At 41.1% G+C, this 121,896-nt stretch overlaps 16 protein-coding genes across 35 annotated transcripts; 8 read left to right on the forward strand and 8 right to left on the reverse strand.

The window, feature by feature from the left end:
• Window positions 1-11,655: 11,655 nt before the first annotated feature.
• Window positions 11,656-21,200, forward strand: Ana3 (rotatin homolog anastral spindle 3). 2 transcript variants are annotated; one of them, XM_076797509.1, is made up of 29 exons: window positions 11,656-11,737; window positions 11,806-11,990; window positions 12,105-12,278; window positions 12,360-12,505; window positions 12,575-12,833; window positions 12,902-13,060; window positions 13,130-13,234; window positions 13,377-13,898; window positions 13,971-14,191; window positions 14,261-14,498; window positions 14,574-14,783; window positions 14,938-15,144; window positions 15,212-15,385; window positions 15,453-15,588; window positions 15,670-15,894; window positions 15,971-16,232; window positions 16,301-16,476; window positions 16,553-16,795; window positions 16,874-17,097; window positions 17,166-17,459; window positions 17,546-17,786; window positions 17,853-18,015; window positions 18,076-18,272; window positions 18,341-19,074; window positions 19,420-19,624; window positions 19,695-19,906; window positions 20,094-20,234; window positions 20,298-20,427; window positions 20,533-21,199. In XM_076797509.1, the coding sequence occupies exons 1-29, from the start codon at window positions 11,692-11,694 to the stop codon at window positions 20,799-20,801; spliced, it is 6,498 nt and encodes a 2,165-aa protein (XP_076653624.1). In that variant the 5' UTR covers window positions 11,656-11,691; the 3' UTR covers window positions 20,802-21,199. The 2 variants fall into 2 exon arrangements, with proteins under 2 accessions (XP_076653624.1, XP_076653623.1); XM_076797508.1 differs by having other exon boundaries at window positions 11,806-12,278; window positions 20,533-21,200.
• Window positions 21,201-41,623: 20,423 nt separating this feature from the next.
• Window positions 41,624-60,741, forward strand: Ip3k1 (inositol-trisphosphate 3-kinase-like protein). Of its 4 annotated transcripts, none has more exons than XM_076798553.1 (5): window positions 41,624-42,488; window positions 56,947-57,280; window positions 57,699-57,907; window positions 58,287-58,758; window positions 59,058-60,741. In XM_076798553.1, the coding sequence occupies exons 1-5, from the start codon at window positions 42,457-42,459 to the stop codon at window positions 59,265-59,267; spliced, it is 1,257 nt and encodes a 418-aa protein (XP_076654668.1). In that variant the 5' UTR covers window positions 41,624-42,456; the 3' UTR covers window positions 59,268-60,741. The 4 variants fall into 4 exon arrangements, with proteins under 4 accessions (XP_076654668.1, XP_076654666.1, XP_076654667.1 ...); XM_076798551.1 differs by having other exon boundaries at window positions 41,625-42,488; window positions 56,963-57,280; XM_076798552.1 differs by having other exon boundaries at window positions 41,625-42,488; window positions 56,963-57,247.
• Rad17 (Rad17 checkpoint clamp loader component) lies at window positions 59,916-63,054 on the reverse strand. The gene is made up of 9 exons (XM_076798550.1): window positions 62,602-63,054; window positions 62,091-62,490; window positions 61,687-61,843; window positions 61,419-61,541; window positions 61,165-61,343; window positions 61,007-61,096; window positions 60,747-60,937; window positions 60,474-60,592; window positions 59,916-60,313 (listed from the first exon to the last, which is right to left on the reverse strand). The coding sequence occupies exons 1-9, from the start codon at window positions 62,614-62,616 to the stop codon at window positions 60,202-60,204; spliced, it is 1,386 nt and encodes a 461-aa protein (XP_076654665.1). The 5' UTR covers window positions 62,617-63,054; the 3' UTR covers window positions 59,916-60,201.
• A 12-nt stretch (window positions 63,055-63,066) lies between these two features.
• On the forward strand, window positions 63,067-64,844 carry Rnh1 (ribonuclease H1). 4 transcript variants are annotated; one of them, XM_076798555.1, is made up of 8 exons: window positions 63,067-63,108; window positions 63,211-63,353; window positions 63,466-63,618; window positions 63,715-63,921; window positions 63,986-64,088; window positions 64,162-64,292; window positions 64,360-64,624; window positions 64,704-64,844. In XM_076798555.1, the coding sequence occupies exons 3-8, from the start codon at window positions 63,518-63,520 to the stop codon at window positions 64,782-64,784; spliced, it is 888 nt and encodes a 295-aa protein (XP_076654670.1). In that variant the 5' UTR covers window positions 63,067-63,108; window positions 63,211-63,353; window positions 63,466-63,517; the 3' UTR covers window positions 64,785-64,844. The 4 variants fall into 4 exon arrangements, with proteins under 4 accessions (XP_076654670.1, XP_076654674.1, XP_076654672.1 ...); XM_076798559.1 differs by having other exon boundaries at window positions 63,525-63,618; XM_076798557.1 differs by having other exon boundaries at window positions 63,075-63,145.
• Window positions 64,845-64,846: 2 nt separating this feature from the next.
• LOC143360034 (uncharacterized) lies at window positions 64,847-65,587 on the reverse strand. Its single transcript, XM_076798560.1, has 2 exons — window positions 65,261-65,587; window positions 64,847-65,165 (listed from the first exon to the last, which is right to left on the reverse strand). Exons 1-2 carry the CDS (start codon window positions 65,350-65,352, stop codon window positions 65,027-65,029), a joined length of 231 nt encoding a protein of 76 aa, XP_076654675.1. The 5' UTR covers window positions 65,353-65,587; the 3' UTR covers window positions 64,847-65,026.
• Window positions 65,588-67,019: 1,432 nt separating this feature from the next.
• Rps21 (ribosomal protein S21) lies at window positions 67,020-67,753 on the forward strand. The gene is made up of 4 exons (XM_076797840.1): window positions 67,020-67,115; window positions 67,204-67,261; window positions 67,423-67,558; window positions 67,638-67,753. The coding sequence occupies exons 2-4, from the start codon at window positions 67,212-67,214 to the stop codon at window positions 67,701-67,703; spliced, it is 252 nt and encodes an 83-aa protein (XP_076653955.1). The 5' UTR covers window positions 67,020-67,115; window positions 67,204-67,211; the 3' UTR covers window positions 67,704-67,753.
• A 1,173-nt stretch (window positions 67,754-68,926) lies between these two features.
• Window positions 68,927-75,003, reverse strand: Tbc1d8-9 (TBC1 domain family member 8/9). 2 transcript variants are annotated; one of them, XM_076797824.1, is made up of 18 exons: window positions 74,791-75,003; window positions 73,773-73,939; window positions 73,508-73,681; window positions 73,340-73,436; window positions 73,060-73,249; window positions 72,855-72,988; window positions 72,579-72,783; window positions 72,192-72,397; window positions 71,831-72,123; window positions 71,559-71,762; window positions 71,157-71,488; window positions 70,832-70,987; window positions 70,560-70,745; window positions 70,218-70,406; window positions 69,871-70,033; window positions 69,469-69,801; window positions 69,269-69,390; window positions 68,927-69,209 (listed from the first exon to the last, which is right to left on the reverse strand). In XM_076797824.1, exons 1-18 carry the CDS (start codon window positions 74,832-74,834, stop codon window positions 68,991-68,993), a joined length of 3,414 nt encoding a protein of 1,137 aa, XP_076653939.1. In that variant the 5' UTR covers window positions 74,835-75,003; the 3' UTR covers window positions 68,927-68,990. The 2 variants fall into 2 exon arrangements, with proteins under 2 accessions (XP_076653939.1, XP_076653940.1); XM_076797825.1 differs by having other exon boundaries at window positions 71,831-72,108; window positions 74,791-75,002.
• A 115-nt stretch (window positions 75,004-75,118) lies between these two features.
• Window positions 75,119-76,766, forward strand: Nd-acp (NADH dehydrogenase (ubiquinone) acyl carrier protein). 2 transcript variants are annotated; one of them, XM_076797839.1, is made up of 4 exons: window positions 75,119-75,438; window positions 75,799-75,906; window positions 75,945-76,070; window positions 76,414-76,766. In XM_076797839.1, exons 1-4 carry the CDS (start codon window positions 75,280-75,282, stop codon window positions 76,591-76,593), a joined length of 573 nt encoding a protein of 190 aa, XP_076653954.1. In that variant the 5' UTR covers window positions 75,119-75,279; the 3' UTR covers window positions 76,594-76,766. The 2 variants fall into 2 exon arrangements, with proteins under 2 accessions (XP_076653954.1, XP_076653953.1); XM_076797838.1 differs by lacking the exon at window positions 75,799-75,906 and having other exon boundaries at window positions 75,129-75,438.
• A 149-nt stretch (window positions 76,767-76,915) lies between these two features.
• Window positions 76,916-79,635, forward strand: Mob4 (MOB kinase activator 4). Its single transcript, XM_076797836.1, has 4 exons — window positions 76,916-77,072; window positions 77,498-77,871; window positions 77,948-78,082; window positions 78,153-79,635. The coding sequence occupies exons 1-4, from the start codon at window positions 77,013-77,015 to the stop codon at window positions 78,247-78,249; spliced, it is 666 nt and encodes a 221-aa protein (XP_076653951.1). The 5' UTR covers window positions 76,916-77,012; the 3' UTR covers window positions 78,250-79,635.
• Rpp25 (ribonuclease P protein subunit Rpp25) lies at window positions 79,365-104,590 on the reverse strand. 5 transcript variants are annotated; one of them, XM_076797833.1, is made up of 5 exons: window positions 104,365-104,590; window positions 80,626-80,736; window positions 80,388-80,566; window positions 80,203-80,313; window positions 79,365-80,136 (listed from the first exon to the last, which is right to left on the reverse strand). In XM_076797833.1, exons 2-5 carry the CDS (start codon window positions 80,734-80,736, stop codon window positions 79,914-79,916), a joined length of 624 nt encoding a protein of 207 aa, XP_076653948.1. In that variant the 5' UTR covers window positions 104,365-104,590; the 3' UTR covers window positions 79,365-79,913. The 5 variants fall into 5 exon arrangements, with proteins under 5 accessions (XP_076653948.1, XP_076653947.1, XP_076653946.1 ...); XM_076797832.1 differs by lacking the exon at window positions 104,365-104,590 and adding an exon at window positions 100,097-100,283; XM_076797831.1 differs by lacking the exon at window positions 104,365-104,590 and adding an exon at window positions 98,052-98,598.
• On the forward strand, window positions 85,871-91,353 carry LOC143359442 (aromatic-L-amino-acid decarboxylase). Its single transcript, XM_076797366.1, has 12 exons — window positions 85,871-86,759; window positions 86,845-86,958; window positions 87,068-87,119; window positions 87,743-87,813; window positions 87,893-88,135; window positions 88,792-88,917; window positions 88,984-89,222; window positions 89,556-89,730; window positions 89,803-89,968; window positions 90,034-90,388; window positions 90,613-90,690; window positions 91,104-91,353. The coding sequence occupies exons 1-12, from the start codon at window positions 86,559-86,561 to the stop codon at window positions 91,240-91,242; spliced, it is 1,959 nt and encodes a 652-aa protein (XP_076653481.1). The 5' UTR covers window positions 85,871-86,558; the 3' UTR covers window positions 91,243-91,353.
• On the forward strand, window positions 95,227-98,059 carry LOC143359697 (tyrosine decarboxylase). Its single transcript, XM_076797829.1, has 4 exons — window positions 95,227-95,260; window positions 95,532-95,745; window positions 95,970-97,426; window positions 97,525-98,059. Exons 2-4 carry the CDS (start codon window positions 95,545-95,547, stop codon window positions 97,529-97,531), a joined length of 1,665 nt encoding a protein of 554 aa, XP_076653944.1. The 5' UTR covers window positions 95,227-95,260; window positions 95,532-95,544; the 3' UTR covers window positions 97,532-98,059.
• On the reverse strand, window positions 98,774-100,089 carry LOC143359701 (peptidyl-prolyl cis-trans isomerase H). The gene has a single exon (XM_076797837.1). It carries the CDS (start codon window positions 99,421-99,423, stop codon window positions 98,869-98,871), a length of 555 nt encoding a protein of 184 aa, XP_076653952.1. The 5' UTR covers window positions 99,424-100,089; the 3' UTR covers window positions 98,774-98,868.
• LOC143359695 (uncharacterized) lies at window positions 100,391-104,270 on the reverse strand. Its single transcript, XM_076797826.1, has 2 exons — window positions 103,936-104,270; window positions 100,391-103,821 (listed from the first exon to the last, which is right to left on the reverse strand). Exon 2 carries the CDS (start codon window positions 103,796-103,798, stop codon window positions 100,985-100,987), a length of 2,814 nt encoding a protein of 937 aa, XP_076653941.1. The 5' UTR covers window positions 103,799-103,821; window positions 103,936-104,270; the 3' UTR covers window positions 100,391-100,984.
• Window positions 104,591-104,643: 53 nt separating the features above from the next.
• LOC143359696 (cGMP-dependent protein kinase, isozyme 1) lies at window positions 104,644-108,608 on the reverse strand. Of its 2 annotated transcripts, none has more exons than XM_076797828.1 (11): window positions 108,154-108,608; window positions 107,943-108,085; window positions 107,564-107,701; window positions 107,330-107,499; window positions 106,602-106,846; window positions 106,203-106,514; window positions 105,983-106,125; window positions 105,704-105,836; window positions 105,339-105,578; window positions 105,212-105,278; window positions 104,644-105,105 (listed from the first exon to the last, which is right to left on the reverse strand). In XM_076797828.1, exons 1-11 carry the CDS (start codon window positions 108,327-108,329, stop codon window positions 105,010-105,012), a joined length of 1,863 nt encoding a protein of 620 aa, XP_076653943.1. In that variant the 5' UTR covers window positions 108,330-108,608; the 3' UTR covers window positions 104,644-105,009. The 2 variants fall into 2 exon arrangements, with proteins under 2 accessions (XP_076653943.1, XP_076653942.1); XM_076797827.1 differs by having other exon boundaries at window positions 104,652-105,105; window positions 105,704-105,810; window positions 105,894-106,125.
• Window positions 108,609-108,689: 81 nt separating this feature from the next.
• Window positions 108,690-121,596, reverse strand: LOC143360102 (cGMP-dependent protein kinase 1). 6 transcript variants are annotated; one of them, XM_076798672.1, is made up of 15 exons: window positions 121,325-121,596; window positions 120,595-120,921; window positions 113,907-114,055; window positions 113,502-113,549; window positions 112,863-113,113; window positions 112,047-112,189; window positions 111,844-111,981; window positions 111,391-111,569; window positions 111,057-111,304; window positions 110,659-110,982; window positions 110,351-110,582; window positions 110,172-110,278; window positions 109,866-110,105; window positions 109,725-109,791; window positions 108,690-109,082 (listed from the first exon to the last, which is right to left on the reverse strand). In XM_076798672.1, exons 3-15 carry the CDS (start codon window positions 114,006-114,008, stop codon window positions 108,987-108,989), a joined length of 2,175 nt encoding a protein of 724 aa, XP_076654787.1. In that variant the 5' UTR covers window positions 114,009-114,055; window positions 120,595-120,921; window positions 121,325-121,596; the 3' UTR covers window positions 108,690-108,986. The 6 variants fall into 6 exon arrangements, with proteins under 6 accessions (XP_076654787.1, XP_076654788.1, XP_076654792.1 ...); XM_076798673.1 differs by adding an exon at window positions 118,400-118,450 and having other exon boundaries at window positions 120,766-121,587; XM_076798677.1 differs by lacking the exon at window positions 121,325-121,596 and adding an exon at window positions 118,400-118,460 and having other exon boundaries at window positions 120,779-120,795.
• Between the last annotated feature and the right edge of the window lie 300 nt (window positions 121,597-121,896).

The raw sequence follows: 121,896 nt of genomic DNA on the forward strand, positions 1-121,896 counted from the left end.
GAGAGGATTTTTATCGACGGTCGAATTTACTGCACCGGAGGCTGCACCGGTGGTGGTGCGTGCACGGAGATGCAAATTTCTGCGGGCTCGGCCCTTAGTGTTTTATCGAATCAATCTTTGGGCGATTAGGCGGACAACGATTTTTAACGGGTCGTCGCACATTAGCCTTTTGTGTCGCTTTCCCTCTCTCTCTCTCTCGCCCCCTGTCAAAGGCCAGTATCCTAGCGGGAGGGGGGCGTGGCGGGGGCGGAGGAATCCGCGAAAATGCAAGGTGGACAAAAGTGCCGTTGCCCCGCGGCGCTCTTTCTCTCGGCTTTTTCGATAAAATGTCCCATTGTTGCGGGGATCCCCCGTTCCTCTGTTCCCCCGAGTTCCCAACGCTCCTTGTTTCTGCGTTCGACGTCGTCGCTCTCCGATTTCCAGGAGGGGGGCGGGGGAGGAGTGGATAAAGGATGCGCTTGAACGACCTAACGAATCCTGGTCCATTCTACAGTCCGCTCTCGCTGCGAGATCACTCGGGGAATACGCTTGCCCCCTGTAGAAATCAGTCGATCGAGGCAATCGAATGCTCTAATAACACTGCTCTGTGGATTTTAACCTCTTTATGCGTTTGGACAGACAATGGCTGACTCGTGTTCTTCGACGACGCGTTCCTCGTGTCGTGTGCGACACAGTTTTTCTTTGCCCTGGTTCAATTTGACCTTATTTTGTCTCGTTCTTCCAATTTCAACGAAATACAGTCGAAATACGGCTATTTTTCTCGTTCGACGTGGGCGTGTCTCGAGCTCCGGTGGGCGTGGCTTCGGAGCTCCCGCCCTTTATTGAGGATTAAGCTCCACAGGGCCACCTTAGCCCGTGAAAGTTGCAAGTGTCCAAGCTGGTTCTTGGAATTACAATGACTCTGAAATTCGACGCTTTTTATCGTTTATAATTGTCGTCTGTACCTCATATTGTAAACAACACGAGTGTTTCAATTTCATCTTACTTTTCTCGAACTATCTTCTCCCTATCTTATTCGATGTGTCACCTCGTATAGTAAGTGGGTATGACAAGTGGGCGTGGTTTCAGTGCTCCCGGAGCATTGACGGGGCCATCTTTGCCCCTCCATGTGATCAACTACTAATACAGGTTTACGATCAAATTTTCTTTGTTGTTGGTCGAAGTGTAATTTCACGACCGTCAAAATCGTTATCACTATCTGTATTATTTTAGATCATAAAAATGTAGATTCACGGCGTTCTCTATGCAAACATCCCAGTTTGAATATAAATAAACAAAGTGGCCCTTTTAAAAGCAAAAACAAGCAATCCTTTGTAGGTAAACGCACGCCACGATTATTTTTGGAAATGTTTCCGCAACGACCATCATTTAAAAAACATGAATTTCGTCTTCTTTTTCGTTTTGCGTTCAGATCAGTGATTTCGATTCGAAGAGCGTTAATACGATCTCGTTAAACGTTCATTCTCGTCAACGTGTTTTCATCCTGCGAGCAGCGGAAACTTTTTCGGGACAACGATCGTAATTCGGATAATGGCGGAGCCGCCATGTCGGCGTCCCGCGGATCGGAGAAACTTTTAAATTTTCAGATCCTATACCCGGAGAACGCGGCAGCGTAGCCAGCCACGAGGTAATTTAAAGGAAATATTTTCCTTGGATCATCTTCCCGGTAATTCTTCGCCGAGCACGACTTTGAAATTGCGGCTGGTTTAACCCCGCAAAATATTTGTCTACTGTAAAATCATCCTGAGATACGATTTTAATCACGAAATTAACTGTAATGTCTTTCGTTCGGCGGGTGTAACGTGTTCCTTGGATCACCTCTTCGATCCTCTCTCTCTCTCTTGTCTGGCGCACCGTGGAATCGATTGCAAACAGATCGCGAACAGGGAAAATATTTAACGGAAATGATCGAACGATATATTCCCTGGAAAAATATTCTCCGGAAAAATAGTTTCTTGGAAATCATAGGCGAATTAACCATCGGACAGTGAATCATTCTTCTTACAATTTATGATCAGGAATTAATGATTAGGACCTGCTTTATTTATCAACTTTTTAAAATATATTTTTGATGGTACTTTTCGTAGACACGTTAATTTTTTATTGTTCCCAATACAACAGCTGTTCGTTTAATTAAATCGCCGGAATCTGAATAATTTCGTAACGATTTCGATACTCTGGGTCAAAGCAGACCCAGTCTCCGTCGGATACATATTTCTCGTCGCCCGATACAACTTTGGAATTACAAACACGATTTGAATAACAAATGACGAGTGTATTTTTTTAAACAACGTTCAGTGAGTTCGTAGCTATCACTCCACAGAAAAAAAAGACTGCCTACACAGCACGGATGATCGAACCATCGGATGATCCGAAACGATCCCCGAAATTGTTCTGGATCGCTGGCGATCGAACCGACTACCTTAGGGCCGTATCAAACTAAACGCTATAGTTCAAAACGAATACATATCACTAGTTATTAACGATGCGCGACGTAATTATAGTTCTAACAAGTAAAAGAAAAAACCAAATTAAAGAGTAAACAAGAAGAAGAAGAAAAAGGAAGAAGAAACAGAAGAAGAAGATGATGACGAAGAGAAATACCGAGAAATGGGAGTGGAAACGACAACATTAACAATTAATTTATTACACCTTTACCGCATCTTATATACATAATATACATACAAATTGATATATATTGTATATAGAAGATATATATGTATTATATATATTATATATATATTATATATATTATATAACATATACACGTGCATATACAAATCGGTGAATAGGAGATAAGGTTTTGCTAAAAACGAACAAAACATATCGCACGATCCCGTGGATCGTACATCGAGGAAACGATTCAAAACCATTCGAAGCGAGAGACACGATGCGTAGATCGTGATCCACGCGATCGTAGTTTTAAGTGTGTACAGCGAACCGGATGGAAAGGGGGAAAAAACGATATTATAGCGACAAAGATCCAGACAGTATTTTAACATGACATAGATAGCTTAGTCGTCTACGTATTAATGTATCTATTCCTACGTACACTAACAAAGCCACACGGACAGACAATTGACGCACGCAAAATGGCGTCAAGCTGTAAAGTTTCGTGGAATGTTACCTCGATTTTCTCGAGGTACCGAGAAGGTACTCGAAACCGAGAGGACACAACAAACACACGAACACACACGCGAGAAATATTGTATCTTTGTCGATGTCTACGATTGTTAAAGCGGGAACGCGGGCGTCGATGTTTAAACAAAAAGAATTCCCCCGCCCACGCGACCCTTTCTCGACGCGACGCGTCCCCGTCTTGTGTAATTCACGTTTCAATGATATTTATTATTTTTTATAATAGCGTATACAGTGTATATGTGTTTCCTGTCGTGATTACCCACACTTCTCCTTACCTCGATAGATGTTCGAACCGAGGGGCGGAGCGAGGAAGCAAGATGGCGGCGCGCTTTGCGCCGTGACGGCGCTCCGGATTGCCCCAGAGGGCAACGCGTCGAACTAGACGGTCTATCGGACTCTCTGTTTCTACTTTTCGGAGCTGAAGAGTTGACAGTGGTCTGTGATTGGTTCTAGTTCCGTCGGAACAACTTTGGAGACTGGAATCTCGATTGAAGTACGGTAGAACCTCGTTGCTTGATCACATCAGCATTCGTCAGCTGTTCTTCATTGTACTTTTCTTTTCTAAATTGAATGCAAAAAAATTGTTATGGCTCTTTTTAATACAGTCAGAATTGATTAAAAAAACAATATAATTGTATATAAGTCTTTGTGATGTGGAATATCTCATCATGAAATTTTCGTTCAAATTTACAAGATTAGACACTGTAACATTACCAAAAGTTCCAAAATGTTGTTGTTGGTTCACATCACAGTTCGAAATCTCTATCAGCGTATGTTGTCTACAAACATTGAAGAAAGTGGTGTACCAAAAGAATTATTTCTGACAATTTACAATATAAACAAGTACCATTCAGACCTTCTTTAACAACTTAAATTTATTTTATCCAGACAACATAAATCTACCAAGTATCTGCATCTGCACACTGAAGAAGCAAATTTAATCATAGTTCGGATACCAGAGACTCGATTAGAAATTCGTACATCTATCATTGAGTATTAATTTATTTATGTAAACGAGGTTCTATCATATAAACGCGTGTTTGACCTGAGAACACCGACAGCATCAAAGGCAGCTTTCCAGCTCTCGACGAGTGGGAACCAGCGAGTGGGCGTGGCTCCGTCGCTCCCGGCGGAGTCAGGCCAGTGCCCCACGGGGCAATCAGCTCACATAACGCTCTGGAACGTCCTCGAACGTCCGCAAACAAACGCTTCCTCCCGTCGACCCCTCAATCCCCTGTCTCTTCTCTACCCTCCGTTTAGGAGTAACTTAACGATTCCCCTAATTAAATTACGTTGTTATACTCGAGACTCGTTAGGTCCCAGGTAGCTGAATCGCGGATCCGATTGTTTAACTGCATATATATACACATGTATAGCCAGCCAGCTGGTCGTTGTCTCTAACCCTTCCACTGCTCGGACGCTTCTTAACTCTTTCGCAAAGACTTTCGAATAAAGGAAAAGAACAAAAAAAATAAATAAATAAATAAAAAGACACAAATACGTGCACACACACACCAGCTTCGATCGTGCGAGACACACACCTTATCGCTCTTCGAGGAAAAAGAAAATCCGTGGAAAAAGAAAAAAACCTTTTAGGACGCTGCGAGACACACGCATCTAATTAACAAAAACGAGAAAACTAAAAAGAAAAAAAATATGAGAGTTCTTTAGAATCCGCACGAAACTCTCCTCGGCACGGGGAGAGAGATCTTAGGACACTTTCGATGTTACGCGAACGAAAACGTAAGCTTGTATTTGCGAGACGTTTGTTTTAATTGTCGAGTGTTCGCGCGATCTTTCGGAACACCTCTAGCGTGCTTCAGAGAAGGGTTAAGAAGATGATGAAACGCGGTCCACGCCACGAATCAACGAATACATTTTGAAGTATACACGTGTTTTTGATAATCGATATTGCGAAATTGTTGCGCCGACCGGAACCGGTCCGGGACCGGTTTAGCCCGCCGGTGTCACGGGGATCGGGAAGCAGTTCAAGGGTTAATCCGACGACGTGAACAACAGGAATCATCGTTTCTGTGACGTTGATTGTATCGTCCATTCCGTCAGAACCTTGTAGGAACCATTGCGTCGTTGTGACAGATAGTCGACGGCTCTATACACTACTCCGTTAACAATCATCGCATAGTAGTTCGCAATCCTGCTGACCCCTAAGCGGACCTCTCAAATCAGCTCCTCAAATGCAACCATTGACCCTTCTGTGCTCCTTAACACTGGGTTTACCTAGAAAAATAACAGGAATGTATCTATCAAGATTTGTAGCCATTTTTTAAATAATATATACTCGAAGAAGTCAATTTGTTAAATAATTCCTTGTGGATGCATCTTTACAATCTCAATATTCGTAAATTAAAAATATTAGAATCCGTCATTTTGAAAAAGATAAAATTGCGAATAGTACACTGCTGCAAAAAGTAAAACAAACTTAGACCATTTCTGCAATTATTTCTGAGGAGCTCACGAGGATGAACGACTGCAAATGAATTTTGCTTTAAAACTTTATCTTAATTAATTATTATAACAAATTAGAATAGCTCCCAACAGTCCGCTTACGGGTCAACAAACAGAGTTGAAGAATTCGGCAATTTCACTATTCCCGTAAATTATCTTATAATTTCCACAATTGTTTAACCGTCGTGAAAATTCGCCCGTTTAGTTTTGTCACCGTATCGCAAAACTTACTGTCCCGCGAGTAACATTTGTTTCAAATGTGACGCTGTAAATGATTTGTGGATTTAAAGTATGAAAGGGAAATGGGTGAAATTATAATCATTATAAGGGTTAGCGTTAAATATTATTGTCGCTCAGAGTGAGAATGATTCCGAGAATCCTTGTGATTAGGTTACTCGAGTGACCCTAGCATAGTCGGGAGATCATTTTCGGAAGGATTTTGCAGTCTTTTGTCTTAACGCGCATAGCGATCACTGTATTGTATTCTACGTTCTGCCCGGCAGATTAACTAATAACTTTATCGGCTGCGCAGAAATTTTTAGAATTATCGAAGCGAGCGTAGAACATTCTGCGAGCGAAATGCTTTTTATCGAAGAACTGCGACTCGAGTAACCAAAGACGATTCCTTTGCATGAGTCACTAATGAGTACTAATTGACAGTGAGGTGGTTTCGAGAAACAGAAAGCAATAAACCTTGCGTAGAACGAACCTGAAAACACAGTTGACTGATAGCACATAGTTTTACGGCGAGCGAGGTGTCTGGAGACCATGTTGCATCGCGTCTCCATTGCAATTCTCAAAAATAATCATTTACTTCAATCATTTATTTTGAATTAACTCAATTTTGTGCGCTAAATATACAATTAATATTTCACCGACCAATAATATCGATTTTATTTTGGTAAGAATGAGCACATATTGGAGTACTTGTTATTTTACAGAATGTTTATTGCATAGGCGTTCCCGTTTTGCAGAAATTGCATTTTAAAGAGATTATGTTCTCTCGGGGGAAAAAAAAAACGACAATGGAGCCGCGATGAATAAGAAGGTTCCACGTTTAATTCAACGCTTGCACGTTTCGCCGAAAGAATTTCGAAAACTCTTTTATCACCCTGCCCATCCTACGTATACGTCGCTGGCGTGTTGTCAGGAACAGATATGATCGATTTCTGACGATCTGATGCAGACGTGCATCACTAAAAAACACAATTTTAATATTCGACTCGTCGGAAGAACGTGTTCGGCCTCTCGAGCCTCGCCGTGCGACTTCCTGTCTTCTATTTCCGGTTTTGATGTTCCTTGAAGTCTGCTACAAAGCAATCTTTTCAACAACAAAAATCTTCAACTTTCATATCATAGAATCTAACACTTTATTACTTTCTATAAGCTAGTGTAAAATATTCCGGTGCTGGAAAAAGTCGAAAGTATATGTCAATACTCCACTTAAAAGACAAATTGGTTGTTGAAGAAAATATTTTCCTGTTACGTTCAGAAGGGTAAATAAATTGACGCGATTGTACGCAATGGTGACAAATTGCGATAATTAACGTAAATTATTTAGAATATGGCAAAAGCACTGGAAGGCTCGAAGGACCAACCCGATTTATCCCCGATTTCCATACGTCCTTTGAATTGCGAAACGTTAACAATTAACGCCGTATATGATTGCACGTTTTTTTTTGCTTAACGCGTAGGCAATTATACTTACGATTAGTGTTACTTAGAACAACGGAATTCTAAAAGCAATAACGTTTATACTCGTTTACGACCGCTTTTGAACGGGACACCGTGGTTGTATTGTTCGTTTGTCGAAGAACGGTGTCCTTGAACAAATTATGTAACAGATCTCAACGTTTCACGATGATTGAACCGCAATACAGGAACCACAAGAATCGGTCATTATTTAGAACCGTTTATTGTAAACGAATGCGATCGCCAAATTTACCGTTCGCATAATCCTTTCCTCGGTTTGATAGACCAACGGCGGAAGAAAGATGGCGGCGAAAGAGTCCACGAGTTGCAGCGACCATGATCACAAATAGACTCCGGATTTTACGAATTCGTGGCAAAGCGCGTGCAATTTAAAACGGTGAGAAGATTGAAAGACTTCAAAAGAGTATTAATACATTATTTTCACTACGTTAAAATTATTAGTGAAAAATTTATATCCGGAGTCTATAAATATTGTAATAGCCTCCTGACGTTCTACATAACTTCAAACTTGATTTCATTGAACGTTTACAGAGCATTAACAGAAACGGAAACCGAACAGCGAATTTTTAATAGTGTATAGAACATAAGTTGTGTTTGATTACAGTGGACATTGCCGAAGCTTTTTGCGATTAGATCAATTTTAATAAAAAAAAAGTTCGAAATAATAATAGAAAAAGGTTGAAGCAAACCTGCGGCAGCGACATTCTTTTCGCGAAGCATAATACCTCCTCGTTCGTCCATTTTCTACTGTCGAATGTAAACAGAACGTTTTTTTTCAATGTCATTCAAGTTTTATTAAGCCATTACGCGCGCGACCGATTTAATTGTAACAAACATCGAACGACCGTGCAAGTGGGTAACGATAAACAAATACGTAATCCTCTTACATGTTTATTCGAAGGTTCGGAATTCTAGATAAGTGCAGAATAAACTTGCAAAACGCGGGGTTCGGTAAATAATAATCTGTATAATTACCGTGTTTGCGATTAAGCACGGTTCATTCAACGCGGATGCTCAACACGGAATATAATCTGCACGGGGGTTCCTAACAATTCATGATCTCCGAGGAATTGATTTTGCGAAAACAACTGCGCGCGGGAAATTGCTGTTGTTTCGCGCGGAGTTCTTTTTTTTTTTTGTTTTTCTTTTTAAGAACGCGTCGTTCGTCACGTGCAACATTAGAGGGGCAGGAGTAATTGGAAGGAATTTCAATTAGAAGATTCTATTTACATTCGGCCGAAACGCTCGCGTGCCAAGTGACACGCGATAACACTTAAAAACTATTTCCTAGCGATTAATTCCCGGCAAACTTCCAATTTGGCACAACGATTCCGCTGTTGCTTCGCCGAGAAGGAATGTCCGACTGCTCGGTTTGTTTCGGCCGAGAATCGATACGGAGCGTTCTGCAAACCAATGTGTATCTTTATTTGTGTCTTAACATTACGATTAATTCGTTGTAATTCAATTAATTATCAAAATAATTTCGCACAAGTTGTTGGAGAAATTTTTACACGCCAAGACACTTCTGCTAGGGAGACGCCATATTGGTATCCCAGAAAATCACGAAAGTGCAAAATAACTACGATATTGTTGTACCAATGCATAATTTTATTTTAAATCTTTTGTATCGTTTCTTCTAAAATAGTTCACAGAAGTTTTCCCAACAACTTGTGTATACTTGACATTTCCTTTTGTGAAAATGGTGGTACCTTGAGTTTGTTTCGACTGAGTTTTCTTTCGTATGTGTTTAGTAATTTATTAACGATGCTGGTCGTCTTATCAAACCCATAACTAGCTTATATCAAGGAGTCAAAATAGATCAACTACAAAAATATCGTACCCGTAGAATTAAAACAGGTATCAGCGAACGTTTATGTGACAGCGAATTTTGAAACTGTGCGAGATGAATAATTTACTGTCGACGGTGTTTTCGTAAGGCGCTTTGAACAGCGGCCCGTCCGCGAGTCACTGTTCGAACGCGAATTTTTCCGATTTTTCAGAAACGACTATTATACTTGGAAATTCGAAACCGCGTTTTTTGCGTGAGTTCGTGAGAAATCGAGTGATTCGCACTGCGAACCAGCGAGCGTGTGTGCGTAAAAGTGTGTAACACGACCGTCGAAAAGAGTATGGTGACGATCGTACGCGTTCCTCCACAACCCCACAGCCACTCCCCACCCCCGTAAGATGCACCGAATACGATTTACCAATGATTCGATTTGTTAGTTTTAAATCCCCTTTTGTACGTTTATATGCAGTTAAATGACGTGTACATAATTGTGTAAATTCAATGTTGTGAGATTAATCCGATTGTATTACCTACACACGAACTCTGTTAGCGGAAGGCATGTGCTTCGAATTATTATCCTTGAAATTTTGTGAAACGATTAAACGGTCCTTTCAAAATCCCTCTGGTTCTCTAGCACTGTCGACTTATGATTAATAACATTTTAACCCAGTAATTCCCTTTACCAAGTCACTTCTTCTTTTCATATGCTTTTAATAATTAATCGTTGCAAAAATATAATTTTTATATAAACATTGAAAAATTATGTATAAAAATAATTCATATAATGCTAGATCTTAGGTCGACAATGTTAGAGACGTGTGTTTACTAATTCCTCGTTATAATCATATATTTTTAACAATTTTTATTTATCAAATCTACGTCTTCTATTCTTTATTCGTTTCAATTACTTAAATAATATTCAAGACTTCATCTCTTGTGAATTTTGCAAATTATTTTTTCATTCGAACTCGTATTTTTTTACATATTTTAAGTATACGATGAAGAGACCTGAGAATTCAGAAGTCATCAAGGACTATATTTTCAAGTAAGTACCATTACTGTTTTCCAAATAATCCTGATTTTTTTAATAGTAACAATAAATTATATGCATAAATTCCCGATAAAGCTTCGTACAAGCAGTGCACCCTAAATCACGGTTTATTGTACTACATATTTCAACATAATGAGATTTTTATCCCAAATATTGGTCCTTCATTTCGGAAGAACCCTATTTAAAAGTATTTCTGTTACGTTCCGTTGTCATATGTATAAATATTGACCAAAACCTCTTCTCAACGAGAAAGAGGTTATATTTTGCAACCCTTAGCCCCTTCTGCAGCCCAGTCAATAAAATGCAACTGCTGCTGCGGGAACAATAACAATCGAAAGGGAGTCAGCAACGCTGTGGACACTGTGATTGTTCCCAAATGAGTAAATGTTTAGCAATTGTGAAACTCACCGTAAATCATTGATTGTGGAAAAATGCTTCGATTTCAAGGTGTGCTGCAGGTATCTCAGAAATCAATACCATTCTGAGAAACTGTGGGTGAAAACGCCCCTGAAATGAAAAATGGAACATGGACCCGGTTCCTTCCTCGGCGAAGTCGTATTATATCGTGTTGATACTGCATCAAATTCGATTGAACGAATATTTTGCTGATTTGCGCGTGCGCGGGAAATTTAAATAATGGGATAGATAGACGCGCCTCTTGCTGCAAGGGTTCGTATTTTCGCATTCGGGACGATAGGTGCCGTGCAAAAGCATGTGCATTCGGAAAGTAATATAGAAATTGGAGTAAACTGCGATAGTAAATCGCGTTCGACTATATCGTAAACTTCTTGCGTCACTAACGTATGAGCTAAGTTCTTGAAAATTGGAATAACCGTTCTTTACGACAGTTTTAATAAACTCTTCAATTATGCAATTGATCAAAAGAGGACATTGGGCCATCTACGACAAAATGGCCAACCTAGTAGTCAATTAGTACTTAAATTTAGCGTAAGGTGGCGCGAACTTCTATTTATGAGGCGATGTATGCATGATCTATAGATCAGTGGATGTGTGAACAATTAGGATACTGCACGTGAATATCAGCTGTTTTTCAGCAGTTAGAAAAGAAACACGTAAAAAAATAGATTATGAACTTATTAAAAAGGGATTATTTGTTGTAACTCACCCTGTATTATTATTATTTGTTAGAAAAAAAGACACTGGATCATAACTGCTCCATAAGCCATGAATCCATTATGTTGAAATAGTACAAAATCATTTAAAAACTATATATTGCGCGAGTAATTGCAGCATTGTCAAATTAATATGAAAATACACATAGTAGTTCTAGCAAAACTGGTTCTAGTATAATGTGGTCCTTCAGGTAACTCGGCTCTTCCTGTACATTTTAAATACAACAAGAAAAAGCTTTTCCCGCCATCTACAATAAAGTGCCCAACCTTGTAGTCGTTTCCCACACAGTTACCTTTTAAATTTCACTGCAAGATGGCAGCGCAACGCCATTTTGGCGCCCATTTCATTTAAAAATTGACGCAGTTAACCTAAAATGTGACAATTATCCTTCAAAGAAATGTCAAACATGAACGGAATATCGGCGATGCACGTTAAAAAATTGAGTACGTACACAATTTAACTTCCCAAGGAAAATAAAAGGAAAATTGGAAATGTGTTAAAATTTTTTCAGGTCACAATCTCGAGGAAATTCGATCGAGAGCTTTGGACAATATTATTTCAAAATACGATCTTGGATTCGGGTGTGATTGCGATGCTGTTAAAAAGGAATTAATAACGAAATTGTTTAACTGGTTTTCGTTCGATACCTTCTCGCAAACGCAGAAAGTTTTGAACTTGCTGCTGCGTCTTTTAAAAGTACTGATTGATCATTTTACGAATCTTTATTTCAATACTTTATTCACGAATAATAACAAAAATAACAAACTGTTAATATCGCTAAACATCGATAATTATTACCTCTTTTTTAAGACAGGTGACAAGAGTTACTTGAACACGTTTGGCAAATTGAGATTTCAAAATGAACTTCATGAATTAAGAAGAAAGTTAGGTTCAGAATGGTATGGAAAATTAAATGAGATTGAAGAATTTGTTGCCAGTACAAATAGTTTACAAACAAATGAAATATATGTTGAAGATTCACAGGTTTGTATTATTCTGTAACTTCTTCTATAAATTCTTAACAATCGAAAGAAAATCGTAAAATTTTCATAAATTCTTTTTTAGAATTCTGCTTCTCCAAGAATGGGTTTTATCGACTACGACAGACACAGAACACGTATAAAAGATTATGACGGCAGTCAACACAAAGTGCTAGGAGCAGAAGAACATGATTTATCATACAATCGTTCTGTTCCTTCTGTTCTGGATAGGTAAACTACATTTAAACATTTTCAATACCCAGATAATCAAGTAATATACTAAATGAAATTATTAAACAGCTCCATACCATTTGACTTAACATTGGAATGTGGAGATGGAACACCAATATCGAAGACCACAGAAGGGGGTGTTAAATGGCTAGTTATGCCGTGGCAACCTTTGGTCACTTCGGACAGAGGTGTCTTGGCAGCTGTTGAAGAAGCTTTAAACAACACGTTAGACATAAATCTCATCCTACACACGTGCCAATTTATTACAAATGTAATGATGCAAGATTTTCCAGCTGAGGTGTTCCTTCAGAGACCAGCAATAGTTTCGGTACTTAAAATATTTCACCATCACATATCAAACCATACCTGTATCTAATCAGTCCAAACTTATTTCAGATATTGCACAATCTTTTGGAATCCAGTGCAAATGCCTCGAGCACAAATCTCAGGGATGTTGTACCGATGGTGTTAAAAACATTGCACAAATTAACACGATCTCTGAGACTTAGAATTTATTATTATTGTGAACCGTGTATAGCAAATAAAAAACAGAAGGTAAATAAATGTATTTCTGAATGGATAATTAATATTATTTAGAATATTAACAAAGACAATGTTCTTTAGCTGTTAGTAGGTAAATTAAGCAGCAATGCTTATTCTTCTTCCGACACTAGGGATAGTCCTGATGGAGGATTTCTAGAAGCTAATTATCAAGCATATCAGTCTACGGTACGTATTTTGTAAAGGTGTGCAAGAACCCTAAAATGTCCGGTCGGGACGGGTCCAGAATTTTTGGGTTCTCACACACCTCTAGTATATTGCCATATAATCGAAACTATTTACAATTTCCTATATTGCATATTCTATTCAGGGTACAAGTGAAAGAAGTCAGAACACAACAAACAATATTGACGACTCAGTTTTGCAACTGCAGCAAATGCTCATACCAAATTTCTGCATCGAGTCATTGAAACACGTTATATCGCAATTAAGCATTCCCATCAACTCGACATTTCCATTAAGAAACACTAAATACATAACAGATTTAGCTCATGAGTTAGTACAACTTCTTATCACAAGCGTCATGCCAAATATTTGGCTCTGCAACGACGACGTGGCCATGAAAATAACCGAAGACTTGAAGATACTATTTAACATGTTGGGGGATGTTGTACAGTATTTTGAAAGCTACCATGCGATAGATCACTTTAGGATAACATATTTGCATCTTGTGACTATCATGATGAAGCTTATAAGTAATATCGTTCCTTTAGAGATAGCAGACGTTGTTTTTCCTAAAACACTGAAAACGTCGATTTGTGTGGCTATAATGGATGCTCCAATATATTTTTTATACCCGAAACTGCACACTGTATTGCAAGAGTATGGTCGTGTAAGTAAAAATCAAACATTATTTTTAAATGTTAAAAGAGTGTAACTGCATCCTACGTTTTTGCTTTCTTAGCAATTCCAAGGAAACGACGAAGTCGCATACATCAAAATGTTCGACGAAACACGATTGATAGCGAAGTCAATGAAAGCAGCCATATCCTTGATACAGAATTCATCAGATTTATCGCATTCAGACACTTTGAAAACGTTGTACGCCTCGAAGTTAAGTTTGTCTTATCACAAAAATTTCTATATTGTTAAAAAGACTGTCAAATTCTTGCAGAACATACACAGGTATGCCGCTCAAAATTTTTTAAACAGGAGATATCAACTTTGATGACTTACTTTCTATTGACATTAAAGGTATTCATTGAACAACGAGGATCAAGCGTTAGCCACAAAATTAATATTGGGTTTACTGGCGAATGCAGATGTCGATGTACAATATACAACTTATTTGGAGTGTCATATGTTGGTCAGGAATATTTTAGGTGTGAACTATAACAGCGAAAGATCGTCCTGGGAAAATTTACTGTTTTTATTTGAACCGTCAGTTCTGACAGAAATTATTTCTCACGGTGTAACAAATGATGATAAAAGAGTAAGATATAACGTTCCCTTAAACATTTATATGTATAATGAAACTTAATTCACCGGGATGATATTTTTGTGCTAGATAAAAGAAATGTCGGATGAAATACTGGTATACATTCTGAAAGGAAGAGTACAAATGGGAGAGAGTGGGTGGCTGAGATTATTAGAAGCCATTGTGCCTGTATTACCTCTTTTGCAATGTCATGCTCATCCTTCTACGGCATTAGGACAATGTGTGACAAAACTCTTCGACCCTGATGTGTCCTCCAGTATACAGTTACCATACATTGAGGTAACATCATTGCAATATCATATGAAAGCGCGTGTCAACTCCATTTAAAAAATTGAGAGTCACCTTCATTTCTAAAAAAATAGTCTAAACACAACAAAATTACACACAATAATTCATATAATATCATGATTAATAATATATTCTTAATTTAAAGGTTTTTAAGGGCAATTTAAGATATCTTTTCTCATTGGAAGGCGATATTAGGGAAGAGGCAGTTTGTAGATTAATCTGGCTTCTAGGAAAAGAAAAAGATTCGGTCCAAAAATTGCCACGACTATCATCCTTGCACGGATTACCCCTAAACTCACTTTGTATACTTGAACATCAAGCATGTCTCAGGAAATCAACGGGCAATTATCAGGTTGCATAGTCTTTCCTTCAGAAATCGTATACCGTTAACAATTTTATGTAATGAATTCAATTTACAGAGAAGTAATTTATTATCCGTCCTTGAAATGTTAAACGAACCTAATCTTGATCCAAAAATGCGGAAGTCTGCATTAGTCCAAATTAGCGTTATGCTGTCGGATATCTCTTTGCATAAATTATTTATTCATGAGAATGGACTGGCTTTAATCTTAAAGATATTTAACAGTGCTTTGGTAAATTTTATTTTTCATTGATATGCAAGTTAGGAAAATTCGATGAATAATTTGTGGCGCTTTTTAGGTAGAAAAGGATTACATTCATTATCCAGATTCTGTGGTTTCGATAATCACTATTTTGGATTTGTTGGTAATCAGTGAAAGCACGATACGCCATGATCTGTCTACTCGCATAAATGTTCTTTCAAACATAATCAGGAGTATGTATAATAAATTGCAAAAATGTATTTAGGATGGTACGAATTGAAAGATTAATCATTTATTTCAAATATTCTTCTCAGGTATTTTTCTATTTCCAAGTAACGAAAGCATTAGAACCGACGGATCCCAACTTTTATGTTTGTTACTTTACAACGAGTACATAATGAGACTGAGTGAAAATCAGACGGAAAATTATAATCAGTTAAACATTTCGTTGCCGCATCTTATTACATCCCGAATGAAGTTACCATTTCTTTGTAAATCACACTGGAAAATAAGTATGCACAGGCGGTCGGATATATCTGGTAAATTAATGTTATTGAGTACTTCAAGTGTGGCAATTAAATGTGTAAATAAAATAACTATTTTTATATTTTATAGTCCTTCATAGTACTAATCCATTGGCATCAACTTTTATTAAACAGTATTGGATATGGGAATGGAACGACGGTTTAAACGTGCTCTGGAAAAGTTGGAGCGACCTGAATAACTCCGATCTGTCGGAAAAGTTGAAAATTCAAGAGAACGAGTTCATGACGCTATGTTTCAGTTTTCCCCATTACTATTGCCAGCAGCAATTATACAACATACAGAACTCTACCACGCATAGTGCAGTTTCATGCGCACTTGATTATCTGACAATGTAATTAACAATTTGAATATCACCTCCCATCCAATTTTCTAGTTGTCACTAACCATACTACCTTTTAGATACATCAAGTTTTACAAAATGCAACAATACGAGGAAATAAAGGACATAAGTTTGCTAGCTTGGGAACGAACATTCGAACGATTTTTGCTCTCTCATCCGGCAAGCAAAGAAGACCGTGATCTATTCGTTGAAGTTTTAAACTTTTTACAGCTCTATGTGAACATTACAAAAAATGGTATGCAATAATTTAAGGAAAGAGAAATGTATTTTTATTTGTTATGAAATCAATTTTATGATTTCGTGTAAATTAGGAAAGAACAGATGGACGAACAAAATTATGAAGCATATAACCAAATCGTTAGCGGAATTGTTTAAAGATTTGGAGCTGGACAATCAAGATGTTCATCAATCGATATTGAAGTTGGCTCGCACGTGTTCAGCTATTGAGAAGCCTGAAAAGTCCACCGAAGAAGACGAAGATGTTTGGCTTCACTTTATCGAACTTGTAGTCTCCACTTTATGCTTTGGAGACCAACAACATTTTTACAATTTAGGTATATTTCATTCGCCCCATTTACTCCGCTTCATAACTTTTTTAATACAACGTAAATTATAGGACATATTTATTACAGCGTACCTCGATTGGCTGTTAACGTGTTTAACATATTTAATTGGAAAATGTCATTGGGCGAATTACAAGAATTTATTAATAACGTTGGGAAACACGTTGATCGAACTGATTATATCCTTCCATGGTGCCGGGACCGTCAGTTTCATGGGCTTATCCATAACCAGAAATTCGATAATATGTTTGAATCACTTGTTATACCAAATGCAGATCAATTTCAACAAAACTGTTAGTGAATTTAGAAGTATATTGCATCTGTTTGCATCAAGAACATATTTTCATAAATGTTTTTTCAGGCTTTCGCAGCCTTTTGGTACGACGAAGGTCGCTCATTAAGTTGGCTGCCCATGCTATGGCAAAACCGAGATTCGTTGGTCCAGGCATCCGCTTTACAATTACTTGCCGGTTTGATAAATAACGTGCATACTGCTTCTCAACTTTTAACTACCGTAGCATTAGCGCCGAGTGAGTTGTGCCAGACACTGCTTCAATATATTCTCAGTAACGACGAGTCGTGTATAGTTAGAGAACAAGCATGCCTTGCGTTCAGTAATTTAGTGAAAAATTGCAATTCTTTACCATTTCAGTATGTAAGTAAATGTTCGATCGCCCGGTTTTATTTGCAACTTGTATTACCGATCCAGGATTCGAAGTAAAACAATGTTTATCGATACAGGTGGATTCTCTGAAAGCGAATGCACTATTGATCTACGTTGAACAAAACAACACTTACTATGAAATCAGTGTTTTGTGCTCGAACATTTACATGTACACTACTCTGGACTGTGATCTAATGGATCACAGAGATCTAGAGAATGGAGCTACACCGTCTATTCACAGTATGCAGTCTGGTAGCACATCGTTGGTGCCACGCACAATATCTTATCTGTATAATTGCCAGGATGAGTTGCAACCTTGTATGTATATCAATTTTTGATTTTAGGTGAGCAATGTAATAAAATTATCTTATCAACTATTTTCAGTTTCAGCCGGGGGATCAGGAATGACAGACAACAGCTTGCAACTAGTAGTGACACCGTCTTTGATAACAGCCATCTGCAGATTATTAAACAATTTGATATTTGTCGGCAAACAAGAAATAATTCACCAACTTTATGAGCACTCGATAGACAAATATTTGCTCGGGTGAGCGAATACGTAAAGGTATCAAAAATAGTATAGTTCTTTATATGTTTATCTTTTCAGATGTATCAATGAAATCCATAAAGATATCGACAACAAAAAGAATTTGTCACACTACTACGACGTTTTGGAAATGTACATCAGCATTTGCACGGTTCTAACTAATTGCGTCACGTATAGCAACGAATATATTGCTCTCATTAATTTTTCCCCGGACTCGCTTCATACTTTGCTTTGCTTCTTGAACAACGATCTATATCGTAAGTTAAAAATAAAAATATTGTACAAAAATTGATGAAGAAACTTTTGAATTGTAGTTAATCTACAGGTACTGATACATCGCAATTGGTGCTTTTGAAAAACCGATTATGGGCCGAGATTTTCAACTTCATAGCTGTGCTCTCGCTGACTGAAAATCAGCATTTCGAGGCGATACAAACAGCCTTAGAATTATCCGATCCGAGTGCAGTGCTTTTATCAATTTGCACTGCAATAAAGGACCCTAACGTCGAGCTTCGCATGAGCGCAATCGGTTGCTTGGCATTTCTCCTTTCACTGGAGATTCAGAAAGACTTTTTAGGGAAAAGCAACGTCTCCTTGCAATCTGTGATAGACACTACCTTCATACAAACCTCGAGTGACAGCAGAAACAACTTGAGAGAAATTATATCGGACATAAACAAGCTCTCTTTGCGAAGCGCGAACGCGCATTCGAAAAAGCCACCCGAAAACGAGGACATTCTTTTAATTTTTGACAAAGCAACGGACCGTGAATTCGAGAAACAAGAAATCCCTGTCGGCGAAGAAGTTTGCGGTGTTTTCTTGCATCTATTCATTGTTCATAATTATAACAGATCCAAGAAGAACCGCAAATTAAACGAAGATAAGGACTTGATAACGGGTGCACTGTCCAATTTACTGTGCGTATCGAACACGGCCAAAAGATTCGCGTTAGAAGAGAATTTACCCGAGACTATACTGATGATACTGAAGGAACTGTATGTCAGGCTGAATCTGCAACCTTTTGAACTTTCCAAAAATCAAATGGAACGCGAGAGAAAGGTAACGATGCGTTAAATAATAAGAAACGATTATTACTTTTGGACACTGAAATAGTAAGCATTGCTTTTTCGTATCAGTGTAGATTTTTAACTTTAGCACTTCTCGTAAGGTTGTTTTTGCAGGAACGAAGTTGTCCTATTCGCAAAAAGTATATTTGTGTAATTCTATCTTTGTGTTTCTGACAGATTAGCCTATTTACTCAGTCAGTTTTATTCTATTAGTTTACTATGCTAAACCGACGGGTTTTCCAACGATGCGGTTGTAAAACCGCCTGAGGAAGATCACACCTGATGGAATTTCCAGCAGCATTTGTATGTTAAAAGTTTTCCTTATTTTTTTGCTCAGACCCCCCCACTGTTACATGACGTCAATGGCATTTTCACACTATTAATGAACTTTATGTACGGCAATACTCCTGTGAAAGAAGTTCTGACGAAATGTGGATTGGCAGATGTGTTGCACAAGTTGTGGGCTTGGGTCGCATTGAACAATACCGTAACAACCACTGCCTTGAAGTTGCTTGCCACTTACACAACTAAATGCCCTGCGGGTAGTTTTCAATAACGAATAATCGCAAACGAAATTGTTGATCAAGTATACTGATTTTGTATTCGTTACAGCGGCACAATCGTTAACGTTGACAACCATCTTGCCGGGGGCGGGACTCAGAAGAACTCCCAATACTCTTGCACTAATTCACGTTGTTATTCAATTAGTCTCCAAAGAAATAGATAAAGCGGGTCGATTGTTTGATAATCATAAGCTGCATTTCGCATTCCATGTTCTTCGAAATGCAGTACACGTTCACGAATGTAGAGTTGCAATATCAAAGGTAACCTAATGTTTAGCATGCTCTTCTTTATACATGAATTGCAGCTGCAAATTTGTCAAATAGCAATTATTTTGTTTTTACGGTAGGCAATATTCAAGTCAACGAAATAATATTGCTTCCTACTGTAAAATAAAATCAACGTTGTAAAGTAGAATTAAGTTAATATTAATGAAATTCAATTTCGCAGAGCAATTTGTTGCAATTCTTCACAAAAATACATCCAATCACTACAAAACGCACAAAACCGTGGCCACTTGTTGAACTCTACTGCTTGGAATTTTTAATTGACTTCGCTTTTTACGAAGAAGGGCAGATCTGCGTGCCAAAGGTAAATTAGAAAATGTTTCATAGGTATTTCAGTGATTAACCATCTCTGGGATTAATGTTTTAGTCTGTCGATGGTTTGGACGTTCTATTGCAATTGTCAAAGTGTTCTTCGTCATCCAGCAGGATTCTTGCGATTTCCATATTGCGAAATCTGGCATTTAATATGGCGAACAGGCCTCGATTACTTAGTTCAGGTATGAAACAACGTAAATGTAAAAATTAGAATCACTAGAATGTGGATCTTGTGGTATAATGATTCCATATACGACGCTAATGTATTTAATAATATTACGTTACAGTTGAATTCATTAATGTCCTGCATGACGTATTTAAGAATGGTTCCTTGAATGAGATCAAAGTAGCAGGCTCTATACTATGGTCTTTGATAGCTAACAATCAAAAGGGAAAATTAATCGCACGGAGCTCTGGATTTTCGCAAAGTATTCAGGAAGCTTTGGGTAGACTGACGCTCCTAACTATAGACGACAGGAAACAGGAACACGAATCAGTTAAAATGTTACAATACGTATTAAGGATCCTTAGTCCGATAGACATAAAAGCGGAATGACTGTATCAACGAATCCAATTGTACATACGAGTAAATTTTATTTTTTTAACGTTTTATAAACAGTATTAACATAAAGTTTGTAATATCTTTTTAACTGAAACTACAAACAATATCGATCGTCAATTATACTATTTTTAAGTTTACGAAGTATAGCAGCAATGAAATTGTGTATGAGAAAAGGTATTTTATAAAATATTTAAGAATAAAAATCATTTAATATATTTTATAACCAGGGTGGTTTTATAGCTTAGCTACAAGTTGCATCTATATTTTTTTATACTGTCTAGTAGTAAAAATAAAAATGACGTTTTATAGGGGGAACAATGTTATCTTTCTAGTGGTATCTGCTTCTCAAGTTTCGTTTGCATGCGTCCGGTGTTTGAGCAGATCATGGTTTAATTTCTGTGATGATACAAGTCCCACGTCGCATATTAATTAACGTGACATGCTACAATCGAGCAGAAAAGCAACAACAAACTCCACGTGTATGCATATAAATGTTAGCTGCTGCTTTTGCAGTAAATTGGATATCAATTATAAATATTACTGTAGGATTTATGAACGAACGAGTTTGGGATAACATACATGCATCCCCATGCTTACTATTTGTATTTCAATTGCAAACCTTTGTGAATATGTGTATTCTTTAAATTAATAATGTCACAGAGATGCAACTTCTCTACATTTAAAATTTTAAATCATGCTTATTACTTTTATTTCCAGCGTACTCTTCCAAGCTGTCTCTCTCTCAAAGAAAAGGGTTTGCAAAGCTGTTAGACACCCTGTATACTTGAACCGGACTATAAACGCGAGCGACTTTTGCAAAAAGCTACGGGTTTCGCAATGGACAAAGAACGAAAGTTGGGGGAAGAGTATGCTCGCCTCTTCTGCACCATCTGCTTGTAATTTTTCTTTTCTTGCGGCGAATGACGCACGTACGCGCAAAAAACTGAAATTTATGCGTGGGCTATTATATCATTACATTTCATTACAAACCATTACTATTTGCCCTGGCTATTACTCAAGAACCGTAATTTCGCGATTGATGAGCACGCGTGAGGATATAATCGATGCAGGAGACATCGTCGACATTACAATTGCTAATTATATGGTGGCTCAAACCACAATTGCGAAACTGGCGGACGCGTAACGGATTCGCGTGAAAAACAATTTTCAATTTGTCACATCAATTATCCAAAAAAAGAAAACGTTTCAATGATTCACGCATTTCGAAATAGACCAGAACGTTCAACACAGTTTTTTAGAGTTGCAACTATAATAAGCAGGGGCCGCGATCGAGCGACGCCATATTGAAATTTCTGTTGCGGGCTCGCGAGCAAAATGTAACAAAGAAGCAATTAATAATTATCCAGAAAAGTTACTTTAGCTTTTTCACTGCTAAAAAGCGTCGAAAATGTTCAATGAAGTTTTTATGCCATACCCGATGTTATAACTGCGTTTATAAAATGCAAATTTACAACAACATCTGCGATCCGGTTATACAATATGAATTCATACGGAACACGCAAAAAAGTATTGTTCGAATGTTAGATTATTTATTGACGAAGGCTTCAGGCGCTCTGAGAAGGTTGGTTCTCGATGGAGGCACATTGAAATCGGTGAACCATTCAGCTATTGATTTAACAACAAGCTATCGTCGCGTGAACAGTTCCTCGGCTTCGTTCGAGAGGTTTACAGCGAATACAGGTGTCACTCGACGCTACTGTGATGTCAGAGGAAATACGGCCGAGTGATGTTACACGCTCCTTCCTTTTACGGGAGCGTGGACGATCCGGTTTTTGCGAATCGCGATAATCTTCTTGCCGCGAGGATTCGTCGTCCCTCGAACGTGGATAGCATCGGATGCTGGATACCCAAAGAAACACATCAGACGCCAGCGAACCTAATCGCTAGACCGACGCTCCTCGTGGGAGACAAACATGTTCTGCACAAATCGAAGACTCTGGTTTAAAAACCGGGCAGATCCAGTTTTTAGCGAAATTTTATAGATTTTAGTTTAGCAAGAATTGTACGAGTTTCATAATCTGGACTCGTACCAAAATCTTCAATTGTACAACATTGACTTCTAATAATTGTAACACGATTGGCTAACCACCGTACCGAAAAATCCTATAAAATTTAAATGATCTGGCCAATCGATCAAGAAAAATTCTAATGAGTTTATTACAGGCGACTATCAATATAGGTCCAACACAAGTCCATCTTCTTGTATGGTAATGTAGACTTTGCTTGTACACCATCAGTAAAGTTACAATGTTATCATGATGGTACCTGGGCAGAATCATAGTAGGCTCTTTTGTGCTTTCAAAATTGAAGTGAAAGGAAGGAAAGCTAAAAAGAACTACAAAAACCCGTTTTCGATAGGTATTAAAAAAGAATAACTGATGGTTCAAGATAAAGTGTTATTTTTTACTGGAAGAAGTAGTATAATAAATTCACATGAATTTCTTCTTCTCGTTTTGTCTAATGAAAAAATGCGTGGGCAAATGTAGGAGGCTTATAAATAATAGATGCTTCTGCAGCTTTCTTCCTCAATCTGTCTTTTTTTTCGAATTTACAATGCGACCTTCGGCTATTTTCTTAGCAATTTCGTCATCCATTGTACGGTTAAACTTATCTAATAGTGTCATTAGACGTGGGGAACATTTTCTACTGTTTCAATATCAAAATTCAATATCGTTATTATTGCTGGAATCGTCACTGTGCAGCGTCAAAGACCATGATCTACGGACTCGGCTACCAGCCCTAATCGAATTCAAGTGACTACCTAAACGTCCTTCGATGGCGGCGTCCCTTTTAACCAAGAGTAGCAAACGTTCCACGTAAATTCTAATTTTCTAGTAGCCAATTCATCGGCAATCTGCTCTGTTCTTAAGGAAGGCAACTTTTGAAAAATTTGTCCGTTCTGTACACTGCAGCTTCCGGAGTCATTCTGGGGCACGAAGAGCTCAGGAGAAGCGCAGTTGGCTCTCTAATCTGTTCCTTTTTGATGGAAGATAATTTTTGAAAAAACTGGTGGCCCATTTTTCGGGCAGCCAGTCATTTGTTAGCGTGAATTTCAACCAGCTGCGCGGATTCTTGCCTCATCTCTGGTGGTCGTTCGCGCTGGTCCCACGGGGCCCATGGGGTATGCGGAACGGCGGGGCGGGGCGGGGCGCGGTGTGACGGATACGCGAACGCGGAGGTCACCATTGACGCAAATCCATCTGACGGTCACGTGACCGGTCGTGTTGGAACACAATGCCCGGCGCGGGTCCGTCGAGCGCGCGAGCCAACTTTCATTAAATCCTCCGGCGGCCCGTGCGTGCACGTATGCGCCTCGCTCTGCCTCGATCGCCTGGGATCGCTCGGATCGTTGGATCACGCTCGCGATGGAGGATCCGCCGAGCTGCAAAAACGCGGCCCACCCACGCTACCAAATAATCGACGGCTAACGAGCAACGCCGATCAATGCCGTTCCTCGAGCGACAATCGGCACGCAACCACGCGCTACAACCATCTACGATCATGACTCCGATTCGCGAGCCTATTTAGACTGCGGAAGAACCGTTATCTGTAATTAACAGGACGCCGCTTCTAAAAGATTTTCTTCTAGATCTAAAAGATCTTTTTCAGATAGGAAAATGATCAGGTCGGTAGAGTCGCTTACGACCGTTTAAATGAACAATTTCTGCGGAAGATTTATAAAAATTATCCATCGAGATCTGCTCGGATCAAGAAACGCTTCGGAGGGTGGCTAAAACTGGAACACTTTAGCGGGCTAATTTCAGAGACGAGATCTACGATTGGGATGGGACTCAATTACGCGGCCGAACCTCGGTTTGCTTGTTCTACGATCCTATTAGCGGCTCCCCCTTGTTATTTCGGCCATGGGCGTGAAGGAAATGTGACGGCGATAATACACGCGCAACTATGACGCACGAAATTTCGTTTACCAACGGCGAGGATGCGTTTCGCTCCTCTTGCAATTTTGTTGGATTTATCGGGGTCTTTTTGCGTTCGCGGTTTTCGCGTTGCGGCGCCAAGGTCGCGGCGCACGGCCGACGTATGAAAAATAACTGGACAATGCTAACTGTTTCCGTTGTCTTTCATTTTCTGGCGAAATTCCCTCGGACAAAGTCACATTGTTTCAAGCGAACATAAATTAAAATTATTAAGAGAAGGAATTGATTATCATATGAATCCCCTCTCTTGTAATCGATGCAGACCATTTTTATTTTGCACAAATAAATATGCTCGCACTGCAATTTACTCGTACAATGATGCTCGGACACATAATTTAATTTTTCTTAGTTTTACGGAGAAGCATTGTGTCAGAAGCATAACAAAATGACGCAACAAGCAATCTAAACCGAATGTAAATGTGAAGTTTAAGCTTCTTCGTGGTTTTCCTGTTATCCTAACAAAGGTTTAGTGAACAGCGCAAAATGATGGTCGATGTCTAAGAAAATAGGTTTATGGTTGCGCCGCGCGCCGCCATCTTTGCGGTCGCTGGAGGAGACCTCGTTGAAATTGTTTTCTCACTTCTTATTTTCAGAAGCGTTAACGAAAACGACGATGAATAAATCCCGTGGTTTCCACACGGTGGTTCATAGTACTTTTCCTTTGTTTGAGAGAACGTTTGCTGGGAATGATAAAGACTGACACCGGGTTTCTGTGACTGTACACAAATTAAACAAATATCCGAATATTATTTTCAGCAAATCGAAATTCCCAAAGAACTGCACTCGATGCACAACATTTTTATTTTATTACCCTACATCTTTTCTAAGGTTTTCTTTTTATTTTCATTACCCTAAAAGTGAGTTTTTTTAAGGGATCTCGTGACAGACTAAATTAAAGAATTGCTGATTCAATGTTTTCATGATTTGCATTTAAATCGAAAGGCGATTTTTCCTTATTGTCCCGTGATTAGTTGCCTGTCACAATTTTTTATAATAGAAAAAGGTGCAACATAGTAGACGATTAGAACGTATAAAAAAAAATTGTTTCTCCTTGTCCTTACTGTTGAAGAGGCGGGGACTAGTTACGTAAAGGTTTATATAATTTCTTTGTTTATGCATTAGCCGGTTTAATTAAGCGGCAGTGCGTCAAAAGTATTTTTCTGGGCATCATTGCACGAGGGTGTTGTGTCGATTAACAATTTAAAATTAGAAGTCTTTCGGCGGGTGACATGTACTCCGCGGATTTGCTCAATTAAACAATTGTCAGACGTCAGTCGAACACTTGTACACAAACAAAAAGTAACGACAAAATTGAATTCACTAATTGAAAAAATTGATTTTCACAAATTGAAAGATATACTTTTGTTTTAAAACATTCCCCGCGCAAAATGTCTAAATTTGAGCAGAAAATTGTTTATTCTAAACTTTCTGGGATAAGATGCAATATCAGTCCCAGGAGAACATTAATTAATTATTATTTCTAGGCATCCCAGAGAAGCATGCAGCTTCAAACTCATAAACATTATTGATCTCCAGTGTGAGTTATTTCCATTGACGTCGGCCGTAAACTGTTTTACCTTATTCCCCACACGATTCTTTCTTGTGCGAGCGAATTACTCATTACGGCACACGATCACCAGTTTATTTATCCAACAGGCATGCCGGATTTAAACCAACGGCCAATGCGTTTATTACGTCTCTGAAACGACTCCCGTACCCCATATAGCAGTGTCATTGAGCAAAAGAGCTGCTAACGCAAAATGGCTCTTGAAGTTCCTCGAGATCTGGAGTGGCAGCGAGCACTTCCTTTTCGTTCATTGATCCACTTTGTTCAAGCGCTGTTCATTCGAAATTATAAACGACTCACAGACATCGAATACGGAAATAGTCTGGCGAAAATCAAATTTTGTAAACCTAACAACAGTGACGTATCCCTAGACAACTTACAGGCAGATAATAATGGTACGAGAGTTATAGCAAATATTACTTTTTAATACAGCCTTTATACAGCAGGATTCTGAATGACTGTATTAAAAATTGGCTCAAACGCCTTCTATTCAGTAACGAGCCAAAAAGAAACTATTTACACTAGTGAGGGCACGTGTTAAAAGATTGACTGAAAAATTCTTGAAGTCAATTTTTCAGAGCTATTAGACAAGTAGGTGTTAATTCAGTTAATTGACGTATCGGGCTGTGAAAGGGCAGAAACAGACAGAAGTGGAAAAGTCGGTTTTCGGCTGGTGATATTCCACGGATTCGTTAGAGCGCGTACTAATTTGCGAAGCAAACTCGGCAATTCGACCGGCACACGGAGTATTCGGCCAGAGATCGATTTTAGAAATTTGTTGTAAAATTCTTGCCACCTGAAACAATCGAATGTTCGAGGTGTACCAAAAGTATCGAATGTCTCGCAGAAAGCGGACGTCATCGATTGTCTATCGATTATGTTAAACCCGTTAATGCCGCGCGAACATCTGGCGCGTCAGATAACCGGACGCGTAATGTGCAGCGACTCATTGTGCTCGTTGTGTTAATCATCCTTTATGATTTTTCGCTCGGTCCTTATCAGATAATACAGCTTTTCTCTATACATGTCGCTAAGGCCTGGATGATAAACGTCGCGGAATTATCCATCGCGGAGAGGCCTCTGACGCCAGGGAGTGTAAACATAAGCTCGGGTATGTCTCCTGGAGAATACAAGACGCTGGCAAGACCCGTGTTGTTGACTTATATCGAGAATCCACTGTAATTTTAAATATATTGACGATTTATTTTAATTCCCCTGATCAGTACGAATAGAGTTCTGACTAGTTTTGTCGTCCAAAGATTTTCGTGATCGGTGTACGAGGAGGAATTATAATTCATAAAATTATTCGACGAAGTGCCGTCGTCGAGTATTAAGTTGCAGTGGTTTAATGCGACTCAAGGCCTCGTCGAAACCCAAGGCTCTTCAATCTACCGAATCTTTGTGCAAATGGCACAGACGGAGCTTTATATAATGCAGATCGAGCCCAATTGGAGCTGTTTGAAATTGCGCTCGCCAGTCCGCGTTCCACGTGAAATGCACGCCTAACCAGTTGCGCGTCCGCCTGTATCCGATTTGTTCTCGTTAAGCTCGTTTCATCGATCGAATTGAATTACAAACAACTCTTACTCGTCTCCGTTATTAATAGACCCCGCAATTGCGAAAGGTTCTTTTACCGGAAACCATTAGAAACTATTTTTCACGCTATCACAACAATTTCCCGTCAGAAACCTGTTCGTAGAAATACAAAGTTCATGGTCTTCCTAACGTAATTTGTGCTTTCGACCATCCTATAAACAATTTGTTGCTGGAAGAAAATCTGAAGTTGAAGGGATCTCTAGCTGCAAAAGTAGCAGAGCTTTCGAAAAATGTATACGGGCCAAAATATAATTGAATTTGGTAGCTGCGTTGATTGAAAAAGTAGCTTAGAAATGTTAATTACAAAAATACTGTATGTCCTTGAAAGGGCTAATTCCTGAGGTCATTTGATGAAACTTTTTCCTTTGAGAAAATCTTCTCCGCCGCTTCGGTAAAGAGTTATTAACGAAAAGCACGGACCAATCAGGGCCCGGGTACAGTTGACGGATTCCGGCTCGGCCAATGCCAACGCCGCGCTCAGCGGCTCCTGCCGCCCTGATTGGTCCGTGTTTTTCATGAATAACTCCTTAACGAAGCCCCGGAGAATATTTTCGCAAAGGAAAAAGTTTCTTGAAATGACCTCAGGAATCACCTGTTTCGAGGAAGTGCAACATTTTTGGGACGTCCTGTATATAGTGATTTAAATACTATATATAATAGTATCAGTTACTGACAGATAGAATTATTATTGAAAAATCCTTAGCTGTGAACTGTGAAGATTTATGAAAGGTAGTAAATGATCGTCATAATGTGTGCTAATTAATCAGAGAAGCCTCAGTAAAATACTAGATTAGGGAAAAGTTGTAAACCAAGTAGATTATAGGCGATGGAACGAATGGTTTTACGAGTGTTTGCCACACTTTACGTCGCTTAACTTGGAGTCTTTTAAAAAGGAACTCGAATGGTTTTAACTGTCCTCGATAAAACTCCGAAATCGACGATTTTGTACGAATTTAAAGGCTCAGCTAATGCAACGCTTGCGAAAGACAGTTTAATGAGCCGCGTACGCAATGAAGAAGTGGTATAATTGACGATAATACGATCGAAAGCGATAAAAATGATATTAACAAGACATTCGAACGTCTTGAGGAACGTGACCAATACAATTCTTTCGAATTTTGACGTAAGAACTCGGTATTCCGCTCGAATCGCTGAAATTGGTTTATAAATCTTGAAAACGATTATGAGTCTGCCGATTTTTCTTCGAATTTCTTTGCAGCAATGTTGCAACCGTCGTATAATTTATGAATTATTCAGGCCCATACGTCAGACTGTCTACCCCGTATAACAAATTGCAAAGAATCCGCGACACGAAAGTTCTGACATGAGTGGATTTACAGCGTTGCATACGATTTACAAACGAATATTCAACGAAAGCATCTCCTTCGGACGCGATAAGAAAGTGTTCACCCCAGGACGTTAATAACCCGTCGATAAAATACTAATTACAGATCTGTATGCGAAAACTAATGTTCGCAACGTTATGATAAAAACCTGTTCTTCAACTATTTTTGAATTTTCGGCGTCGAGAGTGGGGGAAAGAAAAATGTTCGCGAACGTGACTTCAATTGAAAATATTCACTCTGATCATCCGGATGCAAATGAAAAATTGCTATGGTTACACAAGAGGTGCACAATTCAGTGATCTGCATGCGAAATCCTAATCCCCTTAATCTTATCGAAGCTTAATTTTTAAAAATCTTTTCACATATTCCTTGATCAGAGCGGAGCATTACACATTTTGATGAATTTTTTTCACGGTAAATCTTTTAATTTTTTTAAAAATTCCAAATTTTTTATATTTTCATGCGGTATAAATGTTTTCTATCCAAATTGACAAAACACGGACTGATCGAAATGCTTCAGAAATTTTTTGGAAATTCGCTCAAATTTTTCCGAGGGCACTCGCGACATGTTGACAATAATGAAGCTAGTAATTGGAAACACACTCGTAATTTCACGCTCGTGGAACGGAAATTGTTGTTTCATGAATCAGAACGCTCGGCACGCATCAGAACAATTTCAATTGGTGACTGAGCGATCTAGCATCAGATTTTACACGGCATCATGCCACTCGTAATCATCGATCATGCTAAAGTAAATTGTCGCAGCGTAATTGGTAGCGCGCACACCGTTGTCTTCGAAACGGAAACGAGGAAATGATACCAAAAAATGTTTTCCCGCGTATAGTAATCACAACTTAAGGAAGAATCGAAGCATAAAATTCTGTTGCATATTTATTGCAACGTTGTATATTTATTGGCAATTTGCCATTTTTATTCGGCCGCGGGAATTTCCTGCCATTCTCGCAAGAAAAGAAGCCTTTTTGTTTACTTATTTTAAATTGCATCTAGCTTCCTCGTGGTCATTGGCAGACTGCAAAACTTTCGAATAGAAATGAATTTTTTATTAGAGTAATTTTAACAAATTGCAAGCAACATCCGAGCATTATCAACTGTTTGCGATGTTTTTACCATTTCCTGTTTCAATTACGTCTTTTTGTCTGAAACGCAGAAAATCTGCAAGTTACCGGCAACAGCATACTAATTAGCTTCATTTGACCTATGTATCGAATTTAAATACGGAGAGTACAATTATCTTTCATTATTTTCAAATTTCGTGCGTCATACTGACTTTTTTTTTTGCTCGTCAAACGGCAAAATGTTTTTGACTGAGAGCGCGTCTGCGCGTCCGAGCACCAGGAAGTGTTAATTTTTTAATTGTTTCGCGCGTACACACGTTAAATTCTGCCCGGTCATCCGTCAATATTTTTCGAAATTTCTAAGTTTTATCGCTCGCGTATTCAAGCTCGCATGTGCGTCACGTGTTATGCAATTATGCTTGAAAAAACAAGAGATGCAAATGGAACGATGAAGAGCGATTTCGAGCGTCCGGATGACATTCGGGTCATTGAAATTGTTAATTCCGATTTCGTAGGTGACTGCGTTATGTAAACAGCACTTTTCGAGTGACGGCGAAATCCTTTTACCCGAGGAAAAAACATGTGCATTACATCATTTTACGCGTAACATGTAAAAATTCCGTAGTCGGACTTCCTCGTTTTGACTCGGAAACAAATTCAGCACGAGGCAAAGAATTCTACTGGCATTTCCATTGTCATGTTTCTCTGTCATTTTCAAGTTTCTGCCAATTAGGCCCACGTGCGTGCACAACTGGTAACTTCACAAAACTGCTTGGCGTTCGAAAAATATTTCTAATATTTACTGTAAGGCGCCACTAAAAATTCCAGTATCATTATTCAAAATATTTTTTACATTATTAAATTTGTTTGTATTTAATAAATCACTAAACATTTCAATACTGTACGAGTAAATTGCACCATTTTCGTATGTATAGCATGGAAAAATATATATAGAAGGGAAATATTCTAGGTCGGAAGAAATGTTTCGTTTTAGAATTAAAAATGGTTTAGAGTTAAAAGGGTTAAATATTTTAGATATTCCAACATATTTGATTTTAGCAAGTAAACGATTTTTATCGACATTTAACAGGTAAAAATGAAATTTGTCGCTCTCACTGTAATGTTATAGTAATCGTCGAGTCGCTTCTACGCCTACTATATTTCGATAAATTTTTCAATAACGATAGAATTCTGTAGCAAACAAAACAAAAACAAATAAATTATCTACAATGAAAACAGAGTAACAATAAGCGAAAGGAGGTGTGTGCCAACTAGATCAAAAGTTCAGTTCCATTATTAGATAATGAGCGAGCTATAGCTGGTCGCGTACTACGAAACCAGCTGAGCAGTTCGACAAAAATCGAACGAATATCATCATCGAACAGTTTTTTTATTAGCCATCACGCCACTTTTCTAACGAACGTCACGTTCTCCCTCAGATAACGCAAGACGGTGATAGCGAGTCTTCTATCAGTGCTACGCAATTTGTATCCGCTGCTAATTATCTACATAATTGCCTGTTCAAAAATAGGAAACGGAACCGGCAACCTAGTTCTTTACACTGCGTTCGGTGCAGCTCCACTGACCACGTACGCGATTAAAGTTCAAAACTTTATTATACTGTTTATAATAGTGATAAAAAAAAAACAGTTTTTTGTAAATATTTCTTCAAGAAGAAAGGTCAGTTTCTTGTCTGTCGTCGAAGAACATGACCTACCGTATCGCGTTTTATCGATGATCAATACCACGCATGCGTTTCTAACTGCACGTGCAATCGTGTGACCGAATGAATCCATTGACAAACAGGTATATACGAAACTGCAAATTAGCTTCTTTCCGAAGTGAAAACACCTTTTTGTCACGCTATAGCAGGGCTGTTCAGCGTCTGCCCGTACGGGCATCGATTTTCTTGCATGCGCAGAAGCGCGGGCACGAAGCCACGCCCCTGCGGGCGCTACGGCCTACCCCCACTCCGCTAAGTCACTTGCCCTCAGCTGTACGCAGTGTCGCCAGATCAAGACTTGTTCCCCCACCCTAATTTCCCCTTCCACCGCGCTATTCCCCCACTCTTCCGTCGCGGCCCGGTCACGTGACGCTGAGAGAGGGTAACTTTTTCCCCTCTATTCGTGCTCCCTCCCCTCATCTGGCGGCACAGGCAAGTTGACCAGCTCTGCGCTAGACCGTCTTCCTGTCTGATAGCTATGCAAATCATTTTCTTGTTAAACATTACAGTAACTTCTATATGAAAGCGACAAGATAACCTTAACGAAGTAATAAATAACATATTCCTATCAGTATTGAAATAGAAACATTTTTCGCTTCAAATTCATTTCACTGTCTCGCATTCTATCATTCTTTGAACCGCGGTAAAACTATTCGATATCGTAGCAGAAGATAAACGCAAGATTCGCGTTTGGTGTTACAGTAAATTTTTGCATAATTTTTCCGCACGGTTTAATCGCGCGATGTTCGATAGTTCGGGAAAACAGCTTTCGCGGGGTTAACATTCACAGCGGAGTTCTACGGTTGTCCTCTAACCGGAAGTGAACACTGCCGAGAGCCGATGGGAACGTCCCAGCGCGATTTCATGCATTAAGTGAATCATTCTGACCAAATCACAATATGAATATGTGCATATTGAAAACGATAACGCGATCACGATCGTCTACCTTTGTGAATCTTAATCGAACTTACGTCAGCCAGAAATAGAGCGGAAATAATACACCAGTGGCCCGATCGTCTCTCGCAAACGAACAAGTATAGAAGAACCGCGAGCATGCGTTCTTTATTAAATAAATAAAACATTGTGTCAACGTTGTGACATCCAGAAATAATTTTTTAAATTCTTGAGATAAGAATAGAAATGCTTAGCTGAATTTAATGTTGTAAACGATTTTAGCAAGCCAATGTATAAAACTACCCTGTAAAAAATTTGAAAATTTAATTGATAATTAAATAAGATGAATCAGTTCATCTATTGGAACAGTTCATGGCGGAGGGACGTAAGTGCCATTTTTTAAATTCTTCAGAATAGAAATAATTAAAAAGGATGGATGCTCATTATCTCTCAGTATGAATCCGGAAAATAAAAATAATCTGTATATGACGAATAATATCTTAAATACGTTTAAACTTGTCTGGACATCAGAACAATGTCACCTGCGCCCGTTTGGCCCCAGGTGTCTCAAGCAAGTTTACGAAAATTAAAAATGCGAAAAATGAGAAGAGCCACGTGACTCGAGAATTCGATCAAGATCATCAAAGCTGATGACACGCCTCAAGTGCAACACTTTTCTTGGCTGCACACTTTGTTTGAACAGCTCACGCGGCTGAGATGATGCCGTGCGCAAACGATTATCGATTATCCGCTGGTAATTTTCCACCAACAAACGCAAGGTGACACTGTATTAAAAGAGCGACGAGAGAAACCTTGGATTTTTCTGGAACGTGACTGATCGGCCATGCAAATGACAAGTTCGAGATAAAATTTATAGCTTGCACAACTCGGACGATCTCCACCCTCGAATCAGTTTCCTGCGCAGGTTTGAAAGAGAACTTCGTCGAGGATACCGGTTCCTCGTTTCTTCTGCCTCTGAATAGATTGTTCCCGTGAGTTTGCAAATTTGGGGACCGAAGCAGGTTTTCAATAATGTTTCCTGGTCGTTTGGATCGTCGCCGATTTTCAGGTGACAAAAACTTGATTGCATGTGGCGATTCAGAAGTTTCGTTGCAACCTGAAGCATTTCGACCACTCGATTTTGTTTGTAAAATTTAATCGTGCACGTGTGTGATAAAAGTATTTAAAAAAAAAAGAGAAGACTCAATAATATAGTTCATTATAGTATAATAAACTTGATGTGTGGGCTACGGACGTTTATGGAAGATCGCACTTTTATAGATTAAAAAAAGGAAGTATTATTATAAATGTGGTAATAATACGAATTCTCCAGTTTCGCAGCATCTACTAGACACAACACTAGTAAGTAGACCGCAGAATCTTTTAAAGAACAGTAATCTATGTAGATTAGTGAAACAAGAGGAGAATTTACATTTCATCTTTAACCTGGTGAACTTAAGGCATGCACAAAACAAATTAATAGGGGATTACAATTGTCGATGATTAATGGACAGAGATGTAGACTTTATACCACGTATTAGATAAATCTCCACTTGCATCGCATCATACGGAAATGAAACTTCTCCAGCGAAGAACAGAAGTAGAAAATTCCCCTGGATCGTACAAATTTAATCATAAAGAATATTGCTCGTCGCGAATCGATGAAAAGAATTGTTCCAGTGGCCAGAAACCGTGCTCATTGTTCCCCCGTTCTTTGAATCATGCGTAAATTACAGTGCATCGACAAGTACGGCACGACTCGTCGCCGCCATCGTCGTCGTCGTCGTTGTCGTCTACGCGTCGCGTCGCGTCGTCAGCCGCGGTAAGTTGCGAAAGTTCTTTTCCTGTTCGCGTCATTGTTTTTAAACATTCGCCGATGCAGTGCTCTAGATGGGAACGCTTTGTCGTCGGTATCGAGCAAAAGCGAGTCGCAATTGCAACAATGGGAGGCCTAACGGTTTCGTAACTTGGTTGCCTCATTTATTATTTGCTCCGTTCGATCCGCCGACTCATTTAATATTTGCCAACTGACCAAACAGCCAAGACAAACAATCAGTTCTGTACGTTGTAAAAATTAATTCTAAATTCCACCACTTTCTGTGCACTGTGATTTCAGATTCATGCAAACTCACATTAAACACGGACTCGGGTAAGGGACCCAATTATTGCGGGGGTATCAATTACTGTGCCTATGTTAATTGCTCTATACTGTGTCCTTTTAGCTTAATATTTGAGAAATTCAATTAAAATATGCTCCACGGAGCTTCATCCTAATAATATTACTCTGATGAATCCTAGGGTTTAATTTGACGATGAGAGACAATTTTTATTTTGCATAAAAATCCGCGCAATTATCTTCAGTCTACTAATCAGTCCATTGTATTCGCTACGCAGTCTATCGTACGCGTCTTAAAATTAAAGAATTGCATATATGTCTATACAACACTGACATTCCACGTGCAATTTTTTTACTAACTGTAAATCAAATTGCATTAACTATTCGACCTGAGGGGGCATACACTTTCAACGAATCATACCACTACTTGACAATTCATGTCTCCATTCGAATAAAAAAGACGCATTGATTGTCCAGCGAATTATAAAGTGGTTTCAAGCTAGACTCGACGAGGCTCGACAAAAATCGAACTAGGATCTATGGGAACCGTTAAATTATTTCGGAGTTCAATAAAAAGTGCAAGAATTGATCTCGGATCCTTCCTTGCATCATTCCATTCAGCGTTTCAAGCGGAATATCCACGTCGGCCGCGAACATCCGGGAATAATGGCTGAATTGTGAGTTCCAGAAAACGGCCCGCATGCCACGAGCATGAGTAATTTAAAAGAGCCGTCTAGTCCGCCGATAGGATAGGTGACAAACCGAAATTCGAGGAACCCACGAAATTCGATTCGTCAAAGTGCAATTCGGGAAATGTCGTCTTCCGAGAAGATCTTCGTACGCGATCTCTTCTAGGTGGTAATCGGCGCCTGCATGCTAATTCGAATATTTACAAACAATACGGACGCATAATAGTAGCCGAATGATTAATGCACACATCCTGACAGCCGATTTCATTAAAATCGGTGCCACCATCGGTGCACATAATAATAGTTGCTGCGATCGATAAATGATTCATGCTCTCTGCTCTAGCAGAGTATATTAATTTCGCCTTAGAATTAACATTCTAATGCACGAAAACAATTATAATAATTTGGAATTTACAAAAATGCTGCGACGTTTGTGAGATTTTAGTCGGGCACTGTAACGCGGCGAATATTCAATATGGCGGACGTTAGTAATACAATAAAGGTATTAGAAAGTATTCTATTAAAAGATTACAATTTTTATAAAACATTTTCTGAATGAGCAACATTTTTAATGGAAGTTGTATTCAGACATTGCTCTCCAATGAAAATCCAATATGGCGGTCATCGATCCTACAAATATCACAGCACAACGTCTTCAAACGTTACGTGCGACGTAATACGAGTAGAAAGTGTCGGAAGAGTTGACGATGCTCTATATGCCTGATCTATAGTGTACAGAAAAGGAAAAATTTGGACCATGCAGAGTCTACGTGTCGAGGAACACGCACACTTTCGAAATTTTCCTTCGTGTACGTATTATCTCGTACTCTTTATCGTTATTACTTGCGTCAAGTAACAGATTCAAATTTGGACGCGTATCGTAAACGATACGTACAACTACTTTCCGTGACGTCAACTATTTTTTATCGCGTTGTTTTTGCCACCATTTATAAGCGGCGAATTAACATGTCGAATAACAACACACTGTAAACCGTTCCCACGCGAGTTTCGCATGTCGCGAGGCTGCCTTCGAAAAGTTTCCTCGACCCCGCCGCCATCTTGGCTCTACCTATCAAAAACAAAACGCGAGAAATTAGGCGACGTCTGTCCGCGATCATGGCTTATCCGTGACGCTCGTGTGCTGTGCATTCATAAATCTTTGCTTCCAGACCTCGGTCGGATAAAATGAGTACACATTTCAGTGATACGAATTTGTAGATCATCAAAATTCATCATTGGGTAACGATCTTTTCCTGATCTAAAATAGTGAGAACAATAGATTGAAGTAAATTATGAGCAAGAGGTGATACATGGCGGATGTTCGAGGAATGCGAAAAGAATTTATAAACCAGTTATTGTGTATTTTAAGACGTTGCGAAGGAGATTACGAATGTACTTCCTGTATTGTAGATGATTAATTTTCGCTCGCGTGGAGATAGCGTTACAGTACAGACGATTATCGGAAGGCAAATCAATTTTTACAACTTTGTATACAGGTGCGAATGGAATACATTAAACTTTGTCGTTAAACGCGAGACGACTGTCTGAGTGCGATCATGAAAATGGATAAGATCGTAAGATCAGTTTCCGATAACGAGTGGTACGATGCCGCGAGATCGCTCGCAACAATCGCGCAATATCAATTGATCTCCGAGTTGATACTGAGGTATATACATTGTATATAAGTATTACGTTAAACCGACAATCATTGAAACGATACGGTACTAAATATAGAACATGCTTCACGTTTCAATTGTTTACAAAACAACTAATAACTGAAACTTGAATTAACACTCACACTGTCCGCGATGGAAAGGAACTTTTATAGTAACTTTATTGAAAATTAATCTTATTTAATAGATATCTGGTAGCCACAAACATGTAAACACAAAAAATATTGCACTTCCTTCGAAGGGTCGATTCCTGAGCCCATTTCGAACAACTTTTTCCTTTACAAAAATGTTCTCCGTGCCTTCGTTAAGGAGTTATTCACGAAAAACGCAGACCAATCGGAGCGCGGCTACACCGGTTCGCGCCGAGCCTGGGATTGGTCGAGCCGGATCCGTCCGCCGTAGCCGCGGTCTGATTGGTCCGCGTTTTCCGTCGATAACTCCTTAACGAAGCGACGGAGAACATTTTCGTAAAGGAAAAAGTTACTTCAATCGACCTCCGGAACCAGCCTCTTCAAGGAGGTACAACATTTCCGAAATACGGTGGAAAATGAGTGCGAGCGATTAACGAGAGTGTGGTATGAATCGGTTAAGACAGAATTGTAATAGGAGAGTGTAAAGCATTTCGGCATGGCATTTCGTAGCCATGAGGCTGAAATAGAAAAAAAAAAAAAATAATAATCGCTATCGACAAACTCGCTAAGAAAACTGTGGCTGTGGGTCACAGCTTTTGGAGAACAATAAGAAAACAGCTGATCGTGCGTTTACCCCGTCCCAGTTTGCCGGTGTCCTGGAACAGTTCTCACGGTCGCATAACCAGCGAAATGGGTCAAGTCACGTTGTCCGAGTCCGATGGAAACCTCGAGTTTCACCGTGGTCCCGGGACGTTTCTAGTTTCCTAAATCTGCTCGTCGAGTCGTAAAAGTAACTGTCGCACACGCGCGCGCACGCTCGCCATCACGACTTTCACCATAAGCGATAAGGCTTTTTGCGTCAGCAGCGCGTCTCCCCGGGCGAGGATCGCCGAGCCGAAGAGAAATAAATGTATTATCAAAGAAGAGAGAAGCTACGAGCGCCCCGAATAGCAGATTACGATGCTATATAAAACTCTCTAGCAAAAATAAAAGCGTGAATGAAACTTTATCCGTGGCGCGTGCACGTGGCGCGAAACCGTATCTCTGCAATTTCGGCGGACGCTATCGACCAGTCCGATGGACGCGCAATTCCCAGATTTTGCCGCCGAATCGTTTAATTAACCGGCTTGCGTAATTAACGCTCGTCTAACCACCGTATCGCCGGCCTCTCCTTGCTTTTTCTCTTTTTGCACTAATTCGGACACGCGCGCTGTCTCCGGCAAATTTCCGTTCCTCGTATCAAGACTCTCAGAAATTATTATGCAAAAGATCCTGGAACCGTACTTTGCCAAATTATGCTATTAATTGTGTACGATTGAATTCTATTCGAATTCTATTTATTAATAAGAATTTAACGATTTGATCTTGTACAATATATTTGGTGGAGAAGCATCAGATCAATTTGTTTACCATTTTTGATTTAGAATTTAAGGAAGCAGATTTTGCGTAGCACAAATCATGCAAATCTTCGTTTTCTAGATATATTGTTCAATGTCGATTAATTAAATCTGTGAAGCCTGGATTATGGTACCGTTACTTTTTCTTGCTTTCCCACAGCGAATATATTTAACAAACAATATTTTCACTCGTAGACAGGAAAGGCGGGCAAAAGTTGATAGCTTGGGAAAATTGAGAATGCATCCAGCAACGTGCACCAATCGAAAAGGAAAAGTCGCCGCGTGCACGGGATGGCACTTCCGCTTATTGCACCTAAATATGGTGTCCCCGAGTGTAGCAATCGTGTCGGCAGGCCTCAAAGAAATAGTAATCGTGACTCCTAGTCGGGTTCCAAGTATTTTAGTTCCGTGATGACGTTCGAAAATAAATGGTACCGCGAAGAGTCGACTAAAAGCACCGTTTTGTGGTTTCCAAATCTTTTTTGGCACGTAGCCCCCCTCTTCGAAGATTTCTTTGTTTAGCACGCTGTTCCGGTAACGTATTCCGGGTACAGCTTCCGGGCTTCCGGGTACAGTGATATAGTTTCTGGATCTCGAGTAGTTTGATCGAAAGCGAACAACTGGGAGCTGAAGTATGAACGGTCCTGGACTTTCGCATAGCACATATTGGGAGACTATGGTTTAATGGAAAGGATTAGTGTGATTCAAGGCAAATCCCTGAGCCGGTGTGCACTAGGGAAAAACAGGTACTGTTATGCAATGGGGAAGACTGCCGAAGGACGGGAATCGTCACAAAGTACCGTTTCTCGATTGCTATTTCTAGATAGCTTGTATTATTAGACACTCATAAAGCCACGGGTGTTATTAGTATTTATGGAAATTAGCTTTCCCGGGTGTTGTCAGTTTTACGTCCCCTTCGAGGAATCGAGAGAGAAGCTGCCGGAGAAGCCGAGAATAAAAATTAACGAGGAAGGCGCGTCGAGCTTTCTTCGCAGAAACTGTTTTACCCTATTTTAACCGTGTCTCCAAAAGTTAAGATTCGATTTTATCTGCTGGCATTTTAAACAGAATTCTTTGCGAGACATTTACGAGAATTGTTAAATAAATGATTGGGGGAACTAGATTATGGGGTAACCGGCCATTTAGTCTCCCATCTTTTAAGAACATTTAATTATTAATTGATTTTGACTTCAGTCTGCGTTCCGAGGATTGAGAAGATCTTAGTGTTCGCTCGAGGAGGAAATTTCGATTGTGCGAAAGGTTAGTAAGAACAGGCCTAACCGAGAGTGACTCCGGTTGCAATCTAAATACGCAATGATAACAGTATCAACGCGTGCGTCTAATTTAAATCGAATTGACGCAAGTCCCTGCGTGGTATCTTTCTTAATATTCACGTCGCCGGGCAGATAGCATTGCGGTTAAGAAATTTATGGTCGCGGGAAAAGAATAATTTTCCAATTAGATGAGCAATAGCACGATTTCCATTAATGGTCGCGGTATTGATTTCGTACAAATACTTCCCCAAAGCGAAGCTAGCCTTATTATGCAACATTGTAATTTAGAGGTAAATGACGTATGCAAATCGAAACACTCATTAGCCTATTCCAGGGTACTTGACATTTTTTCACGATGCGACAGTCGCCGGTGAAATATGACTATATGTATAATTGCATTCGGCAATTGGCTAACACGAGCTTTTTCCTTCGTTCAATTAATTCCCCGACGCCACATGCAAATCAGTTATTGTCGCATTTTACAGTTTCGAGACGGAACGGAAATGATGCGTCCAGACAGTTTTGCTTTAAATTGCAGAAAATTACGTTATGACAAATTACCTTGCACAAATCGCAAGCAGGCAAGAGCCAATTTTGTCCAAATGTAATTTAAACAATTTTAAGTAAGTGCTTCTAGACAAAATTCCTATTTCATTATTTATACTGTGATATTACTTATTCCGTTATTTGACGCCATTGTGTGACGCCATTTTCCCTAAGCAAGACATCATAAGGATTTCCCGCACATGGACAGTATAATTCATTATAGAAATGTTAAGAACTATTTCAAATAAAAATCGATACTAGAATAGCTTATATTTACTGTTTATTATATTTAAAATTTTAATTCGCGTATGTAAGTAAGCAATTATTGATTTCTAAGTAATAATTATCCTCCATCATACGCCGCCATCTTCCCTAAACGAACTCCTAAAAGGATTGTAAATTCATCAAAAAGGAGTGTAAATTCATTCGAGAAATTTTACATACAATTCTGAATAAAAATCGGTACTAAAACAGTTTATATTTTGTTTCCACATCTACCATTTTCATTCAAATAAGCAATTGTTTATATTTCGGTAATCATTGTTTCCCATAGTACATGTAAAACATGACGCCAAAGGGATCTGTCAAACGTGGACAGAACCCGGTCAATTTCTAGAAGAACGACGTAGTAAAGGTTAGAGAACATAGTTACCATTGCAAATTTCTATCAGAAAATGCATTTATACTGGAAAGGGGCTACGACCCGAATAATATAGCATAGCTACCGTCTGGCAAGTGCGTAAGCACACGCGTGTATGCGAGAACGAGAATCGGACATCGACACGGGATGGTGGGGGTAGTCGTGTAGACGATAAAACTACGTGTAGCTCTCTCTGCCGTTCAGTGCACGTTCAGAAAGCAAGAGGTGACGTTCGTACCGTTTCGAATCGGTCCGCGAGAAAGCGAAAACCCTCGGCCGATTAAATAAATTTCGCTGAGAAAAGCACAACGCCACCGAGCACGTAGAACACAGTGACACCCCTCGCAGGGTAGTTGACACACGGTGTTGCGCGCGCAGGCGCGTTCGATTCGAAGTTATCGTTTCCGACGAAACGAGCCCCCGTTCACGGAACTGTTTCGAAATATATATTTCTTATCGTCGAGTGAATCAGTTTTCTGGCTAATCGCGACGACACAGTGCGAGGAAAGGAATCTCTGGTGATCGATCTCGGGGAACTGCGAGAACGACATTTCCGATCGACTGTTACTTTCATTGAAAGATCCGGTCCCGCGTGAAGCGATCGACGGTGTGCAAAAGTTGTTGGAAACTGGCGAATCGGGCGTTCGCATAATCAGAGAGGGGAAAAAAAAGGGATATACCTTGAGAGGAGAGATAGTGATTGGAAACTGTTCGGGAGATCCTGGTCGAGTAACTGTCCCGCGAGCCACGCCTATGGAGACGCGATGAGCTCGAGGATCGCCGATTGAGGTTAGAGCGAACCACTCGTCGAGACGATCGGTCCGGATTTAAAGTGCGTCCGTTGGTGCGTGGCGTGCGACGATTTTATTTGTACACACTGTACGTACGTACGTGCGTGCGTGTTCCACGGAGGAGTGCCAGCCCGAAGAGAGGAATAATGTCAAGCAGTGTTTGCCACGCGCCCCTGCCAGCACGAATGGAAGCGTTCACCACGCGGCTCTGTCTCCGTGCTGCCGACCAATATGAGCGGCTTCTGCAAGCTCACTTCAATAAGGTACGTACTGCGAATTATCCGCTGTTTTACTATTATTCGCCTTCCACCGACGTTCGAAAACTCGGTGCCCCGTCCTAGTGCGACGCGAACGTCGCGAACTTCGTTTCGCTAATCGAACTTAATCGAAGTGCGAGAAACATCGATGATGGACTTCAGATTATACGATACTGTCACGGGCAGGGCTGGTTTATTGTGGGGTTTAAACCTTTGGAGGACCGGGATGGCCACTGTAGCCGGTGCTGGATTAACCAACAAGCAAAGTAAGCACGTGCTTATGGCACCGGTAGGAGGGGGGCGCCACAGAAATTTTCGGAATTCGACATCTTCCGATAATATTTCTGTTTGCGTGCACGTGCGTACGAAAGAATATTGGAAAGATGCGAATCAGTAGTCATAATCTTTTAAGTGCTTAGGGCCTCTAAAGGTCCTAATCCGGCACTGACTATAGTGGCCAGCGACAAACTTCGGAATTTTGCGTTCTGCTTGCGTTCTGGCCATGGGTAACATGTTTGTAGAAGGGTTAGTAAGGCCGATATTAGCGATCAGTTACCCCATTCAGTTTTCCGAGCCGGTTCTTATTTTTCTTCTATTTTCCTTGTTTATTTTTTTACAGAAGGTTAACCCAGTATAATTAGGTAGGCAGATAAAGTTGTTTATGTTTTTTGCAGGAGCTAATGAAAATATATTCTAATGATATTCTTCTTTAGCCCGTTAACTAGGGAATACTCATTAACCTGCCATATCATGTTGTATGGATCATTTGAATGCATTTTATCTCGGTCCTCACTGAATCGATACATCCAAACACTTCTATTATCACATAACTCGAACCTTAAGGAGTTAATATAATATGTAGACAGCAGTTATTTATGCAAAATAATATATCTTCTATCTTAATTATTCTAGTAGGTTGAAAACAATAGTATCTTCACCATTTTTGTCGTAAATGCATTCCACAGTCTGGTAACAAGTGGAGAACGGATTTTACGCGTTCATGCCAAAAACGTATAGGTGTAATTTAACACGGTAAAACTGTTAGAAGAATTTAAAAATACTGTTATATTATTTTCAACCTATTAAACACGTTCAGGAAGGAAATAAATTTCTATCACTTCAATTTGTTGTAATTCACGGAAAAAAAATTTTATTTTACATAAAGATCCCTTGACTAGTAATAAAACATGCAAACGAACTTTGAGGAGATTTTGATTTTACGTAATTCATATAAATTCTAAAATTGAAATTCGAAACGTGAAGATCTTCAATCTTAGATTGAATACGTAAGCCGTGGAGTCTAGAAACTGGTCGGTGGCAGACAGACCGTCGCCATGTTGACTCGTGTGTAATTCAAAATTTGATGCCAACATCGTATCGATTTAAATTGGACCTTGCGAACTGGTCTCGTATTTTTAACGAGCCGCTTTTTCGCACGGTTCCCAGCAAAAATCCTGTTGCCAATTGCAACGTGTACACGGGGTCGGCTCTTTGTGTGCTCGTAGGCTGCCAATAAACATTGGCGTAAACCGCAGGGGCCACCTGGTACAGATTCGATGACGAAAAGACGCAGACAACACCACCGGGCCTTTCGAAATTCGAACAGTCGTCGGTGGCCTTCGACGGAGGCAAATGGATGAATCGATTCAAGGATCGCTTTACATTCGCGAACAGGAAACGCGGTTCTGAACGATTTTTAATTAAACCGTTCCATCGACGTCTTATCCCGAATTACTCGACTTGTATTATCATCGAATGAGAATGCTAAATAATTATGGACGTATGAAGCAGATATTATTTTCTTGCTCGCTGTTTTAAACAAAACGAAAGTTGTTGTAAAATTGGTATTACGAGTAAAATTATTTTTAGAATTAAATAATTGTAGAAATATGGACACACAAATGCAAGATTAATATTTTGACTAAAAAAATGATTTATAACACAATCTTCTAGGAGATGATTTATAAAAGGAAATAAGTTAGGAATATTGAATAACGTCTTTGTTATTAAAAAGGTCAAGATTGATCAGTACTGAGGGACTCGTGTTCTCAAACGTGTCTGGTCATTGATCACTGTTTCTACTTGCACCACTGGCGAGGACGCGATTAGGTTGACCTTGTTCTAAACAGTTTGATCTCGTTTTTAATTTAAAAATAAAACGCCTGATGCATGGAGGAGCATGTCAACGTCGCCACAGCATTGTAAAACATTAAAACTAATGTTTAAAAATTGGAGTTACGACGGAATTATAGTTCTCGCGATTTTCTTTCGAGGAATCGCGTTGAGTTTAACGATCGTAATAAAATCGCGCTAGTCGCTCGCAAATTTATCGTTTCACGTGGAAAAATGCGATTTCCGCGAATCGTTTTCGTCGATCAGCATGTGCTCCAGCGAGAAAGAAAACATTCGACGCGGCTTATGTTCGCAACCGGAAGCAATTTATGCCCGCGGACGCGCAAATAACGTACGAAATTGAATTGTCTGCGGCGTGGTTCGATTTCAAATGGGCCCGATTAGCCACCCGTCCAGTTTGCTCCAATCATTTTGATTATTATAATCGCGGCGTTTGCATGCCGTACGACAACGAACGAATCACTGCTTCAATAGTACTATTGAAGCGATTCTATAAATAAATTGAACGGGAAACCATAATAACCAGCTGTCCGATGGAGCGAACTGCAGTTCGACGATTTATATTGATCGGTTTGGAGATTTAACCATTCAGGACGGATTGCCGACAACAAAAGGAGCATTGTCCAGTTCGCAGAAACGAAAAACGATTCTGAATTCACGGTCTTTTGTATTGCCATTCAAACGATTATTTCACCATTTCAATGTTTTATTTAAAACAGTATTCAAGTACTAGGGTAAGGGACCCAATTACCGAAGGGGCGCCAATTACGGTTCCCATATTAATTACACTTATTTCTAAAGCATAATGAATAGTAAAGAAGAGATATCAAATTTTTTCATTAAAATCAGTTAATATATACGTTAATGTCGCCAATTATAAAAATTGAAGCAGAAAATACAATCGCTTGCGTTAAAAATCTCTTTGAAAATATTTGCAGAGTAAAAGTATTTTGATCAACTAATTAGTTTCTAATTGAACAATTTTAGATGGAAACTGGGTCAGTCGAGTTGAAGGATCAGCTTCTCCGATTCTGTTCGGATAATTATTTTTTTGCAAGTGAGCGATCACCGCTATAAAAATATCGCGGGGAAGTTGTTTTCGCGAAGAAAATTGCGGATGCTGTTTATAGCGATCGCATTTAATGAAACGAAGAATCCGGAAGACCGGTAGGCTCTCGAGAAGACTCCATATAACTCGCAGAATATTTCGAAGAATGTGGTAATCCACAAGCCGCGCGGTTATTGCAATTACTACATTCTCCTTGATTGACGTCGTCGGTTACGTAGTAAGAGCACGTATACCTTGATTTCCACGGTGTGTTAATGCTGTTCGATTAGAATGAAAAAAAGGAGGCAGTTCGGAAGATGAATCGCCGGCAGATACCGATCTATGCATTTTCGTCGTGCGCGGAATTAACTGCACAGGCAAACAGGAAAATTCATAAAATTCTAGAATAATAATTACACTATTATATTCGAAACTGCGTTGTCCGCAGATTAACAATTTATCGACGTTGCTTCCGATCTCCAACGACAGTCCGCGAAAATGCGAATTTCCCGACGAGCTAATTATAATTTTCAATCGGGCCAGTAATGTAACATTATCGGGATCTAACGTGAAAAAGGCGTTATCGTTTCGTTGCTTGCGGCAATTTCAAACTGGAATGCAGCCGACAATGTCGGGACCGTTGAAGAATATTAAAACAGTAAATAAATGTAGGATCAAGGAAATGATTCGATCTTGTCGAGGAAGAAATCTAAATAAACTTCGAGCCAAGGCGAAAGCCAGTTGACCAGCTAAGAACATTCTATACGCTAACAATATGTACGGTTTCGCGTGGCGCAAGAAATATTTTCAGAGCAAAATGTACTTGGTCAGATTGTTAATGGATGCGGGAATGGAATTGCATAAAATGAAAAAATCACGATTTCTAGACTAGGTACGTGGCGCACGTACCTGGCCACTCGACCTCCCGTTGCACCGGACCACGCGAAGCGTATCTTTCACGTCATAGGAATTATTTTATACCATATTCACGCGCACGCTTATGGGCACGTTTAGTGTCAACCAGCCTCCACCGGGAAAGTAAATACCCGGCCGCGAACGAAATCCGCGATTTATGGTCCCCGGGGGTCCACGAATCATTCTTCTTCCGCAAAATGGTAAGGGTCCTGATAACTGTGCCAATTACTGTGCCAATTATACTTATTTTTAAATTCATGAAAAATTGGAGATCCAGGTTTGAGGATAAATTTAAATTTCGAATATAATTTTATATCATGGGGGGGGATTTAAAAATAAATTTTCAGAAGAGCTCTCCAGCTAAAGATGAGTTTAAATGGTAATTTAATTTTAGGCAAATTTTAGCAGCGACAAATTGGCGAAAAGTGGTTGAACACGGGGTCCAATGATCCTCAGACAGCGGTAGATCATTAATAAACTGGTCTCACGCGGTCACTCGTCCGGCAGGAAGATGGAATAGTAATAAGACGAAAGTATCTTTCTGGAGTTTTTTCTGTGATCTATCCGTCTGCACGCTCTTGCGAATTTCTAAAAATTGATCCTCGATTTCCCTGAGTAATCGCGTGTAAATTTTCTCCGCAAGTAAAAATGAATGATATTGATCAATGACGGAATCCTGGACGATCCTTCGCGTGGGAAAAGCCTCTCGGAATACTCACGATTGTTCCACGAATCTGCATATACCGGTCGATCATTCATTGGATACATATAGAGTCCGCGTAGATCCGAGTATTTTTAGCACGGCCTTCGTTTTACCGTTTGTTGATTTCACTGTTTATAAACGCGTAAATATAATTAAATATAAATAAAGTAAATATAATTAATGTAGGCACAGTAATTGACACACCCCCACAGTAACTGGGTCCCTTGCGTTGGTGCGAAGCTAAATCTTTGGCAAGAGAAAAACTGATTTCACTTGAAAAATATATTTGCAAATACTTTTCAAGCCACACCGATAATAATTTCTTGGTAATGTTAAGATTGCACGTAAATACCAGTCGAAAAATTCTGTTTTGAGAAAAATACAAATTTCACGGAATAAATAGTTCTCGAGTAAAGAGAGATAAGATATGTCCTTTTATCTTAATAGATTCTCAAGAAATTAATACTGCAGCGTGCACGTTGAGATGTAATTATTTAGAACCCGATGAAATTAAAGTAAAACATGTGATAAAACCACAAATTTACAACAATTCTCGGAAGTCTAATCGACTGTTTACGGCGCGCAAGCATTCGGATTTATCGTTGATCAGATGTCCGGCCAGATAAACAATCTGTGTGTATAAACAAACGTGAAAGCTGCCGTGCGTTCTCGCAGATTATCTACACGGCCGATAACACGATCATCAATGAAATTCTTTCCGTGGGGAGATTAATAACTTCGTTCGGATCAATTAATTTATTTACGAGTTTATATGTATTAACAACCATTATAATTATGTAACTTCTTATCCGATATTGCGCGGGCTTTGTATAGCGTGTGTTTACAGTTATTATATCCGTTTATTGAAGTGTATTTACATACTTTGTCGCATCAGATTATTTTTTACTTGTATTATTTTTTTTTTTGGAATTTATAATTAGACCCTGATCCAATTAAGTCGAAAAACGCTGAGCGCAATATTGAATTACGTGATTTCTTGAAAAATGAAGACACGTTGTTCGTGCTGCTAATTTCACGCGTAATAATAAGTTAACATCGCGGACATTATTACGCTAGTTACGCTAATTATTGATTATGGGAACGTTTCTACGTTGAAAACATAGCGATTCGTATTAAAAAATCGTTTTCCTTTCCTCGTGTGCTGTCACGATAGTCATTAATCCCGCTTACGTGGATCCATTTTTAAAATAATTAATTGTTTACTGAAAGCCGGAACGCCGAGTGCGACAATAGCTTCATTAGTATACACGTGTTCGCAGGATTGCGTAACGTGGAAATACTAATCGCGGTACTATACAATCTCGATGCAAATCTTTTTTTTTCCATTAGCGTACAAAATTGTCGTAACCAATTAATAGACTGCGTACGTTATTCGTGCGTTTATGGCAAGCAAAACGTGATAAGTCAATGTTGCAATCGAAACGCGATTTATTGAAAGATAAAGCTTTATCTCAATACATAGTAACACGCATAATCGTACTCATAAATTCCTTCTAATATTTGTTCGCGAACTCAGACACCTAGCTTTTACTCGTTTTGTTCATAAAATTCGCCGACCATTTATGCAAATTTGGAAAATTCCTTGGTTGTGCGACAATGCAGTTAAAAGTTTCACGTGTAACAATGAGACCGTTACCTGTATTGTTGCGAAATGGGTCACACGCGCAACTGTCTGCGATAGAAAAAAGAAAAAGTGGAATGCTTAATGAGTTAAACAGTAAAGTTCAATGATAAATAATGTCACGTTTATCCACGTAATTTAATGAACAGAGAGAGAGAGGGGGGAGGGGTAAAATGGAAACGTAAACACGCGATCGAATCGCTTTACGTCGACGACGGTATAAATTAAAGTCAAGCTTGATTTATAAATTATGTTTTTCCGGTGGGGTCACGTTTACGCGGGGGATCGTCCGTCGACGTGTTTCAGAGACCCCGTTTGTTTAAAGTGACAACAAGTAGTATACACTGTAACCGCGCATCATGCCATTGACGTCGTTCTGCCGTATTAATATCCGCGTTGCTCCGTTTCAGAAAAAGTTCCCTCCGCTGTTTGCTCATTCGTTCATCGTGTGCTCGTCGTTTTTCCTCGTACCTGCTACTTTGAGCCTAGATAATTCAATAAAGAACGTAAATTTATAACTGTTTTCCTCTAAAAAGCTATTTTACCTCAGAAAAAAACGGGATGCATGAAACAGGACAAGGGAGCCAATTACTGTGGGGGTACCAATTGTAATAACATTAACTGATTTCTATAAAAAAATTAATATTTTTACAGCATAATATCCATTATGCTGTAAAAATAAGTATAATATAGCCACAGTAATTGGGTCCCTTAGCCTAGTTGTCTTTGGTGCAAAATTACAATTCTGTGAAACGCGTCAAAAGTATTCATCCAAGTTTTTAGCCATTTTTTAACGATATAGAATGATTCCTCATCTTTGCGCGTTAAAAACATTAGTTTCTCGCGCAGCGTAAATTCAATAGAAAAAATCAGAGATAACATTTATAAAACGATTTGTCGCACGATTTCCCGACTGAGTTTGTTATTAAAGTTTCATGAACCGTTGATACGGTAGGGGCGAGGCGATCAGAAATTTCGGCCCTGAACGCGCCAATAACATGCGTCGCGCAAAATCGAATTTCGATTTAACGATGCGGGACATCCGCGAATTTCCATCGTCGTTCCGCATACAAATTCGTCGCGAAACCTTGTCGGTTCGTCGATTTTATTCATTTCGCATGGGGACTGGACGCCGCGGCGCTAAAAAAGGAGCGCCTCGTATCAGCCGGATCGGAAACCGACGCACCTTTTAAATAGATAAAATCGCTGGACGGAGATATAGCCACGGTGGTCGTTTGATATTCGACGTGGAGGATCGCGTTCCTTCGACGTGGCACAGTGGTCTAAAAAGCGGTATTCCATAGTTCACGACACCTACATACTGATTTTCTTCGACCGAGGTACGACCGATTCAATCCACCGAGGAATCGACAATCGATCGATGGTTCCTCGCAATTGGCTTCAGGGATTTGTTCAGAATTTGGTATTGCAGTGCTGCAGACAATATTAGGGGTAGTTTAAGTCATCGTTTCGCTGGCCTCGAATTTGTTTATGAGATACGAGCCTTCCAATTTAACCATACTTGCGTATTCGAATTTTATATATTCTCGTGAAAAGATATCTTTCCAAAAATTTTTATTTTCTGAAACTATGCATGCGATTTAACGGAACTTTTTCTTATTTTGCTTCGTCAGGTTTCGTCTACTTAAATTTTTATATCACGGAGGGTTAACCTCTTAAGCACTGTACGCCACTATAGTGGCTTCCGTGGAAAGGATGAGTTTGAACCGCAACGCCACTATAGTGGCTTTTGTGCATTCCGCGGCCAGGCGCGCCGTCCCTGGGAGACGGAGTTGCGGACAAACGCGCCGTACCTAGGAGATACAGTTGCGGACAAGCGCGTCGTGCTTAAGAGGTTAATAAGGAAGCAGTAATTATCACAGACGCGAAGACTGCAAAGATGCGAAGACTCGCGTTTCATCAAGTTTGAAAGAATGGTCCCGCAATTCTTTTCCCGAGCAAAAGATTGACAGTGTACTGGAAGGATTCGTGGGAAGCGTGCGCACCGGGGCGTGATTTATGTGTCTGGCCCTTGTTTGCTGTTTCTACTTGCCCGAGCAGCGTCGACGCTAAGGTTAATTCTGGATCGATCTTGTTTATCCGACTTGCGCGCACGTAAACATCGCGGTGCTCGCACCGAATAATATTATATTTTCCGATCCGTGTTTGTAAACATTCCGCTTAACTAATTGAAGATAGACACACAGAGGACGCGGCCGCTCCGATCGTTCACAGTCTGATTCACGGCGAATGCACTATCCCGGACTTTATTTATCCTATTTCGGACTCGTTAACCCGTCTATTGCGAAAAACGGGTTTCTCGCTGTTTTCGAAAACAGGACACTCTCGAAAGTCCTTTGGAAAGTCTCGGAGATAAAAGCGCGTCGGGAGAACCGACTCCTCGGAGACTATCGTTTCGGAATACAAAGAAAAACGAACGGCGTTTTTTCTTCGCGCGAGCTTGAATTTTTTCAACTTTCTCTCTCTCTCTCTCTCTCTCTCTCTTTCCCGAGCGGGTTCTGACTTTCACGGGGCAGACGAGCGCGGTCGCATTTTTCCAAATCATTCTCGCGCATTGACGCACGCGGCCCCCGAGGTCATTGCCGTGTTCCGATGGAATTTAGTCCGATTCAAATTGCTCCCGTGCCGTTTTTTATCGGGCACAATTTTTCCTGGAAATTCCCACGCCGAAAATTGTCAAGACCGATGACCGATGATTCGCGGCGATTAACTGTGAAGAAAATGATTGATCGTGTCAACGCGAATCGCGTGCATTTCACTCTACTATGTGACAGTGTTTCTTCCTATCCCGCGAGCGTAACTTGCAAAATTATAACAGTCGAAGGAAATCGGCTTCGGCTCCGGAAACCGATAAAAATGTTTCATGAATCGTTCGCTGCGCTATAAATTGTTTTTTTTTTTTTGTTCATGATCGGTCGTACATATTCATGGGAACGATCGAACCTCGAGTGTTTCGCGATTAACAGTTTATAAAGTTGTTGTAATCCGCCTAACTGCATGCGATCAGAAAATCGTAAATATTCATGACGATCGAACGTCAACGGTGTTTTTCTAACCGTCTGTATAAATTATCGCGCGGCATTGGCTTCGACGATACCTTTTGCAAATATTGGAACTTAATTCGCAAATGCAGTCGCCCGGCGTTGATCTGAATGCATTAATACTTGCGATTTCACCGGAACAACGAGCGAGATCTGCAGTTCCGCTAATTAGAACCCGCATTGCGTTTCAAAATTAGTATTCGGAGTCTTGTTAAATGCAGTTGCATTGCTCCGGTTAGTGCGCACGATGTATTACTTCGTACTTTGCGCTTGAAATAGTCGAAAGAGAAAAGAATATTGAAGACCGAAAAATCATGTTTTTCAGACCGGGGAAGATGTCTTCGAAAAGATTTTATCTCGTTAAAAAATAAATTAAGCTGAACATTTTTGTGTACGTAACGTGATTAGTTAACATGAAAATTTAGTTAAAAATCGTAACTGCGTTTCCAGCTTGAAATTTATTGCGATTTTTTGCTGAGCAATTTTTCCGTGAAAATAGGAAACTGCGTTTTGGAAATTGTTAACACAAGGTTTACAGAACACTGAAAGTGACTATTTTGCTTTACTTTGTATAAGTAACGAGAACGTGTAGTACCCACATTTTTAGCAATATTTTAAAAATAATATATGCCCACAGAAAAAAATTTGCTGAATAATTTCTGATGTAAAAGATATTAGAACCCGCCATTTTGACGGATCCCGTAAACCTAGTGTTAAATAAGAATTTCGAAATGGGTCGTTTCCAGTATCTCTTGTCGAACTGGATACAGCGGGACCGCGTTATCTCGCGGCCTCTGCCGTTGTTAAACGTTAAAACTGGAACGGTGCTCGATTGAAACTTATCTGCAACAATGCAATCTGAATACACCGGTGACGTCAATGCTCCGTAAAACTCGGCTCTACTTACGAAGCGAAGCGAGTTACTTGCGAGCCTCTTTTTCCCTCGTGCGTCCGTCGTCACGATACACAGCCGAAGGCTAAGGCGAAGGTGTGCGACTTTATGATTCCGTCACGGTCCTCGGGCGAAGTACCATTTTTTTAAAAATTCGACTTTCATATTGCCCCTCCCCACCTGGCGGTAAAGCACACCTGGTCGCGTGACCGAAAATTCCCGTCGCACGCGTTGAAATCTTCCCAAAATTAACGCGACGGGTCCCTCTCTTTACCCAACTTAAAATCATTGTTTATTCCATACCGCTGGAAATGGAATTTCAGCACTGACATTTCAATCGTACACCACTCTTGTACGCAATAACCATTTGTTAATACAAATCCTACCGAAGATGTCAAATTTTATTCTTGCCAAGGTGAAATACCGGATTCTGAGCTGTTACGCGATTTCCTGTCCTTCTATATGTAACAATTACCGGTCGCAACCATGATATTTGCAAGGACCAAGCCCATCTCACCCCGCTCCCTGTAACAGAGGCAACAATCGAACACGTTATTGTGTTTGCTATTATCAAACAGACGCGTATCACAGGTAGGCAAGGTCGGTACACACCGGGAATCCGCTGACAGCTGGCACAGAGACAAACCTCTCGACAATATGGTAATCAACTGTTACTCGAATGATTATTCAATTATGTGAAGTATTTTCTTTTATCCGATTACGGCGCATCCGACGATACGCGTAAGTCTCCGCAAAAAGTCCGAGGCTTCTGCTAATCAATCAGAGTACTTCTTCAGTCGGTCGATGACTAGCATTAGAAGACAATACCCACATACCCTAAAACTTCACCCTGGCGGAAAATTTTCGAAAAATTTCCTGAGCTCGCTGCGAGACATATAGATTAGGCAAATGTGAATTTTAGTCTTTGGACCATTTTAATTATACTTCCTTAAATATTTTTACCTCAGATTGTGCATTTTATAATCTCCTAAAAATCTACATTTATTTCGACTTTCTCAAGCGTTGCCAATGGGCCATGTCAACTGCACGAGTTACTAGAAATTGAATAAAAAAATCTTTCTGTAATCTAGATTTGTCGTACAATAAAGCCAAAAAGCTTTCGTCACCGAGCAACGTTCAGTTTTGTCTAGGAAAAATCGTGACTGAACAACGTTTCGGTCAACGATGTGCCTCTCGTGATTTGGCATTGTGTTCGCCACGATCAAATACGCCGGGCAACGCGGTGTACATACAAAGACCTTGCCCGGGCGTAACACGATCGCCGGGGAACGCGGTGACGATGAAAAGCCGAACGAAATTGCCGATCGAGAAATCGCGAGCTCGATTCCGCGATGTCCTCACGTCCGGACCTTGCCGGCTAGATTAAAATGAATGGCGTGTGTCACGGTAATCGAAATCCACGGTTCACCAGCCGGATCCCGATGATCGGCATCGAGGCACGCGTACCGCGATAATAACGTGCCGTTAATAACAAATACGAGCCTTCGTTCCGCCGAGGAAGTGCAATAAACCGGACCGTGGATGTCGAACCGCTGTCTTGTTCTGCGGCGCTTTTACCTGCTTTCTACGCAGCGTTGTCTAACCACTTCCTATGTGTTATGCACATCGCTGTTGTGCGTCTATAATTTTGCCATCATCATCAAATCGGTCTGGACTGATCTGTGAAAAAGATGCGAATCAATAAATGTGGTCCAAATATACTGGATGTCCCAAAAATAGACTTCTTTCGGAGGGGTGGGATTCCCCGGATCATTCGAAGCAACTTTTTCCTTTGCGAAAATCTTCTCCGCGGCCTTGTTACGGAGTTATTAAAGAAAAACGCGGACCAATCGGAGCGCCGCTGCAGCGCACGCATTTTGACTCAGCCAATGCCAACGCCACGCTCAGCGAGCCGCCATCCGTCCGTTGTAGACGCGCTGTGATTGGTCCGTGTTTTTCGGTAATAACTCCGTAACGAAGCCGCGGAGAAGATTTTCGCAAAGGAGAAAGTTTCTTCAAATGACCTTGGGCATCACCTCTCTCGAGGAAGCACATTTTTGAGAAACATTATAGAATATCGTGATTTCTTTTAACTTGTCGGGACCTTTTCAAACATTCCATAAAAATCAACTGGAACAGTTCCAAGTACGTACGTGAAGTCTATTGAAATGTTCAGAAGGAATTACAATAACAAAATGGAAAATTGGAAAATTTCATGTTTCCGATTATCTTCTAACGCGGAAGAGAAAATTAGAATTAAAAAATGCTGGGAGAGACCTAAAGGAAGAGTAGGGGACCCAATTACTGTGCCTATATTAATTACACTTATTTTTAAAGTATAATGAATATTTAAAAAAGAGATATATATAACACATATATTAACTGATTTCAATAAAAAAATTTAATATTCGTTATGCTTTAAAAATAAGTATAAATGGGTAATGGGTACCCCCACAGTAACTGGGTTCCTTACCCTACTGGCACCAAAACATATAGACGTTTATTGTTAACTTTGAACATCAAGAAAAACTTCTTGTCCTCGCGACTTTGCGGTTCGACCTACGCCAACTTGCGCCACCGACTCACAAAAAAAGTATGCAAATGCTCCTAATCGTCGGTTATTTTGCATTTCGAGGTATAGCGGTCTATCTTATCGGAATCCACCGGTTCGAAACGGTCACGTACCGATTTCTCGAGCCTGTAAACGCCGATCTTTGCCCGAGTCGTTGCAACTGAAATTATTCTGATTTTCTTCGAAAGTTCGATTAGCATGGCAAACTTTCGGGATGAATCCTAGCCCGATGCCATGCTCTCGATCATTCAATCAGACGGTTTGCACGCGATTGCATAAACGTTCAGCGTCGACCGTCCAATTGGCGAAATCGTGGCCATTCTACCGATACACGGGGCCGAGGAACGCACGTGACGCGTCATAATCGGATCAATTGGTGCTCGCGAAGCGCTAATTAACGTCGATCAGTCGCGAGCAACACGGCAAACTCGATTAAAGCTTTTGTCCCGTGCAGCACGTGGACGGCGTGTGTGCTGGAGATCGTTTTCAAACGGTTTCGTAACACGCATGATCCATTAAAAACACTGACGTTGAAAAGCGTACAACAATTTTTCATTTTTCAACAGCCAGGCCATTCTTACAGAGTTCGAACTTCCGGAATGTTTCCGTAGAACGATTCCGTAGATTCTTCCAAATACAATAAAAAAATTTTCTGTAACACTACGAACGGTTAAACATGTTTAAATAATGTTCAAAGAGAGAAAAACTTTCTTTCATCGATTTTTTCGGACATTTTGTATTTATTTTGAAAACTAAGGGCCTCGGGTGTAATCAAATTAGTGATGAAGCACACCATTCTGCTGAAAAGAAGTTAGAAGCGGAAGTCATCAGTCCACGCAATGTGCTTTTAAATTCTTGAGTCTCGCGTACGCCGTATCTGCTGCATGGCTTCAATGATCGTTCGCAACAACTTCATTAAGTTGTTAGTACATAGTCTGTCTCTATAGTCTCTTGTGTTTTATCTGCAGATACCTTATGCAACCATCATAATTAGCGTTGCATAAATGAACACATTTTGAGTCATAGGGAGTAGCGAAATATTGACTGTACGTACGTGACGTAACCATATTAATGAATTACTCGTGATCTGCAAATGCAAGAGGGTTGAAAGAGTAACGATAAAGATTAGATGAATGGCCATTCGTCATTGCATCTGTGCTTACGTCCATTGAAGTCTCAGGTGCCATTTTAACACAGTATGGCACAGAAGGCTGTGGATTTTTCAATAGCTCCTTCGACAGTTATAACAATTTAATAGTTTAGGATTGTTATATGAAATATGATTTTTGAGCTTCCTTTTGGTACAGCACAATTATTGAAAATCTTATTCATAGACTTCCGGTAGATAAAGTGTTAATTCTTCACACTATTTGTGTGCTAATTTAGAATACAGAAGTACTGAATTTGATCTAATACTTCTGATGGACGATCTATTTTATTCTATCTATTTTATTGTTACATGGCGCCACAGTGTCGGCTGGATTAAATTCTTAGTAGATTCCTCTGGTTACAGCCCTCGAAGAAGGAGCAAACGCGGCTGAACCATAACTCGAGCCAGAAGGAACATCGGAGGCAGAAAGATGCGTCTTCGAGCAGCACCTACAGCGCTTTTCGGCAATGGCGGAGGAGCACCTCTGCGGGGTCGAACAGGTCCAACAGCGTCGGGTCAAACTCGTCCGGGGCTCATCCGAAGGTTCCCACCGATCCTGCGACCATCCAGAAAATGGAGCAGTTCCCGATGGTCCTGTCCGACGCCTCCATGCCTGAAGAAGATCTCTCGCTGAAGTTTCTAGCGCTGGTACCGATCATCCTAGCACCCATTAAATTCGAAGTAAATAACAAAGAGACGAACGATACCCCGAAGACTACCGTACGCACATATCTGTCTCTTCCCTTCGCAGAAGAGACTAAACGATAGAATTATTGAGTCCGTCAAAATGGCGGATTTTCGTCTCTTTTTCAATTCGTACAATTGTACACGTTGCCATAAAAATCCTACGAAATTTGAATAAAAGTCAATCCTGTTATGAAGGAATTTATTGCAGATAAAAAATGAACTCGATTTGTAATTTGGAAACCTTTTCCCACATTTTTAATTTCGATGGAAACTGGAATAGAAAGTCTGAATGCAAACCGGAAGTACATAACCGGTTGCCCGGTTACTGGCATAGGGGTTGACTTTATCTGCTTCTTCGCGCTGCGTTTAAATATCGCTCACGCTTTAAACATTTTCTCTTTTTTTCCCGTAGAATGCGTTGGATCTAACGGCACCGGCGAGCGACGTTCTACTGAAGAATAGATTGAAGTCCTGGTTCCAGTTATCTGGCCACCCGGATGGCTTCGCGCCAGCCGGACCCGGCACTGTTTGGAAACGAAAGACCGGAGGTGCTGAGAACACTGAGAGGATCGTTTACGAGGCTCTCAGCAAGGACAAAGAGCTCAGAGATTGCGTGCCGAGGTGAATATCCTATCCTTAAGCTGTCGCCAAACGCCATTTCTCAATTCTACCTCGAAATTTCAAGTTACAAAGTCAATTGAGCAATGTTCCTCAAAATTGGTGCGTCGAAGGCATCTTCAAAAATCGTTTAAACACGTTTAAACCGTTACATTGTTGAGAGTCTAAAGAATCATCCACCTAGCTTTTACGGTCGAGGTAGAAAAAAATGATTAAAGTTAAATAAGAACTAAACTCCGGTATGAAAATGTATAAATTCAACGCATCAAAGTCTGTACAAGTCTCTTCCGGTTATAGAAATGTGAAAATAAAGTTAAGAATTGTTATCTAAACGCGCCAGCTTCTTCCTGTAAGGACAGTCATTTAAAGGAGATTTTTGCAGATACTATCGGGAAGTGGAGTACAAAGGCGAGACGTTCATCGAGCTGCAGGATCTGCTGTTCGGCTTCAACGATCCGCACGTGATGGACATCAAGATGGGCACGAGAACGTTCCTGGAGTCCGAGGTGTCGAAGACGACCGCCAGGCCGGACCTTTATCAGAAGATGATCGCGGTAGATCCGAACGCGCCAACCCAGCAAGAACACGAGCAGCGTGCCGTGACTAAGTTACGGTACATGCAGTTCCGTGAGCAACAGAGCTCGACCTGCAGCCACGGGTTTCGAATCGAGGCTATGAAACTGCCGGGCGCGCCGCCGATCACCGACATGAAGAAGGTGAAATCGCACCAGGAAGTCTTCGACACCATGAAGCAGTTCCTCGGCAGGCGAGAAACCACGCGGAAGAAGCTGCTCGTTCGCCTGAAGAACCTCCGGTCGAAGATCGAGGCCTCCGAGTATTTCAAGACTCACGAAGTATGCACCCTTGCTATCCCCGAAGCCACAATCTCATTAACCCTTGCGTAGACTGTCAGAATCTAGGAACACGTTCAGAACTGTAATACATAAAGGCATTACCTATTGCTACTTTGTTGAACTGATTTTTAAACAGCAAACAATTTCTTATTCAGTTGTGCTCATTAGTGGTGGATTTTATGCAGCTTCTGTACGAGTCCCCCATCATAATACACTGCCTAAATATTTGACAGAGTAGTCTAAAATAAAATATTACAGTCAAACCGCAAAAGTTAAATGTAATAATTTTGTTGTTTCAGATAATTGGAAGTAGTATCTTTATGATCTACGACAATGACAAAGTCGGCGTGTGGGTGATTGACTTTGGCAAAACGCAAGCGCTGCCCAGTGGGATGACAATGACGCACAGGAAGCCGTGGGAGCAGGGCAACCATGAGGAAGGATTTTTATTCGGTCTGGACAATCTGATTTCCATGATAGAAGAAGTCGATTTATCACAGGCTGCATAATTTGATGTTGCCCTAAATATTCGTATATCTCCGGCACTTGTGTTCGAAAGTCGATCAAATTGTGTATTGGTAGTAACAAATTAATTCAGGAGTATTCGATTCTCCCGTAGGAAAAGTTTTAGATCCTTTATTCGTTTTACAAATACTTTTCTTTTTTTAACAGAATTTATACCTAAGATTTTGTAATACTGACGATTTAACGAACGCTCTACCATCGAATCAGTGTTGTTCAAATTTTCCGTAGAACTTTCTCCATTTCTGTATTTAAAGAAATAGACTGTGTACATAATTTGAAAATTGCTTGACGCATTTTGAGGCGATTTGATACAATTTTATGAACGCTGATAAATATGACAGGTATTCAAAGCGGAAGACTGCTTGCTACTGCATTTTTCTATAAAGATTTTTAGTAGATCCGTAAATCCAACTTCGCATTATAGTTGGAACGTGTACAAAGTTTATGACTAATGTACAAACGTAGTGAATTAAATGTAATCATTTAAACATTATTTATGAAACGTAGATGCTAGGATTCGCGCGTTATCTTGTATCATCAATGAAATACTCGTTGCAAAGAGCGTTATCGATTTTTCATACTTCTGCTTTAAATCATTTCCTTCTTTAACGTTTAATCGGTTTCGAAGAGAATAACTCGCATAATATATTTATTCTTTTCGCATTTAAAGTAAGAATTGTACAGAATAACATATTATTGCAACTATTGAGCAACGAATACGAAGAACAGTTGTAACAGTATATAAACAACTGTTTAAGATCATGATTAGAATTATTCGAGAAACGAATTCCTTTTAAAATCTTTTGCGTCGCGCATTTTGTCTTGATATTATGTTTCAAAACTGCTAATACAAGTAAAGAAATATTTTAAATATGTATATATTAGAGAGCTTCCTTTGAGATTCAGTTTCCGTAGAATTTATTCGATAATTGATTCCATGTCAATATCGAGCAATTCCTCCATGGGTTTTGGCTTTGAATTAATGATGGACTCGTACCATCGAACTTCGGCAGCTGCTAAACACCTTCGGCTGTATATATAAAAAAAGATCAGATTACGGTTCTATGCTATCGTATTCGTAGTCATTTTTATATAGATTCGAAACACGACACTGTGTTAACAAGTTTTTTTAATATTTATGCCGCTATTATATGACGCTGCTACTATATTTTAAAACTTATAATACTAACATCTCGGATCGTATACTTGGTGGTTTTCTTACGGGATTCCAACCGGAAATTGGTTTTTGATTGGTTACCATTACACCTCGAGTGCAGAAAGATAACATAACTTTAGTTAAATTCAGATCCTGAAAACATTTGTATTAATTACATAAAATTTCAATTGTCTTAGGAATAATCTAATGTAATTTATGCGTAATAATATATTATTCTCCGTCAATACTTTATAAAGCGGAATGTAAAAGACTGTATAACTAAATATAAAGAAAATAACAAACATACACGCCATTCATTATTTAATGTGTCTGCTACACTCAAAATATTCGCACAGGCATTCACTTCCTCGATTCCTCCCATAGTGTTTAAATAATTTTCCTGCAAAAAGTTCAAAAAAACTGTCGCTTGCGATTGGAAGTACGATGCGATGTCGTCGGGATCATGGACGAATGTCCAAGAATCTCCATTCTGAACTTCTACAAAGAATTTGTTAGTAGAAAGATTGATTCTTCAAAGTTCATTGCTCTATGTATAGCAATATTTACTTTTTGGATTAATTACCCGTCCAACGCCATGTAAAAGCCCCAAACTTTCTTCCCGGATAGTGCATTTATTCTCTTGTTGTTCCTTGGGAACTAATAAATATAGCATCACAGCATAGTGTTCAGAAATGGAGTAGATTCGTCTAATTAATTATACACACCTTTCAACGAAATAAATATAAGATTAAGGACTGCGTTTCTGATATCTCCTATATTATTGGACAGTATTTCGTCAATTTTATCTTGCGACACACACACAATGTGACTAGCAATTGAATTTAGAATGTCTCCGATTCGTTTTAACGCATTTTTCATTGCAGCTTGTGTAACAGGATTTATGCTAAATCACGAAGAAGTTAAACTATAATAATTGATCAAATATTTAGAACTAATCCAAAATATTAGATCTACTCACTTGATTAAATCTATACCAAACTTTTCTCTTATATTGGGTGGAAATAATTTTTGCAGTAAGCTTGAGCTCCCTATTTCTGTACAAACAAAAACTATAGGTTCCCTCCCCATTTCATAGTACTTCCTAAAATTAAAATGCAATCATTTTATTGTTAATCATATTCTAGGTGAAACACTTTCTAGAAACGAGAAGATTGAATTTACTTAAACTTTTTACGAGTTTTACTGTCTCTTACTATCTAAAAGATATATAGAAAATGATTGCTTACTCCAAGAGAGAAGAGAAACTGTCTTTGTTTTCAATGTAGACATTCGGGAAGTCCTTTACAAGAAGGAGACGGCTGTGATAAGTACTTAAAACCGAACTGTACCGAGTAGCCCTAATTAAAAATTCCTCAAACCTGTCTCCTTGTCTCATTACCCTATCTGAAAATTGATTATTATTTCTTATATTTTCATTAACCCCTTAGACCCGACATCAGTACGCTGTACTGACTCTAAAGAATATATCAAAATTGATTACAGAAGTTCAGATTCTTTCCATACAGTTTTGTTTGCTTTCTAGGATTTGAAAATAGTCAAACTGTCAATCCATCATCGTGTCTGAAGGATTAAAATCATCGATTTCTAATTAAATATTATTTGATATATTTTATATGTGAAAAATAACTACTATTTTCATCCATTGCTTGATCGATGGGAGTAATCCACTCTGTAACGTTGAACCCACTTTCCTTGGCAAGTACTCTAATCGCTGCTGTCTTCCCACAACCGGATGAACCGGATAGAACTAATGCAGAAGGTTTACCCTTGTGAACTTTGTATTGCAACCAGTCTGCGATCTCTTGCCGCTTTTGTCTACTAACAACTAGTTCAGCAGACTTTTTTGGTTCGCAAGCTTCCAATAATGTCGACAGACTGCTAGTGCACTTTTTCTTGGGAGCTATCTCGTAAGTTGTAGTAACATTAGATACAGTCCTTTCTAATGATTCTAATGAATTCCGTGTCTTTGTAACTGGCGATTTTTTGGCAGGTTCAAAATCGAATGATGACATAAGCCAACTACTATTTTTCTAATAACACATAAAGTAAATTTGATTGGCAACTTTATTATGTACACACAGCTACTATACTTTACGGTAATAAATGACAATATTTGTATTATAAATTTTGTAGGAACCTACCTTTGAATTTGCCATATTAACTTAACGTTCTATTTCAAACGAAAATACACACTGTCAAAACCAGATTAACCTCTGCACGAATTAATAATCGAAACAAGAATTTTCAATTCATGGTACATAAATTATTAACTATTGCATGTTTTTAATCAATTTCTCTATTTTACACATAACAACATAAATACATAGTCGATTTGTATACAACTTTGTACAATCATTTTATTTTGAATGTCGTGCCATGTAGCAGACGACAGTTCATGTATTAAAAGAATCTGCGTATGTAGTAAAATAATAAATTAACGGGTTTTAAAATTATAAATATTTGATTGCTATTTTTCTTTAATTTAATATGTTTTAATGGTGCCTTTTCAATGATCTTCCTAAATATAAGTAATTTGTTTGTAATTTGTTGACATGATTTAGTACGCGACTTAGCATCATAGAGGACTCACAGAATCCTAGGTACTACGCATTTTGAATACATGTTCTGTGTTTACTTCATTGACGACAGTAAGAAATGATATTTGAATGTTTTCCTATGAATTATGTGTGTATTTATTCGTTTAAAATATATGTTCGTAGCTTAAGTTTCAACAAATTTTTTCGTTCTAGATTGACTAGGTGGAGTGGCCTGATCATTATTAGTATTCAGCAATATTGACGCACCAGTAAACATGGTATACCTTCAATAAGCGAGCACATTTAATTATATTCCCTCTTTTAGAAAATATTTTTAACCGTGGACGATGCATGAGGTACGAGTGATTACATAAAACTATTTTTACACAGTTCTCTATCACCTAATTATTTTGTTGCTTCAATGTTGAGTTATAATTGACTCTCTCACTTTTAATTTCCCTTTTTTAGATAAATACAGCATTTAAAAATAATTTCGTCTTCAAATAGTAACAGTGATTATATGTTAGTAATACAAGTGTGTCATCTGCTGAAATCGCTAAAAATGCCAGCAACATATTATGCAGTTGCCAAAGGTCACAAACCTGGAATATATGACAGTTGGTAATACATTTATATTTTTCATATAACTCGTCATTATTACTGTATATTATATTAAACTCGTTTTATATAAATTATACATAATCTGTTTTTGTTAAGGGATGAATGTAAACGTCAAGTCCACCAATTCTCTGGCGCTGTATTCAAAAAGTTTCCATCCAAAGAAGCAGCTCAAAGTTTCATTAGGGAAAAGACGAGCTCTAGTAGGGGAAAAGGAAATTCCACCAAGGAAAATACAAATTCCACCAAGGGAAATACAAGGAGCACTGAAAACCTTGATACCATAACATTTCCAATAAGGAAAAGGTACAGTAGACACTGGTGAATGACTACAACATAAAACTGTTATTTCAATTTTTAACTTGTTCAGGGCACTACCTCACATAGATGCACTTGTCAGAGATAAATTGTCTGCGAAGAAATGTAAACTGATAGATTTCAGTGAAATTCCATCTGCCACATCCAATGTGCAAGTGAATACCTATTAATACATATAATATAGTTGTTGTATTTTTGCATTTGTATCTATCCTAGAATTTATTCCAGAAATCGTCTTCAGGATTTATAGTTGACAGTGACGGTTATGTGAATGTATATACTGATGGAGCATGTAGTTCAAACGGTTACAAGAATTCACTAGCAGGCATAGGCGTCTGGTTTGGCGAAGATCATCCCCTGTAGGTTGCGTTATGTCCTCAAAACACACTTTTGATTTTGCAATATTTTATTTCTCTATAACTATAGGAATGTATCAGCACCGGTTGTTGGTAGACAAACCAACAATAATGCAGAAATTCAGGCTGTGACTATGGCTGCGAGAAAAGCAAAAGAAGCAGGTGTAACGAAACTGAAAATTATTACAGACTCCCAGTTCTTAATCAAATGCATAAATCAATGGATGCCAAAATGGAAGAGAAATGGATGGAAAACTGCAGAAAATAAACCTGTTATAAACAAAGTTGAATTATTAGAAATGGAGGAAGCACTGAAATCTTTAAACATAGCTTGGGTATGAGCTACATCACAGTCACTTTCTACTTACATTATACTAATTTGTAGTTTAATTTATTCGTGGAACAATATTACAGAAACATGTTAACGGACACGTTGGAATACACGGGAATGAAATGGCTGATAAATTAGCAAGAGCAGGCTGTAAAAAAGTATAAAAATATCTATTACATAAACTATACATATAATACATTTATACATATATTTTTTAAATAACCGTTGTAGTGTATTATTTATTTTCCTCAAAAGCATACAATATATTTGTAGAGAAATAATTTAACAGTTTTGTGTTCTCTAATAAACAATAAGTAGAACAGCAAAAACTATATGAAAAAGTATATGTTCATTCTTCTAAATACATATCAAGTTTTTCTTTGTTAATGTATAAATATGAAAGATTTTAATTAGAATTTAATGTGTTCGGTATTTCTTCAGGATTCTCTGTAGCTTCTTTGTCCTTTGATTGCTGACGTATCTGTTTCAGAAGAATATATATATCTTCTGGTGATACGTGTAATGCCAGAAGTTCCATTATCACGCTAAAAGAACAAAGTATTACATTTGTTTATATTTTAATATTGGTATAACAAATCTGAAGAATTATTGCATACAACCATGTTTTTCGAATTTTTACCGATGAACTCTTGGAACTGCTGAAATCCCTGCTAATTCTGCTAGAGCTATTAATTCTGCTTGATGGGTCTGTGGCAATGACATTTTATCCATTAAATATGTGAAACGGTATACAACTATAATGCTTATCACATAGAATTTCTTCTTTCATGAAGAAATCAGGAAGCCATATAAACAAATATTGTTTCGATACCACGCGATTAGTATTAATAGGTTAGGTCTACTCTTCTATCTTGTTTGACGTTCGGTTTTCGAACGCAAATGATTCATGCCGCATTTCTCATAAGATAGAATGTAAATTCCGGCAAAAATCATTTGCTGTATTCAAACGTCAGTACCGTGCCTTCATCACAGACGAGGTACAGGATTAGACCAATCACCACTGATATATATATACTATGGATTCGAGATACCGTGAAACGAATTGAAGCGGCTTTACATGCCAGCGCCGCCAGTTATACACCGGTGTACTACATCATTTATTCATTTAACTATATCATTTATGCTTTTATGTTTTTAATCAGAACAATATTGTTAAGACGAATGTGTTGTAGAGCTTGTGTCCCGATCAAAATGAGTCCAAACACGACATCATTTGGACTGTCTTTAATGAGATTGTAATTTTTATCGTAACATTACGTATCAGTGAAACTTGTTCGATTATACTCGAATTTGACCTCATTTTCATCAGGAAAATCCCCTCCATTCGCTCGTCACAATTTTATGAGGATATATTGATAAATCTAAAAGTTTAAACTTTCATTCGTGCCCCATTCTCCATCCGCTTACATTGTATGTCGTTTGTCGTCGCTGGGTCTTTGAATCTCGGCGCTCGGTAAAAGTAATTCGAAGATTTATTAGAAGCCTTCGAATAGAAAATACAGATAAAAGATGAAAAAATTATTCGAAGTTCGAATAAATCCACTTCGAAAAAAAAATTATCTTTTTTCGTCGGATAAATTCTCGTCGAATAAAATTATTTATTCGATACTCGTCGAATAAAGATACTTTTTTTATTCGAACCTTCGAATAAGGAAATAAAAATTTTTTTATCTTTTATTCGTTATTCGAAATTTTTATTTAGATAAATATTTTGCCCAACTCTGGTCGGAGAATGTAACATTTGATAATCGATATGGGTCCGTGATGAATCACCTTCTCACCGACGAGAATTTCCTTAGTGGTCTTCTGCACCGACGAAATACCGTCGTTGGCCTTCTGTTTCTTACTCCAGCCAAAATCTATCCTAGAGGGCGGTAGAAAACACCGAATTTTTCGAGCGACACATTCTCCCGTAAGGCTGGCAGTCTTTATATATATCTCTTCGGTGACATAACTCGTCAATCATTTGTATTTGACCAGATTTGATCATTTTTGTGGATCTAGTTCCAACATTTATCGTTCGTCAGCGTAGAGGGCGTAAGAAAACCAGTTGTTTACATGTGAGACACGAAACCCCATATGGTGATTGGTCTCCTCCTATACCACGTCTGTGCCTGTACCTCGTTTGTGGTGATACCGTGCCTTCATTGCCAGTCACAGATGGCGATACCATGTATTTCCACTGTTGACATAACATGGTTATTTTAATGATTTTTTAATATATTTCGTTACGAAAATATTTGAATATTATGGCATACTAAACAACTATTATCCGTTGAACGGTGAAAGTGAGACGGCGAGTCTAAATATTTACCCAGGTTCTGATAGGTATAGGAACAATAATATTTAGGGACTGTTTTCAAACTGCGACTAATGTTGGTACTCGTATTTCCTTTACGACATATCCGCAGCCTGACTGAAGAAAGTTCTTTACCTTCGGTAGCCATTTTACGGTGTACACTTGCCAAATTAAAGTGAGGATAAATATGTCAATTTAATGAAGTTTAATTTGTTACTTTCATGCAGTGTGGTAAAAACTTTATATTTTAATGTCTGTTACAGCCGGCATAATGGAAAACGACAACGGAGATGTTGTTGACTTGTACATCCCAAGGAAATGGTAAGCGGTACACGTGGGTTATACTCGTTGTTATGAATCCAAACAGCATTGTGTGTTTTTTCTTTAAAGATCTTTGGACATTATGAAAGTTATTGTCCTAAATAATAGCGAAATTAATTTCAAACATTTAACTAATAAGTAAATAACATTTGTATCCATAGCTCGTCCAGTAATCGTATCATTCACGCTAAGGATCATGCTTCCATTCAGTTGAGCATTGCTGATGTTGATCCAGAAACTGGTCGTATGACTGATGCACAAAAAATGTATGCGATTTGTGGAGCTATCAGACGTATGGTACGTGGATTTTTACATCTATTGTACAAATTACAGTTTTAGATGTTGTGTATGAATAATTTTTTCAAATTTCTTTCAGGGTGAATCCGATGATTGCTTAGTACGTCTTGCAAAAAATGATGGCATTTTACCGAAAAACTTTTGATGTAAGATTATTATTATACTCTTCCAATAAAATTAGAAAAACCTAAACAATGCGAATAATATTTCACTACCATTTTGACCGTACAATTAGTTATAGATTTGTTGTATATACTATTTATTATATGATTTGTACACATATTTGTACATACGAAATAATGACTTTTTATATATACATGTATATTATTCACAAAGGAAATTCTTTAATTAATCGATGCTTCGATTTTTGTGAAGCAAAAACTTGGAATTATTTTGTTCCAGAGAATATGCATATATCGGTTATATAAAAATAAAAATTATGTTTAAGAAATGTAGATAGTTACACATGCCAAGAAATTATAATCTCAAGTATCAATAGTCAACTGCATTCAAACAAAGTATTCATAAACATTTTATATAATACTCCGAGTTGTACGAGTTAGAAAAATTTGTCGAACATTTGAAAAAGTCGTTTAGTTATTATTACGAGATAGCATGTAATTATAAATGCAGCGTCGATTTATTATAGTAAAGATTTAACATTCTCGTTTGTTATACACATATTTCATATATCTGTTTTTTTTCGAGTAATACTGCTTAATTTCATATATTACTCAAGTATACAAGATAAACATACAAGATTAAATAATACGCCTAATAACTGACGATGTAAATTTTGTGCATATATATCATTCATATCATAATCGAGGAATTATCGTGTATTATAAACACTCAACAATTTAGTACTAAAAAATATTTTTGCTGTGTTAGTATCAACTGGTGGGAACTTGCTTATCATGCACGAGCAATCTGTAGAAAGTTTAATCGGAATGCGTTTAAAATATTTACCCTGAGTATATTCACTCATTCCTCAGATTTCAATGCATATATCACTACTCTCGTAGGCCAATGAATTCATTCATGTCTTTTAAGAAATCAAACGTATCCTTTAATCGCTCCGCAATTTGCCTGCATAAAATAAACTGGTATATATCGTATTAATAACTATTTCTACTAAATAGGAATATTGTAGGCCTAAATAATTGGACGTCTTCAATGTTCACGGTCTTTTTTTTCAAGGCGAATGAGAGATTACTTGGCTCGCTCCTACTCTCACTTTTTGTTTATGGAAACACTTTTCACGTTGTCAATCTGTTCCTCGAATAAACAATGATTTCTGCTAGATTCGCGACGAATGTAAAAATTTCCTTAGGAAATGAAATCGCTGGTCAATTATCCAAGGCAATCTATCACTTTATGAATTTTTATGTATATATCTTACACTATCTTCGTACACAGACGGGTCTGTGTATCATACATTTAACACGGGCGTGTCCGATAGGGAATGAACACGATTAAATCTACGGTTCTTTAGCGTTGCAATCGCATCGGTAAGATCTGCTCGTTTACTAAAAAAATCTACAATCGCGTGACCTGTTAAGGCAGATGCCAGGAACTGTTCGACGCTTATTGACCATTCTGGATCGGTGGAGGACGTTACGTTGGATGGGTTTCCGTTTCGATCATGCGACTAGAAAAATAACACGCCATGTTACATGTAAGAAAAGAATTTGTTTACTAACAACGTACCCGTTCGGTGGTCGAGGGCGATTGCTGAGCAGCCGTGGCAGCTAAAAGCAAGCTGTCTTCAGACTCATCCCGGTCGACATAAAACTTTTTACCAACGTCGCCTAATTGAAGCAAAAGAGTACCTGTATTCAACAAAAATATACTTTCTTAATTAAGGACCCGATGTTTCATCATCAACGGTACAGCTGCGTGCAAGTTACCTATAGAGGCTATACAATGATAAGTTTCTTGTTCTTCTGGTTGTGCGGGAAACATGTCGTACAGAGTTTTCCATAACGCTATGAAGTGTCCCTGGGACATTTTTGGCACAGTTTTTAAATCCAAAGGACTGTCTTTCGACGTGATCATGGAACGCAAGCTGCCCATGCTTTGAATCTCCCATGACTGGTCTTGCTGACTGTTCAAGCTTATCGAACGAGACAGAGAACCTGCAGACGGCTCTTCTGCCAGACTCACTGGCATTTCTAAGGAAGCGACACTTTGTTCCATACTGTCAAAGAAGTCTGTTGCTTCTGCTGCAACTTCTGCTCCATCTAATGGTAATTTAAAGATTTATTATAACCTTGATTTCATTATAAATCATTAATGAGAACATTATTTACCAGATTGCACTGGCGATTCAAAGTCAGCGGGGGTGAGCAATGGCGGTAAGTGGAGAGTGTATAAAAGTTTCAACCTTTGCGTCAAGTCAGCGGTCGCTGTCATTCCAATAGCTTGTACTAATTCTCGAAAGTTTAGCAAACCATCACGATTACGGTCCATCAACTGATAGTACAATAGTACTTATGAACATTTTCTGATATTTGCTTGATCTTATAATAATAAAATTGAGATACACGTAGACGTTAATTCTCTAATGCTTAACGATTCGGTTATCCTTATACATCGAAAATCATTGAAATTGTAAATACATAAAAGCTAATCGCATCATGAAGCATGATTGACTTACACGGAACAACCGAGCTGACAAGGATTCAGCTTGACTACATTTTCCCCATGGCGACAGCCCGCCAAATAATATTCTGAATAATTCGAAGTCTACTTTGTATGCTTCGTAGGGGGGCTGCATTGGATCGTAGCGATCAGGCTCAGATTTCCGTTGGCTCATCAATTCTTCTCTTACTAAGCTTAGCAGATCCTGTATATAAAAGTTAATACGTATTAGAGATTATTCGTTTCACGTGTACATCTACAGTCAAGTCGTTTAGTTCAATTTTAGAAAAGTTATTCTGTTTCAAAGACTGTTCGAATACTTTCGTGAACAATTGTATAATTATAGCTACTCTTGTACCTGTAATTCTTCCATTGTCATGTACTTATCAACGATAACGCTTCTGAGTACGTTCTTTTCAATACCGTCTTCCAAACTCTGAACTACCCTAAGCCTATGCTTCAAGCGAAGCCTTTCTATTCCTCCGGTAGTCAAGGTTCCATATCTTGAGTACGCTTCATATATTAAAGTTTGGACAGATATACTCTAGAATAAGTATACATATATAGATCTACGTATTTCTACTTATATCCGTACGAACGAATGAGACGATTCAAGGCAAACATGCTCACCCTGTTAGAAGTGGCACTGTCGACTGGTCTGGGCAATACAGGACCCTCATCATTGAACACACCTCCCAGATAATCTGTTAACAACTGCATTGCTTCGCCATCGTCACGACAATTAAGTAATTTATCTTGATTCCATTCCAGTACTGTCAATGCTATCTGGCACAGGAAGAAAGACCTGTTTACTTCAAATTTCTTCTTTTATGTACTTTATTTCTGTATTCGTTAGAAAGGATAACGATAAAGTTGAAAGTTTCCTCAAGTAGAAATTAATTTCAAAGAAAAAAGTATATGAACGTATGTGTGCATGCTCGTGAACATGTAATACCTGGAAGATTACTTTCGCCCCGTCATAAAAGAAACAGTCCATTATATTGACTGCACTACTGGTCGGCATGACGCTTAAAAATATCGTCAAGAACCATGAAAGTGATATAACTTTGATTAATCCCAGTTCCTGTAGTCTAGCGTGCAAAGTTGGTAAGTATTCAGCGGCTAGCTCTTCCAAGAGACCTTGGTCAACGAGAGCACCGACTACTCTTCTGTCGTAATAATCGGGTAACAATGCCTCGCACACGTTGCATAACTGCCAGAAGGCAGATTCCTCCGAGCAGTAGATTAATAAGACGGAAGCTACTATATTCATTGCTTGGCAGTAGCCTGTGAGAAGGACGTTGGTCTTAGGATCGATTTTCTAATATAAGAATGTTAAAAACTTCCCAACATTTACCAATTTGTGGATTCTTCCAAGCATACGCGGAAAGCACTCTCCTCAACGCACTGATACCGGTATCCGATTGAAATGCTGGATGTTCCGGTAACGATCTGTGTAAATCTCTTTCTATTTCCTCATTCGCTTGGCAAGACTTGCCGAGCGATTGGTCAACCAATGACTTATAAACACCGGGATTCATGATCATGTCATTCAAAGCACCTAAGTACAAGAAAAAAATTGCATTTCGTTGTGCAGACGATTATTCTGCTAAATGTCATTTCTATTACCAGAAAATGTGAGCCAAACTTCTCCTCTGAGAGTCTGCGGTAGGCCCTGAATTATTAATGTTGCCGTCTCCGTCGTTCTGTACATCGTAATACCTCTTCCAAATTCCGCGAAATGAAGCTCCCATTGCTTTTCTTTAGCTTCTTGTTTTAGCGCCGCTTCGCTACTTAACGGTGCTTTGAATAATGTCATCAATGGTGGTTGTGGTTTCCATTGATTGGCGGTCTTAGCTTCGCCAGGTTTACCATCGTCCCGAGATGAACTGTTTTGGAACGGCGAACTGTCCGAGATACTTCTATTAAAATGTGAAAATGTCGATAAACAGCGGTGAAGTTCATAATACCAGTGAAGTTGACAACTTACAAAGCCGACAGTTTCGATCTTGCCAATAGCTCAGATATTTTTTGAACCACGAAATCTCTGTCGTGGATTTGAGCAAACAAAAAGGACGATCGTGCCGTTGTCACTAAAATCGACTTATCTATCCCCGTGCTGGACGATTGATTTTCAGCAGGTTCTATGAGCGTCACCTCCCTCAAAGGTATAACTACACTCACCAATCCTCTTACCTATACCATAATAAATGTCATTGAATAATATCATTATTTTTTATATGCATTTACTAGAGGTGTGCGAGATGGTCAGGACGGGTCCTCGAAAATTTCGAGATTCTCGAGAATACCAAAATTTTCGACCCGACATATTCGGGTTCTCGCACAGCCCTAGCATTTCCACGTGCCAAAGTATTACCCTGCTTTCAAAACAGAGGTAATTCTGCGATAGAAATATTTTCCCCCAAACATATCTCTTATTGTACGGTGTCCACAAAGTTGCATCAATACTGCCATCCAACTTTTCACTTCCTGGCAATCTAAACTGTAACCTGTATGCCTCGGAGTGCGCTCGTGCATCGAGATCACGTTTTAAGAAGGATGGTTTTTTAGGTACATTTTTACTGAAAATGTAAACTCCATTATGATCGGGGCAAATCAATTTTAATCACGCCTAATAGGATAGCTTAAATACCTTAGCTTATGTAAGAGTTCTCTGTCTTCGTTGAAACCGCTTTTCTCGTCTATAAGTCTTTTCATAGCAATATTTGTAAGCTGTTCCATTAACGAGTATGTCTCTGATTTATGCACAAACATTGAAAAATAATGCTGGAAATAAGTTGAAATATGTGATTAATAGAAAACGTTGGCAACGTTGTATCTGTGTATATTGGACTCACTTCTTTATTGTCTCTAGTTACAACGCGTATACTGTCAGGAAATAAGATAGAATTGGTTTTGCCCAATTCAGTAATATCTGCCCATCTTATAATTAATTTCGTTTCTCTTGCTAAAATATATGCATAAAAACACATATGATTTACCGACAAGTATAGCCATCCTTGTCTAGGAAAACGAGATTTCCAGTAACTGAAAAAGGCAATGTTAAGAGACAATGTTATAGAATTCTCTATGCATGAATATAAAAAATAACGTGAATTTACTTTAATATACAAGTACCTGCAGGAATAATAATTGACCAATTTATCCTCCTTTGGTATATTAAAAAGTTGATGAAATTTAAAGGATGTGGTTTTAAATGATTCTGGATCCTCTTCTGTGAACAATTAAGCTATCGTTAGAACCTCTCCATGTATACAATACACTTAATCGTATCAATGAATTTACCATCAGCAAATTGACAATCTGGAATACTGTTTGCAATAATAGACTGTATCTTGCAGCAAACGAATTCAGTTATTTCTTCTTCTGTGTCGAAAGAAGTCAAAGTATCCATCAAGTTTGAATGAAGCCATTCCCAATCTTTCAAGATTTCTTCGTGTGTCAGGGAACATGCGACTTCTGCATGCGGTACAGGTATAATAAGATCAATACTAGCCCAAACATAGAATTAGTAGAATTTTTCTAATTTCATGATTTCGTACTGTCTTACCCCAATAAACTTCTGACGACGGTGTTTGATGAAGTATCCTAAAGGGTGGGGGTTTAGTGTCAAGCACAATATCCAATGTTCCCACTAATATGGAGCCAAGACCTTTCGTTTTTCCATGCCCTTTACGACGTTGCAAAACAAAGTATACTGTTGCTTGTTCTGTAACCCTGCACAATGAAAACAAACAGAAAATAATTATTGAGTAGGAGCGAAAGGTCATAGCGTTTTCAAATTAAAATTCAAAGGCATATTTTCCATTCTGTTCCATTACTTTTTGACATTTTCGAGTCAATCTTAATGAATAAACATCTTATTGAATAAACTTATGAATTTTTTTGAATTTCAATGTAAAAGAACTTTCGTTCCAACCCGATACTTTTGAGGAGTATCCGAATTTTTTGTTTATGATTAAGGATACGATCGAAATGAAATTTGTAAAAATCGTATTAATAAAAATTAATATTTATTTTACTTCTACTGTGAACCATCTACTATCCGGCAAAATAAACTTTTCGGTTAGTCTGGCGTCTACAAAATAATCTACAAAAATAAAAAATTCGGTGTATACATATATATCCGCAGTATTAATTTCGCTGATAATTCGTGAAAGCGTAAATGTTCCTTATCTATAATAGTGCGTGCATAACATACGGGACGCGTTATACTTTCGATTTCTGCGTCGCGTGTTATTGCGAAAAAATGCAAGACCGATTCGTTCAAGCTCCGAACTTGTACAAAATTCTGTCTGGTAATGTCGTTTGTGCAACGACACGGGGGTCTTGGTTTCGATACTTTGTTCTGTAAACAAATAACGTCGACCGATAAATCGAAAAGCGATTTTCAAAAAGCCACTCTCCCGTCGGGAACCAAGTGCGCAGAAGTTAGCGAGATGTTAATAAACAATAACGCACGAAAACCGTTCGAATCTCGAAGCGAAGCAATGTCAGCTGTGTTTGACACACGATGTAAACAGTAATTACAATAGTACGTCGAGCATTATGTCTACATATTAATTTACCAGAGAGCGTTTGCCAGTAGAACCTCTTGTGGCTTCACCCACATATTGACCACTACTGTTCCAGCACATATGGTATCAAGGTTACAAATCCAAACACACACTTTATCCAAAACAGTCAGAAAATTCGCTGGCTGGTCAGGAGCAGAAAAAAATACTTGCCAAAGATAAACACCAACGCGAACTCTACTACAAACCGTTTATCGTCACTTGCGTTGATCCTGTCAATTTCGCCACACGTACAAACGAAAATGTTACTATACTTCGTAAAGTCTTCTGTTGCGCGAACGTAGGCACGATAGCGCTGCGAATGTTCGAGTACTTGCGAGAATCTGTTCGTTTTTAAAGCCCTCTAGCGTAAAATTTCGAAAACAGTACGGGAGTGCTGATAACCTACTGACGGTCGTTGCACATGTATAACAGAAATTAGGTTCGCGCACGCGACCACAGTCCAAATCTTGTCGACTGCATTTTACGTTTGCAGCTGAGAAAATGGCGTCTCTCACGGGTATTCGTCTTTTAATGAGAAACACCGGTTCGTTTAAGAATTCGATCAGTCGATTTTGTTTACGAGCTACTGCCACGCAACTTCAATTAACAGAGAGATCCTTCCATTGTAAAAGACAAAGAACCATCACACTTCTGCCACAGGTAAACACTGGTTACTCCCTAATTGCAGAGAGCTAGCGAACCTTCTTACGTGATTTGCGTATGTCGTGTTTTTAAATCGCATATTACATAACTGAAATGCTTCATGTTTTGGCAGACAAATAGGATACATAGCATGCAGAATGATAGATCTTCCTCGATATGTGTCACCATCGATTCCATACGCATTAACGTGTGACGGTCTTAATTGATTTCGATTCCATCAACCACTATATAAGTTTCACTCTTATAACACCGAATATTGAATAGTATTTCTTTGATTCATTTCGCAATTCATTCTGTCCCGTGATTCGATTGAACTTATTTCTTTCGTACATGTAAAATTGATTTAAATACATTTAGGTAAAGACTGAGAGCGTTCGCGCATATTCTGATGAAAGTAGAAATAAGAAGATCGAGGAACGTGTATTAAAAGTGGTCGCAGCCTATGATAAAATATCAGCTGACAAGGTTATTATATATACTTCTTATAAAATACTCCTTTACAGGGAATAACGGACACACGAGTCAAGCAGGTGCGCCCCTACAGCCATAAGCCACCGTTATCACTTGACTTCATTCAGCAGCGAGTACTTTTAGTACTCAATCTTTATGATAAAATTGATCCTAAGAAGGTATCTATTTACTAGAAAACTATATAGTACCAAAGATACTTGTGAAGGTGTTTTTATAATTTATGGACACGTAAAGATGCAATTGTATAGAGTTACTTATAGTGCAGTTAGCATTATTATGTTAAATTTGTTATAGAATGAGTTGATAGATAACTTCTGAAAATATTAGCGATCAATCGACACCTCGCTTGAATCGTGGTGTCTTTGAAATGAAACTGATATATAAATACGTAATTCTAATGTTCTACTGAAGGAATATTGTATTTATATGTTACTTAGATATCAGTTATTTCAATGTATCTATTCTGCAACTTGTATTAAATGATTTTTCAATTTTGTGCAGCTGAAATTGGACTCCCATTTCATAAACGATTTGGGCCTGGACTCTCTAGACCATGTAGAAGTTATAATGGCAATGGAAGACGAATTCGGTTTCGAAATACCGGACATGGACGCGGAGAGACTACTACGACCTGCGGATATAGTGCGTTACGTCGCAGATAGAGAAGACGTTTACGAATAAATGGCTCTATAATTTCTAAGGTTGCATTAGTCAATTCTTTTCATTCTCAAAGCATTGTACAAATAAAAAGGAACGATCGAACCCTAGCGTTGTTTTGCAAAAAACATACTTCTGTTTATCCTGTATATAGACGCAAAAGTTACTATAAATATAAATCCATTTATTAGATTAAAGTTCGATTTTATCATCCATCCTGTACCCACCGATAGGACCGATTTGCGCAAAAATATTTCTCCCGTTGTTCATTGAATATATGTATATATCAAACACATCCCTAAAGAGCTTTTGAATGGTGAGCAGAGAGTACCACCATGTAGGTATCGATTGTATGATGTCGCTACTCTCACTAGACCGACATTGCATCTCCGTTCCGACATTACGACACACCAGATCTTTTTATTTGATACGATCGAAGCAAAATGAAGATGGCGGACGGACCTACGATCCTCAGAAGAAATAGGCCCGGGACCAAAGCAAAGGTTAATAACGATGTTATTTTTGTTAACGATTTACCGCCACCGTGCCTCCCGTACCATAGTCCGATATGTGTTCCGTTTTACGGGGTGTACTTGCAGAAACATTCGAACGCGTCCCTGACATGTCCGATGAAAATCAATGAAAGGCCCACAAAACAGGCGACTGTTTACAGGCTCTAATAATACATATTATCCTGTTTACCTGATCCCCTGTGTTCATTAATGCACAGATTCTTTGCTACCCCGAACACAATTTTAGGTTAATTAAATGTTGCGAATACATTTCATGTTACGCCCTAAATGACAAACATGTATATGTTTGACAGGTAATAACAGAGTGTGTTATTGCTATTCTGTAATAACGAAGAGTTTTTAAACGACTATCGGGGCTCGAACGGTTCTTCTAATCACAAGTGTTATTCGTTTAGGATTTCTCTAGGTGGCCCGATGAACCATTCGAAGAAATGGATAGCACGCTGGCGGTGCAGCAGTATATTCAACAGATGATCCGAAGAGATCCTTCGAATGTTGACTTGATATTGGAAATGCCAGAAGCACACGATGAGGCTGTATGGAAATACGAGCATCTCAGACAGTTTTGTATGGAATTAAACGGTTTAACAGTAAGACTGCAGGAGGAATGTCAGCCAGAAGTTTGTACACAAATGACAGCGACTGAACAATGGATATTTTTGTGCGCTGCGCATAAGACACCCAAGGAATGTCCAGCTGTCGATTACACACGACACACGCTCGATGGTGCTGCTTGTTTACTTAACAGTAACAAGTATTTTCCTAGCAGGTATAATAATAGATGAGAGGGGGCATACAAAAAATAATGGTCAATGTAATTATATATGCTTGAAATTTCGTTGCAGAGTGAGTATTAAGGAATCTTCTGTCGCTAAGCTGGGATCTGTTAGTCGTAGAGTTTACAGAATCTTCTCTCATGCATATTACCACCATAGAACAATATTTGATGAGTACGAGAATGAAACATTTTTGTGTCGCAGGTAGAGTAATATACGCTGTAAATCCCATATAGCCATGTATTCTCTTGCTGAGTATATCTGCTTGTTACAGGTTCACAGCATTTGTAATAAAGTACAGCTTGATGTCAAAGGAATGTTTGATAGTACCGATAATGGAAGAAGATGGAACCACGGAGAGCGAAGCCTAGAATCTAAACATTTATTTATACTGCCCCCAAAGTTGATTTGTCAAATTTAGAGAAACCATTGGTAATATTGATACACTGCTGAAGTACTTCTTGGCGTATTTGGAAATACGACGAAAGCGTTGGAAAGGGGTCGATAATGATCCCACCTGAAACACAATGTGAACATCTAAATTTGACACTAGAATTTCTTGTTCTCCATTTTTCTAAACTCGATTTGATGTATAAAGCAGTTTTTCATGCTTAATAATCATATTTACAATATTAGTTTATTATTAAAATGTGTAAGCTTTACAATGTACAAGATAATTGAAATTATGAACGCAACTGTTATTAAGTCGTTTCATATGAAGATATGGACTGTGTACTTGCAGAAACATGAAGATACACTTCTTACTCATTATATTTTCTACAATATATTGAACTCAAAACAATTATGTGTTACTGAATTTTTATTTCTACGTATGATTAAATAACTCGTCTAAATAAGTATTATATCAATAACAAGAAATTCAAGTTAAACGCATCTTTCGTCGAAGGTAGTTTCCATAGCATTGTACATTTTTGTAAAAATATTTGATTTTATTTAAATTAATGATTACTCGTGCGAACCAGTTCAAAAGACGATTTTTTCACACGTTCATTTATGGAATAAGATGTAAGTTATAACTAAATTACCAAGTAAGTTCAAGCGACTGATTTTTAATACTGATTTCCATTTAAAGAATTTTTGATGAGGAATAGATTTGTTCGATATGACGTAAAGCAATTTATCAATATGATATAACCATAATCACAATATTAAATGGATTCTTATTCAACATTATTATTAATGGCAGTGATGGTAATAAATATTTATACGATATTTATCTCGTGTGGTAATGAAACTGAAATATTAAGCTTCTCTCCTGTTGTCGCATGATATTTCATGACTCAAAGAAGTTCGACTTCTATTGTCAGTTGTTAGACGTAAGAATAATATACAATATATGCGATTCTGACATATTGCCAGATATCTCTTGCAATTATAAAAATAAGACTAGGGAATTCGAGTAAACGACAAGCTGTTCCATCGATTCGTTTTTGGACATGGTACATTAATCTTTTGCGACAGAATGTTCTTTTTTTAACAAAATTTGCAAGCGAATTTACACGGAGGGCACTGAAAATTTTCGTACTAAACATAAGTTCACGATGTTCATGCATACCTGTTTTCGCACGCGACACCTTATACGTGTACTGCTGTCGCAACATTGTATATATAAACTACACTTTGTAAATAAGAGTATTCATTAACAAAGAAGACGACAGGAATATATTGTTATGCGATCATTTCTGTAACGAAAGTGCATGTACTTGATAAAGAATAAACTTTCTATTCAATACAAATACATCATAAGATATTTTTGTGAATGATGGAAACCTGAGATATGAGCATTATTTTTTAATGCTTCACGGACAAGGATTTTTTAAATATTACGAATAGTTTACTAACCCTTCGAGGGATTAAATTATGCATTTAATACCTACAGTTCCGAACAAGTATTTAATTATTTGAATAACAAAAGAGTGCTATATATTTTTTCCTCGACTTCGATACATGATCTATAGTTCTCCGAGGAGAAATTATATTTCATTTACAATGTTATGCAGAACTCCTTTCTCTTTCACTGTTGTTTATCATTCTTCCGCTTTTTAGTTTTCTTCGACAACGCTCCCGTTTGCGGCTCTTTCTTCGGTCTTTTTTGACCCGTCTTTAGTCCCATTACGGCGAATTCCTCAGCATCGATGCAGGTCACATTACTACCAGCCTCCTGTCTCTCTCCTTTCTTCCCGTTCTTTATTTCTTCTTCGTCCAAGAATTCCCCGGTATCGTCGGGTGCCTGATAACTAAATTCGCCACGATAACACTCTAAATGCTACCAACAATAATAACAATAAAGAAACTCATTTTACCCAGGCACCGAAGTATCATTCACTTCCTTCGCCAGCATAATGTGTATTTCCGGTACGTGTCGGGTCGCCGATGTATCGCCATTTGCATTTTCCGTTTTGGACTTCTCTGATCTGTAATTTAACGAACGAGCAATGTTAACAGTGCAATGAACTCCTGACGATTTTCTTATTGCTGCAAGACTCACTGTGTGTAACGTAATTTTGTGATCTGATGGAGTCCCTTGTTCTTCTTTTTGAACAGCTCCGCGCAAGAAATGGCCTTTCCTATACCGTGGCCGATCGAGGTCCACACGACGCAGTCGAAGTTCGGAAACTCTTTCAAAGCGTAGCCAAGAACGTTCCTAATTTTCGTGCCACTTTTCACCTGAAAGGATTCAATCAGATAACGAAATCCGAGAGGACAGAGTTTCATTATAATCTTACACGCATTAAGAGGAAGTTCTTCGGTAAATTCGGTATAGGGACTCCCGAATCCTCTGGCTCCTCGATCAAGTTCTTCGTCCATTTCGTTTTCCTGAGCTTCGATTTGCCCATCTGCAACAATTAAATGAAATACTTAGTCGACATTCCATCGGTTCCCATTGGACGAGGGAAGTCTTGAGAATGCCATCTGACCCGGCTGAGACTCGAAGGGGTGGAACTACCCCTCGAAAATGTCCACCCTCGAAGCTATCTCGAAGACTATAAAAGATAAGAATATAGTTTAACCCTGCTGCGTTCTTCAGATTTTTTCCTGCCCGTTCATTCCTTTAACACTATCATGATCGTGTAATATTCTTCTGCTCAGTCCTCGTTTTGTTAAAGATATATGTTTTAGAAAAGCGTGGAAAATGTTGCTTATTAAATACTCTGCAGTGTAATGAAAACAGAGATTATTTATGGCTCAATGCAGCACAAAGCCGCGAAGTTTCATCGAAATCGGAGGGGGTAGACGGGCGACGTTCTTTGTGAGTCAGTAGGTCATGATCTCCTGAGAGGAGTCACCATTCATGAAGACCACCATGAACTTATAAAAATTCCTTCGTTAAGCACGGCGAAATTTTGATACTGTTTCAGGAAGTTTCATCACCAAAAATTAGTGATACTGGGATCTCATGAAACGAGGAGTAATTTAAAACAGTAAAAACATTGGCAGAATTGGAAAATACTGTGATATTATTTTCGACCTGTTAAAGAAAGAAAATAAATTTCTATTTTATTCCAGTTTGTCGTAAGACAATTTTTATTTTGCATAATGATCCGTCCGTTGGCGACTCTCGACGATATTTGATAAATTGGATCGACGCGCGATTTGTAACCGTACGAAGAAAAGAATTCGGTGATAGCGATCGCTATGGGGAAGTCACGGGGGCTCGTGTGGGCCATCAATCTCGTTCCGGTGATCGTCAATTAATATCAGCCGCGGTGGGAGCTGGTCGTCCCTCGAAAGTTCGCGTCCGATATAATTTCCGGAATTCCGGGGCGAGAGAAAAAGCTGCGGCGGCGGTGGAGAGGCCCCCCGTATGGAAAGCCCCATCAATATTTTCCAATCAGCATTCGATTGCACGGTACATCCCTTCCCCGTCGCTCCTTTCCAAGTGGCGCGAAGGGGGTTGGCTCCTCGCAGTGTAGGCGTATATGGTGGTGGTATGCGGCATAGTCGGCATAGCGCTGCGACGCCACGACGCCATATTGCATTATTAAGCACCCCTACCGGTACCTCGCCCCTGCATTCCAGCATTATGAACGTTTTTATCCCTAAAGGGCGGCGTTTCACCTTTCGCGGTCCGAACTATTCAATGAACATCCTCTGGACACTATCGAGAGTTCGTTGCACCATTTTCGTGCCCTCGTGGTTTCTCTTTTCTCGACGCAGTGTGCTCCACAACGTCGTTTTAGCTTCTCGAGTTTCTCATTTCTGCAATATGGAACGGAATTAATGACATTCAGGGACGAATTTTTTAAAGCGGACGAAACATGATTTCGTATGTTTCTTAATATTCTAATGTTTTATTTATACTGATAGGGTGCCTGTAACGAGCAGGTACTTTTTAAATTCCAATAAAAATTGAGAACAGTGTGGCGGCTTTCCACGTTTCTTCATAAATTGTTAGTAGAACCCTATTAGAAATAGTAGAAATTCTTTAGAAGATTTTTTGGCAAAGCGTTCAATAACACTGTCCAACAAAATAAAACTTTTTTCGAGTTCTGCAAATCCTGTTGGGTGATTCTTATACACTTTGTCATTCTAAAACCAAATCCGAAAGGAGAATTGCTCTATCACGCAACGTTTTCGAAAAATATTGGTTTTTGTAAAACTGCATGATTTTCACGACGCGTACGCGCCAGAGGGCCATTGCAGCCTTTTCTCGACTCGCCGGGGCCGTCTGATGTGAACAAATTTTAAACAGTTTCCGCCTTGCTTGACGCTTGTTCCTGGTATCCCGATTTTCAATAATAAGTGTCCAACATTAATCAGCAAGCATCGCACATAAGTCTTTCCCTTTGTAAATAAATAAATAAATAAGTATATATATATATATATATATATATATATATAAATATATATTGGGTTGGAACGAAAGGTCGTCGTAAGGGCGTTTTAAATTAAAATTCAAAGATGAAATTAAGATATTTATTCATAGGTTTATTAAATAACAAATTTTCCATTCTCCTCTATTATTTTTTGCTATTTTCGAGACAACCTATCATGTTATTACATAAAATTATGAATAAATATCTTAATTTTATCTTTGAATTTTCATTTAAAACGCCCTTACGACGACCTTTCGTTCCAACCAAATATATACAGGGTGTTCATTTGAAAACTTTCAAGCCGAATATATTGGAAAGTATGAAAGATATTAAAAAAGCGTAAAATCTCGTTAACTATTAGGTTTAGGACATATGAAGGTCAACGCTTTTATACTCAGACTTTGATACTCTATCGATCCATGGTATAAAAAATGGGACATTCCATTTAAAAAAAACAAAGTTGACCTTCAAATGATCCTGAAAACGCCACCCAAATAAAAAACTGATGCCGCCCCCCTCTTTCCCCCTCGAAATCCTTGGACACGTGTTTTACGCTTTTTTAACATCTTTCATACTTTTCGAGATATTCGCCTGAACAGTTTTCAAATGAACACCTTGTATATATTGGGTTGGAACGAAAGATCGTAGCGTTTTAAATTAAAATTCAAAGATAAAATTAAGATATTTATTCATAATTTTATGTAATAACATGATAGGTTGTCTCGAAAATGGCAAAAAATAATAGAGGAGAATGGAAAATTTGTTATTTAATAAACCTATGAATAAATATCTTAATTTTATCTTTGAATTTTAATTTAAAAACGCTACGACCTTTCGTTCCAACCCAAGATGCTTGCTGATTACTGTTGGACACTTATTATTGAAAATCGGGATAGCAGGAACAAACGTCAAGCAAGGCGGAAACTTTTTAAAATTTGTTTACATCAGACGGCCCTGGCGAGTCGAGAAAAGGCTGCAATGGCTGTCTGGCGCGAACGCGTCGTGCACAAGCTGTCAATGAATATTTTCTGAACCTTCTCGTATATTAAGGGAACCAGATACTTTCCGTGAATGGTTTCTTTACCAGAAATGTCTGTAGAATGCATTCCTGTATAGTAAATTCCTGCTAGATAAAGGCTTTTTTGGATAAATACAAAAATAGAGCGTACAAAGTACCCGCGTCGGCACATTTTCAAACTTTAACAACCATTTACAACTATTAGGAAGTACATAATATAATTGGCTATATGGATATGTAGAGGAGAGTCCCCTCTATCTCTTGACTGAAACTTGAACTTTCTTGCGTGTTTAGTTTTTGCGTGACACATCATTTTTCATCAAAATCGTGCAGTTTTACAAAAACCAATATTTTTCGAAAACATTGCGTGATAGAGCGATTCTGCTTTCGGATTTGGTTTTAGAATGACAAAGTGTATAGGAATCAGCCAACAGGTATTGCAAAATAATTTTGGTGTTGGACAGTGTAATCACAGTAACTTCATTCGTAAAAGAATTGCCTTCTAGAACATAATCTAACGCGACATTATCGTTTCAGAAAAAATTTACACAGCGCAGTCGTTGAAGAGCCTACTAATAGATTTTTGCGCCTACCAAAATGTTAAAAAGACTGTATAATAAATAATAAATGGTGAAAGCACTGTAACTGACAAAGAGTTCTTGATTAAACTCGATATTTTCACAACATGCAGAGTTCCAAAAATTGGAGTTTCAAATAAATTTGATCCTTTTATAACTAAGAATGTATACTAACAAAAACAGCAATACTCTCGCTCCGTTCCGACTACAATCTACCTTCCCCCAACAAAAGAAATCTCCCCCTGGCTCCGGTCTCTATGAAATAATCTCTAAAAGAAGGAATTCGCATAAAGACTCCGCCATTAAATCCGCCAATAAAATCAGGTCCATTTGTCCTGTAGAAAAATTGGAACAAAAAGGAACCCGGGACACCGTGACCTATCGACGGCTGGCACCGGGTAGAAATGCGTCGGTCGGAGGCGAAATGGAATACCAAACACGCACTCGAGTCTAAAGGCGTAAACGCACCCGTGTGTCCGCCGCTGGAAGAATCGCCGATTCGCCGGCCGTTCGGCGACACCGTATGCAAGAAACCATAATTTCTGTCGTGCATGTGCACTCGTAGTTCCGCCGGACAGACCAGCGACACCTCAACCACGATCGATTCCCTTTAAAGATTTAACTCCGAGTTTCTCGGAACTGTCCCTAGTTCCGTGTCTAGGCAGGGAAATCATTACTCGTCCTATATAGTCCCGCGATGCTATTCTTCAAGTAGTCACGAGTAGTCGGGCGTCCGGTTGACCAAACGGACCGTTTGCCGCGTCGAGAGAATGTAGAAACCGGATCGGGTGACGAATCATCGACCGATTTCCGGGCGTGGAGGTGAGCCAGCAGGTGAGCATACACACACACACACATAAACAAAGGTCTCTGCGGTGCCGTAGTTATCGGTGGTGTCTGCCCTCAGAGAACAATCTAATTCCGAGTCGAGGCAATCGAGGGTTCGGTGGATGCGCCGTGGATTCTGTAAAAAGCGGAAAAGGTCAAGGATTTCGACCAGTTTCGGTGCGCGACACGACTTTTTCTCGATCTTCCCGACCAAACGAGAAGGAAAGATAGAGAGAGAGAGAGAGAGAGGAGGAAAGAAAGATCTGGGAGGACATTCTGCGTCTGACACCTTCTTAACGATGCCTACGCGCCCCTTCACCACCGTAATAAACCATCGCGCGCCGCCGTTGCCGCGGCAAGACCGGCTTCCAATTTGTTCGAGTGGCCAACTTCTCTGCGGCGAAGATGCTCGACGACTTGGTCGCGAATGAACGAGCTGGAACACCGTTTCGAGAACTTTTCCCCGGCCAACCTCGAACCAGTCGATTTGCCAGGCCGCCGATTCTATGCATACTTCCGCGTCTATCAGCCCTGCGGAATGAGATCTCCCGCGCCGGGGAACTTTTGACCCCCTTTTCCTGGTCACGCCAGCTCTCGACGTGGTTTCCCAGTGATCCGGTGACTAGATTCGGTAAAACAAAATAAACAGCATCAGGAACCGTTTCACCTTCTGGAAGTTAGGCGACGGACCCGCACACCGGTGCGAAATTGTTTGCCCCTCGAGCTCCAAGGGACTCGTCTCCGACGGTGCGATAGTTATTAAACACCGGCTGACGAACGAGAAGGATGAGCTTACGGCGGCGCAGGGTCAGACGATGGTCTCCCATGTGTCTATTTGAAGCATCCCCTTGACGGAAATTGTCCCGTAGCACAGATAGATCCATTCGTTCGACTCTCTCCCTCTCTTCTCCCCCAATTCTCTCTCCCTCTTCGCTGCTCGTCCTTTGCTCGAGGACTCGCGACGAAGAAGATCGGCGCGGAAGGATGCGTTTGCGCACGACGGGGAGGCTTTTCGCTGGCTGGATCCTCGATATATCCACGGTGGTTAGAGGAACTCGGGATTGTTCGGTGGTGGCTCATCCGGCGTGGACCGATCGGACACCCAGCATCCTCGTACTCGCACTGACTAGCAACAGGTAGGACGGTTCGCCGCGCGTTAACGGGACCACGAAGACTACCGACCAGTCAGTGATCCCAGGATAACTCGGTTGATCCTGCTTCATGGGAACGATACGATACGTCTGTGACTCTGTGGCTCTGTAGTGAATGTCGCCTAGTTTGTGTCCGAGAGTAAAGTGAGGAAACCTCCGTCCCTTTGATAGATCCGTGACAGCAAGCCGCGATCTCCTCCTCTACGGGAATATCGATCGATCCGAAGACTGTGCCTGATTCGACCAGATCATCCAAGCGAGATCACGATGGACATCCAGGAGTTCCGTGTGCGCGGCAAGGAGATGGTAGAGTACATCTGCGAGTTCATGAGCAACATCCACAACAGGAGGGTGACGCCGGACGTCGGACCAGGGTATCTGAGGCCTCTGCTGCCTATAGAGGCTCCGCAGCAACCGGAGCCTTGGGAGGACATCATGAGGGACATCGAGTCGAAGATCATGCCCGGGGTAAGGCCAAGTCCGGACGATTTTAGATTAGAGCTTGTGTTGTGTCCTCCTGACGAAGCCTGGAAGGGAAACCCCGTTTTTCTAGATCACCCACTGGCAGCATCCGAGGTTCCACGCCTATTTCCCGGCCGGAAACTCCTTCCCCTCGATCCTCGGCGACATGTTGTCCGACGCGATCGGCTGCATCGGCTTCTCATGGGTGAGCGATGCTGCGCGCCTAATCATTCGGCCCTCGCGTCAGGCGAGACGGATCTTTCGGTAACTATTTGCTCGATCACCGTCGGATCACCACCCTCTGTTTGTTCTAGGCGGCCAGTCCGGCCTGCACCGAGCTGGAGACGATAGTCTGCGATTGGTTCGGTAATGATACCGCGGTCTTCCTTTAGGTTGAGTAAGAAATCCGTTCGCGTTTCTTGACAGGAATGTTACTATATTTTTTTACGAAACTCTCCTAATGTTATATTGTTGCACCATTATTCGTTTGGAAAGTTAGCCCGTAAACTGTGAAGAAGGGTTCACGGGTATATACAATATGAAATATTTCAACATTTGTCACAATGATAATCTCAATTTCGGATGCTCGGAGGTACCACATGAATTTTTCAGATTTTTTAGTCGAGCATCGGACAAGGTAGACTATTCTTATAGTTTGAGGGCAAAAATGTTAACAGTCAAAAAAGGGTAGCCTCTTGCACTACTATTTATTTTGTGCTTGTAGCAATTAGAAATTCTTCATCGTTCAGAATTTCGTAGAAAAAGATAAAGTTTATGTTTATGTTATTAAAGGAAATTAATAACATACATATTTAGTAGGTTTCACTCGAAATCCTCATCTGACTCGACGTGCAAGGGGTTCAATACAGCTTGAACATTAAATTTGTTTGTCGTATTTCACGCGACACGTCCGACGAACTTATTACTCAACCTAATCGCGTGGAAATTCGCTAGACCTAATGAACACATTTTGCGAAATTGAATGGCAGGCAAGGCTATCGGTCTGCCGTCGGACTTCCTCTACTTCAGCCCGGGTAGCAAGGGAGGAGGCGTGATACAGGTACACCTTGAACCTTTTCCTTCCATTTTCCTTCGGTGCGAAGAGACTGACGAAGGGAAATTGTCGACTTGAATGTTAGGGTTCAGCCTCGGAGTGCATCTTGGTGTGCATGCTGGCTGCGAGGGCGCAGGCGATCGCCAGGCTGAAGGAGTCGCCGGCTCATTCGCATCTGGACGAAACTGCGCTTCTGGGGAAGCTGATGGCCTACTGCAGCCGGGAAAGTCACAGCAGCGTTGAGAAGGACGCGATGATCTGCTTCGTGAAGCTCCGAATCCTGGAGCCTGATGACAAGAGCGTGCTTCGAGGCGAGACTCTGCGTCAGGTACGTTCATCTCTAGACTTCACCGATTTTTATAGGCTCCTACAAGTGGATTGTTTAATTTCTCCGTTTGCAAAAAAGTAAATAGGTCGAATACAAAACGGTAAAGACATCAGAAGTTGCAAAACTCGTTAGCCATTCGCGTGGACAATTTTATCGGTGGTTACAATGATTAGAGCCTTTTTATCCTTGATTATTCTCCGGTATAGAAAATTCATTATCACATAGCAAGGGGTTCAAAGAAAAAATATTTTGATCGTGCACCAAGACCCACAGTCTATTCGTTCCTAGATCTTTATGCAAAATGAAAATTGTTTGCATGGATTGCAAGTCGTAGGAACCAAATGTGTCTCTCTTCAGTGGTTTTATGAAGTCGTAAGAAATGTATTGATAATTCTTAAATGTTTCTCGTCTTTCCGCCGTTGGGTAAATCGTCTTACTCGTTATGCTACAGCAAGGGGTTACAAGAAGAAGTACATTCTCATTCCGATCGTTTTCAACTGCTGTTTCATATAACTTGACAATTTTTATTGCGAGGATCCGCAGTCTAAGTTGACGGCTCGAGTTACCTCTTCTCTTCAGAGAATCGATACAGCAATGAAACCCCGACGTAATTCTCTTGGATAATTATCATTATTATATCTCGTTTGTCTTAATAGGCAATCGAGGCCGACACCGCCGAGGGTTACATCCCCTTCTTCGTCTCGACCACCCTCGGCACCACCGCTTGCTGCTCCTTCGACAATCTCAAGGAGATCGGTCCAGTTTGTAAAAAATACCAAGGCGTAAGATCATCCTCTAATCCGCTAACATCCTGTTCTCGAGCCCCACAAGATCTTCCGTTTCCGCAGGTGTGGTTGCACGTGGACGCCGCGTACGCCGGAAACGCGTTCATTTGCCCGGAGTTGAAGTACCTGATGGCCGGTATCGAGTACGCGGACTCCTTCAACACGAACACCAACAAGTTCCTGTTGACCAACTTCGACTGTTCCTGTCTGTGGGTGAGAGACAGGTTCAAGCTGACCAGCGCGCTCGTCGTCGATCCGCTTTATCTTCAGCACACCCACGCGGACACGGCCATCGATTACAGGTGAGTCATCTTCCCCGCTGGCTTTCTGTTCTCTGCCGGCCAATTTGTCACCTCGTAGACCCGGCAATTCAGAGTTATGGTCGTCCTTCCTCGTTGCGCAGGCGATACCTTCTTGTACACGTAAAGTACAGAATTTCTCTGCAAGCGGACGCTGCTTCGCGCTCCCTGTAATTCATTAAAACTGTCAGTACAACTGTAGAAGCGCCAGGTAGCTAAATCCTATATTATAATTTTAAGAATTGTCCCGATTTATTCTTAGAGGGTCAAAAACGGTGTCGAAGACTTTACTGCTATGTAAAGATGGAAGAAGATGTGACTATCCCTTTTTTACAGACACTGGAGCATACCTCTGAGCCGACGGTTCCGCTCCCTGAAGCTGTGGCTCGTCCTCAGATGCTACGGGATATCCGGTCTTCAAGCCTACATTCGCAACCATATTCAATTAGCGAAGAGGTTCGAGGCGCTCGTCAGAAAGGACGCCAGGTTCGAGGTCTGCAACGATGTGGTGGTGAGTCATACCTTCCGCAATCGCCTCTATCATGTTCGACACCTTCTTCAACGATAGTTATTGTTGTCTCAGCTGGGGCTAGTATGCTTCCGCGCGAAGGGCTCCGACAAGCTGAACCAGAAGCTGTTGAGCACCATAAACGACTCGGGGAAGCTGCATATGGTCCCGGCGAGAGTGAACCAACGTTTCACGATCCGATTCGCGCTTGCCGCGCCGAATGCCACAGCCTCTGACGTCGGTCAGTATTATCGTCTCCTCTCGAAATTAACCGTGCGTGTCGTAACACTCGATTCCTTATCGTAGACATCGCCTGGAGCATCATAACCGACTATCTGGCCGAGCTGCTGGAATCGAAGGCAAGCGAAATACCAACGGTCCTCTCCGGACGACGAGAATCCGACGATTTCTCAAATTTCTCGACGCTTCCAGAACACTTATTCGTATTTTTTTCCCCGTTGCAGGATGTTATGGACGAGCTGGCAGACATCCGGGAGAAGAAGAGGAAAGCCACTCTGGAACAGAGGAGGTCCTTCTTCGTCCGCATGGTGTCCGATCCAGCGATTCAACCTGGGTTCACCAAAACTCCGAACAGGACCGGCGCGAAGCTCGACACGCAGGCCACGATCGGCGGAATTGGCTCCAATCCTAATCCTACGTCGTAAGAATTCAATCCTTCACTCATTTTTTCCTCGAGAACGAGTTAATTAGGCGCCCCTGTGCAATTTTTGTTAGAACGTTTTCGGCGTCTATGTTGCATCGACGTTACCAGTGGCGAAAGTTTTATGTCACTTTCACTTGTTCCTCTCTGAAGTCTTTGTTCATAATTGAAACGCTAGATCGAAGGTATCTTCGGCTGCCAAACGTGTGTTACAATGTTTCCAGACGTTCCTGGATATCCTGGCCCCTGGCCTACCTCATGCAGGCGAAGGATGCAGCAGACACGAGCGAATTGTCTCTCAGGTACTCGAACAAGCCTCTCGAAGGCTACGGTGATGTCTCTATATATGTCGCCAAGGCCTGCGTGGTAAACGTCGCGGAATTATCCCCACTACTCCCGCACGGTACACGACGCTATCAAAACCCGTGTTGTTGACATACATCGAGAATTCACTGTATTTGTACATGGAAACCCTTCAGTTCATCTTAGTTGTCCAGGTTCTTGCGACTGGGTTCTCGTCGGACTTTTAACGAAACCATCTGCAATTTAACCGTGGTCTTGCAATATTATATCGGACGTTTCATTGTCAAAGTCACACTTGAATCTCTCGTCGGAGATTCGAAGGGACGAAGAGAAATCATTGCGGCCTCGAGCGAAATCGTAGGCTACCGAAACGATTCGACACGGAACCGTTGCACCGAATTTTCCGTTGCAGATTCCGCCACCTGGACACGATGGTCCGCCTGAAGGCAGGCAGCACCGGAAGTCGCCGCGGCAGCAGCAACGGCTGCAGCCCAGAGCCCTCGCCTTCCGGTTCCCCGTCTCGCGGAAGATCGCCGAACGGGAGGGCGTAAATCGTTTCCGAATCGTTTCCTCCGCGTTTTCTAACGTTTCTCCAGGTGCATCGACCAGACACTCGAGATCCCGCTGAAATGGCGTACGCTGCCCGACGAAATTGTACGCGTCCCTGGAACCCACCCGTGACGATAGGGGATGACCAGAGAGATCCCGTAGTTTTCGGAAATTGTAGCAAATAGTGTAACGCATTCGATCGCTCTGGGGTCGACGATCAGGTTTCCACGTCGGAGCCGAAACAATCGGACACATTCGTCGCAGAGCAACTCGTTGGGGCTATGGATTATTGAGGGCTGATCTTCGATTGTTTTCCGGGAGCCGAGTCTCCGTCGACGGAGGCGTTCGACGCAGGAACGGTACGGCTCGTCGGCCTGATAAATACAAGCACATCTTCTTTACTTGCTTATCGATCTGTTTTGTATAAATGCGCTCCGTTTTGGATCGCGACGCGACGGAGCCGCATGCCCCGTAAACGCGTGCCAGAGTCCAGCTTTTGTTAGACGATTCCTCTTTGCCGATTAGGTGAATAGAATTCGCGAAAAAAGAGAAAGGTCAGCTCGTTCCGTCGCCGTTTCGCGTTAAGTGCTCGATCGATTGGTCCCTCCTCGGGGCGAATTAGGAGATCAGTGGGAGGACCCGCGTCGCGTCGGCGGTAAAACGAAAAGAGGGAGAAAGGTCAGAAAGTTGTGTGATCGTTTTGTCGCGAATCGGCGATCGAAAAGGTTGGGGTCACCTATGCGGCGACCTAATCCGAGCGGGGACCCGGTGCACCTGGACGCTGTCCTCGCCCGGCCGTGATCTTTACTTCTTCAGCGTTCACCTAGAATTCCCGTCGGCATATTTATCCGGGCACCGTTCCGATTCACGCTTCGGCTCGTTTTGCGCAGAAAGATTTCCCGATTTCTCCGAGCGTCGTGACGCAAATACGTGATCCGACGGACCCGTTCGTCGCCAGGTGCTACGTCAAGCGAAAAACGCGGACGCAATCGCGGGAAGAACGCCGGGAATGTTGATTAATTGAGCGAGTTCGATGAATACTCCTCCGATCAGCCAGATATCGATTACACCCCCCCCCCCCCCGAGGATGCGACTAAGGAGAACGCGATTCCGGAGATCTCATTCCTAACTGCATCACCCTTACCCAAACCCTCGAATCAAGTGCTCAAGAGAATTAGAAGACACACACTCCGCCCCAGTGATTCTGTCGCTATACGGTAGGGTTCTCGATCATCCGAAACCTCCAACATGCTATGTGAATCAGAAAATTCAATAAAATATTACCGTACCAACCGGTGTTCCCGCAACCCACTTTAACGAATCCCTCGGCGGTCCACTGTTTCAATTTTCTTTGATTTTTCCAGCTACGTTCAACCCCTTGCACTAGGATTTTAATCCTAGGAAGGAAAGAAAGGAAGATTTTATGTACATTTACTTGAACGCTTAAGTATTAATTACGACAGAATAGAATTTCATTTCGGTTTGTAAGAAGGTAGTCGAGCACGGTGTTATAGTGCGAGAAATTATGAACGACGAAGCAGATCTAATCGCTGTAAAATGAATCGCGGTGCAAGGGGTCAGGCCGTCGTTGTTTTTTAATTGGAAAAATACCAGCGTTCTCTTATTTGTTCACCGAAAAAAGCCAGACTCGTTGTTCATTGAATAGATGAACGAATATTGACTGGTGACATTTCGAAGTTGTTTCTCCGCGTTGCACCTTCTTGGATTACTCGACACATTATTTTCGCGCGCACAAATATGCATATTTCTTTTTTTATTGAACAAATCTCGTAAGAATTTGTTTAAAAACAAAAGAGAAACGCTGTATACCATTGGTTCAAGTGTGTGTGTGTGTCTCTCGCTCTGTGTACTACGGAATCTTCGTATTCACAGATTATTTTATGAACAAGATAAAAATTCACTCGGTTGACCAAAAGATTCCTTATAATTATAAGGAGGTCTAATTAGACTGCATAAAACTAAGCAAAATAAAATCCTTCTGAAAATTGCTTTGCTTTTAATCGTTCTAACACGTCGGAAGTAATTGGTCTGCGGATTTTCAGCCTATTAGAATTATTAAATAAAGAAACCACCGGACATTTCCACCGGGCACCTGTCTCTTGCTATCGGGACAGACAATTTTTATTTTCCATTTAGATCTGCAGTATAGTTACTAGAATAACTTAATTTATATTTAAAGCGTAACAAAAATTTTGATTATTGACGCAAGTGTTGAATTTTATAGTCGTAGTTGAAAAAACAGTATTCGGTGGTGATAGCGCTGGGGGAAAAGACAAAGGGGTGGGGGAAATTAGTTAATTCGAAGCTGGGAGATCGCTAGCCCCCAATTATCGATTCCGACCTCGTTACGCGTTAATAATAAAAAGCAAGGCGACCGTGATTCAAATAGGATTTCATTGTGGCAATTGAGGAAAAAAACAGTGTTCGTCGGTGACAATGAGAGACGGACAAAGAAGGGGACTCGCATAAAAGGGGTGCGGGGGAGATTAATTAATTCGAGACTAAGGGGGCATCGGTAGCCCCCAATTATCGATTCCGAACTGGTTAGACGTTAATAATAAGAACACGAAGAAATAATAAAAAGCAAGGCGACCGTGAATCAAATAGGAGTCCATTGTGGAAGTTGGAGAAAAAAAGAGTATTCGTCGGTGACGGTGAAAGACGGACAAAGAAAGGGGACTCACTAACATAAGAGGGGGGCGAGGGGGATTAATTAATTCGAGGCTGGGGGGATCGCTACCCCCGGACAGGCTCGATTGAGAATCCAATTCGAAAACTACGGTCGCGAGGAGATCATGCGTGAAGGTGGTGACGAGAGAAAATGGTGATCACGCCCGGTTCCCACGTGTGTGTTACAAAGATTGAGCGGTGACCTGTCACCGCTTCTCTACGGGGTGTTGTAAATGTAGGTGAAGAGTAAACGTCTATTTATAAAAGCCCGGGGGAGCAGGGGAGGGAGCCAGGGGAGAGGGGTTGGAGTTTACTCCCCGTGCATCATCGACAACAGGCTGGCGGTGTCCAGTTCGACCCCCCTCTGACAGCGCCGCCATTGATAGCCGGCCACCGTTCTCCCGCGAAATTTTTTCGTTCAGAAATTTTTTCGGGATCGATCCGCGACGCACGCCGCGCAGACGAATCGATCTTTTCCCGATGCTAAAATAGCACACCGATGGGGATCGATAGGGGTGAGCCCGGTTGGCGCGAAGAATGTAGGTTTCCCATGGAACTGACCGATAACGCGAGAAAATTGACTGGAGCGTCTCGAAATCGAATCAAATCCGCAAACCCGTCCGCAAATACGCTGATTCACCGATCTACACGGGTACATCCGTGCGGTCGATCGTTATCCCGTAAACAATAGAATAGACGTAACTGTAGAAAAAAAAAAAAACAAAGAATATGGATTTTATAACAAGAAGTTTAGAAGAAGTTACAGGTGCATCGTTCGAAGAGGATATATAAAGAGATCCAAGGGTGTAGCGGGAGAATTTGGACAGTGGGTGGAACCGCTCCTGTTGGTTGTTACGATGGCTGGTGGATGGTCACGGTGTCGCGAGCAACAATGAATTAGGTAAACGAAAAATTCTCGCGATCGCCGAAGCTCCGCCTTAAATTAATCTGCGTAAGGCAGGGATGTACGAAGCGGAGGCGCGCAATAAAACTGACCGGCGCTTTGGCAGGTGCTACCAGTCTCGGCTCCAACGCGGGACAAACCTGTTACGCGTTTGCTCGAGAGCTGACTCGCGTCAAGCCAATCGACAATCGCCGGAGGACGTGCTCTCGGTTTCTGGAGGGCCCGGGTAGCGTCACAGTGGATCGGCTTTCCTTTCGGTAGTACAAACAAGTGAGTGCAACACCGTTCAATCCGCAATCGGCTGAGTTACTTGAAGCGTCGATCCATCGGTCATCCTCTTCGGCTCGCATTTTATTCTACGCTTTTCGGCCGAGAGAACGTCGAGTAGACTGTGAAAGTGACATCGAAGCAGTCAAATTTTTCCGGTTCGTATTTCACCGAAGTTAACGGGGAAGCCTGTCGCGAAGGGCTCGGCCAGCCCTCGACCGATGATGCCCATTAATTTCTAAAATTCGTTCAATTAACCACGGGTATCGATCGGAACGGCGCGGAGATTTCGTCGGAAGTATGTTTTTGACGCTCGCTTAATTCCGCGTGCCGATAAAAGGGTGTCGAAAATGGTCTCGATCACGTACCGCGAACGTGCTCAATCAAGTTCGAATTCTACGCAATAGCTTTCTGGAAATTCCATTGCAGCCGGCGCGCTACGATGAACATCGACGAGTTCCAAGTCCGCGGGAAGCAGATGATCGAGTACATCTGCGAGTACCTGCGCACCCTGGAAGGCAAGAGGGTGACGGCGAACGTGGACCCGGGCTACCTGAGGCCGCTGCTGCCGAAAGAGGCGCCGGCGAAGGGGGAGTCGTGGGACGCCATAATGCGGGACGTCGAATGCAAGATAATGCCCGGGGTGAGTTGAAAGCTGATGCTCGATTATCGATTCCGACCTCTTTAGATGTTAATAATATGAACACGAAAAAATAGTAAAAAGCAAGGCGACCGTGAACGGTCACGTTCCTCTCCTGTCCTCGTCTTCTCCCACGGTGTCCCGAACGATGAGCCATCGAAATACGTCCCTCGGGCTCTAACGAGTCCGAATCACTGAAAGGACACCTCTCTGTACACGCGTTTCAGATCACCCATTGGCAACATCCGCGGTTCCACGCCTACTTTCCGGCGGGGAACTCGTTCCCCTCGATCCTGGGGGATATGTTGTCCGACGCGATTGGCTGCATAGGCTTCTCCTGGGCTGCCAGTCCAGCCTGCACCGAGCTGGAGACGATCGTCCTGGACTGGTACGCGAAGGCGATGGACCTGCCGAAGGAGTTCCTGTCGGAGCACAAGAGCTCCAAGGGCGGCGGTGTGATTCAAGGGTCTGCTTCCGAGTGTATTTTGGTGACCATGCTGGCGGCGCGCAACCAGGCGATCAGGACCCTGAAGGAGCAGGACCCGAACACCGAGGATTCGGCCTTCCTGCCACGTTTGGTGGCTTATTGTTCTACGGAGGCGCATTCCTGCGTGGAGAAGGCGGCGATGATCAGCCTGGTGAAGCTCCGCGTGCTGGACCCTGACGAGAAGGGCTCTCTGCGTGGAAAAAGATTGGAGTCCGCTGTCAGGGAGGACGTGGCGAACGGCCTGGTTCCGTTCTTCGTCTCCACCACCCTGGGGACCACGGGATCCTGCGCGTTCGATAATTTGGTCGAAATCGGCCCGGTGTGCAAGCTGTACCCTAACATGTGGTTGCACGTGGACGGAGCTTACGCTGGGAACGCCTTCATTTGCCCGGAGATGAGACCGTTGATGGCTGGGATACATCACGCGGACTCCTTCAACACGAACCCGAATAAGTGGCTGCTGGTCAACTTCGATTGCTCCTGTCTGTGGGTGCGGGACAGGGTCAAGCTGACGTCTGCCCTCGTGGTCGACCCGCTGTACCTTCAACACGCCAGGTCCGGAGAGTCCATAGATTATCGTCACTGGGGGATCCCGTTGAGCAGGCGTTTCCGAGCGCTGAAGCTGTGGTTCGTCATGAGATCGTACGGAGTGACCGGTCTGCAGAAGTACATAAGGAATCACATCAGATTAGCGAGACGGTTCGAGACGCTGATGAGAAAGGACAAGAGGTTCGAGATCACGAACGACGTCAGGGTCGGCCTGGTGTGTTTCCGGTTGAAGGAGAGCGACGAGATCAACCAAGAGCTGCTGGCCAACATCAACGCCTCCGGCAGGATCCACATGATCCCGGCCAGGGTGATGGGCAAGTACATACTGAGATTCTGCGTGATCAAGGAGAACGCCACCGACGAGGACATCGATTACGCGGTGGACACGATCGAGGAGCACGCGACCGAGGTGATGCTGGCTCATTACCAAGGAACCGAGGACGAGTTCCGGGCGAAAGGACCGAAGAGTCCGGCGGCCCTGGACAAGAAGCTGGTGCGGAAGTTCAGCTTCACCAGGAGCGTCACCAGGGACGTGTACAAACGCTCGATCTCGAAGTCGAGCCTTCACGACGGCGCCACGCCCATCATGGTCGTCGACGACAACTCGCAGGTCGACACCATCGAGGAAGACGTCTTCTGCAACAGCAGGTAGACCGCACCTCAGCTCACGGTGCCCAAGAGGAGGGACCAGCTGTTATCGCTGCCGTGAGCTGCTGACGATGATGATCGGTGTAATGTTGTTTCAGGTCGTGACGATCCCGATGATGACGGGGTATCCGGATGATTCGTGTTTTATGTGATTTCGGGGTTTCGCCGGCCGGTTACCGACCGCGTGGAATCGATCTCGCAGAATACTGCGCGAATTGTAGACACTTTCGTTGCTTTTCCAGGACAATGGCGGACGAGGCATTGTTTTGCGAGAGCGGATTGCGCAGTTCCTCGACGGTGTTTTATTCGCGGTGTTGTTGGCTAATCCGCTCGGGAATCCGATTTTTGCGCAATCGCGAGACCGGCGATCGGAGGTTTATTTTCGTATTTTGTTCCGTGATCAAGGTCGACGATCGTGCGCTCGCGTTTTGCGGGGGCCGTGTAATGATCGTTTTATAAACGAACCGCACGGTGCGTTGAACGCATCGCAAGCGTGCGGTTTCCTGTTGATCGGATTGCTAAGGACGCGGTCACGCGTAGTGTAAGCAATTTACTCGGTCCGTGTAACAATTCCGAGCATGTTCTAACCGAATACAGTAGTTTGTGGCAAAAGGATAAGACTCACTGTTTTTAAGTACATCGATTGATCCTTCGGCTGTCGCGCGCAGCGGATTCACCGAATTGTTTCATGAACGAATTACGTACGAATGCGTTGCCGCGTATCGTAGGGATACGCGAGCTGATATGAATGACCTAACATTCACGGTTCGAATTTTTGTCAATCGATGATAACTGTAGCCTTAGATTGTCGCGCACGTGCGTACCTCGACTTACATAAGTGTTTCGCGTTTGGATCTTCGTCCAATCATAGTACCATTCTGCATAGGTCGTAAGCTGGAATATTTATTTCGTATGTAAATCGAATGTAATAAAAATCGCAGTTCGTAAAACAACCTTTTTCATTTGATTTCTCTTAGAGACGTTCCTGCAATCAACTCGTGAAACTGTAAGTTACGGACTGGTAACTAGACTGTGGATCTTTATGCAAATTCTTGTTCTCATACTTCGTTCTATGAAAATTGAAATAATGAAAAAATTTCTTTGGGTGACTGAAAACTTTTCTGTAATAAAGTAAAGATATTATGAATTTTTAACAATATACACGTTTCCTTCTATTTCAGACATTTGCGTATAAAGATCCGCAGTGTACTCATTAATAAGAAATTATGAAACCCCTGGGGTTAATAATAGCCTCCAGCTAAATTGGTAATCTCAATCGGTCACTAATCTACTTGCCACTCATTAAAACAATTAAATCTCCCTTAAATGGAAAGAGGCACTCGATTAAAGGTACCATTTTTAATCTTACAAAATATTATACAATATCTCAGGTTTGCCTTAACGCACAAGTTTCATACAAAAATATACATTACAATTGGCGATTACATCTGTCCACATTGAGAGATAGTCACAGGAATTTTTGGTTTATTGTTCGGCCCAGTGGGAACGTTTTCTACTTTTCTCATAACCAGAAGTCCATCTATTACTCTTCCGAAAACCACATGTTTACCATCCAAGAAATTGCATTTGGCGCACGTGATAAAGAATTGGCATCCGTTCGTGTCTTTGCCACTGTTAGCCATGGATAATAATCCAGGTGAGTCGTGTTTTAATGTGAAGTTCTCATCGGGGAAGGTCCCACCACCGTAGATGCTTATTACTCCAGTTCCATCACCGTTTACAAAGTCACCGCCTTGAATCATGAAGTCTTTGATGACTCTGTGGAAAATGGCACCCTTGAAACCCAAAGGTACTCCGTCCTTTCTGTACTCGCCGGTACAGAATTGTCGAAAATTTTCTGAGGTCTTCGGACAGACGTCTTCGAAAAGCTCGAAAATCATTCGACCAATTTCTGTTGTGCCTACAGACACGTCGAAAAACACCACCGGGTTGTTTGGATTCCGGAGCTGCGCTTGAATTTGATTCCACGTGGGCATTTTTAGATGCTTTAATTAAAAATTCAAGCTATTTCTCTTAATTCTACACCGGTACTTTTTATTTTCTTCAATCAATTACCCGGTACAACAGGTACCGACAACATAACCTCTTCGACGCTCGTATATTGTATGTGTCCACGCGTTGTCGAATTGAGGTTAAAACTTCTTCACTTTGAAATGTTACTTTCTTTTTTCAATTTCAAAACTGTATTTCCAGTATAATTGTTTTCACATAATTATAATGAATTTGTAACAAATATTCTGTTAGCTTTGTGCTTGGTACATGCAATTGTCACAACAGTGCGTTGCACGTTTTTCTATATACGCTAATGATACACTGATTATGTTCAGAGTAGAGGTTAGTATTCATTTGAAAATAAAAATTGTCACAAACTTTTACGTTTTATACAAGAAACTATATTTCTAAGCGCTTAACACGATTTTGTGTACATAATCAAAAACCGAGTCAGTACATAAAATTCATATACTGACTGTACAAGAAAAACAAGAGCCGACAATTATAATATTTAACACAATAATTGTGAAATATAATCACAAAAGTATTAACTTTCCTGTTAGAAGTGAAATGCGAATCGACGGTCAAATATTGGAATCCCATAATATACATATATCTAGCATACAATTGAAAAATACAATCGCAAAAAGTACTTACTTTTATGCCAGATGTAAGAGTAGACGTTCAATTATTGCAATCCTATAATATGTAGCACAGCAATTGTGAAACACAGTCGAAAGATTTAATTATTTATTTTACAAAACAACGCACGCTTGTATTTCGTCCCGGCATCAACACGTGACTATTTCGAAATGTTGTTTTGGGAAAAATGCGCGCCAATTCAAATACGGAGAATCCGAATGCATGTTGCGTAAATGTATCGATCGTTCATGTGAAAAAAAAGAGAAACAAAAGTATGCGACAGTGTTAATATGAAGTGAAAAATAAATATAGAAAATAAAATGCACTTTATTTTCTTATTGCACCTTATGCTCTACATTGTAAGTGGCATTTGGATCATTCACAATTTACGTATCCTGGGACGATACACAAATTCAAAGACCAAACTGTTTGTAAAACTGCTTTAAGCAGAAGTACATAAACCTCGGATTATTATTCTGGTTTTTTTCCAACGATATGTTTCCTTCCTTTTCGTTATCGTAACCGTGATGCGTGTTCCATGTAATATATAAATATTCATCTATCCGATTTTATTTTAGTACATGTACATTGTTTAACCACATGTATAGTGTACGACCTAAATGTGCAAAAGCATTTTTAGGGAATCGTGAAACTTAAACGAATCAATTAAAAATGTATAAATATAATCGAAAATTCCCTGTGTTCTTAATATCAGTGCGTTTTTAGGACACATAGAAAACTGGTGCTGCGCTACTTCTATTGTAAACGATGCTTAAATGTCTATGTTCCGCATTTTGTTCCTCCTAACGCAAGTAATGTTTAAAAAGTCCATTGTTTTCCATACAGTCGCGTCGTAATAGCACAAGAATATCACAAACTTGGATAGCAAAACAATAACAATAATTATATGTGTATTTTAACGTGTTCCATCAACACGTTTTTATCATTAAAATCTTCGCCGCAGATACCACAGACCAATTCCTCTCCGTCATCGCTCTCGTGTTGATGATGATACTGTACAACTTGTATTACAGCTGTTTGGGAACCTCCCTCCTGCATTAACGAATCCTGCCCAATTTGATTTGGGTCTTTCATACTTTGATCTTCCCTAGCTGAATGATGAGTTACCATATCCATTGGCAAATCGTTATTACTTATTTGTGCGATTTGACTGGAGAAGTTTTCATGGCCCTGAGGATTTGGTAATGTTAGCACTGGCAACGACTCGTTCTGCTTTGATATTAAGTGCAAAGTATTGCTTTGTTTCGACGTTTGTATTAAATGCATTGTTGTTATTTCATTATGGCTGGTTGTAGGATGAAGTGCACTTCCCTCCGATTCGGCAGATACTATTTGGGTCGCGTTATTCTGCTTATCTATAGCAATCATATTTAAAGACTCCCTATGACTATGATCAGTCTGTGACATGTGCATATTTTCATCTTGCTTCTCGTCTACTATCAATTGTACGCTTTCAGGCTTGAGTTCTGATATTGCAATATAATTCTCATTACGTTTGTTCGTAGTGACTACAAGGAAGGTACTGTTTTGCTTATTGTTTAAAATTTGCTGATCCTCTTGCTTAATCGTTTCAGTGATAGACAGAAGAGCTTCATTCTGTTCCGCCTTCGAAATCATTCGATTTCCAGCTGCCTGTTTCCCTTGCAAGGTAGTGCTCGGAGATGCTTTTGATTTTTTCTTGGCTGGCTTGGGTTTTGGAGCGTTGTTGTTTGTCTTAGCTTTCGCCTCCGCTATCATCTGGTCAGAATGTTTAACGATGTGCGCGCACAGTTCATCTCGGTCTTGATTCAGTGCACCACATATGGGACAAGGAAATGGAGGACCAGTTACTTCGGTTTCATTTTTCCCTGCCGCGTGAACCCATCGAACGTGTTCCCTTAGAACCACCTTTTGATTAAATGCTCTCGAACACAAGGGACAAACGTGCGGCCTCTCCCCCGTGTGAATGCGTTCGTGTTTCCTCAGTGTTCCACCGTCCCTAAATGCTTTCCAACAGAATTTACAGCCGTACGGTCTCTCCCCGGTGTGTGTCCTATGATGAATTAAGTACCCCTGTCTAGATGAAAATGTCTTGGAGCATGTATCACAATGAAAATGAGCGGGACTTCCGGCATGAGTTCTACCATGCTCCCAAAGTCCCTGACGAGATACAAAGCTTTTACCACACTCTGAACAGGTAAACGGAGAATCGCCGGGATGTGCCGACAATCTGTGCTCATCCAATTGATTTTGCTTCTCGAATTGGGAACCGCACACCTCGCAGGAATGTGTCTTCTTTCTGTGAATCCACTGGTGTCTAAACATTTTCTGTTTAGTGGTAAATTTCTTACCGCATTCGGAACAGGCATGCTTACCCCATTTATTGTTCGGTGTACCTTGCTCTATGTTATTCTGCATCATCTTCTTCGCGCAAGTTGTTTGATGGGTGGCTAAGTGATTCCCATCTTGGAACTGTTTGTCGCAGTACTCGCATTCGATCGGCATATTCCAATTCTTTGACGCATGGATCTTCTCATGGGATACCAGTGCTGTCGCTCGGGAGAAGCTGATACCGCACTGCCTACAAGTATGTTGCTTTGTTCCATTTGTCTCAATCTCTGAATAATTTCGTCTGTCTTCACTATTATACGATAAAGTCTCAACTTTCACCATCGCGTCTGTGTTATTGAAAGAGTTTAGCGAAAGGTTGTACTGTTGACCAACTTGACTATTTATATTACTCTGTTGAGTATACTCGAATTGTGCTACTTCTCCATTTGGCATTACAGTGAATTCATGAAGCGTATCCATTTTTCCCTGAGGATTGGATATTGCATTAACTGTTGACTGTTCATTATGAAAATTATAGGATGGGACTGTCCATTGGACAGTGTCGTAGGTTTGTACAGTTTGTACAGAAGATGATGGCACTTGGTTAGTTTGGGACTCGGTCATATCTTCGGGCCATTTCCTAAATGTTTCCTCAGATTGGGTTACATTGTTACCCTGCGACTGCATGATGGCACGACCGGCAACATAAGTGTGTATTTTCATGTGATTAGACAAACTAGAAGGCCTCTGAAAGTCTGCTCCACATATTGTACATTTGTGAGGCCTTTCTACTTGATGCACTTCCGACATATGACATCTTAAGCTGCTCTTAGAACGGAATAAATTGCCACAAGTTCTACAAGCATGCGGTCGATCCACCTGGTGGCAAACCATGTGATTATTCAAGTCCATTTTTCTTTCGAATGTTTCCCCACAAGTCATGCAGGACAATTTATTAGCTGTACATGTGGTATGATGCTTGGCCATTTCAGTCTGTGAAAAAAGATTTGCGCAATTAGGACAAGATACTTTTTTATCCTCAAAGCAAGGATACATTCCACCAAGTTGCCGTAATGCCTCCACTGCCATAGACTCGTCATCCCCTGAAGTATATTGCTGTTGTTCTTCTTCCTTAATATATATAGGGTATACCACACGATTCTCATCTTCTTCGTCCGAGTGTTCTGCTAAAATTTCAACAGCAACCTGTGCCTCTGTGATGCCAGTATTTACATCCGTCACAGACACTTCAGTAAGCCCTTCTTGAAGGACACACTCATCAACAGGTTCACATATCTCCTCATGAGATATGATATTATCTTGTATACCATCGTGCACCCCAGAAAGAGGAAATGTGACGTACTGCTCATTCTCGTGAGCTTCCATTGTGTAATATTTTGTACGAAACACTGCAAATTAATGGTAAGTGAAACCTTCATAGACCTAGTTTCACCTCATGTTAAGTTAGGTCTTGTCACCACTGATAACAGAGCGGTATTCGTCGATTTATGTAAATACATTACAAATTGATGTGTCGATCACATTTCACCATTCGAATTATACACGTAGTATACAATCGTTAAGAAATTTAGTGCGTGTGTTTGCTCTCTCGCACTGTAATCCAATACGGTGCACCTTTGTATATTCTCTCTTATATCGACTACAAACGGAGATACGTGATAGAAATTCTATGCCCATTAAATTGCTTGTCGCTGGAGCATATCTACACAATTTGTTCTAAACTCGTAATTGAATTGTTTTACAAATTTGTAAAGTCACCACCATTCGAACGATGGTGTAACAAGGTTATTTGCACAGAGTGCAGCAAATCGTGCGCCACCTGAAGTTGTCGGCATGCTTTGCGCAATGTCCAAGTTAAAATTTTCGATACTTCGAAAAAGCTGACCGACTCAAAACTTCTAAGTAATTAAATATTTATCGAAAAATCGTACCGTGTTCGCGTGGATGTCGCTGCTACGCTGCAAATCAACGTACTCTTCGCAAATTAGATCGATTTCGCCGACAGGTTATTTCGCTCTTCTACTTGATATTCTTCGGTGCCTTCAAAACGCATTATTTTCATTCACACAGCAAAACCATAAACTAATATTTTATAGTATATAATAGTGCATTATTGATATGAAATTACTATTTTACAAGTATCTTTACAATCACTCCCGGCTTAACTTTAAGATAACAAAAATTATAAGTAAACAAATCTTTCAAGCATACCGCACAAGTACGGGCACTACGTGAATCAAGTTGTCTAAAGATTTATAATGCATCGGGACTAAATTATAAAATACTTTCTACGAATTGTAAAATTTATTCGCAATGCGTGTTTTTCGAATCATGTTTTTTAAAAATATTCTGTGAACGAATAGAATTCAATCGCTCGAAATTGATTTAAGTAAAATAAGGAGAATAAAATATAGAGTGGAATATGAAATTAGGCGGGAAAGCATTCAAAGTTTAAATGAAAATCACTAAATCGTTACATAACCGTTCAAAAGCCTTCGATTTTTTGTGGCTTTGAATGTAATTTGTATAAATATTTCTGATATTTCCTTATTCACGAATAATAATTTTATGTGAATTTAGAAGTTCGCGTCCCAGTTGGTAAAATCGCTTGGCGCTGCTGAGTGATCTGGCGGGAATCTATCGAAGTTTCTGATGTCGAGAGGGTCTTTCACCTGCAAGTAATAAACATTATAAATTCAATTTTATTTTATTAACAAATAAAATTGATATACTAAAATGGAAATTATTCACAATTTGACTTCATAATTGTCCACTTACCGTCGGCACAATAGGCGACATCATCTTTTGTTGTTGCAAATCTCGCCATTTGAAATTATGGAACCACCTGTAATTTTCACGAATCAACGATCAAAAATTCCGTCCATTTTCATTTTAATTCGTATACCTGTGATTGCGAATATCGTCGACGCCATTTCGCAAACATCCGAGTCGTTTGGTAGGATCCTGTTGCAGCAAAGCCGCGATGAACTGTTTCGCTGCAGATTTCATAGAAGATGGCACTAGCGAATCTTGGAAACCCTGAAGAATGTTGTTGTAAGTCTCCAAATCGTTGATGTTCAGAAAGGGTGTTCGATTCACAAGCAGCTCGTACGTGTTGATCCCCAATGCCCAGAAATCTACAGCTCTTCGTTAACAGAAAGCCAATTACTGGCTGTAATTATTGCTACTCAACAGATATTTGTAATAAAAAATAAGAAAAACGAAATTCAAATTTTAGGAATTTTTCATCAACAGCTCAAAGAAGCTTACTGGGTGTATGCTTTGCTCTGAATGATCTCCGGAGCCAAGTATTCCGGCGTTCCTATGAAGGTCTCCGTCTTGTAGGCGCCGATCCTCTTGCTGGCTCCAAGGTCGACCTGCGAAAGCCGTCCGTAGAACGTTTCTAACAAACAGTTGAAGTTACAATTTATTATAAAATTAAAGTAGCAAACAGACTCACAAGTTTAACGTAACCGTGGCTGTCGATCACGATGTTCTCAGGCTTCAAGTCTCTATAAACAATACCCAACGAGTGAAGATGATGCAGACCTTCAACGATGCAGGCGACGATGAATCGTGTCGTACTATTACTGTAACGTCCGTTTCTGTGCAAGGCTGTCCTCAAGTCTCCGCCGAGACACGCCTCCAGCAAGAAGTACAGGTACCTTTTATCCTTGAAGGTCTTGTACAGTCTGAAAACAGTCTCGATTGATCTAGTTCCTGGGATCAAGCACTATTTTTCTTGATCCCCTTTCTTCTCTGCACTTACCGGCAAACGAAAGGAGAGTTGCACAACTTCAAGTTCATCTTCTCGCTGTAGATCATCTTCTGGAAGCCTTCCTTCGTAATCATGTACTTCTTCACCTTCTTCCGCGCGAAACTGGTGTCTGGCATGCTCTTCACGGTCACCAACTCCACTCGACCACATCCACCCGTCCCGATGGTCCCTTGAACTTCTAGATCAGACAGGGTCAAGCTCTTGAATTCGTCGCTCCAGTCATCAGGCTCGTTTGATTTTTGGTGCTGAAGCCAGTTCTTATTCTTGATGGCGTTCAGCCCGCCGAGGTACGTCAGGAAAGCCCTGAAGAGACAGTCGCGTTAACAGTCTTTAATCTATGGCCAACAATCTTCTAAGAATCCGTCTAGGCCAGAGAATTGATTGATTTACGATCTCTCGATGGTGTAGCACTCCGCCCCAGGAGCCATCGCGATCACGTTCGCCTGCCGACGAGACTCCCCTTCGTCGTAGAGCGCTTTCTCACCGAAATGGTCGCCTTTGCCCAGGATCGTCAGCTCCTTTTCCACTCCACCCGGACCGTTTTTCGTCACGCGCACGTTCCCGGCGTTCACGATGTAGAACTTGGACCCTTGCTCGCCTTGTTTTATCAGGTACACGTTCGCGGGATAGAATTCCTTGAAAACGAACGAAATTTTGGATCTCCATACGATTCGAGAACTTTTCGAGAATTTTATCTGGCGATGATTCAAATAGTTTTCCGACCGGCCCCTTAGAATCGCACATTTCCTGATTAAAATGAGACCAAACACGACGCAATTCGGTGCACATTTGCTCGTACAATCGACGGTTCAGTCGAACCTCGATTATCCGAACCGATGACATCCGGATCCTCCATAAACAGATAGAAATCAATATAGATTCGATCTACTATTGTGCCTAAGTAACTGTTTTATTATCCGAACACGTCACACGGATCAGTGCGACAGCGTCAGTTCGGATAATCGAGGTTCCACTGTGTCGTGGATTAAACGAGTAGACACGATCCAAAAGGTGTCGCGTTTGGTATCATTTTAATCAGAAAAATGAGACGAATACGCTGCTAAAAGTTTCCTGAAAAAATGTTGGACGCAGTCGAATATAAGAGTCTAATTGTCTACCACCGCTATCAGGTCGGAGATTTTCACAAGAGCCTCGTCAGCCAGTTCGCTGAAGATCGGTATCTTGCGGAGCAGCTCAAGATTGTACTCCATGGTCTTGTCGTTGGTTTCTGCCATGATCGCTTGGAACACGCGCCTGTCCAGCCTCCAGACCTTGCCATGCGTGGCCGCTGAAGGAGAGACAATTTTCGAGCGATTGACGATTCGATCGGGAGAGATTAAACAAAGTTTTACCATCGATGGAGCACAGTCGCTTGGTATTGTACAACAAAGCCAGCTCTCCGAAAGCAACGCCAGGCCCGAAGGTGCCGTGGGAGATGTTCTCGACGTAGATCTCGAAGGTGCCTTCCTCCGAGACATATAGATGCGTCCCTGTTCGCATAGAAACGATCGTAGCGCGATGGCCATTGTCCTCGCGTCACAGTAGGACCTCGCTCGTTGCACGGGACCGGAAGTGCGTGCAAAGAAAGGAATAGCCGATACCATAGAATCATAACGATTCTTCTTTTAACAAAAATTTAATTTGATTCCCCCCGTCGTGGTGGGGATCGGTATCAGGCAATAAATTCCGTGGTAAACGAGGTTGAAACTAGCGAGGTTCTACTGTACTCACCAGTGTCGCCTTCGTGGATGATCCTGGTGTTGGCCTTGACCGTCATAGGGTGCATCGCAGAGATTAGTTTACCGATCCGGTTCTCGTCAAGGTCGCCGAGGAATTTGTTATTGAGTATCGCGGCCTTGATCAGCTGCGTCGTACTGCAAGAATCATGAACTCGGAATCTGTCGGATCTCATTGTCAGCAGATGTTAGAACTATTTCTTTACTTCTCATTCTTCTCGTAAACGGGGAACTGAGTTTCCCCGGAGACGTTCACGTTGCCGATCACTCCGTGTTTCCTTTGATGGGAGAAGTCCCTGTAATAGTCTCCGTCTTCGCGAGCCTCGGAGCCAGATGTATTAATACCGGCCTGGGCGGACCTCCGACAGCACGGGAAAAGCATCTTCGAGGTGTTCTTGCCGCGAGAAGAACGTCTTCAAGGGTGTCCCATGAAATTGTGCTCGAATGGGAAACTACGTATCTTCCCCCGTAATTGACTATCGTGCACTGAGGTTCATCGGGAACGTTGTTAGCCTTATCTCAACTGCAGTGCACTATCTGCCTATGAGTAGATCTCGATGACGAGTGCAGTCGATAAACGCGCTATCGTCGAAGGCACATACAAAATCATGTAATGCGATTTTTCTTCGGGGTAGCTATCGGATTCATTGTGTTGTAGTAGACGATACGATGACGGACGTATCGGTGTTGCGCGTTACGTTTGCGATAGGTTTGTTTGCATCGAATCTAAGACACACAAGGGCAGCTTTTCAGATTTTCTTTTATTAAGTATAAATTTATTATCGGTACAATTAACGCGGTTATAAGTTGGTCCGAATGCTGCCGTAGAAAACGTTGGTTACAGTCCGCTTTTCGTAACGCGGGTTAGTTGGCAAGCTTGCAAGGGAATGCCATGTATTGATGCATTCCACGATGACAATAATTAATCTGATAGCGGACGATCTTGTTGTCGGTGGATTCTTTTATTCGGTCCGCGAAGGTTGCCGCTCTTATCACTCGATTGCCGGATAAGCCACACGCCATTGTCTGCTCATCCTCTTTAGAATTGCGCGTCCCATCCGGAGAACTCGTCCGGAGGCACACTGTTGTCCGGCGGGTACCTCTCGAAGTTCCTTGTATCGATTTGATTCCGTACCTGGAAATGTTAATAAACTATTTCCTGGATTCTGCCAGTTTCGTTCCTGACTAACAAACTGCCGATCTTTGTGTAAAAGAAAAATTGTCTGCAGGAGTTCCAAGAATTAGTAGTTAGGGCGAAAAAAAGTAATATATGCAACAAAAATGTGTGAAGTTTAAAATAGTGAAAAGATTGAAAGAATTTAATCAATGTTCTCCTCTGATTAAAGTTATTAGAAAGAGTATGAACATTCTACTTCACTCGCATTTCTTACAATCGATGCGGACAATTTTTATTTCGCATAATGATAACCGCAGTCTACTGATCAGCATTGGTAACAAATTAGCGGCACAGGTGTTCAGCGTCTGCTCGTACGGGCAGCGAAGCCACGCCCCTGCGGGCAAGGCTACATTTGTCACACGCTTTGTCACAGCTACGTGGCCAGCGACTTGTTCCCCCACTCCAATTTCCCCTTCTACCGCGCTATTCCCCTCCTCCACGTCTCTGCCACGCATACTCCGGTAATGGCGGGGAGAGGGTACCTTTTTCCCCTCGATTCGTGCTCCCTCCCCTCATCTGGCGACACTACGGCCTACCCCCACTCCGCTAAGTCACTTGCCCGTAGCTGTGCTCATGTTCAGCAGCTCTGTATTAACGTACCGTGGGCACGATCGGCGCTGGCATTGTTAGTTTTTGCAAGCCCTGCCAGTTGAACGAGTTGAACCATCTACAAAAGAGTAATTAGATCAACATCCAGAGAAGATGTATCGCCGCGAATGATCCCACGATTCAGGGACCTACTTGTGATCTCGTATGTCCTGTATGCCGTTCCGTTGGTATCCGAGGCGTTCAGAGGGTCTCAGACGAAGAAGCTTTTTGATCAGGTTGCTCGCGTTCTTGCTGACCGTACTCGGTATCCCGACCACTTCGATACCCTTCAAGATCTTGTTGTAGGTGGTCATGTGATCCGCGGCACGAAACGGTGGTTTGCCAACTAGTAGCTCGTGAGTTAGGATCCCGAGGGCCCAGTAGTCCACCGCCCTTTTCATAGATCATCCGTTTTTTAAATTCGGAAACCTTTTTTTTTAGATTATTCAGATCACTCACCTGTCGTGTCCCCTGTTTAGGATGATTTCCGGTGCCACGTACTCCGGCGTGCCTGCGAATGTCCAGGTCTTGGAGGGTCCTATCTTCTTGCTGAAGCCGAAATCAACCTAGAAGAATAGTCAATGAAACCAACATCTACTTCTAAACGGAAACTGACATCTTCCACTACTTTCACGTACGAGCTTCAAGTATCCGCGAGAGTCTAACATCAGGTTTTCCGGTTTCAGATCCCGGTACACTATGTTCAGCGTGTGAAGATGATCGAAACCCTCCACCACGCAGCCCACCATGAATTGCGCGGTCGCGTCGTCGAAGTATCTTCTTTTCTGAAGAGTCGTCCAGACATCTCCACCGAGGCAGACCTCCATCAGGAAGTACACGTACTTGCTGTCCTTGTACGTCTTATAGAGCCTGGAAGAGTACAGAACCGTAAATCGAAGGATCTCCTTCTATAATACTGATCGATAGAGTATATTGATCTACCAACTTGCATATGAACGCCGAATCGCAAGCCTGCATGATATGCTTCTCGTTCAACACGTGTTCCTGCTGCTGTTGCTCGACCATCACCTTCTTCTTCAGCTTCTTCAACGCGAAGCTCGTGTCTCGGTCCGATTTCAAGGTGACCAGGTCGACCCTGCCGAATGCTCCGACCCCTAAAGTGCCTCTCGTCTCTAAATCGCCTAAAGTGATGTTGGAGTATTCGTTGGTCCAGTTCTTCGGCGTCAAAGATCGCTTCTGCTTCTCGTACTCTTCTAGCCAGTCCTTGTTTCGAATTTCGTCGAGACCGCCCAGATAGTTCAAAAACGAGCTGAGGTGTTAAATTTTGGATCAGCGAAATCGTTCCGAATTTGAGAAAGAAAAACCTGACCGATTGAAACTCACGTTCGGTCCAAGGTCAGACACTCGACCCCTGGCGCAAGAGCTATAGCGTTCGCCTGCCGTCGATTCTCACCCTCGTCGTCGTAAAGGGCCTTCTCTCCGAAGTACTGACCTTTCCCGAGGACAACCAGTTCCTCCTCGCCGCCGTATTCCGTGTTCTTCGTGATCCTGACGTTGCCCCCGCTGATTATGTAGAATTTGTCACCTTTCTCACCTTGCGTTACGATGTTAGCGCCGGAGAGGAAGAACTCCTGGAAAGAGGACGAAGAAAATGGGCTTTTAGTTTTTAGGATTTAGTTTTTAGGGTGTTTTCCTGTATCAACGAGATTTAGGATACCAGGTGTAGGAGGTCGGAGATCTTGGCGAGCAGGTGGTCCTTCGGTTCGGGTAGTTTCTGGAGAACGGACACCTGCCGCAGGAACCTGACGTTGCCGTCCATCCTCTCCTGGGCTGTCTTCATCATGATGGTGAGGAACACGGACCTGTCCAGTACCCATACTTTCCCAGGTTTCTTCACTGAAAATTGGATACAACTTTATTGACGAGGACCGTGAACCAAGGCAGAGTCGCGAGATCAGGGGAAGTGACTCGAACGGAGGGGAAAGAGTTACCCCCTCTCTGCCAGTACCGAATTAGTCACGTGACATTGTGAAGAAAGAAGATTTTCTATTTCACTCCAGTTTCTTGCGATTGGGGTAAACAATTTTTGCATAAAGATCCGCAATCTGTTGATCGGGAAACCTACATTTTGGAAAGACTCTGATCTCATGCAATGGTGTTGCTAACTTACCGCTGATGGTACGAAGTCGTTTGGTATTGTACAGCAGAGCTATCTCTCCGAAGGCGACCCCTGGGCCGAAGCTTCTTTGGAAGTTGTCGCCCTGGTAGATGTCGAACTTGCCCTCCATCGAGACATACAGATGCGACCCTGAAGAATCGACGAACGAAAGTTCAGTATCTAGTGTGCACCCTGAGAGAAGTTGTAAATCGTACCCATGTCTCCCTCACGGATCACCAAGGTGTTCGATGGTATCTCCTTAGGGTACATCGCGGACACCACCGCGTTCACCTGGTTCTCTTCGAGGTTGCCGAGGAACTCATTCTCCAAAATAGCTCCCTTAATCAGCTGACGGCTCCTGCAAAGAAGATTCTCATTAGGATCCATCTGTTAGAACTAGAATAGAAATCCTGGAGCTTAGCGTTTACAATGAATTCTCGACATATGTCAACAACACGGGTCTTGTCAGCGTCGTGTATTCGCGATCCCTCATGGAGTATACCCCGCGGTAGTGGGGATAATTCTGCGACGTTTATCGTCCAACCCGTGGCGACATATATAGAGAAATCATTGTATTCTGCTCTCCAGACACTGAGCATTAGACACTTTTAGAAATTTTTTAGTTTGCGGTAACACAGTTTACAAAAATGTGTAATTTTAATTTAAGAATTTTCTTCAACGTTAATTTAACAAGTTGAAGTGATATTTACTTGATCGAGTGATCTACAAAGATTCAGAAGATCGAAATTTCAAAGAATGCTGATAGTAAAGATAACAAAGACAAATAAACTCTCGTGACTAATGCAATCTTGATCATGAGTCATTCTATAGTTAGCCATTTCAGATGATTCAGATTTTTACATAACAATATTTTAACATTCCTCCAATGTTTTTAACTACTCATTTTTACTCTAATCTAAGTCTAATCGCCAGTAATAAATAGACTCTCAAAAATTAGGGGATTATTGCCGGTAGATAATAGGTGCTAATAGGTTCCCGGTGATTGAAGCGTTAATGATATCGAGCATTACTTGGCATCTTTGTCGTAAACAGGGGTGGGTGCAGTGGGTGGCGTAGGCGTTCTACCGATAACGCCACCCCTAGGGTTGCTGACAGGTTGGTCAGCGTCGCTCGCGCTTCTGGCATCTTCTTGATCATTTTCCTCGTGCGTGGGCAGAGGACTATGATTTTGCGTGGGCGGTGGCGGAGCTTTGCTCTTCCCGCCGGAGTTCGAAAGTGGTTTCGTTCCATTGGTCACTGCTGCACTGGGTAAGGGACGTATCTGAACACAGGAGTATACAAATAATTAAACAAACAATCGTTAGCCGTATCGGGTAGCTATGCGTTTACATCAATCGCTAGTTCATGCTATATCGCTGTATAGATGAGCAGCTAAGCGGTAGATTTAACTATCTCCCGCAATTGGGGATAAGCGCTCGACACTTATGTAGCTAATTACAGCAGTACAGTGAATTCTCGATATATATCAACAACACGGGTCTTGTCATCCAGGAGACATACCCGAGCCGTGTTATGTTTACCGCGGCCTCTCGAGCTTCGTGGCTCCTCACAGGGTACACCCCGCGGTAGTGGGGACAATTCCGCGACGTTTATTATCGAGGCCTTGGCGACATATATAGAGAAATCACTGTATTCGACCGATTACTCACCACGCCGTAGCTCAGGTCTGATTCCGCAGGTTGCCTGTAGCTTCCGGTCTGCAACAAACGAAAAATTGTTTATTCTACGGCATTGTTTAGCTCCATTTAGGCAGATTTCATGGAAAAGTAGATGAAATTTAAAACAGTGAAGGGATTGTCAAAATCCAGGGCTGTTGGTATGCTACTTAAACAACTGTAAACAATCTCTAGGGATCTCTATCTGAGCGTAAAATTTGAGTAGGATCGATCAGTTCATTATTGACATAAACTGGTCGACTTACGCAAGCGGCTCTACTAATTTAATCACCCACTGTAATATTCAATAGCCTGCGCCCCGTTGAGTGACGTGTTCGGATAACAGGAAAGAATTATTAGACAACCGTGTTCCGTGCAAAAACTGCTGATCATACTTACGAAGGCGATATTGTTGGAGTTGTCGTTCCCAGGCAGAGTGGGGAGATTGATGCTACGACTCTGTCCCAGGATGTTCGGTCTCGGGAAGCACGAGAACCTCATCTTGCGGTCCTCGTCCGATGCATGTCGATGGCAGACTCGTTTCACACCTGAAACCCAGGGAACACCTACGCCTCAGACAACGCCGGTTTTTCTCTCCTCTTTTCCGCGACGATTTCGCCGAAACGCGCGCGTAAATATTTCCACGTCGACGATCGAAGGAGCGGCATTATCTGATTCGAGTTCCTCGCTCGCCGATTGTTCGTCACGTTAATTAAGATAACATCGCCGGTTATCGAGCCGCCGCACCAGAATTGCTTTATTGCGTCCTTTATTATGACGAACGCCGGCGAAAACCGGTGCAAATATTTGCACCAGCGACGCTCGTCGCCCGCGGTAATTGCATGCGGTAATTCGCTTAGTGAGAGCCGATTTCTATGCAATACCGATCGACGCCGGTGTCCCGAGGATCGATCACGCGATCCTCTCGATCCTGGACACGCGATTGGGATCGTCGACTCGCGGATAGCGCCGTAAACGGAAGTTTCGAGCGAGCACGTGGCACGCTCAGCTTACACGATGGTCACATGCTTATGCTAATGACGTACAGTGCACGATACACACGTAGGTATATACATATATGCGCACTGACCGCTTACGTCATTGCGAATTAGCACATTCTCACGGTGAGGACGCGGACGCGTTTTCGCGGGACGATCGACCGACGCCTCCCGCGAAAAATGCGCAGATAACGATCTATGGATCGGTTCGTCCGATCGGCGGGGCTCTTCAGCTTGCCGCTCAGAATTTCTGAATGAAAACCTTCCGCGAGGTTTGATTATCGAGTCTGCCGGACGACGTGCTCGTCATTATTATTGTTATCGAGCGTCGCCGAAGTGGTGGGCCATTTTACAACACGAATTTTCTTGCATATTTTCGGGGGAGTCGAAATATAGAAAAGATTGCGGCGAATCACTAAATCTTTAGGAAAAATAAAAATTTGAAATTTATTCTCTTAAGGATTTACAATTTTTGCCTACTTTTTATGTACTCAGTTTGAAACGCATGAAATCTACAGTTTAATAATCACAACCATTAATTTTCTGTTCCATCATTTCTCGCCACCTATCAAATAGTTTGCGAATATTTATGCGAAATAAAAATTGTCTATGTCTTATCAATTTTCTAAAATCCGCCGTTTACTAATCATGGTTGTGACCACGTTGTTGCGTTTCACGTTTGAAAAATGCGATAGAAAATTCGTATGCCACGCGGTGTACCGTCTGATCCGTTTTATAACTGTCCGTTCTGTTGTACTGTGCTGTACATTGCAACGCCACCGTGTTTACGGCAATTACAAAGGCCAGTGCTAATGTTCGGAGCGGAGGTTTCCTTACGTAATTCGGTCTGATTATTGTCGAGCGGTTCGTCGCGAACGTCGAGCCAACGAAGTCTGCGATCGATCTTATCACTGGCGGAACGATACCGGCGATTTCTGTGCTCATCTTCGCGCAGCAAACACGAATCCGAGCGTTTCGCTCGCTGGTGAAAAATGAAACCTTCCCCTGTAACGCAACGCGGACCTGACCCCGTGTCCCCTCTCAGCGTTTCAGTCGGTCGGTTTTCTTCGCTCGGAACGCTAATGAAAAGTTCTTTTCAACGCGAAATCTGTTTGGTCTACGAGACAGAAGCGCGTCTTTAAGGACGCGGAGAGAGAGAGAAGACCCTGACATATTTTGTGAAATGGTAACACTCGGTACGGAGAACTCGGTCTCCGAGGTATTAAGAGAGTGATAAGGGTGTTTGATTAGCCAGCGCGAACAGGTTCTTCCCAAACATTATTTACCGTGTTTGTTGGAGACTCGTGACCGTGCTCTGGAGAGTTTGTACGAACTAATTTCGATAATTCAGTGGATACCCTGAAGTCCTTGGAATATTCTAGACGGGGGAAATATTGTATAAAATTTCAGGTAGAACCGCGCAGCAATTTCCTGATCTACAGTGATTTCTCTATATATGTCGCCAAGGCCTGGATTATAAACGGCGCGGAATTATCCCCACTACCGCGGGGTATACCCTGTCAGGGGCCTCGGACGCCGAGGAGTGTAAACATAACGCGGCTCGGATACGCTTAAAAGTGGAAAAATTGCCATTTTTCACGATTTTCGACTTAAAATCGCACTTCTAATCGTTTATAACTCGTAAACGAATTAACCAATATCGGTGAAATTTTCAGCATGGATATAATTTATTCGAGCGAATCAAATACATTCTTTAAATTTTCAATACAGGCTCAGATAAAAATCTGAAAAAACCAACTTTTACTATTTCTTTTGCGATTCCGACCAATTCACCTCGTCTAATAAACTAATCCTTCTAACTTCTCAACAAAATTCAAGTCATTTGATCTAATTTTTAAAAAGTTATGTTGCTTCAAATAGTGTAGACTAAGTTTTGCTCGTCACTGTATATCGAGAATTCACTGTATTTGCTGAAAAGGGTACTATAGCCGGACAAGGAGGTCAAAAGTGCTCCTAAATTGAATTTGCCATTCGGTGGCTTCAATTTGGTTTAGGGGCACTTTTGACCTCCTGACCCGGCTATACTCTTCAGAGAAAGATCCCCTATTCAGAAATTCACAAAATTATGAAACTTTCGGGACATGCGGTGCACATCAATATAACGCGATTTTGTTTCTGCTCACATTCGGTTATTTTTCAGTAATAATGGTCTGATATCCTCAAAGATAGTCAAAGCTTGGAGACAAGGCGAATCAGGTAGTAACCGGAAAATCGTTCGTTTCCGTCGCGATTCGATCTAACTGCGCCACGTTAGTTTCGAGCGAGCGTTTCCGGCCTCGTCCGGCGGCCGAGTAATTAAGCCCCAGGTAATTATATCTGTCGCTCAAATTTTGTCTCCGACCGGCGCGTGCCTTTTCCATTCTTCGCGAAAATTTTCTCTTACTTTTCCCGTTACGCAATCCTGTGGGTGATTCTCCGTGAACGTGCACGCGCCCGCGATTGTTTCGTAATTCCCGTTGCACAATGGTGGAACGAGCGGTGTTGTTGTTGTACCTGTCCGACTGACAATTGCTTCGAATTAACAGAGCCGCTGACGTTAATAGCTTATTATCGCGATCGCGATTCCCGATTAAGGAAATCTCTTGTCCTCTCGCTGTCAATCAAAGTGATAATGTGTATCATCGATTTCCGTGAACCACCTCTTTCTCGAAAGTCGTTCATATTGCACTTTGGAACAGATAGACGGTCTTGCATGTCATAGAAATGTACCTCGACACGTCGACGACCATTTTATCTTGGGTGCAATTGTTTCTTTCCGAATGCAATCAATGCAGTTTTCTTTTTACATGTAAGTACCGTATAAAAGGATTGTCGGACGTGCGCGAAGTATAGATTGGAATTTAATAAGTGCACTGCGGATTTGCGGATATTTATGCAATTTTAAGAAAGTGGAATGAAATAAAGTTCTATTGTTAATGGGGACAGCTTCTTTAGATCCAAAACAAATAAAAATCGTACTAAATTCGCTCGAATTTTCGCATTCTTTGAAAATTTCGCAGTCCGTCAAATTTTACTTAATGTTTCTACCAGTGCATTTATTTACCGTTTATTTACCAGTGATTAACAGTTCGTCAAAGGCGGTTTCGAAGGGAGTACCGGAAGATCCGCAATACGTTGCAGCCTCTCTTCACCCGCACCGAGTTCCAAACGTAATGAAACACCGAGGGTCCACGGCATAAAATCCAGCCGGGTTCGAACGACCTAATCAAGAGCACAGAAGCGTCTCATTCGACAGTAAAAATACGCACTCGATCCCGATCACCAATTAAGAAACCATTCGCGCGTCCGATGTCTGCGGCGCCGCGCCGATCTGCTCTATTGTTCCGCACCGTGGCGAACGTTCGTACGTGCGTGGTCGTTAATCGAGCGGCGTTTAATCGGCCGTAGCGTAATTAATCGGCACGTAACCCGGGAGTCCACGTGGTCCGGCGATTACGCGAGGCGATTCCTTCGGGAGACGTCTGCCCGACGTTCGCCGTCTATTTCCGTTCTCCGGCAATATTTTCGTTTCGTTATCGCGGCTCCCGCCCGCTAATTGCTTTGTTTGCTCTCGGATCGCTTTATCACGGCCGAACCCGCCGGCAAACGTATCGAACTCGGGTTTCGAGAACTTTTTCCTCGACGACGATGTTTCTCGGCGTCCCGCATTCCAAACTTTCGATTGCAAAACCGCGTTACCTAATCGCGCGGCCGTTCCGCCGTTGTAAATGCAACTGGATCGCGAAGCGCTATCGATCGCGATGCTATCTGGCCCCAAGATGGCCACCGATATCGCAGATAAACGCCTCCGAACACTACCGATATACCAGTGTCTCATTCTCCGTGATCTGTCGGCGAATTTCGACGAATTCGGACGACGTTTTCGGCACTCACCTCTCAGATTGAACGACGAACGTCGATGGCGGACAACAGGCTCGGATTCCTCTCCCGTGTCCTGGAAACAGGAGAAACTCGCTGGGAATAGGGTCGGTTGCGTTGCTCCCGAGGGATATGCAATTTTCGGCGGCCCCGGTGTGCCGCACTCGGTGAATTCGTGCGGAAAACTGAGGCCTCAAGTTCGACAAAGACGCAGAAATCTTATCTAGCCGATAACAATGAGACGCAGTGTCAACAGGCAGGTACACGCACGCTGTCGTCTTATCTAACGAGACCTATTCTCTTTTCGTTAAACAGGTCGGCGCGGCGGTAACCGTGCGCAGCTCCGGAGTCGCTGGAATTGCATCGGGAAGGGAAATTATTCAACCGCGCCGCATGGTAACGCGTTATGGCCGCTTTTGTTCCGTGGGACTCTCCACCTTGAAACTCTCGAAACCGTTGTGCCGGCGTGGCCCTCGGGTAACGAGCTGCTTATACAACCGTAATAGCAATAATAACATTTCAGGTGAGATCGCGTCGCTTATCTAGGAACGCCACGACAGATACCACGTGTTCCACACGATTTTTCGTTATGTGTTATTCTTAACTATCCTGTTTCTGGATCGCAGCATTATTCGACGCAATTTCTTTAATTGAATCCGATTACGAGATTTCCACGCTCCGGGAATAATTTTCCTGCGAGCACCGCGTAATGTTGAATTTGAATTATCCGCTGTTTCGAACGGAGATCGAATGCCGAAGATATGAATTTTAATTGTCCTCCGACGCTCCCAAGGTCCGCTCGCATTCTGAAATCGGCCTCGAAACGGTGACTTCACTCGACACTCTCATTATCACGGGATACTCTTCGGAACGGGCCGTTCCATTATCGTGGAAATCACTGCAAATACTTCGGTTTAACGCTTCTGCACCGTTTCTCCGACTAGATCAATTTTACACCAATTCTGTCAGGTCTTTAAAATTCTACGACGAAAGCCATCGATAAATAGTCAATGGACCGCGGATGTTTATGGAATTTTCAATTTTTGTCGGCAAATTTTAGGAACGTGGAAACAAATGAATTTTCCGTGGACCTTTGTAGATCCGAGATAAATAAAAATCGTATTCTGTGGAATTTTATATCACAGCATTTTTTGAAAATTTTCGGAAGCCATAAACGCATAAAGTTCCGCAGTCTGGTAATCAAGCATTCATCGAACTTGAAGCGCGTCAACGTGCGTCACGAAACTGTTAGGATCGAGGTAACGATGAAAGGGGAACGGTGATCGGCAATTAGTCGTTCACAGCGGAAAGTTATTGTCGGATCGATTACGCTCGTCGGACGAGGCTGCGTTTTTCGCGGCCGTTTCCTGAAAGATGGGAACAACGGCCGGTTTTCCTGTTTCCCATTTTCTTATCTGCGCTCTTGGGCCTCTTATCGCCTGCGCCCGGCATTATCTTCGTTCATTTATCGAACGTTCCTCTTTATTCTCATCGCCGATGAACTTGACGCGTGCTCGATCGTGACCGAGCAGCTTTCCCGACGCGCGAAATATTATTAACACTTAATTGGCGTGACTAAGAAAAGTCGTCGGACAGCTACAGTTTGCTCGCAATGATTCAGAGATCGCGCAAAAACCGTGGCGCTCTAGTTGCGAGGTGACGCAGCTGGAAAACGGTGATTTGTCTATGATTTTTCATAGTCTGCGCGAAGTGTCGCAAGGTGGAAACAAGTTTCAAGTTTAATCAGATATATCGATTGAATTTTTAACAGTTTGGTGTGACGATCTCGAATAAAATATATGAAGTAATAGGGTTAAGGAAACTTGAATGTAAATAAGTAGAAAAGACCTTGAAGAGTACAACAGGATTGAGCGGATAAGCCAGTAAAAATTTACTATCTATGCTAATGATCTCATTTATTTTTCCACGACTTTCCCCCGACTCAATCATAATTTCTAATTTCTCTATGACCGTCGCGATTAAGCAACATTTATTTTCAACTAGTTGTGACCTCAGTCTTTCGAAGATGATTGTACTTTTTAACCTGTCTCAATATAATTACTAGACTGCGAGACGGTCCAGAAAGAAACGGGAGCCACATTGAAATTTCATTGGTTTTAATAAGCTGAAACTAATTAAATTGCACTTATTCGTTTTCACCATAAAATCCGCAGTCTAATAATTATCAAGGTGAAGGAGAAGGTTCATACCTTCAACTGTATCGGGTTGTAATACAAATCCAGGCTGGCCCAAAAGTCAAACTGCTCGCGTTGTTTTCTCAAGTTACTCAGTCGAAACGTGAATTCACGAACGTTTCAATTAATTGCTTTCGCAAATGCACACGTGCTCGGAAAGGTGAGAGGATGCTATGGCCTCGCTACCGGAAGTACTCACTCTCGGTAGTCCTTGGTCTCTCGCTCGAACAGATTTCGAAACGATCTTCTTGGAAAAACGTTCTTCCGCTTCCTGGTCTTAGGAAACTGTCCGACAGCCAGTAAGTCCACTTTCGAGATTCATCGTCCGTTGCCAATCACGATCTAGCCGATCATTCGCGATAATTAGAAAGCTGTGTCCGAAGAAGCTACTGCGGCTTGCAAGAGTTTCCAGACAGGTCCTTCACTTTTATATTTATCATTTAACTATTTAGAGTTTATAGAATAAATTTTTGAATTTTTCCATCGCCTACCGTTCACTGTCAATTAAAATAAATAAAGCAGACAAAGCCAACCAGTAAAAAATGTTGTCGATCACCTCGTAAATAAATTCAACCTTGTTATTTTCAAGCAAATCGAAGGCAACGCTATGCAAAAGACAAACGAAACCACTCAGTCAAGAATTATCTGGATCATCTCGAGGATCCTGTCCGACCAGAAACTTCTGCGTGCACCGTAGCTCTAAGCTAACTTAGAAATTTGCATCGTGTTCTGGACGTGCACTCGCGCGGCGCGAAAAGTTTGTCATAGCCGTGGGGTAGGGACGATCGGAGGACAATTAGGTGTCTCCGGTGACATGCTCAGGACTCCGAGAAAAGCCGAGAACCAGTGAACGTGAAACTGTGCGTGGAAACGTGTTGTCGCCGCGAATTCGGTGGACTTTCGCTCGCGGACGGCCGCGTGTTATCGACAGGCCGGTCTCAATGCCACTGGTAGAAAAACGGGCGCACGTTTTCCATCGCGGCGTGTGATACCGTGTTGCCGTGGGGGTATTGGTAATTATTATCGTTTGGCACCTTGTCCGCCGTCCGTCGGCGCGCCGCGGCTCTTCGTCGGATACACGTGGACTGACCACGATCGATACGTTCTCGCCGAAACGGGATCGAAAGGTATATTTCCATTGGCCTCAACTTTCGATAGATTATCGGTTTTGATTGTCGACACATTTTTTCTACGAGTGATCGCCGTCTCGAGTGGATGTTGTGTCTGCGATTACGTCTGTGGCCACTGACCACTTCTCTCTTCGGTTTCTTTTGAATTTGACGCGAACCGGCTGATGCTGAAAGGGAAATCGATGCA

The sequence above is a fragment of the Halictus rubicundus genome, chromosome 12 (assembly GCF_050948215.1).
Source record: "Halictus rubicundus isolate RS-2024b chromosome 12, iyHalRubi1_principal, whole genome shotgun sequence".
Lineage (NCBI taxonomy): Eukaryota > Metazoa > Arthropoda > Insecta > Hymenoptera > Halictidae > Halictus > Halictus rubicundus.

Excerpts from the sequence above, each read along its gene's own strand:
- Ana3 (XM_076797508.1), top strand. The coding sequence starts at position 11,692 with ATGTCAAACATGAACGGAATATCGGCGATGCACGTTAAAAAATTGA. Across the intron at positions 14,499-14,573 it reads TAACAAATGATGATAAAAGA|ATAAAAGAAATGTCGGATGA; the intron begins GTAAGATATAAC and ends TTTTTGTGCTAG. Across the intron at positions 15,895-15,970 it reads CAGGCGGTCGGATATATCTG|TCCTTCATAGTACTAATCCA; the intron begins GTAAATTAATGT and ends TATATTTTATAG.
- Ip3k1 (XM_076798551.1), top strand. The coding sequence starts at position 42,372 with ATGTCAAGCAGTGTTTGCCACGCGCCCCTGCCAGCACGAATGGAAGCG. Across the intron at positions 42,489-56,962 it reads TGCAAGCTCACTTCAATAAG|CCCTCGAAGAAGGAGCAAAC; the intron begins GTACGTACTGCG and ends CTCTGGTTACAG. Across the intron at positions 57,281-57,698 it reads TAGCACCCATTAAATTCGAA|AATGCGTTGGATCTAACGGC; the intron begins GTAAATAACAAA and ends TTTTTCCCGTAG.
- Rad17 (XM_076798550.1), bottom strand. Across the intron at positions 61,542-61,686 it reads AGTTTCTCTTCTCTCTTGGA|GAAGTACTATGAAATGGGGA; the intron begins GTAAGCAATCAT and ends TTTTAATTTTAG. Across the intron at positions 61,344-61,418 it reads TTTGGTATAGATTTAATCAA|CATAAATCCTGTTACACAAG; the intron begins GTGAGTAGATCT and ends TTCGTGATTTAG.
- Rnh1 (XM_076798555.1), top strand. The coding sequence starts at position 63,518 with ATGTTAGTAATACAAGTGTGTCATCTGCTGAAATCGCTAAAAATGCCA. Across the intron at positions 64,293-64,359 it reads TTTGGCGAAGATCATCCCCT|GAATGTATCAGCACCGGTTG; the intron begins GTAGGTTGCGTT and ends CTATAACTATAG. Across the intron at positions 64,625-64,703 it reads AATCTTTAAACATAGCTTGG|AAACATGTTAACGGACACGT; the intron begins GTATGAGCTACA and ends ACAATATTACAG.
- LOC143360034 (XM_076798560.1), bottom strand. The coding sequence starts at position 65,352 with ATGGATAAAATGTCATTGCCACAGACCCATCAAGCAGAATTAATAGCT. Across the intron at positions 65,166-65,260 it reads GCAGTTCCAAGAGTTCATCG|CGTGATAATGGAACTTCTGG; the intron begins GTAAAAATTCGA and ends TTGTTCTTTTAG.
- Rps21 (XM_076797840.1), top strand. The coding sequence starts at position 67,212 with ATGGAAAACGACAACGGAGATGTTGTTGACTTGTACATCCCAAGGAAA. Across the intron at positions 67,262-67,422 it reads TTGTACATCCCAAGGAAATG|CTCGTCCAGTAATCGTATCA; the intron begins GTAAGCGGTACA and ends TTGTATCCATAG. Across the intron at positions 67,559-67,637 it reads GTGGAGCTATCAGACGTATG|GGTGAATCCGATGATTGCTT; the intron begins GTACGTGGATTT and ends AATTTCTTTCAG.
- Tbc1d8-9 (XM_076797824.1), bottom strand. The coding sequence starts at position 74,834 with ATGTGGGTGAAGCCACAAGAGGTTCTACTGGCAAACGCTCTCTG. Across the intron at positions 73,437-73,507 it reads AGATTGTCAATTTGCTGATG|AAGAGGATCCAGAATCATTT; the intron begins GTAAATTCATTG and ends AATTGTTCACAG. Across the intron at positions 70,746-70,831 it reads ACAGTGCCACTTCTAACAGG|AGTATATCTGTCCAAACTTT; the intron begins GTGAGCATGTTT and ends TACTTATTCTAG.
- Nd-acp (XM_076797839.1), top strand. The coding sequence starts at position 75,280 with ATGGCGTCTCTCACGGGTATTCGTCTTTTAATGAGAAACACCGGTTCG. Across the intron at positions 75,439-75,798 it reads CCATCACACTTCTGCCACAG|GTAAAGACTGAGAGCGTTCG; the intron begins GTAAACACTGGT and ends AAATACATTTAG. Across the intron at positions 76,071-76,413 it reads ATAAAATTGATCCTAAGAAG|CTGAAATTGGACTCCCATTT; the intron begins GTATCTATTTAC and ends AATTTTGTGCAG.
- Mob4 (XM_076797836.1), top strand. The coding sequence starts at position 77,013 with ATGAAGATGGCGGACGGACCTACGATCCTCAGAAGAAATAGGCCCGGG. Across the intron at positions 77,073-77,497 it reads GGCCCGGGACCAAAGCAAAG|GATTTCTCTAGGTGGCCCGA; the intron begins GTTAATAACGAT and ends TTATTCGTTTAG. Across the intron at positions 78,083-78,152 it reads GAAACATTTTTGTGTCGCAG|GTTCACAGCATTTGTAATAA; the intron begins GTAGAGTAATAT and ends TGCTTGTTACAG.
- Rpp25 (XM_076797830.1), bottom strand. The coding sequence starts at position 84,849 with ATGGTTTCTTGCATACGGTGTCGCCGAACGGCCGGCGAATCGGCGATT. Across the intron at positions 80,737-84,780 it reads TTCCAGCGGCGGACACACGG|ATGGGCAAATCGAAGCTCAG; the intron begins GTGCGTTTACGC and ends TAATTGTTGCAG. Across the intron at positions 80,137-80,202 it reads AATGATACTTCGGTGCCTGG|TTATCAGGCACCCGACGATA; the intron begins GTAAAATGAGTT and ends TGGCGAATTTAG.
- LOC143359442 (XM_076797366.1), top strand. The coding sequence starts at position 86,559 with ATGGACATCCAGGAGTTCCGTGTGCGCGGCAAGGAGATGGTAGAGTAC. Across the intron at positions 88,918-88,983 it reads TTTGTAAAAAATACCAAGGC|GTGTGGTTGCACGTGGACGC; the intron begins GTAAGATCATCC and ends CCGTTTCCGCAG. Across the intron at positions 90,389-90,612 it reads TCCAATCCTAATCCTACGTC|ACGTTCCTGGATATCCTGGC; the intron begins GTAAGAATTCAA and ends CAATGTTTCCAG.
- LOC143359697 (XM_076797829.1), top strand. The coding sequence starts at position 95,545 with ATGAACATCGACGAGTTCCAAGTCCGCGGGAAGCAGATGATCGAGTAC. Across the intron at positions 95,746-95,969 it reads AATGCAAGATAATGCCCGGG|ATCACCCATTGGCAACATCC; the intron begins GTGAGTTGAAAG and ends CACGCGTTTCAG.
- LOC143359701 (XM_076797837.1), bottom strand. The coding sequence starts at position 99,423 with ATGCCCACGTGGAATCAAATTCAAGCGCAGCTCCGGAATCCAAACAAC.
- LOC143359695 (XM_076797826.1), bottom strand. The coding sequence starts at position 103,798 with ATGGAAGCTCACGAGAATGAGCAGTACGTCACATTTCCTCTTTCTGGG.
- LOC143359696 (XM_076797827.1), bottom strand. The coding sequence starts at position 108,329 with ATGCTTTTCCCGTGCTGTCGGAGGTCCGCCCAGGCCGGTATTAATACA. Across the intron at positions 106,515-106,601 it reads TGCTACACCATCGAGAGATC|GGCTTTCCTGACGTACCTCG; the intron begins GTAAATCAATCA and ends CTGTCTCTTCAG. Across the intron at positions 105,811-105,893 it reads GCCACGGTTACGTTAAACTT|GTCGACCTTGGAGCCAGCAA; the intron begins GTGAGTCTGTTT and ends CGGCTTTCGCAG.
- LOC143360102 (XM_076798672.1), bottom strand. The coding sequence starts at position 114,008 with ATGAGGTTCTCGTGCTTCCCGAGACCGAACATCCTGGGACAGAGTCGT. Across the intron at positions 110,983-111,056 it reads TGTCTGACCTTGGACCGAAC|CTCGTTTTTGAACTATCTGG; the intron begins GTGAGTTTCAAT and ends TTAACACCTCAG. Across the intron at positions 109,792-109,865 it reads CAGGACATACGAGATCACAA|ATGGTTCAACTCGTTCAACT; the intron begins GTAGGTCCCTGA and ends ACTCTTTTGTAG.